We start from the raw sequence: 144,179 nt of genomic DNA on the forward strand, positions 1-144,179 counted from the left end.
TATTACTAGTAAGAATTCAATTGTAGAGCTCTCTAATTCAATTACAGAGCTCTGCAATTGAATTAGAGAGCTCTCTAAATCAGTTCTTACTAGTACAAATTACAATTAGAGAGCTCTTTAATGCAATTCTTACTAGTAAGAACTGAATTAGAGAGCTCTCTAATTCAATTCTTACTAGTAAGAATTCCAGTTATAGAGCTCTACAATTGTATTATTACTAGTAAGAACTTGTATTCATTAGATGCAAAACAGATTTGCGATTACACCCATTTCCCTCAGCAAATCCCGCCTGCGGTGCTACACTTCAAAATAAAAGTCCCATTAGACAACTTAGATTTTGCAATTGAAACTTAAACTACATTAATTCATAGCTTTATACTCTAAAAATTATTAAAGCTCAAAAAAAACACATGTGTCTCTTTGCTGCTGGTCCTGGTAATGATATAGTTTACCAGACAAAATATAATCTAATTTTTGTGTTTATTATGCACTGTATTGAGCTACATATAGGCTAAGTATTAGGCTAGCCGTCACTCCGACATGAGATTTAAAATATATTTCTCTCTTTTTATAGTCATCATGTTTGTTTTAATTACCCAATAACTACTATATATGGAATATAAGTATGAGAGAAAAATTATGATTACAATTTTTTTAATATTATATATAATAAGACATTTTTTTTTTAAATATTATATACACCCAAAAAGTGTTGACTGTGGAATAGCCTACTGTAGGTTGGAAGGAGATATATTTAAATAGACTAAACCTATTCTGGCTTTAAATCGTTCCAAATTTCTTGTAGCCTAAAATGTTTTTTTTATTTTTTATTTTCATGACCAAACAAACAATTAGAAGGCCAAATTAGGGGTATGCAATATTGACAAAAAAATATAGGCTACATATATTTTTAGGGATTTTTCTTGACAAGGATAAGAAGATATCTTGCTAATTTTGGGGCTTTTTTTGGTTTTAGGCTCGTCTAAAACCACCACTAGGTGGCAGCCCAAGTCTGTCTTAATGACTGATTCATTGAATCATTAATTCAAATGAAAAATTTGCTTTTCATTATTCCCATATTACACTGTATGATTTAAGAAAATAATGTTTTTAATAATGTCTAAATTTGTTCAAAACAATCACTTTAATAAAGTTTGTAAAATTTTTGATAAATAAAATAATTCATTTTTGTTCAATAAATATGTTCATTTTAAAAATACAGAAACTATATGATTACTTATATTATTTTACCCAAAATACCTTACTTTTACACATTCTTCCATTATTGGAAAAACTTGTGCTTTTTCAGTACCTTGAAAAAAAAACTGAAAAACATCAACAAGACCTTTGTATCTAAATTTATTCAATAATTTTATAAATTCTCATTTGCCACATAAACTACAACATTAAAAAAACACCTATTTAATATAACGTTAAATATTACATCAAATTAGCGCCAAATCAACTTTGTGTTGCAGACCTCTGCATTTCTATTCATCATTAAAAATGCCTTGACTGAACAACCTGCAGTGCAGTCGGCCATTTTGTGAATATGCGTGAGGCGAACCCTAATTATCATAATGAGGTAGTACTGAATAGAGAGCTCTACAATTCAATTCTTACTAGTAAGAAATGCCATTGTAGAGCTCTACAATTACATATTTACTAGTAAGAATAGAATTAGAGAGCTCTGTTATTGAATTGTTACTAGTAAGAATTCCAATTAAAGAGCTCTCTAATTCAGTTCTTAACTTCTTACTAGTAACAATTCAATTAGAGAGCTCTGCAATTACATTCTTACTGTAACAGCTTTAACTCTGTTACCTTAGTGGTTATATTTTCCCACACCATTAGGGGGCGCTAATCATCTTAATAGATGAGTATTTAGCCAGGTACTATACCTGAAGAAGTAGACCAGCATGTGGATAGAGGAAGCAATGGCTTTCCTGGGCTATTCCGTCTGATTTTACAAGGTCCTTTGATTGAGGAATGTGTTTCCTTTTTGGTCAATCAGTAAGTTATGTTTTATTTTTCAACAGTTATCTAAACCAGAGCATGTATGTAATGTATAATTATGATTTTGGGTGTGTTGAGAAAGCAGCCATTCAGGCTAATTGTGACTGTCTTCTACTTAGATGGACCTTTTTGTTCCGGTGCTTTCTTTCATGAGGGGAAAGTAGTTGCTTAAGATTGCGTCAGTTAAGTCTACTTTGTGTTTGTTGCTTGGATCACGACGCTTGGACGGTTAACGAGAGCAACAAGGGTTTGAATTGTACGGGTGGAAAGAAGGCCGAAAGACTCCTTTCCTGTCTTCAGCATTGGAAGTATCTCTGATGATCTGGGTTACCTAAAAGAGTGGACTTTTGCAAGGACATTTCCACTACTATCAAGCCTGGTCAGCTCCACCATCAGCTAAGTGTTGACATTTGCTTTAACAGTCAAGATTCACCAAACACTGAACTTTTCCTGTTTGATGCCTGGTTTCACTGATGTTTTCTACCTTTGTTTATTGTTTTGTTTTTGTTGATTTTGTGTAATGTACAGTTTGAGTCTGATCCTTCAGAATTATAATTGAGCAAACCAAAGCAAACTAGTTTCTTTACCTATACCTTAGTTAATATCGAGCCTTGCCATCCCTACTCTGTTATATAACATAAGCCGACAAGGGGTAACAGTTATATAAAATGGCGCCCGAACAGGGACTGGGAAGGCTTTAAGGTATGTGTTTGCTACAGATTGGTTTCAGTTAAGTCATGTCTAGTTCAAAGGCTTGCGACGGGGATGTTCCTGTACCCGACCCAGACTTTTCCACATCGGCGTTTAGAGCACATCGAGAGCCATTAAAGGAGCTGATCACTACTTTTAGCGATTTATATATTTCAGATGAGGAAGATGGAGCTGGTGTGGAGGATCCTGAGGAAGGTTTTCAACTACCACCTCCTCCTCCACCCCCAGAGGTCTATGAAGGTACTGAGACTACAGAACCAGAGTTTAAATCAACCATAACTAATGAGCTTAGCAACCGCCTTGATGCTCTGGAAAAAAATTTCTGTAACCTTCGACAACAGGTGAGAGACCAAATATCCGTACAGGATTGTGAGGCACTGTGTAGAGCCACGGAAGAAAAAGTGTCATATCATGTTGATCGTGAATGTGAACGGGTAAAAAAATACCTAGAGATGATGGTGCTAGATCTGGGTAAATCTATGGTGGATTGTCTAAAAAGGCGAGACAAGCAGATAGATTATAAACTACGGATGAACCACCCAACAAGTTCAACCCCTCATCAAACCACGAGTAGACCTGTGGTACACAAACCTGCTAAAGACTTTCATTCTAATACCTACTGTACTGCTGACAGTATGTCAGGAAGCCAGTTTAATCCGCCTGTCAAGCTTGAATTCCCTAAATTCAGCAATCACCCAGAGGAAGACCCACTTGCCTTCATTGAACGCTGTGAGGAGTATTTCGCTGTCCGCCCGTTAACAGACGAAGAAACAATAGCTTCCCTTACTGCTGTTTTGAGTCACACGGCCAAAGATTGGTGGACTGCGGAGAAGAAGAGGGTCCGTAATTGGCAGCAGTTTAAAGAATCTTTCCTTCAAGCCTTCTTAAATGAAGACTATGAAGTAGTGGCCATGAGAAAGCTAATGGAAAGGAGGCAAGGGATAAATGAAAGTTTTAGGGACTACGCTTTCCATTACCGTGCCTTGTGTTTAAGGTGGAAAAAGGGAATGGCTGAAAAGGAGATGATTCAGGCCATATTGAGGAACTGCAACCCTCGGCTTGCCAGTCTTTTAAGAGGGAACATGCAGTCAGTCCACGAACTGGTTCGGGTTGGAATGCAGGTTGAAAGAGACATTAGTGAGTCAAAGAAGTACTGGAACATGATGAACGCTGATGAGCAGCGGAAGAAGAATGTCATGAGTCAGGAGTCACAAAGAAGAAACACTCCATCCTATACGAGAGTTGTGCAAAACATTAAAGAGGATTTGCAGCCTAGTCCCAGAAACCTCACCATTCCGCTTAACATTCAAGGTAAACAGATAGCTGCACTCGTTGATACTGGTAGTACTTTATCTTTAATGCAAAAGTCCCTTTGGAAACAGTTGTGTAAGGAGGAAGTCTTGTTGTCAAGCGGAGGACAAACATTTCTTCTGGCCAATGGTCATCATCAAGCTGCAGTAGGGAAAGTAGTCTGGATAACAAAAGTGCACGATGTTCCAGTGGTGGTTGAATTCTACATAATGAATGATTCTGACCTGGCGGTACCTGTTATATTGGGAATGGATTTTTTGTTGAAGTCAGGAATGGTGATAGACTTTCAGCTTTTTCAGTATACCTTCCCCACAAAAGGGGAAGAGGTAGTTACTCGTCCCTTTATCTGGCAGGATACCATTCCGATGACACATACTGTCCATTTCTACCTTGCCCTGGCTTTACCACCACGCAATGAAGAGGACCTTCAGGCTATCCATAGTCTGACTGCCAAAGCAGACACTAGCATACAGGGGCAGATTCAGTTGGAAGGGCTGATGTTGGGTTGGCCTACAGTTTGTACTCATGACATCGGTCATACAACATTGGTTAAACATCGAATCCTTACCACTGATGAGGTGCCTGTAAGAAAAAGAGCTTACCGAGTGTCAAAGGTGAAGCAAGATTTCATTGATGAACAGGTAAAAGAGATGTTAGATAAACATATCATACGTCCATCTACCTCATCTTGGGCTTCACCGGTAGTTGTGGTACCAAAGAAAGATGGTGGGACGCGTTTTTGTGTGGACTATCGGGGTCTTAATGCCAAGACACCTTTGGATGCGTACCCAATGCCACAAATTCAAGACATTTTGGAGTCTATGCATGGTGCATCAGTATTCAGTACCCTTGATCTGAAAAGCGGGTATTGGCAACTAGACATGGATCATGACAGCATTCATAAAACAGCCTTTGTGACTTCTTCAGGGTTATTTGAATTCCAACGTTTACCTTTCGGCCTGAAAAATGCCGCAGCGTCTTTCCAAAGATTAATGGAGCATGTATTAAGAGGTCTGAAGGGGAAGTGTTGTATGGTATACATTGACGATGTGGTGATCTACTCCAAAGACGAACAAGAGCACTTCAAGCACCTCCAACAGGTATTCAATTGCCTATCCAAAGCTGGGCTCACCCTCAACATGAAAAAATGCAATTTCATTCAGAAATCCCTTAAGTTTCTCGGTCATCTAGTGTCTGGAGACGGAATAAGAACTGATCCGGACAAAGTTTCAGCCATTCGATTGTTTCCCACTCCTCAATCCTTGAAAGAAGTACAAAGATTCTTGGGATTAGCTGGATGGTATCATAGATTTATCCCCAACTTCTCAGAAAAGGCAGCACCCCTTCATGCACTAAAACAAAAAAATACCACCTGGATTTGGTCAGACCAGTGTCAGCAATCGTTGGATCTACTCAAGATGGATTTAACCAATGCACCCATTTTGGCAGCACCTGATCTCGAGAAACCTTTTAGAGTCCAGACGGATGCGAGTGAAGTGGGCTTAGGAGCTGTACTTACCCAGGAAACAGAAGGAATTGAGCGTGTCATTGCCTATGCATCCCGGTTATTGAGGGGGGCAGAAAGAGCCTATTCAGTGTCCGAAAAAGAGTGCTTGGCAGTTGTTTGGGCGGTGGAAAAGTGGCGCCCCTATTTAGAGGGCAGCCTATTTGAAATTATTACCGATCATGCAGCTTTGACGTGGGCCTTTCACCATCCCAAGCCGTCATCACGACTGGTCCGGTGGACCATTCGCCTCCAAGGGTTCCACTTTGTGGTCAAGTACCGAAAGGGCCAATGTAACATAGTTCCGGATGTGCTTTCCAGAATTCCAAACTGTGACGGCTCACCTAATTTCATTGCCCTTAATCAAGTACCTCCGTCTGCCAGCATGCCAGTCGATCTAACGCAGATTGCTGTTGCCCAAAATAAGGATCAAGACATACAAGACATAGTTTCTGCCATCCGTGATCGGTCCCAGCCTCCTGATACTTCTAGAGTGCATCATATTATTGAAAATGGATTTCTTTTCAGAAGTATTCCTGATGGACAAAACAGGCAGAAGCTTCAACTCATTATCCCACCAATACATCGTCAAGCTTTCATCCAGTATGCTCATGATAACCCGCTTAGTGGGCATCTTGGTAAACTTAAAACTCTTCTCCGGCTTTTGGAAACAGTTTACTGGCCGACCATAAGGAAAGATGTATGGAATTATTGCAAAGAATGCCAGGTATGTCAGCGATACAAACCCACACTTTCTAAACTCTCTGGTCAGCTACAATCTACACCTGTAGTCGAACCGGGTTTCATGCTAGGGGTTGACCTAATGGGTCCTTTCCCTAAAAGCAGCAAACAAAATGAGTATCTTATGGTAATTGTAGATTACTGTTCTAAGTGGGTGGAGATGTTCCCACTTAGATCAGCGAAAACTCCGCAGATTGCAAGGATTTTGGTGGAAGAGATTTTTACTCGATGGGGGACACCAGCATATCTAGTGTCTGATCGGGGAACACAGTTTACTTCTCAACTCCTCAGTTTTGTGTGCAAACAGTGGGGTGTTGTTCAAAAATTAACAACCGCTTACCATCCCCAGACTAATCTTACTGAGCGTGTTAACAGAAATCTGAAGACAATGATTGCCTCCTATGTAGGGGACCATCACAGATTGTGGGACAGATGGATTCCTGAATTCAGGTTTGCCCTCAATACCGCCTTTCATGAAAGCACTGGATTCACTCCTGCGGAAGTAGCACTAGGAAGGAAACTTAAAGGCCCAATGGAGCGCATGTTTCAGAGACCGCCCGATCCTAGTCACCCTGCCTATACCACACTGGACAAACAAAGGGAGCTTCTTAACATTGTCAAGTGTAATGTGGAACGAGCTCAGGCAAAACAGAAGAAGTATTATGACCAGCGTCGAAAACCAGCTCATTTCCAGGAAGGGGATGTGGTTTGGGTACGGGCTCATCCCCTATCTAGAGCTGAGGAAGGTGTAATGGCTAAATTATCTGCCAAGTGGAAAGGTCCGGCCAGAGTTAAGAAAAAGTTGGGACCTGTAAACTATGCAGTTATTTTTATCTCAGACCCTGATAAGTGTGTCACCTATCATATCCAAAATCTTAAAATTTGCCATGGTTATGACCAATTTTCCTCTGAGCGAGGGGGTATGTAACAGCTTTAACTCTGTTACCTTAGTGGTTATATTTTCCCACACCATTAGGGGGCGCTAATCATCTTAATAGATGAGTATTTAGCCAGGTACTATACCTGAAGAAGTAGACCAGCATGTGGATAGAGGAAGCAATGGCTTTCCTGGGCTATTCCGTCTGATTTTACAAGGTCCTTTGATTGAGGAATGTGTTTCCTTTTTGGTCAATCAGTAAGTTATGTTTTATTTTTCAACAGTTATCTAAACCAGAGCATGTATGTAATGTATAATTATGATTTTGGGTGTGTTGAGAAAGCAGCCATTCAGGCTAATTGTGACTGTCTTCTACTTAGATGGACCTTTTTGTTCCGGTGCTTTCTTTCATGAGGGGAAAGTAGTTGCTTAAGATTGCGTCAGTTAAGTCTACTTTGTGTTTGTTGCTTGGATCACGACGCTTGGACGGTTAACGAGAGCAACAAGGGTTTGAATTGTACGGGTGGAAAGAAGGCCGAAAGACTCCTTTCCTGTCTTCAGCATTGGAAGTATCTCTGATGATCTGGGTTACCTAAAAGAGTGGACTTTTGCAAGGACATTTCCACTACTATCAAGCCTGGTCAGCTCCACCATCAGCTAAGTGTTGACATTTGCTTTAACAGTCAAGATTCACCAAACACTGAACTTTTCCTGTTTGATGCCTGGTTTCACTGATGTTTTCTACCTTTGTTTATTGTTTTGTTTTTGTTGATTTTGTGTAATGTACAGTTTGAGTCTGATCCTTCAGAATTATAATTGAGCAAACCAAAGCAAACTAGTTTCTTTACCTATACCTTAGTTAATATCGAGCCTTGCCATCCCTACTCTGTTATATAACATAAGCCGACAAGGGGTAACAGTTATATAACTAGTAACAATTAAATTACAGAGCTCTCTAATTCTATTCTTACTAGTAAGAATTACAATTAGAGAGCTCTGCAATTGAATTCTTACTAGTAAGAATTTAATTAGAGAGCTATCTAAATCAATTACAGAGCTCTCTAATTTAATTGTTACTAGTAAGAATTACAATTAGAGAGCTCTCTAATCAAATTATTACTAGTAACAATTACAATTAGAGAGCTCTCTAATTGAATTGTTACTAGTAAGAATTCAATTGCAGAGCTCTCTAATTCAATTACAGAGCTCTGCAATTATACATATCTTGAATTAGTTTTTTTACTAGTAAAAATTCAATTAGAGAGCTCTGCAATTGCATTTTTACTAGTAAGAATTGATTTAGAGAGCTCTACAATTGTAATTGTTACTAGTAATAATTTGATTAGAGAGCTCTCTAATTGGAATTCTTACTAGTAACAATTGAATTAGAGAGCTCTCTAATTCAATTGTTACTAGTAAAAATGCAATTGCAGAGCTCTCTAATTGTAATTGTTACTAGTAAGAATTGAATTGTAGAGCTCTCTAATTGGAATTCTTACTAGTAACAATTCAATTGTAGAGCTCTCTAATTAAAAATGAATGGAAGTCAATGGAGACATACTACTAGTAACAATTCATTTGTAGAGCTCTCTAATTAGAATTGTTACTAGTAAGAATTTAATTAGAGAGCTCTGTAATTGGAATTGTTACTAGTAAGAATTGAATTAGAGAGCTCTGTATTGGAATTGTTACTAGTAAGAACCGAATTAGAGAGCTCTCTAATCATAATTGTTACTAGTAATAATTGAATTATAGAGCTCTCTAATTGTAATTGTTACTAGTAATAATTGAATTGTAGAGCTCTTTAATTGAATTGTTACTAGTAAAAATATAATTACGACGAGTAACGCTGGAACGTTTTTATGCTGAAACGGCCTTCCATATGCTGAAACGGCCTTCCATACTATAACTGGAATTCTTACTAGTAAGAATTGAATTAGAGAGCTCTCTAATTCAGTTATTACTAGTAAGAATTGCATTAAAGAGCTCTCTAATTGTAATTTGTACTAGTAAGAACTGATTTAGAGAGCTCTCTAATTCAATTGCAGAGCTCTGTAATTGAATTAGAGAGCTCTGCAATTGAATTCTTACTAGTAATAATTGAATTGTAGAGCTCTCTAATTGGAATTGTTACTAGTAAAAACTGAATTATAGAGCTCTACAATTCAGTTGTTACTAGTAAGAATACAATTGCAGAGCTCTATAATTCAATTAGAGAGCTCTACAATCATAATTGTTACTAGTAATAATTGAATTATAGAGCTCTCTAATTGTAATTGTTACTAGTAATAATTGAATTGTAGAGCTCTTTAATTGAATTGTTACTAGTAAAAATATAATTACGACGAGTAACGCTGGAACGTTTTTATGCTGAAACGGCCTTCCATAGAAACGGCCTTCCATACACTAGTATGGAAGGCCGTTTCAGCATAAAAACGTATAAGTTTAAGTTTTTCCAATAATGGAAGAATGTGTAAAAGTAAGGTATTTTGGGTAAAATAATATAAGTAATCATATAGTTTCTGTATTTTTAAAATGAACATATTTATTGAACAAAAATAAATTATTTTATATATCAAAAATTTTACAAACTTTATTAAAGTGATTGTTTTGAACAAATTTAGACATTATTAAAAACATTATTTTCTTAAATCATACAGTGTAATATGGGAATAATAAAAAAACAAATTTTTCATTTGAATTAATGATTCAATGAATCAGTCATTAAGACAGACTTGGGCTGCCACCTAGTGGTGGTTTTAGACGAGCCTAAAACCAAAAAAAAGCCCCAAAATTAGCAAGATATCTTCTTATCCTTGTCAAGAAAAATCCCTAAAAATATATGTAGCCTATATTTTTTTGTCAATATTGCATACCCCTAATTTGGCCTTCTATTTGTTTGTTTGGTCATGAAAAAAAAAAAAAAAAAAACATTTTAGGCTAGAAATTTGGAACGATTTAAAGCCAGAATAGGTTTAGTCTATTTAAATATATCTCCTTCCAACCTACAGTAGGCTATTCCACAGTCAACACTTTTTGGGTGTTTATAATATTTTTAAAAAAAATGTCTTATTATATATAATATTAAAAAAATTGTAATCATAATTTTTCTCTCATACTTATATTCCATATATAGTAGTTATTGGGTAATTAAAACAAACATGATGACTAAAAAAAGAGAGAAATACATTTTAAATCTCATGTCGGAGTGACGGCTAGCCTAATACTTAGCCTATATGTAGCTCAATACAGTGCATAATAAACACAAAAATTAGATTATATTTTGTCTGGTAAACTATATCGTTACCAGGACCAGCAGCAAAGAGACACATGTGTTTTCTTTGAGCTTTTAATAATTTTTAGAGTATAAAGCTATGAATTAATGTAGTTTAAGTTTCAATTGCAAAATCTAAGTTGTCTAATGGGACTTTTATTTTGAAGTGTAGCACCGCAGGCGGGATTTGCTGAGGGAAATGGGTGTAATCGCAAATATGTTTTGCATCTAATGAATACAAGTTCTTACTAGTAATAATACAATTGTAGAGCTCTATAACTGGAATTCTTACTAGTAAGAATTGAATTAGAGAGCTCTCTAATTCAGTTATTACTAGTAAGAATTGCATTAAAGAGCTCTCTAATTGTAATTTGTACTAGTAAGAACTGATTTAGAGAGCTCTCTAATTCAATTGCAGAGCTCTGTAATTGAATTAGAGAGCTCTGCAATTGAATTCTTACTAGTAATAAATGAATTGTAGAGCTCTCTAATTGGAATTGTTACTAGTAAAAACTGAATTATAGAGCTCTACAATTCAGTTGTTACTAGTAAGAATACAATTGCAGAGCTCTATAATTCAATTAGAGAGCTCTACAATCATAATTGTTACTAGTAATAATTGAATTATAGAGCTCTCTAATTGTAATTGTTACTAGTAATAATTGAATTGTAGAGCTCTTTAATTTAATTGTTACTAGTAAAAATATAATTACGACGAGTAACGCTGGAACGTTTTTATGCTGAAACGGCCTTCCATACCACTCAAGCTGAGGCTGAGCGTTGGCATACATCATGGGTTCTCAGATGCAGCTCGCCGATCGTCGCGACGATCTGGCGGCTAACGAGACTAAACAGCAAGTGCTCTTAGGGATGGCTGGTGAGAGTGGTATGAATCCTCTCAGCCACCTTGACCGTGTATGCTGAGCTGATGAATGTTATGGAACGTGCTGCGGGCAGGCTGCTGCTGCCATGTTGGCGCGTTAGAGGAGAGATCGCTCGTGATAAATTGCATGATCGATTTCTCCTTGGCCATAAACCATCAGCTCAGATGAGCCTTCCATTCCTTCTCTATCTTCTTACAGAGATTGAGAGGGCATGGAAGAATCCATATTCTACCCAATGTTCATCGACATCAGCGTTTTAACTTCGCTGATGTCGAGGGGATAGGGGAATATGGATATGTGTTGAGGCTACCGACTGGCGAGGAAAGTTTGCGAACTTTTCTCGCATTTCGTGGGCATCAACATTGAAGAGCTCAAACTCTGCCTTTCTAAATCACGTTGTGCTTTAATGGCAGGGGCATACACGGCAGCGGGTCAGGCTGGTGCTGCTTTTCACACCATGGCGGTGTTTCAGGCGTACCAGGCGGACCTGCTGGAGGATCTCGACCAGGGGGCCGGGCTGTCCCCTGAGGCGGTTGCTGAGCTGCGCCGCACCACAGATCTGTCTCTCCGGGCCACCAAGCAGACTGCTGCTGCTTTCGGCCGCTCTATGGCGGCTATGGTGGTTACGGAGAGGCATCTGTGGTTGGGCCTGGCTGATATCAGGGAAAGAGAAAAGGGTTTTCTCTTCGATTCGCCGGTTTCGCCTACTGAACTTTTCGGCACCTCCGTGGAGGCGGTGGTTGGAAAGTTCAGGGAGGCGAAGGCGCGCTCAGCGGCATTTAAGAATAAAACATGCATACCGCTGAGATCCGCGCCCCCACCCAGGCAGGCGGGACCTGGTCCTTCACGGTCTGAGGACCGTAGGCAGGACCAGAGTGCTAGCGTCTCCTCTCGTAGACCCCCCCCCCCCTCCTTGGAGGAGCAGGGTACAGAGGAGATGGGATTCCCGCGGGAAAAAGGATCTAAGGGAGGTGATCCAGGACAAACGTTCTCAACGAAGGCGTTGGTGATGGATCACTTCCCTTGAGGGCGATTACATCATAGCCCTCTCCTTTTTCCTTTTTTAATGTCTTTTTATGACTTTTACCCAGGCGCTTCTTACATCAGGCCTGAGGCGGGCCTATGGTGAGTAGAACCATGTTCTGATGGCCCGCCCGGACTTGCTCAGTGAGAACGCCCCTTTCAGGCATTTAAGGGCGGTAGAACATGGTGGTGAGAACCGCACAATGAGTCTTCGCTCAGCATGCCGCAGGTGAGAGTGGTCATTTTTGTGTGTTATACTAAAAATATGTATTTCTTACAGACCCCAGGTTCCTGTATAGAGTTGGGTATTCATCAGAGAGAACTGTCTATTCCCCTGCTTAGTTAGGCTTTAACACAGCACCATTATCTGGGCTATGTTTGTGAGCGTGTGTTGGCTTTCCCTGGTTGGTCAAGATGGCGCCAGATAGGCCACCGCTTATGGTTATCAGAAGATGGGCCTCCTCTCATTTTGAGAGTAGTGTTTAGGCCGCCGCTCTTTTCTTTGAAATGTTTGCGGATTACTAGGCGGTAGCACACTTTTCTGATAGAATGTATTGTTTGTCTACCGCCTAGGGTTACTATGTGTCTTCGGTTCCCTAAGCCACTGCAGGTTGGATTAGTTTGTCTCTGTTACGACTGAGCGCTGCGGCGTCAGTTGGTATGTGGATGAAGGAGGCGCGTTGCTGAGGCACCGTCACCTTTTTTGTTGTACTTAGATCGGAGGCCTCCTCTCATTGAGAGTCGTTGGTTTTAATAGCAGTCAGTTTGTTTGTCTGGCAGTTATTTCTCGTTTTTTGCGAAACTCGTACAGCTTGTAGGCTTCTACAAGCCTCCCTGGAACGGGTCCCCATAGTAATGGGTAGCTATCATGTGTTAGGCCTCAGCAGGCCTCCATGAAAACGAGCCGTAGGGTCTAATATTACTACAACCCACATTTTTCAAATATGGCTGTCCCAGTTAGCAGGAAGGATTGCACCGTTCTCAAGAGTAAACGGTGACAGTGGTAGGCCTTATCACGCCTCTAGTAAGGCAGGTGACAATGCTTAAGCATCAAGGTACTACTAGCCTAGCTGGCTATCAGGTTAAATAGGGGTAAATACGCTCTCCTGAAGGTCGGCTGTCAATTGTAGGCCTCAGTAGGCATCTTGAACAAGGCGCATTATCAGTTGGAAGGCCTCAAACAGGCCTCACTGGAGGTATGTACCGATGTGCGCATCAGGACAGCTAGCCTGGAGGCTATCAGGTTGTAGGCCTCATCAGGCCTCCCCGAAAGCCTGCTGTTAATTCTAGGCCTTAATAGGCCTCCCTGACTCGGACAAGGTAGTAGGCCTCATCAGGCCTCCCTAAGGTGTTCCTGGGGTCCAGTCATCTGAAACAGTTAGCACGCATTGCAAACAGGTAGCAGGCCTCTCCAGGCCTCCCTAAAGGCTGCTTATCAGGTAGTAGGCCTTAATAGGCCTCCCTTGAGGGCGAGTTCCTTAATCAGGATGCTCGAAAAGCCTGCGTAGCTTGACTGTCGAGTCCCAGATGGTGGTCACTCGAACGAGGTAGTAGGCCCCATCAGGCCTCCCTAAGGTGTTCCTGGGACCCAGTCATTTAGCACGTGTTGCAATCAGGTAGTAGGCCTCTCCAGGCCTCCCTAAAGGCTGGTTATCAGGTAGTAGGCCTTAATAGGCCTCCCTTGAGGACGGGTTCCTTAAACAGGATGCCCGACTAGCCTGCGTAGCTTGACTGTCAAGTAGTAGGCCTCCATTAGGCCTCCTTGAGAAAACAAGGGTAACCTCAGCAGGCGGTATTGCTGTCAGGTAGTAGGCCTCACTAAGGCCTCCCTGAGGACGGAGTCCCGAGCCTGGATGCTTGGGTTTCCAGCATGGCTTGCGGTTAGGTAGTAGGCCTCTATAGGCCTCCCTGGAATACCCGCTATCAAGTAGTAGGCCCGCAGGGCCTCCTTGAAGTTGAAGTTCCTGAGCTAGGCACTTTGATTACCAGTTCTCTGTGAGAACTTGTGGTAGTTGGGCCTATAGCTGGAGGTTACTCGCCAGGCAGGCTCAACGTCTATGAGTGCTCAGCCGCCTGAGCCTGGTCAGACGGTCGTAGGCCTCTCATGAGGCCTCCCTGTTAGATCAGTCCTTAGGCCCTTTCGGCCTCCCTACTGCTTTGAAACACAAGCACCTGGTAGATCCTTGATTTGAGCAGGCAGACTCCCCTCGATAGCAAGGGTTGAAAAGCACTACGCTGAGTGTTGCTCTCTTGGATAACCCGTCTCTGAGTTCCGGGCTAAGTAAGACTGCCTGTGTTTCAGTCCCTTAGCTTGGACGCCCGTTGGGCACCATCCAGAGGCTCTGTTTTGAACAGACAGGGTTGGCTAAACCGAAGTGTCCATAACACTTAGGGCACCAGGTCAGGCCTCCCTGGTGGCACTCGGGAGAACTTTTTCCCGAGTAGTGACTGGCTGGGGTTCCTTCGGGTCCCCTAGCCACATTCCCTTGAAGGGACCCCTTCATTGGAAGTAGTGGTCCCGGGCCTTCGAGCGGTCTAGATGGAACTCCACGCAGTGCGTTAGGGTTCCGTTTAGTTGTATAGCTTGGGCTATGACCGTAGGGAGTGCTGTCACTGTCAGCCCAGGACCTGAGGGGGAATCACTCAGGTTTTTCTATGAATTACTTGAGTTGACAGTTGTCACTGCCAATGGGCAGACACTCCCCTCAGCATGGCGGCGTTGGTATATCGTTCCCCATAGCGTCAGCTAGACGCAGCGAGAGTTCCCTTTCGAAAGGGAACGTCTAAGGTTACGTATGTAACCTCTGTTCCCTGAGAACAGGGAACGAGCGCTGCGTCGCGTTGCCATGCTTCAGGGCCTATCTGCCATACAGTCCCTTCAGACGAGAAGATGTGTATGTGTTGGCACGGCGCCCTTTTATACTTCCGGGTCGCACGTTGATGACGTCATGGGCTGACGTCGGTCAAAGACTTTGCCGTGATTCGATAGTAGCTTCAGACACCAGTCACGCCGAGGGCGTTCCCCATAGCGTCAGCTAGACGCAGCGCTCGTTCCCTGTTCTCAGGGAACAGAGGTTACATACGTAACCTTAGACGTTTTGTTCAAGGTAATGAAAAAGCAAAAGTTTTTTCAACAATGGAAGAATGTGTAAAAGTAAGGTATTTTGGGTAAAATAATATAAGTAATCATATAGTTTCTGTATTTTTAAAATTAACATATTTATTGAACAAAAATGAATTATTTTATGTATAAATTTTTTTACAAACTTTATTAAAGTGATTGTTTTGAACAAATTTAGACATTATTAAAAACATTATTTTCTGAAATACTAGTAAGAATTGAATTAGAGAGCTCTGTATTGGAATTGTTACTAGTAAGAATAGAATTAGAGAGCTCTGTTATTGAATTGTTACTAGTAAGAATTCCAATTAAAGAGCTCTCTAATTCAGTTCTTACTAGTAACAATTAAATTAGAGAGCTCTACAATTACATTCTTACTAGTAACAATTAAATTACAGAGCTCTCTAATTCTATTGAACTGGAGAACTGAGAATCTTTTTAAGATCCCGCGGGTACCCTGTGAAAAGAGAAGTTCAATAATTAGCGAGGAAGCATTAAAATATGTCCAATTAAAATGATACAAATAAAATAAATAAATATCACTTTAACAAAAAGGTTCCCCTTACGGAAGGAAATTATATTTACCAATATATTACTTGAAATATATTATAATATATTGTTAATATATTGATGGTACATATATACAATATATGTAATATATTGCAGTATATTGCAAAATATACAAATGATTGCCGCTTTCAATATATTGCAATATATTGGAAAATATAAATATTAAATCCCATATATGGGAATATATCGCCTAATGTATTACATGATATTTTCCAATATACTGCAATATATTTTTGTTTCGTAAGGGTCAAAACACTACCTTGATTGACCAGTGTATATCTGCCATCTTTTTTTACACAGCACAGCGTTGGCTCAATGGGCTTGTAAATTCCCTCAATACAGGACTCTCTGTTATGGAGGGCGAGCTTTTTGTGTATTTGTACGTCACAATCCATACACAGCCACTCTTCTGGCATGCAGTCTCTGCAGCGAATGATGGCAGGAGATGTGCAGTGGATGCAGTTCTTTTCTGGAACCACATTGCAGGACAGCAAACAGTTGATGTGGTAGGACCTTGCTTTCCGCCACTCATCTTGGGCTACAGATTGCCGCAAGGACCATGATGTGGACGTTGAAGGATGCTTGTTTGTGCCTTCGACGTCTGCTGAGAACAGAATGTCCTGCAGTTTCTGCATCTCACTGTCTGAAAGACAGAAATTAGGAAATAATAATTCCTTTCACGCTTATTGTTAACTTGGTTAATTACAATAAGGTGTCATCTTACCAAACAAGTGTTTTTCAAGATTCAAGATTCAAGAGTTTTATTTGTCACATACACAGTTATATACACAATATACAACTGGCAGTGAAATGTAAACAGGTCCGCTCCATGGACAGTGCAAATAACAGTTACAAGAACACAAGGGAAATTAAAATAGAAATAGAATAAAATTAGAATAAAAAGTATTAACATAAGTAGAGTTATAAATAAATCAAGTAAGATAAAAATAGGAAATAAGATAAAAATAAAAAAATAAAATAAAAATATAAAATATAAAGTAAGTGGATATGATAAGTGAGATAAACTGTAGACTTAAAAATAAGTGGTTAACATAAAATATATATATATATATTTATATATAGAGAAGTATGATGTGCATGCAATAGGTATAATTGCAAATCGGAGTATAATGTGCAAACAGGAGTATGATGTGCAAACAGGTTTATTACAGGTTGTTACACAGTAACAATAGGAACGTAAAGTGCAGTGCAATGGCAGTATGTGAATGTTAATGTATAAACTGGATGTTTATGCGTGTGCGGGGTGAAGTGAAGGCAGTTGAGTAAAAGTGAAGGTGTTGAGAGCAGTTTGATTGGGTAACTGTGGGAACCTCCTCAACTGACTCAAAAGGAGTAGCATCCTCACTGCCAACCACAGAAACAACTGAAAAGATAAATAGAAAGGACAGAAAGGAAAAGAGATAACAATTTTAATGTCTTACAAGCATATAATACAGTGTTCGTATAGTGACTTTAGCCTATAATAGGCATGGCTAATTACGATGTCTGACAATTCCATTGTGGTTATGATACATGGGGCAACTTTTTGAGGAACCAGGTGAGAATTGTTAGCAGCATTTAATTTAATCCATATCTTTGGATTTGCTTAGCATTACAGTAGTTGCTTTGAAGTTAACATTTCGGGGTGTTTTTCCAGTCCTATTTTGATAGCAAATATACACTTAAAAATAGATGAAGTCAATAACACAAGTAACAGATTCTGCATGTGGGGTTTCTGATGGCACAGTTTAACATACAGTATTTAAAGGGCAAAATTATTAAAAACCATAATTAAAATGATAAAGTTCACCATAAACAAAAAGCCTGTGCACTGGAAACCCCACATGGTCTATGTTTCAAAAGTGACACAAAACCAAATATATTTACATATATTAATTACATCAAAATTGGGTGGTGGGAAATCACAAATAATCTGGACATGGACTACCTGTATCTGAAGCACGTTTTCGTGTCTCTCCACTTCTGCATCTTTTTAGCAGTGGACGTCCTTCAGCATCTCTCTCCACCCATCGGTTACTAAATGTACTGCCTTTAGCAGGTGTTGCTTTGCCCATGGCTTCCTTTGCCTTGCTTGACAGAAAGTGAGCCTTGTATGATAACACTGAAATAAAGCCAACTCTTGAACAGTTCATACAAATTTAGCTAATTCACCAATACTGCAAGATCACTGTCTCATACTCACTTTGATTTCAGCAATAAGCATGTCTGCCAAAAAAATGGCATCCTCTGCTCTCCCTGTCTTGCTGAGCAGCCATGTCAACAATACTCAAACAAAAGTCAGAGAGAGTGAGTGTGTGTGTGTGAGTGAGTGAGAGTGAATGAGTGAGTGATAGAGTGAGAGAGAGTGTGTGAGTGAATGAGTGAGTGATAGAGAGAGTGTGTGTGAGTGAGTGAGAGTGTGTGATTGAATGAGTGAGTGATAGAGAGAGAGTGTGTGAGTGAGTGAGTGTGTGACAGTAAGATGAGTGGCTCTAAAAAGAGCCGTTGGTTTTCTTATAAAGGTGAAGGTAACAGGGAAGGATGGTGAGTAAAGACAGGAACTGTTAGACAAAGAACAATAAAAACATAGTTAGTTCTCTTGCAGTAAGGCTTCCTGGGTTTATCATATTACACATGCAGAACTCACTGTAACAAAATAAAGAGGATAACTGTGATGCTGTCATTGCACAATGCATATTCAGCATGAAAACTGCCTGAATGAACAGTTGATCTGAGTTCATAGAAACTATGGAAATCTATATCGTACTTTCATACATGGCTTATTTGTCGCTTGACTTACATGTGAATGCCTCATTAATATGTTACATCTGAATATATGTCCTTGAGCAAGGCACTTTACTCCATGTTGCTCCAGGGGTATTGTCCCTGTAATAAGTGCACTTTGGATAAAAGCGTCTGCCAAATGCATAAATGTAAATGTAATATATTTTCATGACCACTAAAAGATTTTGTGATTTGTTCTCTGTGCGCCTATGGTTATGAGTATGGTTACCGAAGTGAAACCAGTGTTATTTTTTTTGAAAGGGCTGCCAGTGTTGTGCCCCAAAAGTGGTTCGCACATTTCCTACTGAAAGATTTATTAACAACAATTACAGAACATAACACAATCCATTTGAACTCTTTAGACTTATAGTAAATGTGTTAATAATGCATATTCACGCTTTGATAATTCAAAAGTATAATTGGATATGATGACATTGAATTGGAATTGAAATTGGATAATTATTCCAATGAAAGCAAAAGGAAACTTATGTGGGGGTTACCGTTTCCACATGAAAAAATACTAAGTGCTCGACACCCCTGGCTTTAAAAACAATACAGTTAAATAAAGAATGAATACATTTTTTATTTAAATTATTTCATCCAGTCACATATGTATCTATATAACAATTAATTTACATTTTAAAAAATCAGTTCTCAACTTTCATTACAAATGTAACAGTTAAAACATTCTACATAAGTGTTTACATAAGAGTTTACAGGATTGATCCTTTAATTTTAGTATCTAAAACTAGCCTTATTTTGAAAAGTAAATGCATTTGAGGCATTTCTACCATGTTACCAATAAGTGAAGATGTATGCATAAAGTAACATTTCCTTGCTTTACAAGAAACAGCTTGTGATTTTATAGCTGTGCTTTAGGCTCACAAAGTATCCTCATGATATTTAAGTGAAAATAATATTTAATAATATTTAAATGTATGCTTATTCTACAGTAAAGTTTTTTTTCAAGAGCGTTAATAAAAAAATTACAATTACATTGTCTTGACTTGCACAAAAAATGTTAGAGTAAAAAGGGCCAAGATTTACATTCAGATACACAAATCCGATTAAACACTCAAGTGCATTCAAACATTTCCTTTAACAACAGGTGTAATTGGACATGAAATGAGTGAAAACGGACGAAAAACTGAGCTGTCTGGCACTATTACTGTATTAAGTCACTATGTACATTTACCAGAATTAACAACATATTTATGAGTTCTTACACATTCTTAAAAGTTTAAGACATGGCAATATGTTACAATGTGGATTTGAAAGAAATAATGTCTATATAAAGCAAGACCACTATCGTTGCAAAGCATTTAATATATATTTCCAAAGATTGTTTCCAATACACAACATGTAAATATGTGCAGATAATCAGTTGACTTCAACATACAAATTAAAATTGTGACAAGGAACGATTTCAGTGACAAACCAGTATGTACTGTAGAAACTGGACAGGGACAAATGCAGAAAGCACCCTCTAGAGAAGCAGCGTATGACACATCCTCTGTTCAAACACGCTATGCTGAAATTTTAATAAAGTTACAAGATAATTAAAAAAGGTGCTCATTTAAAGCAGGCTTTCTAATGAGCAAATCCACTTGGAAGACTAGGATGTTAATGCTATTTCACAAATGAACAAAATTGTCAAATTCACAAACTGACAGAGTGGGTAAATGTGAAGTAATGTTCAATATAATTTAATTGGGTTAATTTTTTTATAACAAAAATCACTATCAGCAAATGTAATGGAAGAAATGAAAAGGCTTTGTGACTTGCAGTCAGCAAGGCAAGTCAAATAAAATGTGAAACAGCACCTTTTTTCCATAAAGTGAAAGTCACTGTAATCAAATGTTGTTTCAACATTGATATTTTTTGTAAAATATCTTGTTTTCCACAGAAGAAAGAAAGGCATACAGGTTTGGAACATCATGAGGTTGAGCGAATGATGACAGAATTTTCGTTTCAAGGTTATCAGCACACACGTTACAAGGTCTGGGTTTGCTATTGATTTCAGTCCTGGTTCTGTCCCTGCATTGAGGTTGGGAAAGAATAAATTCTTTAGGAGAAAAAAAAAAAAAAAGCAGTCAAAGCTAGCACAATATGCGTCAACACAGAGCCACAGGAAGAACAACAAATAATAAATAAACACATTGCATAGTATATAAGCTCCTTTTAGTGTTTTGTACACAATGTAGCATGCATAATGTTTAGTGTCTTTAGGGTGTGTAGTCCACATAACATCCACTACATTGAAAATCCAATCTTGGTAAGTCACATTCATACCCCATGTAGTGCTAAATCACTTTTACAGCACATCTGCTAACATAAAAAAAAGTGGAAAAAGCAAATGAAATGTGGTGTGCAATAATTGAATATCTATCAATGTAACTTGTGTGCCCTCTCGTTCATATTGCGTGCTAACTGTAGGAGGACAGCTGAAGTAACATGAATGACCCCTCTACTTTTAGGCCCATAAAACAAAAAACACAATTTTCAGAGAGCACTGCTGAGGGAACGTTTTCCTTCTTAGGGTGTCTGAGATCCAGATCTTTTGAAGCTACCCAGCAGACTCTGAACACCCTTCTTCACACTCGAGCCGACCCGGCGGGCGACAGAATCGGCAGGTGGGCCAGGCAGACAAGAGCTGCTACTGTTGGGAGGCCGAGCGTCCAAACACTTTTGATACCTCAGCTGTAAATGATGAAAGATATAATTTAAACTCATTTAAAAACATTTTAGAAGAACAGAAACATATTTAAACTTAAACTTAGCTATTTGATTATACAAACTCTGCACAGCCATGGCCAAAAGTATTGGCAGTGACATAAAATAAGTATTTGCTGCTTCAGTATTTGTATGCAGTATCAGATGCATTTTAATTAATTTCAAAAAGCTTCATTGGCCCCAAAAAAAAAAAAAACCCTCACAAAACTGAATTTCACAGTTTTGTGGCCCAGGCACAAAATGACCAACTAATAGGGATGTGCCTGAAACTGAATACTGAATTCAGAAAGGAAATAACACATTCTACAGAGCCCCTAAAAGGACATGGTGATGAAAACATATATATTTTAATGCTTTTGTGTTCTCTTGCAATTATATAGTTATTTGCGTATATAGTATGAAGTTATTTATATTGTATATAATTTGCGGGCATCAGGGAGCTGCTATGAATATGCGGGGTATTGAAATAGCTTTTGAATGTGCACTCACTTTTCACTTTCATGTTCGAATTTGCGATCACACATACACTGTGTATAGGTAGTGGTTGTACAGACCGCACATTTTACAAGATATTTGTCAAAAGACGTCAGTAGCCAAGTTTCCATCCACTTTTGTTTCGACAAAGTGAATATGCGTAAAACATTTTTTGCACATAGCACTGTAAAAAACACAACTTGAAAAAAGTTTAAATGACTGACTTTGTTGTGTTGGTTCAGCAAAAATCCACACACTGTAAAAAACACAACTTGAAAAAAGTTGAAAAGATTGATTTTGTTTTGAAAATCCACACTGTAAAAATCTCGTATAACAAAAAAAAAAATCTTAGTAATAATTTCCCCTAGTTTTTTCTTGTTGAATCAACTTTTGTGTCTATTGGAAACAGAAGTTCTTATTAAGAATAAACATGTTCAGATGTAGATTTTTTTGTGTGAAAATGTTTGGTCACCATTATGGTGATGAGTGTTTCCTTGAGTTGGGCAGTTTGACTCTTGGCATTTTATGTGAGTTTGTGGTCTTTGTGTTTACCGAAACACATACTTTGTAGCAAAGAAAACCAAATATGTTCAGGTGATCTAGATAAAAGCATTATAAAGGGGAATAGTTTACTACTTTTATTCCTGATCAAAAGTGATTATTTGTGAATAACATATATTTACCAACAAAACTTTTATGCAACAGATCAGTCATTCTGAATTTTAATTTTTTAATTTTTTATAGACACACGCACAGACATCAAGAATCACCATTTGAATCTCAACAATGGTGACATGTTTCATGCCACAATGCATGCTGGGAGCCATGATGTTGGCTCCCAGCATGCATTGCAGCATAACGCACCTCACCATTGTTGAGATTCATATGCTGATTCTTGATATCTGTGTGTGTCAAAATACTTTTATCTCCGTAATGTATTTTAAATTCAGAATGTCTGATCTGCTACAACAAAGTTTTTCTGGTAAAATATTATTAAAAAAATAAAAAAAATCACTTTTGGTCAGAAATAAGATTATTGATTTATTTGAGTTTATGAGGCTGAAAACTTGATAATCTTGGTTTCTTTCTTAACAACAAATTGTGTGTTTTGCTAAACACGGTTACAAAGACCACAAACTCACACAAAGAGTCAAACTGCTCAACCAACGGAAACACTCATCGGCAAAATGGTGATGACCAAATGATTTTCAACATCTAAACCTGTTAATTCTTAAGAACTTCTGTTTCCAATGGACATTTTTTGAATTGGCTAAACTACAGAAGATTTGTTACAGAATAGTTGCATTTCTCCAGAAAACAAATAATGTCAAGTTGACTCAACTAAAAAAATGTTGTGTCACAGACAACTTATTTTCAGTTCGTATAACTGTTATTTACAAAAGTTGAGCCAACAAGAAAAAGCTAGGGGAAATTAGTACTAAGATTTTTTGTTGTTGTACAACCTTAATTTTTTTTTACAGTGTACAGAGGTTGATTGTTTTGTAGTACATGTCAGCACAATTGTAGCACAAGTATTAAATGTATGTTACACCTCATAAAACAAACACAAGCAGGGTATCTGCAGGTTTCACCAAGTCAAATTTAAGACTTTTTAAGACCTTTTCAAGACCATTATTAATTAAATTTAAGACCTATATCATGCAATAAAAAAATAAAAAAAAACATACAAAAGGAAATTCAGAATCATAAAATAACTTGCAAAGCAAATTAATTTATTCAAATTGAACTAAGTATTAGTAAACTTGCACTTCCTCATAGCTCAATCCCACCAGGATTAATATACAAACACACTACCGGTCAAAAGTTTGAGAACGGTAAGAATTTTAAATGTTTTTACAGAAGTCTCTTCTCACCAAGGCTGCATTTATGTTATAAAAAATAGAAAAAAGCTGTAATATTGTGACAGTTCTGTTGTGAACTGATTTCTATGTGAATATATAGTAAAGTGTCATTTATTCCTGTGATCAAAGCTGAATTTATCATCATTACTAGCACAGTTCGTCGCTTAAACAGGCAGGTGACTGGCAAAAGGACTGATGATGTCTCATACAGGGCACCCAAAATTCAACCCTTAACAAGAACACTTTTCAGACAAACACCTAGTATAGATGACATTGTATCATACAATGCTCATAAATTTCTTCATATTGCGTTAGTAGCTGATAACACCAAATCAGTAAAATAATAAAAACTGCACTACGAACAATCTCCATGAATAGCCTGTTTTTGCACTTCCTGATTTTCCCTGCTTGAGAATTTCTGTCCAATGAATGGATGACCTTAGCACACGTGGTTTTGTTTAGAAATTTTGGTTAACTTGCAAAAAGGGCAGTATGGAAGCAAACCAAAAAACAAAAAAAAAATTAAACATTGTATTTGGTCCGGACCAAAACAAGTGAATGAGTGGATCTTTCCTGGCGTGAATTCACCCTAAGAATTTCAAGGAGAGAGGTTCAACTGCAGTGAAGAACCCCTCAGGATGTCCCAGAGTGTGCAGCAAGCATGAGCAAGTATCTCCTCATGAGCTGCCGCTACAGAATCATGTCACCACCAGTGTCACCATCTGTGCATTTTCCAGCATGATGGGACACATGTCCCAAGGCAAGAGTGATAATAAAGTTGCTCGGATATTGATCATTACATGAAATAGAGAACTTGTGATCAGTCCACAAAAGGTGAGTGAACAAGCTGAAGAACTCAGAGCACTAATAATGCAAGAATGGATCATGAGGGGTCAACACTGTAAATATTGACTCTTTGCATATACTGAATATTTTTGCCAATAAAAGCCTTTAAAACTTATGAAATTCTTATCATTGTTTTCCAGTATAGGCCTACTGCTACAAATAATCTACAAAACTGAAGCAGAAAACTTTGCAAAACAAAACATACAGTATGTCAATAAATTAGGCCTAATCTTTTAGCCACGAATGTATACAGTATATCATCTAATTTATACTATTAAAACGGAAGTGTGTAATTTCAGTGATGCCAAACACCACTGGTTCATTGAATAAGCACATGTGAATTCAGTTATTTTGGGTTCATTCCCCAGATCAAGGATATGACATCAGAAGACGTAGAATACAGAGCAAAAATCATATGGACTAATTTATAATACTGTTACGGTGCTTATGTTGTGGAGCTGCCTGCTTTCATTGTATGGAAAGTGTGAACAATGCAAAACTTCTCCTGTGTTCCACCTTCACAGAACCTTGATTTTTGGGTGAACAATCCCTTTAACATAATCAAAAAAAAAACATCCATTTGCTTAAACTAAAAAAACTAAACTAAAACTACGCATTAACTAAAAATGTGATGTACTATGTGCAACACCATGAACTACCTGATCTTTTACATGTGAGGTGAAGAATTAATTTCATTTATAGTAAATGAGATGATTTTGATCAAATGATGTGTTAAAATTGTACTGTATTTGATTAAATAAGTCATGTTCTAGACATATCCTTACCATGCAGGCAGCCTGTACGGCCTCACTTAGACTGGCTGCATTAGGATCACACCAGAACATGTGACAGATAAAGTCTCCAGGTCCCTCTGCCATGATGAAAGCAAATGTGTGCACATCCTTCCCGACTCCCATAAACGACAAGAAACGCACGCGACACTCTGAAAGAACTTCCTCTGTCTGTGTTTTTTGACATTGAGAGGTGTAATATCAGTACAGTGATTCATCCAAGCAGATTTTTATATTACAGCATTACGTATTACATATGATACTGAGTACTGGAAGATTGTCAAACACAAACTTGACCTCAGAAGTTAGAATGGTGAGTGTAGCGGACGCCACGTTCACAGTCACAGCTGTCCAATCCTCATTGTCTTTGTTGATGAGGGCCGTTTCCAATGCTACATTAATAACATCCATGCCTTCAGGAGACACATACCAAAACAACAACTCTGATTTCAGGCAGCTAAATTTGATTTGAACATGACAATAAATATGTTATTTGGAGTGCTTAGAGGTGATGACATAGCCACATAAAAACATGCGTCAAACAAATCGGATAGTTTTGGTGCGAAAAAACAAAACAAGCATGCATTTTGTATATAATAGCATGAGTAAGGCGTTAAGGAACATAGGGCATCCTACCAACTGGCTTTGTCACTGACACACGACCCAAATACCGAACCTGGAAGCGCTGGACCAGCTCGTTCTTGGGAGCTGGGAACTCTGGAAGAGAAAAGATCAGAGTCAGTCATAGCAGTATTACAATATTCAGTAAAAAAGGTGAGAGAAAAATATCTGATGTAAATATATATATATATAAAAAAAAGTGTAGTCAAACCCAACACTTTAACAGTGTTAAATACTGTATAACATTTAGATCCGCACTAGAGATCATCCACAAAACAAAAGCTAAATTCAGCATATCTAACATTTTACCCTGGAAAGGGATGTCCCTAAGTCTGAAGGGGTCAGTGTTTAGTCTGCTGGAAGACTTCCTCTGGGCCATGATCTGGATAAATACACAAATAAAAGCAAACTATTAACAAAAAAAGCACATGGATATTACTGCATTACCAGTCATGAGTGGGATGATTGCACGTTGTGGTCTCGATCTACAAATTGATCTCATAGCGTAAGCCACACAAATGCAAATAGAAGTAGTGACACTTGTGTATAGAGGGTATTAAAGTTTGAAATAGCTATATCGCTTACATCGCGTGTATGATGTCAAAAAGAGTTAAGTGCAATGTGTCATGCAAAAAAAGATCTCAATGTACACTTGCGCTGACTGACACACCCAAAGACAGCACTTTCTCAGACAGCATGCAATCCTGAATTAATTTCTCTTTTGTGGCTTATAGCGCTTAAATGGTCAAGTACACACACAATTATGAAAATTCACACATCGTCACATCACACACCTGCAGCGCTTCTGTGTGAACAGAGAACAACAGAATAAAATCATATATAAAAATATAGCTGCAAGCAGCAATACCGGGGCCAAGCGCAAAGAAGAAGACAAGACATGCCAAAAATGCTGGCAATGTCAGATCAACGGCAGCAATGAGCAATTAAAGACCTATTAAGGTGATTTTAGGCAAAATAGCTTTAAAATGATAAATACAGTCAATAATAATGATTTAATGATTTATCACTTTCAACCAATAGGTGGCACAGTTACGAAATTGATTTGGTGTGGTCAGAATAAGGGAACAATGACACATGCAAAGATTGGTGTCAATATATCAAAGCAGAGTGTCAATATAGTGGCAATATGTCATTGCAGAGATATAGCCTCTAGAGGCCTTTTCATTATAAGTATGGACCACATGGCGGTGCTGTTTTGAAACCGTTTAAGCAGCTTAAAGGCATGGTGCTGATGGCCAATTTCAAGTTTCGTAATGATACACCAATTCATTTGTGAAGCATAGCATTTTATATCATAAAACTGCATTGTAGTCAATGGGAATTTCATGTTTTGTTCTATTATAGCGCCACCAAGTGGCACAATCCTATCATTTTTTTATGTGTCCTTGGAGTGAGCCCATACATGTCTGTGTCAATTTTGGTGAAAATATCTTGTTTAGTTTTGGAGTTATATACATTTATATGAAAAAACACATGAAAAATGACTGACACCTGACTTTGATTGGATTTTACACCCCCTTACTATCAATATTTTGACATTTGGGCATTATTGTATAGCTATCGACCTATGTTTCCGAACTTCTGATGCTGGTTTCGTCTCGATCGGACTAGCGGTTTCGAAGATATCAGCTAATGTTTTTAAAGTGCTAAATTACAACGCTGCACAAATAATACGCCGAAACCTGGCAAGTCTGGTATCGTTGGACTCGGCGAGGATTCAGGAGACAAAAAAAGTTACTCTCATGAAAATAAGTCAATCTCACCTAAAGTTATAAGCATTTGAAAAAAAAAATTCTCCACTAGGTGGCGCTGTTTCGAAACTTCTTGGGCTCATTCAGGGCACCGTGTTGATGACCCAAACCGAGTTTCGTAACAATCCGTTCATGTGTTCATAAAATACAGCATTTTAGCACATAATTCAAAATGGGCGACAGCCAAAATGGCCGATATGGTAAAATTGAATATCAGACGACTCGGCATGCCGTCCTGAATGTAACGAGACCACTTTTATGATTTTTGGACAAACAGTTCAGAAGTTATAAGCAAAAATAGCCATTTTTCGTATCTCTGGACCAGTAGGTGGCGTTGCGCCGAAACGCTGCATGTTGCCTCAAGTCATGCTTGTGATGACATGTACCAAGTTTGGTTTGAATACGATAAAGCGTTGCGGAGATATTGCCTTAAGTGTGTTTTTGCAACCGCTACGTAAAATTTGTTTGCGCGTTTATCGCAAATGATTTGACGAATCAACTTGATTTGCAAGATTTTTTGTCAGCATGGTCTTTTTTGTTTCTAGCCCTTATGGTTCAAAAGTTATTAGCATAAACATGAGTCAAATTTTGGACTGATGGTGGCGCTAGAGGGATTGAGTTAGAGACTCCAAACTTGCTATGGAGACACTTGAGACCGTCCTCTATAAGTGTGCCGAATTTCATAACTTTTTACCATACGGTTCTATGGGCTGCCATAGACTTCGTGGCGGAAGAAGAAGAAGATGAATAATAAATATAGCTGCAAGCAGCAATACCGGGGCCAAGCGCAAAGAAGAAGACATGACATGCCAAAATGGCTGGCAGTGTCAGATCAACTGGAGCAATGAGCAATTAATCACGTTTTAAGATGATTTTAAGCAAAAGGCTGAAAATGCATTGTAGTCTGAGAGTGTCAGACCAACTGCAACAATTAACAATTATACAGTTTAAGAAGATTAGGCAAAATGGCTGAAATATCATATATTGAGTCACTGATAATGTAAGTTAATGGTTTATCACTTTTGACCAATAGGTGGCACAGATACGAAATTGATGTGGTGTGGTCAGAATAAGGGAACAATGACACATGCAAAGTTTGATGCCAATATGTCAAAGCATTGCAGAGATACAGCCTCAAGAGTAATTTTGGCATAATGGCTCAACTTCGTCGCTGCGGTTTACAAAAACGGTTTCATCTATTGATGCAAAATCCCTAACTTTTTGTTGACACAGTCTGAAGATGATACGATTCGATTTTGGTAGAAATTGGACAAACGGTCTAGGATGAGTTTGAAAAAGTAGGTTTTGATCAAATAAGAACATTGAGGACAGGATGTTTGACCAAATATGGAAAAATTAGTATCTCTGTTCTCGGCATGAGCCAATGACTGTATTATGACCAGTTTCATTAAACTAGGCTAATTTAATCAAAAGTTATTAGCATGTTTGTAAATTTTGTTATAACCTCTGACCACAAGGTGGCACTGCCCCAAAACGTTTTGAGTACCTTCAAAGCATGGTGTGGAAGACATGATTTTTGGACAAACAGTTCAAAAGTTATAAGCAAAAATAGCCATTTTTTGTATCTCCGGACCAGTAGGTGGCGCTGCGCCGAAACGCTGCATGTTGCTTCAGGTCATGCTTGTGATGACATATACCAAGATTGGTTTGAATACGATAAAGCGTTGTGGAGATATAGGCTTATGAGTGTTTTTGCAACCGCTACGCAAAATTTGTGTGCGCGTTTATCGAAAACGATTTGACAAATCAACTTGATTTGCAAGATTTTTTGTCAGCATGGTCTGAAGATGATCTGGTTCAATTTTCGTGCAAATCGGACAAACCGTCTAGGACGAGTTCGTAAAAGTAGGTTTTTTGGAAAATTAAAAATGGCGGGGAAATTATCATGACCGAAAATGACATCATAGGTTGCAATTGAATCGGCATGAGCCAATGACTCTATTATGACCAGTTTCAATATACTAGGCTAATTTAATCAAAAGTTATTAGCATTTTTGTCAAGTTTGTTATATCTTTTGACCACAAGGTGGCACTGCCCGAAAACGTTTTGAGTACCTTCAGGGCATAGCAAGGAAGTCACATACCGAGTTTAGTAACAATATACTAATGCATTTGTAAAATATAGCATTTTTTGACAAAATTCAAAATGGCCGACAGCCAAAATGGCCGATATGGTAAAATTGAATATCAGACGACTCGGCATGCCGTCCTGAATGTAACGAGACCACTTTTATGATTTTTGGACAAACAGTTCAGAAGTTATAAGCAAAAATAGAAATTTTTCGTATCTCCGGACCAGTAGGTGGCGCTGCGCCGGCTGCGCCGAAACGCTGGATGTTGCCTCAAGTCATGCTTGTGATGACATGTACCAAGTTTGGTTTGAATACGATAAAGCGTTGCGGAGATATTGCCTTAAGAGTGTTTTTGCAACCGCTACGTAAAATTTGTTTGCGCGTTTATCGCAAATGATTTGACGAATCAACTTGATTTGCAAGATTTTTTGTCAACAAGGTCTGAAGATGATCTGGTTCAATTTTCGTGCAAATCGGATGAACCGTCTAGGACGAGTTCGTAAAAGTAGGTTTTTCGGAAAATTCAAAATGGCGGGAAAATTTTTATGACGGAAAATGACGTCATAGGGTGCAATCGAATCGTCTTGAGCCAAGGAATCAGAGGAAAAAAGAAAAAAATTTTGTTTCTAGCCCTTATGGTTCAAAAGTTATTAGCATAAACATGAGTCAAATTTTGGACTGATGGTGGCGCTAGAGGGATTGAGTTTGAGACTCCAAATTTGCTACGGTGACATTTCAGACTGTCCTCTATTAGTGTGCCAAATTTCACAACTTTTTACCATACGGTTATATGGGCTGCCATAGACTTCGTGGCGGAAGAAGAAGAAGAAGAAGAAGAAGAAGAAGAAGAAGAAGAAGAAGAAGAAGAAGAAGAAGAAGAAGAAGAAGAAGAAGAAGAAGAAGAAGAAGAAGAAGAAGAAGAAGAAGAAGAAGAAGAAGAAGAAGAAGAAGAAGAAGAAGAAGAAGAAGAAGAAGAAGAAGAAGAAGAAGAAGAAGAAGAAGAAGAAGAAGAAGAAGAAGAAGAAGAAGAAGAAGAAGAAGAAGAAGAAGAAGAAGAAGAAGAAGAAGAAGAAGAAGAAGAAGAAGAAGAAGAAGAAGAAGAAGAAGAAGAAGAAGAAGAAGAAGAAGAAGAAGAAGAAGAAGAAGAAGAAGAAGAAGAAGAAGAAGAAGAAGAAGAAGAAGAAGAAGAAGAAGAAGAAGAAGAAGAAGAAGAAGAAGAATAATAATAAGAACGGGAACGGTTTCAATAGGTGCCTTCGCACCTTCGGTGCTTGGCCCCTAATAATAATAATAATAGGAACGGGAACGGTTTCAATAGGTGCCTTCGCACCTTCGGTGCTTGGCCCCTAAAAAGGAATAAATACACAAAATATATTTCTCTTAAATAATTAACAGATTGACAAAAACTATGCAACAAGTATTAGGCTATATGCTGGGTTTTGGTTCATTTTTGTCACACACTCCAAAAAAGGAAACAGAGATGGCAGAAAGCATCATCCTGTTTTTCTTTATTTTTACAAAAGCACAATGTCTGTTTTTATTGTGAGTGTACACAAATAAAAGTAAACCCTTTACGGTTTCAGATGATGGCTTAAGTATGGCTTACTGACATAAATGACAAGTTATGTCAGGAATAAATAATCTACTCATTTTACCATTTGCCATAATGTTTTTTTTTAAAACAGCACATTAACTTCATAAAAATTGATGACACACACAAGTAAATGTCAAGTTGATAAGTAAATGTCCCACTTTTGCTTAAAGGAACACTCCACCGTTTTTAGAAATAGGGCTTATTCAACATCTTTCCTACATTTAGATATGTGGGCAAATGCATTTTTGTCTCCGTGCATGCATTATTTTAGTTTGGCAGGGTCGTTAAGCTTAGCTTAGCATAATGAATGGAATCCTATGTTGCCAGCTAGCATGTCCCGAGTAAAAGTGATCCAAAAAACCCCCCCACCTAATTACTTCCTGTGGCCTGCGTATTCACAACGAATACAAATAGCGATGCCGATTAAGACTAGGCGATTTCCTAGGCAGATATTAATTTGGGACTATATTAGGGTGAAGCACAGGCGAAGCACTGCTACTTGGGCTCAGAGATATCACGCAACACATGAAATCCCCAAACTTGTGTCAACATACACTTCTTTAAAGTGAATTTCGTTTTCTATAAATTGTATTTTAATTTTGATCAAGGTTTCATCTAATTGCCTGTATATTTAATAAATAAGAAGCAAACCAAGAACGCTAGGAATGGATTGACGTGCGTAATGATCCCACTGGCCATGTTTCCGCTGCCTTTGAGTAAGGCTGAAACTATAGTGTCTTTCTGTTTTTAATCAATTTCTTGAATATATGTCTTAATTACAGTAGGCCTATAGATAGTTATGATATTTGCTAATCATTAGTGATCCATGGCACCTGCCATGGCTGTTAAGAACGGTAGGCTACATCAATAAATTAAAACAATTTCGTGCTATGGGCAGAGCCACTGATACAGGCAGCGGATGTGCCTATTTTACGCTGAGCTTGCTTCTGCTTTTCAAATAAGTGTGACAAAGGCATTGGGCTAAATTAATTCTCTAATGTGGATACAGACATATTTTATACACATCACTTTACAACACATGTCCTTATTAGGAGAAAATATATGTTGTTTTAACAAGAAAAATGTAGTTTTAACAACATAACATCTCGTTATTACGACATAATTGAGTGGAAAAAATAATATGTATGTGGCAGTAATGTGTCACCATACAGTATAACCGCTGGGACAGGAAAGGACAGAAAAGCGGTTTTCTGAGGTGAGAGATTTTGTATTTTGTAACAAGCTACGACTTCCGGTTATGGAGCGGTACTGAGAAGACGTGAGTTAACGACCCTCCTACACTGTTCGAGTAATAATCCTTCAAATCACTTAAAACTTTATCACATCTTTTGGTAACTAATGATATATGATATATGGACCAAGTTTTCAGACCCCACTTAAGGGGGCGCTGTCGAGCCCCCCTGCCACGCCCGGGTACCAGCTTCAGCCCGGCTCTGATGGCCGCGCATTCCGGCGCGTGTGCAAAGTTTCAAGAGTTTTTCGAGCATGTTAAGTGCCCCTAAAGTACCAGGGAAGTCGATCTCAATAAATCTAGGATATTTTGCATGCAACAGCAGAGTGCACAGCATCTTCAATGTTTACACAAGAACAAGAATATGAATATTTTCAGCAATCAGCTAAGATGTTCTTACCTTAGAGCAGATGTCATGCATGCTTGTGGCGATGTTTTTTGCAGGGGTGTCACACCGAAATACATGACACTTGAGCACATGAGTCAACTTGTCTCGGGCCACATATGCAAAGTCCCTGCAATAAGAGACAAGAGACACACCTAAACAGCTGCATGTATTCATATCACAATTCATCCATGCACCCATAAATGTAATAAATGTCTCGGCTACGTATGTAACCGAGTAGGGAATGAGACGCTGCATCAGTAGCTGTCTCATTCCCTGGCTGTCTGAAGCCTGCATAGAATCACGCCAATGGTACTAGGCCTCTCTACTAAGGTGTTGCTTTACTGATGCCTTTTAAGAATATGGTCATGCTAATATAGATGGATTTCCTACTAAGGAAACCAATCAGAGGCTGTAATTTATTCACAGCTGCATAGTGCCGTACTGTCATTCACGGTCATGTCCACTGGTGCATATTCAGTTCATTCCATTAGAAGCTCAACTTCCATAGCAATTCATTGAAAACACTTGCTTTGCTTCGCTCCTTTATGAATGCCCAGGCGGCCGTGCACATTTTACTTTCGTTTTAGAATAAGCGATTTAAAAGCCCCCGTTGGTGAGAGAGAGAATATCCACAAAATAAAAATCAGAAGTTTTTATAGAGGAACTCTGTAAGGTTAACTGAACCGAGGTGATGCAGTGTGAAGATGGTTTGGGATAGGTTTAAGATACTTTTTTTTAACAATACTGAATAACGTGGCACAATACTGAATAACGTGGCAGAGATCAGAATCAACCTGAACCTTGGATGACAGATCTTTACATTTATATTAAAGGTAATTAAGGAACGTAATTATTGTTTTAAAGGTATTTAAAAGGGATAGAAATGATTAAAATTGAGGAATTTAAATCTAAAAGAAACTAGGTAAGAGATAAATGAGGCTAAGGAAACCTTTTTTAAGGACAAGATTTGTGAACTGAACAGAATACTCAAACTATGGAGGGTTATGAATGATTTAGGGTATAGGAAGAAAGACCAAGGCTAAAGGCTCTTTTTACTACTGCTGCTGAAAAAATGGTTAATAAGCTTCCAGTACGAACTGGGATTTTTAATAATTAATTAGTTAAGGAGAATTATGCAAAATGTGGGGTTATTCAGGGGGGTTTTTCATTTACTAAAGTAAATGAGAGTAATGTTTTCAAAAAGTTAATTGAACTCAAAAGTGGTAAAGTGACAGGACTAGATAATATTCCAGCGAAGCATATTAAGGATTCAGCTAAAGTTATTACCCCTATGGTAACTCGTATTATAAATCTCTCAATTACACAAGGATAGGTTCCCGGGGAGTTAAAAAAGCAAGAGTTATTCCCATTTTTAAGAAAGGTTGTATGTTAGAGTTTAATAATTATAGGCCGGTTTCAATCCTGAGTGTTTTATCAAAAGTGATGGAAAAATGATGATCAGGTTGAAGACTATACAGTGAGGAAAATAAGTATTTGAACACCCTGCTATTTTGCAAGTTCTCCCACTTAGAAATCATGGAGGGGTCTGAAATTGTCATCGTAGGTGCATGCCCACTGTGAGAGACATAATCTAAAAAAAAAAATCCAGAAATCACAATGTATGATTTTTTAACTATTTATTTGTATGATACAGCTGCAAATAAGTATTTGAACACCTGTCTATCAGCTAGAATTCTGACCCTCAAAGACCTGTTAGTCTGCCTTTAAAATGTCCACCTCCACTCCATTTATTATCCTAAATTAGATGCACCTGTTTGAGGTCGTTAGCTGCATAAAGACACCTGTCCACCCCATACAATCAGTAAGAATGCAACTACTAACCAAAGAGCTGTCCAAAGACACTAGAGACAAAATTGTACACCTCCACAAGGCTGGAAAGGGCAACGGGGAAATTGCCAAGCAGCTTGGTGAAAAAAGGTCCACTGTTGGAGCAATCATTAGAAAATGGAAGAAGCTAAACATGACTGTCAATCTCCCTCGGACTGGGGCTCCATGCAAGATCTCACCTCGTGGGGTCTCAATGATCCTAAGAAAGGTGAGAAATCAGCCCAGAACTACACGGGAGGAGCTGGTCAATGACCTGAAAAGAGCTGGGACCACCGTTTCCAAGGTTACTGTTGGTAATACACTAAGACGTCATGGTTTGAAATCATGCATGGCACAGAAGGTTCCCCTGCTTAAACCAGCACATGTCCAGGCCCGTCTTAAGTTTGCCAATGACCATTTGGATGATCCAGAGGAGTCATGGGAGAAAGTCATGTGGTCAGATGAGACCAAAATAGAACTTTTTGGTCATTTTCCACTAAACGTGTTTGGAGGAAGAAGAATGATGAGTACCATCCCAAGAACACCATCCCTACTGTGAAGCATGGGGGTGGTAGCATCATGCTTTGGGGGTGTTTTTCTGCACATGGGACAGGGCGACTGTACTGTATTAAGGAGAGGATGACCGGGGCCATGTATTGCGAGATTTTGGGGAACAACCTCCTTCCCTCAGTTAGAGCATTGAAGGCTGGGTCTTCCAACATGACAATGACCTGAAGCACACAGCCAGGATAACCAAGGAGTGGCTCTGTAAGAAGCATATCAAGGTTCTGGCGTGGCCTAGCCAGTCTCCAGACCTAAACCCAAAAGAGGATCTTTGGAGGGAGCTCAAACTCCGTGTTTCTCAGCGACAGGCCAGAAACCTGACTGATCTAGAGAAGATCTGTGAGGAGGAGTGGGCCAAAATCCCTCCTGCAGTGTGTGCAAACCTGGTGAAAAACTACAGGAAAAGTTTGACCTTTGTAATTGCAAACAAAGGCTACTGTACCAAATATTTACATTGATTTTCTCAGGTGTTCAAATACTTATTTGCAGCTGTATCATACTAATAAATTGTTAAAAAATCATACATTGTGATTTCTGGATTCTTTCTTTGTCTCTCACAGTGGACATACACCTACGATGACAATTTCAGACCCCTCCATAATTTCTAAGTGGGAGAACTTGCAAAATAGCAGGGTGTTCAAATACTTATTTTCCTCACTGTATATCTAATTTTAATATTGTATGTTTCAGTCTGGTTTTAGGAGGATGCACTCCACAGAGACAACAATATTGTTTCTAACAGATCATATAAGAAAAGAAATGGATAAAGGCAAATTAAGAGGGTTGGTGTTACTGGATTTGCAAAAAAGGTTTTGATACAATTGATCACAGTATTCTGCTTCTAAAAGTAAAAGCAATGGGGCTTAGTGATAAGTTACCTTTTACCTTGTAAATAGGTGTCAAATAGTGGATTTAAACGGGGTGCTTTCTGATTGTTTGCCAATTTCTTGTGGTGTTTCGCAGGGGAGTGTTTTAGGCCCATTATTTTTTTATAGTATATAATGACTTAAAAATTGTCTATTCTAATTAACTTTTTTTATATGCAGATGATGCAGCAATAATTGTTTTCCATGAAAGGAAAGGAAATGTGGAAATTGAGTTAAGTAGAGCGATTGAAAGGGTCTCTAAATGGTTTATTAATAATAAGCTTTTTTTTACACATGGGGAAAACTGAATCTATATTATTTGGTTCAGCTGCTAAATTGAAAAAATGAGATTAGAAATTAGAGGTAGAGGTATTGTTTATCTACAGGCATGCTAAACATGGTTCTGTGTGTGATTTGGCTACTAGTAAAGCCAATGTTTAGTGTTCGTTTTGGGTTAATAGTTCTTGCGACAGATATTTGGCTATAATCGTTCTAAAAATACAAAAGTAACAGTGCCATTCAGTAGCGATCACTATAGATCCACAGTCTTTACTCTTGAGGACTGAACAGGTTCTGCTCGATCATCTTCACTAAAATTGTCTGGGTCTGATTCGGGCTCAGATTGGTATGGTTTTATTGACGCCATTGTTTCAAATACTACCCAAAGCACAGCCTCCGGTAAAGGTAAGGGGCGTGACGTTTCCGACAAACGTGCACTAGACGGTTAGCAAATCATAACACACTGGGCCAGCTAACCAATTCCGAGCCCATAGCGTATTTTTGAGGGACTGGCTTCATACAACCCGGAAACCATCAGACCATTTTTACAAGGAGGGACAGAGCAGTGTAGAATAAAGGTCAAATATATGAAAAATAATGCAATTTTTTTTTAACGAAGCATGAACACATGTTACAGTGCACCCCACAAACACAATCAAGCCTTCGAAAGAATGTGTTTTACCACCCCTTTAAAAGGCGCTCCATTTTTAAAGCTTATTACAAGGACATACAAATTTCCCTACCCCAAGATCAGAGCAAAGGTTTGGATTTGCAGTTTCAGGAACTCAAAACCGACCTGGCTGATTTGTGTAGGGATAATTTGAAGCTAAGAGCTGAAATAGATTGTCTTCAGAGACAAAAAGCTTGCATTCTATCACCGAAAGCCAGGGAGCAGAGCTTAGAGGTGTGAAAACTGACACTCTGCAAACAGAACTGGCCCATACCCAAAGTGAATTGTTAGTACAGACAGAGAAGTTCAATTCTGAGTTGCTGAGTTAAGGTCAGCTCTGCTCAAAATTTCTGAGCCAGAATGAGTGAATCTGATCGAGTCAGGCAGCCCACTCACAGTCAACCTGAACCACAAAGTGTGCACCCTGCTCATTTGATTCAGCAGTAAGGGACCCCCTGTTGTCTAGCTTTGAACAGAGAAAGCATTATCAGGGCAGTAGTGATGTTACAGCCTCTAGTGGCCTAACTGTGAGCGCTAACCCTAGTCATCACCAAGGAGTAGTCTCTGACTCTCCTAAAACTATTCACTCCTTTCTAAAGCTTCCCAGCATGCTACCATCTAGCAACAGACTATCTGTGCTTAGGGACCCTATTCAACAGATAGATTTGGATGGAGAAAGTGATATCAGGACAGTAATGTCACAGCCTTTAGCGGTCTAACTGTGAGTGTTGACCGCAGTCATCACTCTAGAATAACTCCTGGTTTTCCTGAAATGATCCATTCCCTACCTAAGATTCCTAGCATGCTACCATCTAGCAACAGACTATCTGTACTTAGAGAACTAGCACAGGACATAGAGGTTTTTGATCCTGAGACGAAGACAAAGATGTTGATTTTGCCTTAACATGCCTCCCTGAGGCCACTATGGCAGATCAACACTTACTTCTGAGTAAGACAACAGCATAAGCATTCCATAATTTTATGGAGAGGAAGAGCCCTGCCATCTCTACCAATTACAATGAAATGTGTAAAACCCTTGTAGCAGAGTACACGCTGTACGAACACCCATCAGCCTCTCGTCTTTCAGCTTTTCAAATCAAGCAAGGCTGCCATGAGTCTCCTAGAGAGTACTATGAGCATTTAAGGAAGATTTATTTTGCTGGTAGGGATGACCCTAGGCCTAGGGCAGAGGAGGATGTCATGTTTAAGAGTTTGTTTGTTGGTAACCTTTATCCCAGGGTTAGGAAATCACCAGTCTTGTAAACACGACTGCATGTCTACAGGAGAATTGATGCAACTCGCCATGCAGGCTTGGGACAGCGGGAATGTAGGTACAGACAGAAATGGCAGACAGCCATGTGCTTCTGTGCTTGAATCTAGGCATGAATGTAAGATTCCCCTTTAGTTAGTAGAAGTGTCAGAACTTCACCAGAACAGTTTTGCCTCCCAATCAATCAATGTTCTCTGACATAAAAAAACATTACAAAAAACCTGCCAAATGACGTAGCGGGGGGCGCAGGAGATTAAAAAACAAGAACAACAACTGCCAAGTTAACTGACGTTGCATGGAAGATGGATCGGATTATAAAAGGCAAGTGAAAAGCAGTAGATGAGGTCTCTGACATATCCCAGTCAGATGCTGGTCATTCAAAAGCTAAATGCAGAAAATATGATGAGGGATATCTTGCTCTCGGCTTCACTGTTAATGTGGTTGGCGAGGAGGAGAGTCCCATGTGTGTCCAATGTCTTAAAATGCTGGTAGCAGACAGCATGAAACCTTCAAAATTAAGAAGACGCATTGAGACGGTACATCTGAATTATGTTCAAAAGCCACTTTTTTAAGCTCAGTTTTTTAAAAGAAAACTTGATCAATGTTGTGGGCAGCAAAGTCATTTGTAAAAGCCACTTCAGCAACAGCGAAAGTGCAACTGGCTTTGTACAACATTTCTTATTTCTTTGCACAATGCAAGAAATCACACACGATTGCAGAAGAATTGATTCTTCCCGCTGCCATAGATATGGTGTCAGTTATGCTTGATGAGGCGAGTGTCACGCAATTAAAGACTATCCCAGAGTATAATGATACAATATCAAGACAAATTTCTGATATTGCAAATGACGTGGAGGAACAGGTCCCGGCAACAGGTATGTTGTGTTAATTAATTTTTCGATTTAATATTGAAAGTTGAAAAATGAGAAAGCGAGAATTCGGCTTGATTTTATATTTTTAGATTCAGGGGTAGAAAATGGATAAATGCCTTGAATATTTGATTCCCACATGTGTGCGGGCATTAAACACCCCTTTCTTTGGTTGACATTGGTCAACCAAAGATCAACCCGTGCCACTTTCAGTTCTTCCACAGTTCCGTGCAGAATAACAGTCCTCTACTGCTGGATGGATTCTTTGACACAAATCGTGCTAGGCAGGGACTAGAAAGGGTTTTCTTCTCTATAGGTCAAGTCATCTTTATTTATATATAGCGCTTTTTACAATGCAAATTGTTTCAAAGCAGCTTCACAGTGTTAAACAGGAAAATAATGCAACAGAATTTGATTCGGCTGTACAGCCGCTCTGGAGAAAGCGGTGATGTCATCAACAATTTCAATTATCATTCAGTGACAATGTGGGCAGATCACTAATTTAGTTGATGTATTTAATTTAATTTAATTTAGTTTAGTAATTCAATTTATATGGATATTTAGTTGAACATTTTATGACAGTGGCAAGGAACCAAAACTCCATCAACTTTACAGGTCAGAGGTCACATTAGATCGAAATATTCGAAAGATCGGAGTCATCACGTCGGAGACTGCAGTTAACCTTGGGATAAACAGAGAGACTAACATTAGCGTAGATGCCATTCATTTTATGATGTAATGAGTACATAAGGTGTTATGGGAAGTGTTCCCAGTTCCGGCTGACCTAGTAAATGCAGCCTAACAATCATTTAATTGAATTTTTTTTTTTTTTTTTATGTGTATGCTATAGTAAAGAGATCTGTTTTTAGTCTAGATTTAAACTGACAGAGTGTGTCTGCTTCCCTTACAATGCTAAGAAGACTGTTCCAGAGTGTAGGTGCTAAAGGAAAAGGATCGACCGCCTGCAGTTGATTTTGATATTCTAGGTATTATCAACTGGCCAGAATTTTGTGACTGCAATAGACATGATGGAGTATAATGTGAGAATGTCTCTAAATGGCAATCCCAATGCGTCTTTTTCATTGTCTACATGGATATTAAAATCCAACAATTAGGACTTTATCTGCAGCCAGTACTAACTCGGATAGAAAATCAGCAAATTCTTTGGTAAAGTCTGTATTGTGCCCTGGTGGCCTGTATACAGTCGCCAACACAAATGTCAAACGGGATTTATCAATTACTCTACATAACGTTACATAAAGCGCCAAAACTTCAAAGGAATTATATTTGAAACTAGACTTCTGAGTAATACTGAAGATATTATTATAAATTACAGAAACACCTCCCCCTTTAACTTCCAGGCGCGGTTGTTGTTTAAAAGTAGTCCACTCCACAAGATTATTGTTATAAAGTAATATAGTCGTCAGGTTTTAGCCAGGTTTCTGTCAAACACAGCAAATCTGGATTATGATCTGTAATCATATCATTAATAGGGATGCACCGAAATGAAAATTCTTGTCCGAAGCCGAATAATAATAAAACACTTGGCCAAAGGCAACAGTAGATTTAGTCTCCTAAAATTTTTTTTTAAAAAAAAATTAGCTAAACTTTTTTTAGCGAGTTTAGCTAAATTGTAATACATTAAGCATTTAACCATTACATAACCGACTGTCACTTGAACTGACATTTTGACATCATTTTGTTTTTGACATTAAAAATACACGAAAGAGAGCTCAATTCACTTTTTTGTTTGTTTTTAAAAACATCTATATAGTTTTTATAACTTTGTATTTCTGTTTTAGTTAGTATATCATGTTAAGCTAAAGCTTCAAATAAGTTTTTTTTTTTTTTTTTTTTATTTCACTTAACATTTATTTAATTAAGTAACAAAGGCCTTATGCGAGTAACAAATATTTTTTTAATGGTTTTAGTTAACTATTATAACCCTGATACTTTATTTAATATGTGTCAAATACTGGTCTTTCCTCCTGACTATGAATTAAATGGGAATGAAATTAAATACAGTTTATTGTGTAAGCAAAAACGAATATATAATGCGTGACTTTTAATTATAAACCAGCTGGAAATACACCAGGACTCTTATTTTGAAATCTCACCATAATATTGCAGTTGCAGGAGCTCATTCAAGTTCAGATGAGGATATAAAATATGCATTGTTACAACCGTCTAAAACACATTACTATATAAACATCGTAAAGTAAACATTGTCATTATTCATCAGCATTAGTTCATAAACAATTGCCTGGCATAAATGTGTGTTATTCATTGATTGAGCCGCTCTGGAGCACTGTATTGGGGATGCGTGAGCCAGTAGAAGCGCAACAGCGCCATGTTTTCCAGCGGTAAGATCAGCACGTTCAAATCAAATGTGCGCATCTGTTACACAGGATATCAGTTCTGACTGGATCTCTTCCCTAATCATCCCTCCCTAACATTTTCGTCTCGTTTTTATTTGTTGACGAAAATGACAGTTGAATTTCGTTATAGTTTTTGTCATCCAACACTGGTTTTTATTTAGTTATTGTCTCGTTTTCGTCAGTGAAAAAAGGTTGTTGACGAAAATTATGACGAAAATTATTCGTCAACGAAATGAACACTGCTATGGGATAATATCTAGGTGAAAGAGTCTCTATGTGTTAAGATTTATCTGACTTCTGTGACGTGAGACAGCTAGCAGACGGTCGGTTTAGCCAGTTTGTCTGCTTCCTGACCTGGGCCCCAGTTAGTCAAGGTTTAGCTCTAAGACTACAGCCGCGTTTCCACCGCAGGAACTTTCCCCAGGAACTAGAAACTTTGGGATGGTACTCGGTGTGTTTCGACCGCAGGAACCAGGGTCTAAATGAAATTCTGGGTAAAAGTTTCCCCCTCCAAATGGCCCTGCTCGCGAGGTAGTACTTTTTCAAAGTTCGGGAACTTTCGGGGGTGGGACTTGTGCGCTGAACATGCTGATTGGTTGAGCTAATGCAGCATTTTATTTCATTTTATTAATTTTTTTAAATGTCTTTTGCGAGGTTCGTTCTGCGTTCATTAAATATCAGTCTTGCTCTTTCAGTAAATATCAGTCTTGATGGCGCGCGTTCGTCTCAGCGATCTCACGGTCAATGTCCACGGTCAATGTAATAGCTGATAATAACATACGTTGTCTTATTTTAAATATATCTAAATAGATTTACGAGTATCGTTTTGTTAATTACCTCTTTAGTAAACCAATACATAACCAGCAAAAGCAGCACAGCTTGAATCTCCTCCATACTTGTTATTGTTGCAGACAGTGCCGCGCAAAAATGATTACTGTCCGTCGGTGACTGGGAGGACCAGTCGCGCACAGTCCCACTTCTCTGGACTAATTTGCCTAATCTTCATGGTACTTTAGACCGCAGTGGAAACGCAGACAGTAGCAGGTCTGTGGGGGAAAAAAGTTCCTGTAAAAAAAGTTCCTGGTACAAATTGTTCCGGGTAATTTCGGTGGAAACGGGGCTTATGTGTCAAATTACTAGAGAGAAGAGTGGCACCACCCCAAGAAGGATGGATGCCATCCTTTTTCAACAGGTCAGGTCTGCCCCAAAAGCTTTTTCAATTGTCTATGAACCCCATGTTATTTTGCGGACACCACTTAGACAACCAGCCATTGAGTGATGACTCCTTCTAACGGGGAGGGGACCAGAGCAAAAAACTTCACCTGACATTGTACTTGCGAGTTCACACACCTCTTTAAATGTTAATTATGTGAATCTCCGACTGACGAAGTCGAACATCATTTGTGCCGACATGAATAATAATCTTAGAGAATTTACGATTAGCATTAGCCAGCACTTTTAAATTTGCTTTGATGTCAGGCGCTCTGGCTCCCGGTAAACATGTGACTATGGTGGCTGGTGTCTCTATTTTCACGTTCCGTGTAATAGAATCGCCAATAACTAGGGCACTTTCAACAGGATTCTCAGTGGGTGCATCACTAAGTGGGGAGAACCTGTTTGATGTTCTAATCGGAACGGAAGAGCGTTTTTTTGATCTGCGACTATGCTGTCTCACAATCACCCAGTTGCCCTGCTTCACAGGCTCTACAGCCGGAATTGAACAATGTACAGAGGTCACCAAGCTAGTCGCATCCAAATCGTGTCTAAAGCTGTTACATTCTCACTACTCTCAGATAAAGTCTGGATGCTTGTCTCTAAATCTGAAATCTTCTCCATCAGCCTGACTATCTCCTTACATTTATCACATGTGAAGCCCTGTTCGCTGACAGAGAAGGATATGCTAATAAACAACAAAGAAAATATATCAAATAGAGATTAAAAACAAAGCTGTACAGAGCTACAAACACTGCAGCAAGGCAGACAGGAACAATCGAGCAGGAGCAATCGATCCCCTACATCGATTTTTGCATAGGCAACAACCTACGTGCTAGAGAAATATTATCAGATTTTTTCGGAAATATTAATGTAGGCTACCTCGCATCTGCCCCCATATTACCCAACAGCCTACTTCTTTGACACACGACTGGTTTTATTCAGTTGTCCAACTATCAAAATCTACATGGCAAAGCTGCGAGACCCACTGGACAGCATGCAAATGCAGTTAAATTGTAGCAAAGCACATCATTATCGATTTAACCCTCTCGAGTAGGCGGTCGTGCCGGCATGATCGGCTCTCTTTTTTTCTTATCAGTGCCAAAGAGACTCAAATAACTATCGTTTTTTTATCGTTCAGGCAAGTGTTATACAATATTATAATCTGTTAAGCTTCTATTTTTTTTGTGTACAGTCACAATGAAAACAAATTGTTGTGCTTTTTGCAAATTAAAGAAAACACACATGATGCGCGATCTGCAGCCTCTTTGTAAATTATGTCTAATCTGATTCTCTTCAGAAAATGACCTGTAGCTTAGTGAAAACTTATCACACAAATATGAGACATATGTCTAAAGAAACGTTGAAATGTCAGGTTTTAAATAAATTAAATCAAAACGAAAACAAATATTCTGTGTTTATGTAATCTGTGTGAAAAGTGGGAGATGCCAGTCGACTCATAATCTGACTCATTATCCGCTAATTCGGCCACGCCCACGGAGCGTGCGCTCTGAGATTAAAATACAGGTGATCCGCGTTGACACCCACACACACATCAACTCATACAAACAGATCAAGTGAAGCTATGGTTCAGATACATCGCTTTGAGATGCGTTGAGAAATAATCCTGGAATAATTCTCCTTATGGAAAGCTGATTCAGAGCTGATTGTAAGGTAGGCTAAGTTTATTCTGTTAGCATCTGTGAATATCAAACGCAAAAAGACCTTTTAAAAATAAACCCTGATGCAACATGACGCAAGACTGTTTAGACAAGATTTATTTGGCCTGTTTTCGTTTTGTATAAATTGTATCTTAATTTGAATCAATGTTTTTAATATAGTTGCTTCTTATTTTATAAGTCAATATAACAGACAATAGCCTTAACGCTGCATTGCACACGTGTCTCAAATGAACTGAAGATGAAAATTATATTTGAGTATTAATTGCCTTTTTTACAGTGAATTTCTTTTGTATAAATTGTATCTTAATTTTAATCAATGTTTTTTTAAACAAATTTTGCTTCATATTGATGTTTAAATATTATACCCCATGTAATTTTTTTATTTAATATCAAAGTTTGTCAGAAATGATTCTGGAGTTTTATTTTGTAGAAAGTGTTTTTTTTTTTGTTTTAGAAAGTGAATTGCTTTCTTTAAACTGAATTTCGTTGTTTTATAAATTGTATCTTAATTTTAATCAATGTTTTTAATATATTTGATATAATATAACAGACTGGTATAATAAATATATTGGTATATTTGATACCAATATAGCAGACAATAGCCTTAGCGCTGGCTCGTGCATTTTACGTGTTTCTGACTGAAGCTCAATTATATTTGAGTATTGTGTGTATGATAGTTTACAAAATCAAATGATTCAGAAAATGTTTGCCATTGAAATGACTGGGAAAAAGTGTCCCAATCAACCTAAAGTCACACTATACTATTTGAAATCATAATTGCATTGCATTATGTTGTTTTAAATCCCAAATATTTTACTTATTACATTCATCATTACCAATTATTCAGTTATTTGTATTTATTGAATATTGAATTGGGTTCAGTGCCACAATATTACTGCTTTTTAGCTCTTCTTTCAAAAACATTTCTGATTGAAATCTTGTTTCTTTTTTTGTTAGATAATTTAGCTTGCTTTAAGTAAAAACTTTAAAAGGTCCTGTTCTTCGTGATCCCATTTTTCAAACTTTAGTTAGTGTGTAATGTTGCTGTTAGAGCATAAATAATACCTGTAAAATTATAAAGCTCAAAGTTCAATGCCAAGCGAGATATTTTATTTAACAGAAGTTCCCTTTCAAAGCCTACAGCGAACGGCCGGTTTGGACTACATCCCTGTACATCCTGCTTTAATGACGTCAGTAGAACAGTTTGTTGACTAACCTCCGCCCACAAGAATACACAAAAAAGGGGGCGTGGTCTTGTTGCTCTCCCACATGGAGAAGAGGAAGTGTTGCGTTCATGGTTGCGTTCGGTTTCGTTTGTAGAGTGTTTGTTGCTATGTCGTCGAGACGCTGTTATTTTCATCCCGGAATCAAATCACCTTTGTTTGGCCTTCAGGGACGCTGTACTTTGAGCACATACATCTCCCCGTTATGGTAAGAGGCGTGACCTTTCCGGGCAACGTGCGCTAAACTGCTGTCGAATCGCAACCGGGGGAACCGCTGGCACAATCAGAACTCGTTACGTATTTCTGAAGGAGGGACTTCATAGAACAGGGAAATCCTCAAGCCGTTTTTAGGACAGTGAAAACAGCAGTATACAGATAAGTAAATTGTGTGAAAAATACTGTGGTTTTTTTACACATGCGAAACATGAAAACATGTTATATTGCACACTGTAAACACAATCAAAGCTTCAAAAAAACAGGAAAAAACGGGACCTTTAAGTAAAAAACATTTTACAGAATACTATGTTTTTTTTTTTACTGTTACTGTACTTATCTAGTAAATCTAAAATATGAGTGATTACATTATTATTCATGGCTCGTTCACGCCTACTCGCATAAGGCCTGAGTAAAGAAAAAGTGTTTTACAAAATGTAAATTAATATATTGTTTTATGTGAATGAGTAGGCTCAATGATTCTCACATCATTTTGAAGCAAAAACTCTAGGCAAATACACAATATTCAAAGGTCTTGTGAACACATATCTATTGTGTGTTTTGAAGCCTTAATTTTAAAACAATTATTATTATTTTTTTAAATCATGCATAAACATTATTCTCTCAAAAATACAAGCATGTACATACATGTTGCTCAGATATTATGGTAGCCCAGTTTGTGCTGAATACAGTGTAATTACACTTTTGCCATTAATATGTTTATAAGCAACTGAAAATAGCACAAATGTCAGAGCATGTCAAAACTTCTAAAGAGCCCCAAAACAGCTCAGACTTCAGAGGGTTAAGTGTAAATATGCAGCAGTCATAACTTTTATTTTAGACAGCACGCTGAGTTTTGGACAAGGGGTGAAGCTGAAATCAAATTAATTAATGCTATTGCAAAATAAAGCCGCAGAACCGTTGCACGGCTGACTCACTGGACAGTGCTGTTCATGAATGAATCTGATTCTTTGAAAGAATCGGCTGAGTGAATGATTCAATGTCCCATAGACAGCCACTTGCTTCATTCTCGAATGAATCAGTGTTTTGAATGAATGACTCACTATTAATAAGACAAAGCGGTTACGTGCTGCCACCAACTGGGGGTCTTAATTCATAATCTAAGTATCCTTTCATTGTCATTAATTTCAAACATTTCAAAAGGCTATTCAAATATGTTAATTTAAAACTTTAACACTATGTAATTGTAATTACTTAGTAAATCCTCCGAGCCGCATTAAACAGATTTTTAATAGGTCTACTGATTTAATTTGATTGGTAACAGCCTATTGTCTTAAATTTGTCGATTAAATTGAAGATTTTTTCATAAAAGATGACAAATATATTTTAAAAAGATTAGAATAATTGCCCTTATAAAAGGTAAAAATTATGAGTCTTTTTCTAATTTTTCCACTTTCAATATTAAATAAAAAAATGAATGAACGCAACGTACACAGGCTGGAACAGCTCATTGAGAAAATAAAAGGGAAACGCTTTGCGCTCCAAGTTGATGAGGCCACTGACATTTCCTAGGACAGTTTGTTAATAGCGTATGTGCGCTCCGTTGATGAAAACTTGCTGACTGAAGAGTATATTGTTTTGCAAGTACATCCCAAACAGAGTAATGGCTGATGAACTTTTCAAGATTATAGATTCACACTTGACAGAGGCAGGGATTCAATGGAAGGACAACTTGGGAATTTGCACAGACAGCGCACAGACCATGGCTGGGAAACGAGCAGGATTGCAGGCACTCATCAAGAGACTTGCACCGAAAGCACTGCTTTATACATCGAGAAGCGCTTGCATCATGGCAGTTAAATCCTGCGTTAAATTATGTTTTGTCTGACGTTGTTACATCATTGACAATTACATCAAAACAAGACCGCTGAAATCCCGACTGTTTTCCGTGCTCTGTCAGGAGATGAGCACCGATCACAGTGCTGTGCTGTTTTACAGTGAAGCGAGATGGCTCTCCCGTGGCAAAGTGCTATCCAGAGTGTTTGAGCTCAGGGAGCAAATTCAAATTGTTCTGCAGGAAGAAGGATTGAATGAGTTTTCCAGCAAAGTTCAGCAATGAACAATTTCTAATAAAATTGGCATATCTCAGTGACATGTTCGCCAAGCTGAATCAATTAAACCTTCAGCTGCAGGGCAAAGACAAACACCTACCACATCTGGCAGACCAAGTCAACACATTTGTCCGAGGTAGGAAACTTGAGCAAGGCAATACAGGTTCATTTGAAAATCGTACAAATTTTTCCAAAATTAACAAACTCACAGAAATCACACCGATCCCATGTTTTTTGGAACACATTTCTGCTCTGAGAGGTCTATTTTCAGAAGTACTTCCCTGACAATAGTGTGCAATTTGACTGATTGAGAGATCCGTTCACTGCTCCTGCACCTGCTGATCTGAGCTCCTCAGAGGAAGAGCAGTCCTCTGAGGAAGAGAGATGACGTCTGACTCAAACATGAGACTAAAGTTCCCATCACAAAGACTCAGTGAATCCTTGGTGTGGAGAAGGAGTACCCACTCATTGGTCAGAAGCTGTTCAAATTCTGCTCTACTTTGCTATGTCCTATCTGTGTGAAACAGGGTTCTCTGCTGTTTCCTCATTGAAGACAAAGTACAGATCTAAGCTAAACATTGAAAATGACTTAAGAGTGGCAATATCAAAGCTGCAGCCGTTTTGAAAAAATGTGCAGTGAAAAGCAGGCTCACTGCAGCCACTGAATGTTCACTTCATATGTAGCATCACTGAAATATGTAAATCTGTTGATTATTTAAATGAAAAGTTATGCTATAATCTGTTATTCTCTAACAAGGACAGTTTGCGCTGTGTGCCCGATCAGTTTTAACAGCAACACAATTGTAATTTTAAAATGTTTAAAACGTTTAATTTCATATTCATGATTTTTTCGGCGCCACATTTTTTCATAGGTTGAAAGGGGAGCATGACCAAAGAAATTTGAAAAGCACTTAACACTCTTTACAGAACCTAAACCAACTTTTAGGCTATCTTTAGGACAATTTAATTTCCTTCCCTACATAGGTTCCTTCTCTAGATATTTTCTAATCTGCTTAGACATTATTCTAATAGCCAGACCTACATAAAATATGTTCAGTCATCTTTTACTTTCAGTTCTACAATCAATGGTCTAGGATATAAGCCTGCAAAGCAAATTGCCAGGTACCATTTGTGGAAGGGAAGTATGATGACATTTAGCATGTCATTGATCACAGACTGATCCTATCATCATTTGCCCATTGTTTACCCCAGTAGCTCAAGTCCTGAGTCCAAGGTGTGAATGACCACAGACTCAAAGACTGTTTTTTCCATCTGGCTTGAAGCCACAAAGAATGGATTTTCTATGAAAAATTTACCCACAATGGACAAAATGGAGAAAATCTCCATATCTATATAAAGAACTGTATATACTTAATGAGTGTTGTTTGCGTACATACAAAATATAGAAACTTACCTATTAAGGTATACATGAATGCATACAAGCAATTACATGCATTATTACATGCAAAAGTTTAATATTACTCAATGATGTTTGGTCTATGTTTTCAGTACAATGTCTAGGTTAATCTGAAATTGGTTTGGAACGTGAATTATGCATGGGAAAAACCTTAAAGACATTGTTCTAAACATTAACTTTAATCTAAGCAAATTAACCTCATGCCAGAGAGGGGCCATCCTGTGGCCACCTCTGACAGCATCAGCCAATCAAAAATCTGAAAGCCGCCAATGTGCAAATTTAAAAAGTTTAAAAAGGTTCTCTCTGAGACAGAGTTGTTCCAGTTTTTGGGTTGCATCAGTTCCAGTTCTGGGTTCCTGGTTCCAGTCCCAGTCCCAAGAGTTTCCAGTACCAAGATGCACTAAGCTGAAAGAACAAGCGATTTCTCTCTCCCTCTTGAACGAGAAAAACAAAGAAGTTCTGCAAGAAGTGAATTTGGGGAGTTTTGAAATTCACTTCTTGCACTTTTGCGTGTGTGAATCTTTGCGTGTGTGTGTGTTAGAAACACAGCTAGCGTTCTCAGCAAAGCAGCAGCGAGTTGTGCGGTATGTCAAATACAGGACGCTGCACATCCCTTGAGCTAAACTGAAATAGACAGATCACTTGACGGAGAGCGAAACTGTTCAGCGAGTGAAAATATATCCATGTTAAACTTATTCTTAGCCTCTAAAGCACACTGGCGAGTAAAATCTAAGTCACTCTGTAACCCTGAAAACACTTATTACAAGTTGCTTGTGCGCGCTTCACTTTGAAATGCAGCGAATATACTTATATAAAATACAGCCTTTGCGATTCAAAAATCATACGAAGCAATATTGCGATTTAATGTTGGTATATCGTGCAGCCCTAGACTAAACTGTTTGTGTGTGTGTGTGTGTGTGTGTGTGTGTGTGTGTGTGTGTGTGTGTGTGTGTGTGTCATTCAATTAAACATTTAGTGATTTTATAAGACCCATATTTTGCGACCCACAGTTTGAAAACCCCTGACATGGGGCATAATACTTTTACGTTGTTTTTTTTAGAAGCGGTGACATCTATATACAGTATGAACAGTAGTTGAATGTAAAAGAGCGGCATTAAAATTGTTTGTGAATTGTCCTTTTGTGTTCCACAGAAGATGAATCGACATGTGGGTGAGGAAAATTACAGAAATTTCATTTTTGGACGCATTATGCTTGGTATTGTAATAGCAAGCACACAAAGCAAACAAAAAAACAATACAGTACAGTAAAATACAAAAAACGGCAACACACTACCTCTCCCTGGGATCCAGGATGCAGCAGGACAGACAAAATGAAAACACAGTTACATAGTAATTCAGCATCATCTTAATTATATAAAAAATAAGCTTTAGTAAGAGCATTGCTGTTACTACAGAAGTTTACAATTAGCCCCCCAAAAACATAGTAAAGATCACTAATCTCTTATACTGCCAACTCACTGAGTTGCTTACAGACTCACCTGCCATCATCGCGTCCTACTCCCCACACACGAATGCTGACGATTGGCTGAGAGTGGAGCAGCGTGCGCCCATGAGGCTCAATCAGATTCAGCGTCTCATTCTCCAGCACCAGCAGCATTTCCTTCCCCTACACATAAACAATATTCAAAATACTGGAATCCTGGATGCCCTGCTCCATTTGCTAAAATATACAGTATACAAACAAAGCACACTGCATGATATACTATAACACTGAATGCAATGTAGTCAACTTGACTTCCCATTTCGCTTACATTTTTTGTCTTTAATTGCATTGTAAAAATATTTGCAAATAATTGTCAGGGATGTGGCACTTAATAATCTGCTAATGCAGGCTATGCAAGTTTCAAGTCACCATGAAAACAAAATTAAAAAATGAAAAATTTCTTAACCCCTTAAGCTGTATGAGGACGTGCCCGGGTTGAAGCGCTATTTTTAGCACGAGTGTAATGTTTGTTAATGTTGCTTTCACATCCATGTGGTATTCAGAGGTTCTTAGTTTTTCTCTTTGGGTTCTGCCTTCACCATCCTAGTGTTTCCAGTGTTTGTTGCTATATTTACAGACTAGTTTCTTCACTTGTGTCTTGTTTAGTTCATCGTTACCCTGTTTATTTAAATCCTCCTCAGTTTGCATTTATTTGTCGATTATTTTCTTGATGTTATGTTGAGCTGTTGCATTTAAAAATTCGGTTTCACTTTGTTTTGATGGTCCCTTCAACACATTCTGTTGACTATAAGTATCATTGCACATACATGTCTACTAACTCTCAAAAGGGACCATCAAAATAAAGTGTTACCAAAAATGCTTTCATCCGTCATCTTTGTTGCTGTGTATATTCCACCTACAGCTAATGATGATATAGTGTGTGACATCATACAAACAGATTATCATTTTGTAATCACTCATTGTTTATATCCTGTTTAATAACCATTTAATAGTTCATAGGGAGCGTGGAGTGTTTAATATCAGCGTGAATGATTTGTAATTTCTTGAATTATGGTATGAATCAAATCTGTGAGAAATGTATTGTGCTCTTATTATACATCATATCTAAATTGTACCCTGCTAGAGCAGGAAAGTTAAGAGACCATGTGATTAATCAGATAACGTAATTTATGTGAGGGGAGAAGAAATAGTCACCCCGAAGTAAATACAATAGGTCTCATTCACTAGGCATGCGTACACACTAATCTGTGTGTGAAATGTGCTTACGAACGATTTTAAGAACAAATCATGATTCAATAGCAAAGAAAGTAAAATGAGGAGCATATTTCTAATGTTAACTGACTGTAAAGAGAGTTTGAGAGAGAGAGAGAGAGAGAGAGAGAGAGAGAGAGAAAGCCCTTCTGTTGCATGCTCTTCATTTCTGATTGTTTACTCATTGAATTAAAAAATAAATCGTGTGCAAGTAAAAACATAACGGTTACATGATTTATGTATAACGAGTGGTTACCTATATTATAAGGCTGTACAGTGGTCACATGACATTTTCAAGAAGTTTTCTGTGTGCAAACATTCGAAGTGCCTCAGACAATGTGCAAATAGCCTATTTAATCAAGATCTCTTTCATATCTTCTCGCACGTGAATGGAAAAATTCACACAAAAGTATGTCAAAATGCCTGTATAGGCAAGTATCCCCGTGAAACATAATCGTCTGCTTATGTCTTAAGTGAATGTAAACAGTTGAAAAGAAAACGCTTGTAAAAGTATGTTGGATACGTGCAGATTAATAAACCTACTGCTGTCTTTGTTCTCAATGTTAATCTAACAACAAAGACAGAGAATCACAAACTGCTCTTGACTGGTTGAGCCCTGCTGGAGCAGCTCTAATTATTTACTGTGCTATTAAATTAAAGATAAAATATGATAGAGCAATAATATGCACAGGGAAAGTAACAGTAGCTCCTACAATACTGTAACAGGCATAATTATGAAAATAAATGAAGGCAATATCTATTTGCTAAGCCAACTAATTTAATTCATATTATTTTGGTTTCTCTGCCCAATATTTGTAAAAAATAAAAAATGCAATGAAAATACAGGTATCTGTACTCAGTATCGGCAAGCACTAAAAATAAAAGTATCGGTATCAAACTCATTCTGGAAATAGTGGTATCGGTGCATCCCTAACATTTAGTATTTATTAATATTTATTTAGAAACAGGTGCAGTTACTGCAACCGTTTTTTTCTGATTAACTTTTATTAGACTGCACACCAAAATAAAATAGGCCTATACTTGATAACATTATTTAAAATAGGAGATATCACTGAATCACTGATCACTGAATTTATAGGATACATTTAATTTTCTCATTTGCAGAACAAAGTGTTTGATAGGGAACGAATCTCCAAAGCAGTCGCATACACAGACGCACGTTGACATTGTAGAGCAGTCAGCGCCAAACAACAGGCAAATAAACTACAGATTAGACTAATTAAAGTTACAAAAGTTATTCTGTCAAGTTCAGTAATTCAAATCAAAGTCTAGACTCATTTAAACATTAATGTTGGCAGCGGGTATAGCTATTAACCTGCTGTCAATGCATGAATTCCTATACTGTTTTTCTTTCTCAATGTTTATGTTCACCATACAGGATTATTTTGACATAATTAGGTGTGTATTTGTCCATGCACTATAAGCGGCATTGACTAACCTCACATATATGCTACGAGAAAAATCGGTCTGTGCAATGAATAAATTTGCTGCAGTGCGATGAATAAATTTCCATGTGTTTTACACACATGAAAAAAACTCTAAATCGCATACATGCTACTGCAGCAAAGTTATTCATCACACAGACATATAACGTAGCATATGTGTCGCACTGTACAGCCCTGTAATCGGATAAAAAAAAAAATCTAGAATTTATTATACATTCAAAAGTCTGTCCTCCAAACAATGTGTAATATAAAGCCTATGAAAATAAATACAGTGAATGGTATGCTGTACATAAGCAAAAAAAGGTTAAAATACAAACATTACAACTTTCTAAAACTTACAACTATTCTACAGTTCTCCGTCTGTTTGACGCGCATGTGCCCACTGGCGCTTGTTAATTAATGTCATTTTACTCACCCCCATCTCATCAAAGATGTTCTTGTCTTTCTTTCTTCTGTAAATACGTTTTTCGAGGAAAACATTCCAGGATTTTTCTCCACACCATTGACTTCCACGGCAACCAAAATGTTGAAGGTCCAAATCAATGCAGTTTCAAAGGGCTTTGAAGGGCTTCAGAGGCTCTGCGCGATCCCAGACGAGGAATAGGGTCTTATCTAGCGAAACGATCGGTCATTTAAATAAAAAAAATAAAAATAATTTGATATGCTTTTTAAACTACATTGTTCATCTTGCGCTGCTCTGCGGCTCGCCAGTGATTGCGCAATCACGGTGAAAACGCCACACTAGACGTAGTCGTAAGAACCGCCCCAAGCGAACGTGCGAGGACGAATACAAACGCCCTTTACCAAAAAAACACTCCATCTTCAACTTCAAAATCATCAGACATCGTTGTTTTACTTTTTTTTGCTATGTTGTCAATGGTGTGGACAAAAATCCTTGAATGTTTTCCTCAAAAAACGTAATTTCTTTTCGACTGAAGAAAGAAAGACATGAACATCTTGGATGAGATGGGGGCGGGTAAAATATCAGGAAATTTTCATTTTGAAGTGAACTAATCCTTTAACAAGGCTTTCTTGTTGTCAGAATATGCAAAATGGAAATGCTTGTAGGACTTTCTAGCATTTACAGATAAGGACATAAATAAAAAAAAATTAAGTAAATGCGCTGAGGAAAACATGTGTCAAAGGCATTAAACAGCACACACCTCTGTCAAAGCACAGGTCTAGACGCGGTAACGCTTATGCTTTTGTTTGACGTGCTTCTAAATATAAAGCACTCTCATATTTCGGACAACTTGGATCATGTAGCTTTCCTGCAACAGCTCACTTTGTGACCTCCGCTATTTTCCATATGCATTTTGTCCATTAGAAATGGGTTATTCACTACTGTAATGCGACATGACTGACTAGGCATGTGAAGGTATCAAATTTCGATGTTGCGATTAATTGTTGAAGCTTTCATCACAGTATACGGTATTATCACAATAATTAAATAAGTTGCAAAAAAAGTGCTGACAAACTATAACAGGTTAAATAACTTTTTTCTTATAACTAAAAGAACTGGGCTGGATTTCCTGAAACCACACTACATCATTCTTAAGTTATACCTTAAGATGTATCTTAACGTTAATACGTGTTTACCGAAACAATCTTAGTTAAGAATACCTTCTGTAAGTAAAAACCATACTTTCGTAAGGTTGGTCTGGACCACTCTTAGCTATACCTTATCATTCCAACACAGTACTTAGACATAGTGGCCGCCACCACTGTTTCTTTACATCTCAGTCTATACGAATATAATTCTGCTAATTTAATTGTTTTCATGCAAAGAATACAATTGTCATTACTAGGGCTGCAACTAACGATTATTTTGATAATCGATTAGTGCAGGGGTGGGCAACTCCAGTCCTCGAGGGGCACTGTCCTGCAGAGTTTAGCTCCAACCCTGATAAAACTCACCTGCCTGTAGCCTTCTAGTAATCCAGGACAGTGGTTCCCAACCACGTTCCTGGAGAACCCCCAACAGTGCACATTTTGTATGTGTCCTTTGTCTGACACACCCACATCAGGTCTTGGAGTAGCTACTAATGAGCTGATGACCTGAATCAGGTGTGTTTGATTGAGGAGACATGCAAAATGTGCACTGTTGGGGGTCCTCCAGGAACGTGGCTGGGAACCACTGATCCAGGAGACACTGATTAGCTGGTTCAGGTGTGTTTGATTAGGGTTGGAGCTAAACTCTGCAGGACAGTGGCCCTCGAGGACTGGAGTTGCCCATGCCTGGATTAGTTGGTCAATTATTTTTTCGCTTAATCGATTTTTTCCTGTCCAATGCTGTCCTTCAAACAAATGTGTCAGCTGAGTGCTATGAAAACATACATAGTGAATATACCTTACAAAAATTAATCATGGTTTTACAACGAATACATTATTATTATTATTATTAAAAATTGTAGTTATTCAATGGTAACCACAAATTAGCCATAGTTTTGCTTCAATCCATAGTTTAACTATATGGTATTTGTGTGGTTATACAAATGGTAATCAATACACCAAAAAACATGGTTTTACTATCTAATAGAACCATGGGTAATTTTCCTAAGGGTATATCTGTGCTATACATTATGTGCAAAATAAGTTAAAAGGACAGCAAAAAGACAGTTTAAATTGTTACATTAAAATTATATTGAAAAAAAAAAAAACTAAAACACAAAAAAACAAACTCAGTGATACCAGATAAGAGGAATGTTCTGCAGGAATACACACACAAAGTAACCTGTTACTGTCATTTCTTTTTTCTGTAAATAGGGTATAACATAAGAAACGTCTTACATTCAATTACACGCTGTTATTCCTTTACAGTTCCTTCCTACTCTCATAAAATACTTGAATTACATGTTAATTTTAAACCTAAATTTAGCGTCAAACAGCAGATATTTCAGATAAATGAATGTTTTCGCGCTGAATATTAATGGTCTCCCTCTCGACTGCGTTCTGTCTGCTTGACGTGCATGCGCACTCCCGGCGCTCGTTCAGTGAAATTTGAAGCTTCATGCAGAATGTAAGGACGCGCTATCATGCAAAATGGAAATACTCTTATTATGAATTAATAGCATTTACAGATGAGTATCTGTCTCTACATAGATCAGTGGATATAACCTGTAAAATGAACGTTTTGCGCTGAGGACGCAGATGCATTTGTCAAAGCGCATGACGGGGTATATTAAACGCCAATGCATTCGCTTGAAGCTTAAAATAATGAATTTGGATGTTTTGGGAACTTGGATCATGTCACTTCCTCGCAGCAGCTCACTCCACTCCACTATTTCTAGATGCCCATTTTGTCCATAGAAATGCGTTATTCAGGGCTGTCATTTGGCGCGACTGGTGAAAGCTTTGCATGCATTATTATCGATTTTATTGACTAGTTGTTGCAGCCCTAGTCATTACACTGATGGTTGTTAGCTTTTTAATTATATTATCCAAAAGGTACATCAGCTGGCAAACCATTATGGAGTCTATTTAATGGGAATGATTGTGGAGGGGAATTTGGTCAAACTACGGGAGCGATACAGCAAATAGTTGTGCTAAATCAAAGACGGCGCCGTCCACAGACCCATTTAGTGTATGTGCACTATATGGCTACCATGTCAGAAGCTGAAATTTAAAATAAATTTTGCCTGCCACGGCAGCAAATTCAGCAGCTTTTAGAACTTGTTGGTCCGGCTTTGTCAAGACAAACTCGACGGAGCTACCCCCTCAGCCCTCTTCTCTTTCTTTCTTTTTTCTCCGCTATAGTAGCTGTTGATTATGTGCCTTTATTGAGTAGGTCATCCAATAACAGAAATTTGTGATTTACACCAATGATGCGGGCAATTAACCCTGCTTGTGGAGTAATTGAAGACTAATATATATTATGTAAAATATATTATGATAATATAAAGGGCATACTGCCAGTTAGTGTAGTGGGTTGATTCATAATATGTTTGGTTATGAGAGGTTGCTCAGCAGTTCGTACAATCATTTCAAAATTATAGGCCTATAAAATATCCACGGTTGGATTTAGTTTGCAATTTGGATTATATTTATAAAATCTAATGAGTCCAGATAAATGCAATTTCAACTATTTCTGAAGTGCTTCTATTCTAAAGAACCCTGCTTTCTCACATAATGCAGTTAAACAGCCCCTGCATAGAGTGAATAATAGATAGAAGTATTTTTACGTGCTGATCGATTGTTCCTGTCTGCCTCCTGTCTCCGTTTCTGCAGCTGCAGTCAGTGTTTGTAACTCTGTACAGCTTTGCTTGAATCTCTATTTGATATATTTTCTTTGTTTTACTGCTAAATATAACTTACTCATCACGATATATTGTTTAATATTGCCTATCACGTTAAATTTGACATCGCTAGCTGTTTATCGAAATTACTATCACACGTTAGTATTTCGCAAGCCTGTTAGCTTGCCATCTCTACACCCGGGTCTCCTGTTGAGTTCATTAAACAATTGTGGTGAGTTGGATTAGTAAATAGAGTCCATCAAATAACTGTGGTGAGTTGGAATAGTAAATATTGTCCATCAAACAACTGTGGTGAGTTGGATTAATCAACAAACACGGTAAGCCATGTCACCTTCTCCTGTCATTGACACTTGCACTGCATGTTACATGTTTAGTATATCGTTCTCCGTTGGCGAACAGGGCTTCACATGTGATAAATGTAAGGAGATAGTCAGGCTGACGGAGAAGATTTCAGATTTAGAGACACGCATCCAGACTTTATCTGAGAGTAGTGAGAATGTAACAGCTTTAGACACTGATTTGGATGCGACTAGCTTAGTGGCCTCTGTACATTGTTCGGTTCCGGCTGTAGAGCCCGTGCAGCAGGGCAACTGGGTGACTGTGAGATAGCATAGTCGCGGATCAAAAAAACGTTCTTCCGTTCCGATTAGAACATCAAACAGGTTCTCCCCACTCAGTGACGCACCTAGTTGCCCTAGTTATTGGCGATTCCATTACACGGAATGTGAAAATAGAGACACCAGCCACCATAGTCACATGTTTACCGGGAGCCAGATCGCCTGACATCAAAGCAAATTTAAAAGTGCTGGCTAATGCTAATCATAAATTCTCTAAGATTATTATTCACATCGGCACAAATGATGTTCGACTTCGCCAGTCGGAAATCACCAAAATTAACATTAAAGAGGTGTGTGAACTCGCAAGTACAATGTCAGGTGAAGTTTTTTTTCTAACTCCTCCCCGTTAGAAGGACTGATGAGAAACTTAGCAGACTATCATCACTTAATGGCTGGTTGTCTAAGTGGTGTCCGCAAAATAACATAGGGTTCATAGACAATTCGAAAAGCTTTTGGGGCAGACCTGACCTGTTGAAGAAGGATGGCATCCATCCTTCTTGGGGTGGTGCCGTTCTTCTCTCTAGTAATTTGGCACATAGTCTTAGAGCTAAACCTTTACTAACTGGGGCCCAGGTCAGGAAGCAGACAAACTGGCTAAACCGCTGTCTCACATCACAGAAGTCAGATAAATCATAACACAGAGACTCTTTCACCTAGATATTATCACATAGAGACTGTGTCTGTTCCCCGAATTAGCAAATACAAAAAAACATCAAAACGGGCCCAGACGCACATTAGCCAAGCTCCGCACATGTAGCCCTTATTTTTTGCTATTTGACTCTCCTTCTCACGTTTGGGGTAGTTTTTTCGTTTGCCGTTGGTTTGTAAATGTCGCACAGTCGGAAACTCGCCTGTCTTTCACCAACATCCTCTCCTATAAAGAAGATAACTAAAGCAACAGCCGCGGCAGGCCGAGCGGACATGGACAACAACATGGCGATCACTATACAGCGATTTGAGGACATTTTGAAAACTGAATTAACAGCAATGCGCACCGAATTCACCTCTCACATGACCATAATCCAGAATATGTGCTCTAAAGTTGACTTTTTAACTGGTGAACAAAGAGAGCAGAAAAGACTGGTCAACGATCACACTAGGCGTCTGGATTCCCTCAAGCAACAAGTGACTGATCTACAAGATCGTAGCAGACGCAGTAATCTCCGGCTACTAGGGCTACCTGAAGGGGCCGAGAAAGATGACCCAATTGGTTTTCTGAAGAGGTCACTACCGATCTGGATTCCATCACTAGCAGGCAAAGATATCGAAATCGAACATGCGCACCGAGTTTACTCCAGAGCTTCAACTGATCGCGCCAAACCGCAAGTATTTATTTTCAAACTGTTACACTACAACGATAGGAATCTGATTCTAAACGAAGTAAGACGCCACGCACCGCTAAAAACAAATGGTGGTGCATTGCTGAACTTCTTCCCCGACTTCTCTCCCGCGACGGCAAAGAAGCGGAGCTTCTTCACTATAATACGGAAGGAATTAAAAGAGGCAGGCAGTATCCAGCTACGCTGAATCGTCATGAAACACGGCGAGACTAAACTACTATACTCTTCGGAAGAAGTGCGTCAGTTCCTAAGCTCGATTCCCGGACCTCACTCTTCAAGGATGGACGTGGCAGAAGGGATTGTTAATACTGAGTGACTCGACTCCTGATCCTGATCTAATAATATAGATCTAACGTTACATGTGATGGCCGTCTACTGACAGTATCTTTTTCTTTTCTTTTTTCTTCTTCATGTAAGCTAGGAGTCAAGGTATCACTAATTTACTATTATTTACGTTTGCTTCCTCTTTTAGAGCATCATTTTTGTTTTTGTTTACCCCACTTCATTACTGATGTGAATTTAAGGTGATTCTATTCTCTTATAATAGGGCTATTGGCGGTGTACTAATGTTGTACAGGCTGTCATGTTGCTGTCAATGATAATGACAGGGGAGGGTGACAGCCCCAGTTTGTAATAGTTCTAGAGGGTGGGTTTTCTTTATGTTACAGGGTTTTTCAGTGGGTAAGGGATGGGTTAAAGGTAGACTTAAGATATTTCACTTGCAGTGGTTTTACTTTGTCTCATTTTTTCAATTCACATATTTGTTTGATACTTGTGACTGAATTGAATATACTAAGTTGTAGCGTAAATGGTTTAAATGGCCCCCATTAACGTACAAGTTTTTTAGAATTATTGCGACGAAGAAAAATGGACATTGCTTTAATCCAGGAATCTCATTTACGGAAGGATGATGTTCCTAGATGCAATAATAAATATTATGATGTGGTCTCTTTCGCAGCGACAGACAATAAAACTAAAGGTGTATTAATAATTGTTAGAAGAAATTTAAATATCTCCATACTAGACAGAAATGGTGATAATGCTGGCAGAATAACTTGTATAAAAACTGTGGTTGAGAATAGAAAAATAGCTTTTCTCTCGGTTTATGCACCATGTAGTCCAGATCCAACTTTTTTTCCCGAATTATCTACTTATCTCAGTGATCTAACAGACTTTGAGATAGTAATGGGAACAGATATGAACACTGTAATGTCCCACGACCTCGATAGGTCTGGTGAAAAATTGTCTTATTCCCAGACTGTTTCTACTGAGCAACTTAAACAATGTATTTCCTCTTTTTCATTAATAGATGCATGGCATTTATTTAACCCTTCCCAAAAATCATATACATTTTTCTCAGCTAAACACAAATCATATTCACGGATCGACTACTTTTTTGCTTCCCCTTCCTTGAATTCAGTGATACTTTAAGTCAACATTTCTCCCCTATCTCTCTCAGACCATAGTAGCTATTTTTTTAAGCTTTCAATTACCCAGCAACCTCCACGAGCCCCCAGGTGGCGTTTTAATACTAATTTATTAAAAGATGAGGTTTTCTGTGATCAATTCAGAACTAAGCTTTGTGAATTTATTGACATCAATAAAGGCTCGGTAGATGACCCATGAATACTTAGGGAGGCGACAAAGGGCTTTATAAGGAATTTCTCAGTTTCATTTGCTTCTTTTCGCCAGAAAATTAATCGTAAGAAAATATCTGACCTAGAATTCAAACTTCGATCACTAGAACAGGCAAACCAACACTCTTTTTCTGATAATACTGCAGCTAAAATTGAAACCGTTAGGAAAGATCTTAATTTATTATATAGACACAGAGCTGAATTTCTTATTCAAAGATCCAGACAAAACTATTATTTTCAAGGTAGCAGACCTAGCCACTTACTGGCTTTAAGAATACGTAATAGCGAAAAATTTGCAAATATTACAGCATTGAAATCTCAAACTGGTGATGTTCTGACTGACCAGAAGAGTATAAACGACATTTAGTTCCTTCTATTGTGAACTATACAGCTCCAGCTCTAAATGCGAATCTACCTCCTATACTTCTTTTTTATCTACTCTTAATCTTCCACCCCTGTCAGATTCAGACTCTGAGTTTTTAGCCAGACCTATATCACTTGTCGAATTAGAATCATCGGTCAAAGACATGAGCAAGGGGTAATCCCCAGGCCTAGATGGCATACCAGTGGAGTTTATTTGACCTTCTGGTCCGATTTGGGTCCACTTATGCTGGATATGATGCAATATCCAATTGATCAAGGATCCTTTCCACAAAATATGAACATGGCCATTATATCTCTTCTATTAAAAAAAGATAAGGACTCTATATTATGTTCTAGTTACCGCCCACTCTCTCTAATTGGTACAGATGTTAAAATGTAAAAAGTTTTAGCCTACCGTCTAGAAGGCTATATGACCAAACTTGTTCATCATGATCAAACAGGGTTTATCAAATCTCGCTCTGCCTCAGATAACTTGCGAAGACTACTTCACATAATTCACTCATCAGAACAATTGACCTCTCCCTCGGCAATAATTTCCTTATATGCAATGAAAGCATTCGACCATCTGGAGTGGAACTATTTGTGGGCAGTGCTAGATCACCTAGGTATTAGCTCTATCTTTATAAACATGATTAAAATCCTGTATGTTAATCCCTCAGCTTCCATTCTTACTGGCCAGGTATGTACACAATCTTTTCCAATTGGAAGAGGCACCCGTCAGGGTTGTCCTCTTTCATCTTTACTGTTTGCTTTATCTTTAGAACCTCTTGCTCAAGCTGTACGTCAGTCAGAACTTATACTTCCTATATCGGTTAGGAACACCTCACATCACATATCTTTATTTGCAGACGACATACTGCTTTTTTTAGACAATCCAGTTAATTCAGTCCCTCACATTTTAAATGTATTTAATCAGTTTAGTAACCTATCTGGGTATACAATTAATTGGACAAAGTCATATCTGCTCCCTCTTCATTTCTGTGTTGGATCTGTGACGTTTTCTGATTTTATCCCGGTGGTACATTTCTTCAAATATTTAGGTGTAGATATCTATCTGTCTATGCAGGATATAGTTTCAAAAATTTTTAATAACAACTTGGCTAGAGTCAGATCTTGCAAATTGGATGCACCTTCCTACTTCTTTATATGCAAGAATATCTGTTGTTAAAATGAACATCCTTCCTCTCGTTAATTTCTATTCCTCTATGATTCCTTTACCCCCACCTGCTGGCTATTGGAAAAAACTTAATTCAGTAATTTCGCATTATATCTGGAATGGTAAACGTCCCTGTTACATTCCATGTGTTTTCATTAACATGTTTTGGAGGGTGTTTGTTTCTCTTCCACTTTTTGTCTGTTTTGTTAATTTCTTTAGGGAATCCTCACTACGGACGAACATTACTGACGTCACTACGTCATACGTAATGATTGACGTTCGGCCAATCGGCGGACGTGCCTGCAGGATAAGAGGCCTCGTTTCCCATGGATGGCCAGTGAGCAGATCAACGCGAGCTCTCACTCATTGCTGTCTCTGTCTTAGTCATATTTGTGACTGTCAAAGTATTCTAACTGTTATGAGAAGTCTCTGTCTTAGTCATATTTGTGACTGTCAAAGTATCCTAACTGTTATGAGAAGCCTTTGCTTAATCTGTCCTTGTTAACTCTATCTTGGAGTTTGTTCGTTGCTATGTTAGAGTTAGACTCGTCACGTTTGAGAGTGCTTGCGATAATTGTATTGCCGGCAGGTGTTTGAGATCAGAGCGTTACACGCGTATGAGACACATGGTGAAATAACTCGTCAGTGGAGGTCGGATTTCTTTGTTTCGTGTTAATTGTTTGTCTATTTACTTCCATTTAGATAGGTAGTTTTTTCTAATGTTATTTAGTTAGAAAGAGAGATCGCCCTCCGTTGTAATTTTGTTTGATAGTTAGTGTAGTTTATTTATAGCGTCGCATACGCTGAAGATTTCGGTTTGATTTCTACATTTTTCTTTGTTAGTTAGTATTAGAGGTTGGGTTAGTAATCATTGGGTTTTATTTTGATTATTTCATTGATTTGGGCAACTCTCTTGTTATTCTTGATTCTTTCGTGTTCTGTTACTTTTCATTATGGTGATTTTTGTGGTATTGTTTTCCTGGGAATAAATTACTTTAATGTCATTTATTCAGGTTGTTGGATGTTTTTCTACCTGCACCCCTCAACAGTCACATCTCACATAAATGTTGCGTCATCCCTTTTAAACATCTTTTAAACACGTAACAGTCCCCAAATAAAGCTATCTACTTTACAGCGCAGCAGAACAGATGGTGGCTGGTCCTTTCCAAACTTTAAGTTATACGCTGACTCCTTTACTCTCCGTGCACTGTCAACCTGGTTTAATCCAAATGTGTCAACTTCATGGTGGGCTATTGAAGAATCCCTTGTTTCTCCTCACAATATAAAGTATTTGGTTTTTGCTGGTGTCTCACTAAGACAATGTAAACTTAGTTTTGGCCCCATCATAACACATTTTATTTCTACTTGGAGAACGGTTACCAGAAAGATGGAGCCAAATCTGAAGTGGCATCGTCATTGTGGGATTACAAATTTATACATTGTTATATATAGGTTCCAATGTAATATAATATAACTGAAAACATTATCTATATTTGTGTTTTACATTTTGAAGTAAACTTGAGGAAATTCTAAGGAGACTACGTAAAACCGTGTAAGTGTTTGAGACATTAAGTCTTTTGTCTTTATGCACTTCCTGACCATTTAGCATAACAAGCTCAGAGTTTGGTGATACTCTGTCTGGACAGGTTTCCCAAAACCTGTATTTTCCAGGCCTGTTCCTGTTCTCTTCATTGTTTCTAAAATGAGCACCATTTTTCTTTAATGACTTTTGGAGCCCCTGAGTGATAGGCTGATTGAATCTATGCATTTGAGTGACACTGTTATGCTGAGTGATTGGATTAGCATCTATGCATTTGATTGACACTGTTATGCTGATTAAATCAAGCATTGTATTGCTTAGAGTGTCTCCTCCCCTGCTGTATAATCCCTCCCCTTGAAATGTATATAAAATACAATGTTCAACTGGCTTTGTTCAACTGGCTGACAATGTTCAGACTTGGAACCTCAGCGGAAAGACAGCACGTTTTTCTCAATAAAGAATCCTGCTGAAAAACCTATCCAAGTTCTCCTGGTCTCTACTTCAAGAAACAACAGAAGTTCACAACATCATTCACCTCTGTTCCATAATAAAAAAAAATTATCAGGAAAGAACCCATTTCACTGTCCACAATGGGCCAGATGCAAAGTAAACTCCTTTGGTGACATCTATGATGACAAAGGCCGGAAATCATTTCAAGATATTAAGGATATTTTTAATATACAAGGAACTTCCTTTTTCATGTATCTTCGCATCAGCACGTCGCCCTTATGGTGTTCCCTGGGATGCACAATTGCCTGTACATCCCTTGCGAAAAGTAATCCTTCCAACTGATAATTATTTTATTTCTGCCTCAGGTATTTACTCTTTTCTCCTTAAAAAAAAACGTACAAACCATTATCAATAACAACTATCTGGTCTAAGGATATCAGCGGTGACACGCAAACCTTATTTTATGACCAAACTTGGGAGACAATTACATCTTCCTCAAAAAATCCAAATCATCAGATGATCCATTGAAAACTTTTACATAGACTTTATCTGTCCACTTTAAAATGTTTCTATATGCATCTGTCACCTTCCCCAAATTGTAATTTATGTCCGCAGAGGGTTCTTGGTTCATATTAAAAAAAAAATTGGGAATGCCTTGCACTTTTTCCCTTCTGGTCTCAGCTTGATGTATAATTCCTGTTAAGGAAGATAAGGATATGGTCTTGACTCCAGAACTCTTCTTCTTAAATAACTTCTCTGATCTGGCATTGTCTTCACAACAGAGAAACTTGCTTTTAGCTGCTCTCACTGCTGCAAAGAAAATGTTAGTCAGTCGCTGGATTCCTCCACATACGATGTCCAGGCGTGTATGGGGCCTATCTTTGCTGGATATTATTTCTTTGGAACTAAAATCTAGACTAAAAACACATCTCTTTACTATGGCATAAACATAATTTTTTTTTTTTTTTTTCAATTAAATTATTGTTAGGCTGCATTAGCAAGGTCAGCCAGAACCGGGAACACTTCCCATAACACCTGATTTTACATCATAAAAAGAATGGCATATACGCTAATGTTAGTCTTAGGGCTGGACCAGAATATGAATTTGTGATTCGAATATTCGTTTTTTTTTTCCGCGAACACATGGCATCCCGCTCGAAACGGCTCTCATTCGTGCTTGCATATGTTTACACTATAAAATCACTATAAAATCTTATATCTTATAGCCAAGCCATTTTTAATAGCCTCGTTATACTTAATAAATATATTTGCTTCTTCTTAATGTTCCCTGCACCAGAGCGCACAACTGCATGAGCTTATATGGCAGAAGCCATGTCTGAGCTTGCATTTTGGGTTAAACTGCGTTTGTTTGACATTGTGGAAAATAGAATAATAGAATCAAAATGTATTATCCTTTTTACACGTTAGGGATGTGACAGTGAAAACATTTTCCCTCACCGTTTCCCTCATTGCTGTGCTTTTTGCAGCCGTGCGCAGTTTACTTTCGGTTTGCCAATTCAGGGGCGGGTTGCTTGAATTGTGGGTTCATTAGCTATTATTCTTAATGAAAAACATAGCAATAAAACAGTACAATGACAAACTCCCTTAAATAGGCGCTTTTACATTGCTTTAAAACCAAATATTCCGCGACTATCTTGTAATTTAGCTCCTCGCTCTCATGAAGAATATGATCTGACTGCTGCTGATGTGCTGAGACGCCCGTTAGTTTGGCTCAAGTGGCACTTTCAGTTTTTTAATTGTAGTTAGTCTTAGAGCCCTGCACGGGCCTCAAAAATAGGCCCTAGCCTGGCCGTGTCCGACAGCTTACCAAAACTATCGGCCCGAGTCCCGTGATTTTTTATTTTATTTTTTTATCCTCCCTATTAGGCCTAGACATCGTTGCAGCCATTAAAATAGTTCAGTTTTGTTTTTAATTTCAAAGTAGTTATATTTCGTTTAGTTTCTTTATTAAGTTAATTTAGAAAAATGTTTAAAGCATTTTTTTGTTTGTTAAATTAAGTGTTTTAGTTTTTTTTAAAGTAATGACCAATCGGCCAGCGGCTGACAGGGAGTTAACCACATGTTTGATCAATTTAGCCTCTCAAATCAACACTGGACTTGTCTTAAGTCAAGTCAAGTCAAGTCAACTTTATTTATATAGCGCTTTTAACAATGCAGATTGTTTCAAAGCAGCTTTACAGTGTTAAACAGGAAAATAATGCAGCATAATTTTATTCAGCCGTCTAGCCATTCTGGAGAAAACTGTTATGTATATACGACCAAGATGGCGGCGCGAGTAGATCGCGAGGCTCAGCGTCTCTCCAGATTCTGCAATTTTGCGGTATTTTTCTTGTTCATCTCGGGTCTGTTCGTACAGAACAGTTGTGCTTTTACATCGTACACCCGCTGTGAGCTTTTGGATATTGGTTTGCGAATTTCCGACAGTTTTATGGACAATCTTCAACTCCTTCCTGAGATCGCTAGGACGCCCGAGGCGATGCGCTCTGCCCGGCCGGGCGGAAGTGCTAGAAGGCGGCGCTGTGATCGTAAACAAAGGCGGGGTAAGCGTGGAGGTCTAAGAGCTAAGCTAAGGCTAACTCCTTACCGGCTCTCTTTACCCAGCATTTTCCTTGCCAATGTACGATCGCTAGTGAACAAAATGGAGGAGATTCGACTCAGCATTACACACAATAAGAAACTTTTGAACTGTAACGTCCTAATCTTCACTGAAACCTGGTTAAACAGCGGAATACCGGACACCGCTATTGAGCTAGCGGGACGCCACACACTCCGGGCGGATAGAACACTAGATGGCTCCGGGAAGAGCAGAGGGGGTGGATTGTGCATTTATATTAACAAAGCTTGGTGCACAAACTCTGCTATTGTTGGGAGTCATTGTTCAGCTAACCTGGAGTCTCTCATGGTTAAATGTAGACCGTTTTATCTACCGCGGGAGTTCACCTCCACTATTATCACTGCAGCCTATATTCCCCCGGATGCTGATGCCAAGCTTGCTATGAAAGAACTTCACGCAGCCATCAGTAAACAACAGACTGATCACCCGGAAGCTGCGTTTATTGTTGCAGGTGACTTTAATCATTCAAACCTAAAGTCAGTGCTACCCAAGTTTCACCAGCATGTTTCCTGCCACACCAGAGGAAACAAAACCTTAGACCATGTATATACAAACATGGCTGGAGCTTACGTTGCGACACCCCTCCCCCACCTGGGACAGTCAGACCACCTCTCTTTGTTTCTATCACCCAAATATTCACCCCTCATCAACCGTGTGAAGCCATCAGTAAAGACCATCAAGGTGTGGCCTGCGGGGGCAGACTCCACACTCCAGGAAAGGTTTCTAAACACAGACTGGAGTATGTTTGCTTCTCAAGCCACCAGTGGCGCTCACACGGACATTGACTCATTCACTTCCTCTGTATTGGATCATATCAATACCACCATCGACAGTGTTACAACCCAGAAACAGATCACCACATACCCTAATCAGAAGCCTTGGATGAACAGGGAAGTTCGACTCCTGCTGAAGTCACGCAATACTGCCTTCAGATCAGGTGATGCACAAGCCTACAGTACGTCCAGGGCAAACCTGAAGAGGGGCATCAAAAAGGCCAAGCACTGCTACAAGCTAAAGATAGAGGGTCACTTTTCCAACTCTGACCCTCGACGCATGTGGCAGGGCATCCAGGCCATCAGTGACTACAAACCCCCCCACTCCACCCCCGCAGCCACTGATGTCAACTTCCTGAACGAGCTAAATTACTTTTATGCTCGTTTTGAAAGAGACAACAGAGAAACTGCCACCAAGCTCAAACCCTCAGCTGACCACCCACCAATCACACTCTCCTCCACAGATGTCTGCAAGGCACTGAGCCGGATCAGCGCACACAGGGCTGCTGGACCAGACAACATCCCTGGACGTGTGCTCAGGGCATGTGCGGAGCAGCTCGCTGGGGTTTTTACAGACATTTTCAACCTGTCTCTTGCCCAAGCAGCTGTACCGACATGCTTTAAACGCACTTCCATTGTGCCAGTGCCAAAACACTCTAACCTGAGGTGCCCTAATGACTACCGCCCTGTAGCACTCACACCCATCGTTATGAAGTGCTTTGAGCGGCTGGTCCTGGAACACCTAAAAGACTCTCTACCATCCACATTGGACTCACACCAGTTTGCCTACCGCAGCAATAGGAGCACAGAGGATGCCGTTTCCATGGCACTGCACTCTGTGCTCACCCATCTGGACCATAAGAACACGTATGCACGCATGCTGTTTGTTGACTTCAGCTCCGCATTCAACACTGTAATCCCATCCAAGTTAATAGCTAAACTTGGAGACCTGGGCATCAACACTTCAATGTGTAACTGGATTTTGGACTTCCTAACTGACAGACCCCGGAATGTTCGTTCAGGATTCACCTGCTCCACATCCATCACACTCAACACTGGTGTACCACAGGGCTGTGTGCTAAGCCCGTTTCTCTACTCCCTCTTCACCGCCGACTGCAAGCCTGTGTATGGATCTAATTCTATCGTCAAGTTTGCGGACGACACTACGGTGATCGGGCTCATCAGCAACAACGATGAGACCGCCTACAGGGAGGAGATCCAGCACCTGGCCACATGGTGCGCTGATAATAACCTGCTCCTCAACACCACCAAAACGAAGGAGCTCATCGTGGACTTCAGGAAAGAGTCAAGAGGCACACACGACACCATCCACATCAATGGAATGGCTGTTGAACGTGTCTCCAGTTTCAAGTTCCTGGGGATCCACATCTCGGCGGACATGTCGTGGACGACCAACACCTCCAGCCTGGTCAAGAAGGCTCACCAGCGCCTCTTCTTCCTGAGGACACTGAGGAAGAATCAGCTCTCCTCGGCTATCCTGGTGAACTTCTACCGCTGCGCAATAGAAAGCATCCTGACCAACTGTGTGGCAGTGTGGTATGGGAGCTGCTCTGTTGCGGAGCGCAAGGCACTGCAGCGGGTGGTGAAAACTGCCCAGCGCATCACAGGGACTCCACTGCCTGCCATCGAACACATCCAGAGGAAACGCTGTCTGCATCGAGCTCGCAGCATCCTCAAGGACTCCTCTCACCTAGCCCACAGACTGTTTTCTCTCCTGCCCTCCGGCAGGCGTTTCAGGATCCACCGGACCAGGACCAGCAGACTAAAGAACAGTTTTTTCCCCAGAGCTGTCTCTTTATTGAACTCAAACCCCCGTTGATCCACTTCCCTCATAAACTGATAACTCTCCTACCTCACATCTTCCTTCACTTTGTTATTTGCACTACCGACTGTTTATCACAGTAACAACTGTTTACTTATGCATTTTGCACTACCATACCGTAACTGGATTATGCTCATTTGCACTGCCGACTGTATTTATAGTACCAATGTTTACATTTGCATTTTTGCACTGTACTTCTAAATGTAATATGCAACCACTTTCCACTGCACTTTACACTTTTTTTTCCGGATAGCTCTGTCCATAATTTATTGCACTACCCTAATCCACTGCTATTCCTCATATTAGCCTAACATATTATTGTATACCTCTATCTGTAAAATTCTGTTTATAGTAATAGCCATCTGTATATTGTATTCATAGTACATATTCACCTGTAAATTCTGTTTATAGTAATAGCCATCTGTATATTTATTCACTGTACATATTCACCTGTAAATTCAGTTCTGTTTATAGTAATAACGTCTCTCTATTTATACATATTTATACATATTCAGTACATATCCATGTCCTGCACTTACGCATCCATTGTATATCCTGCACTTGCTGCTATTGCACTTCTGGTTAGACCTAAACTGCATTTCGTTGCCTTGTACTTGTACTTGTGTAATGACAATAAAGTTGAATCTAATCTAATCTAATCTAATCTAATCTAATCTAATCTAATCTAATCTAATGTCATCAGTTCATTTCAATTATCATACAGTGACAGTGTGGGCTTTAGATCAGTAATTTAGATTAAATGGTTAATTTAGTTTAATAATTAGATTTATTTGGATATTTAGTTGAAAAATGTAGTGTCCCCAACTGAGCATGCCAAGCCAGAGGCAACATTACTTATAATTAGGGCTGTCAAAAGATTAATCGCGATTAATCACATTCAAAATAAAAGTTTGTGTTTACATAATATATTTGTGTGTACTCTATATAATTATTATGTATATATAAATACAAACACATTCATGTATATATTTAAGAAATATTTGCATGTATATACTATATATACATTTCTATCATTTATATTATATATAAATATAAATATTTTATATATAAATATAACACATTTTTCTTAAATATATACATGCTTGTGTGTGTTTTTATATATAAATAATAATTATACACAGTACACACACATAATATTATGTAAACACAAACTTTTATTTTGGATGAGATTAATCGCGATTAATCTTTTGACAGCCCTACTTATAATACAATCCATAGATATAAAACACTTCAAGCATCACAATGTTGGTTTAAACATTTAGCCTACCATCACCACCACCACAGTAAAAAGGCATTTTTGACAAGCTGAGGCAGGCAGATGCTGCTTGCAACGGCGCAAATGAAACAAATAAAGTGAAGTGACGTGTTTTTTTATTTATTTGTTTTTTGTTTAATTAATTTTTTTATTTTAGTGCCATTTAGAACCTTTTTTTTTTTTTAAACATTCCTCCCTATTACACATCATTGCAGCCATTAAAATAGTTACCAGTGACGAGGACTCCAGCTGCATGTCACTGTCACAGGGAAGCACTGCAAGCAGCACCCCTGATGAAGAACCAGGTACGTCACACAGAATAGCAGATGATAACCCTAGTGGTACCCACAGAGGTAGTTCGAAACGCATGATATTTGTAGTGTATACGCTAATCTGTTCTGATGCATCTCATTAGCACTGGGGTTAAAATATTTGCCAGTAATGAGTGGCTTCAAAAGGAAATTTCAGAAAGCTTCAAACTACTGTTCACACTTGTGCATTACACACATTCAAACCTACCGTTAATACCACTGGTTGTGCAATGGGATAATGCAAAACAAAAACACATTTTTTTATTTTGTTTTGTATTTTAACTAAAAATGGAAATAAAACGGAAAAAATAAACTGTAGGCAGATTAAACTGTTGTTTACTAAACCTCAAACAACACACTAGGGTTGTTCCGATTCCGATACTAGTATCGGAAGTATCACCGATACCACTAGGGTTGTTCCGATTCGCCTTCAGCCATTAAAATAGTAAAATAGTAAAATAGTTTTTTAAAGTAACGACCAAGCGGTCGTTTTTTTTTGAGTAAACGTGTTCAAAAATAAATAAATAAAAAACAGGCAGGTTGTCTTAACTTACACCTTTCTGCAAAATGTATATAAATCCGATCTTCAATTATTGCGCTAGCCTATGCACATTTAACGGAGTTCACGTCAACGAAAGCAACAGATATGAGCTGCATTATAGGCTATTCATCAGCTCATTTCAAGATCAAAGGCCGCAATATCAGAACAAGTGACTGTTGTTTACTAAACTGTTGTTTACTAAACCTCAAACAACACACTAGGGTTGTTCCGATTCGCCTTCAGCCATTAAAATAGTAAAACAGTTTTTTAAAGTAACGACCAAGCGGTCGTTTTTTTTTTAGTAAACGTGTTCAAAAATAAATAAATAAAAAACAGGCAGGTTGTCTTAACTTACACCTCTCTGCAAAATTTATATAAATCCGATCTTCAATTATTGCGCTAGCCTATGCACATTTAACGGAGTTCACGTCAACGAAAGCAACAGATATGAGCTGCATTATAGGCTTTTCATCACCTCATTTCAAGATCAAAGGCCGCAATATCAGAACAAGTGACCTAAGCACTGTAAGAGCATTTAGTCTCATTCGTTTTAATGAAGATGATTGTGTTTTTGAGCATCTAAGACGTTCAGCAGTTTGCGTGTTGGCTTGCTTTACTCATTTGCGGCGATACTCTAAACACTGTGCCAGCCGTCGTGGTGTCATGGTCTCATGTTGTTTCCCCCAGCTGCAAATCTCATTGTTTCTTTTAATTAATGAATGTCTAAAATATAAAATGAAGGAAAAAGCCCGCGTTTGAGGTATGATGTGAAAATTGGCCCAAAGCCCGGCCCCAGGGGCAGAAATAGGGGCTCTATTTAGTCTGTTCTATAACTGAACAAAATTATTTTTACTAGCTACTATAATATATCAAAACTGGGACGTAACAGACCAGTATGTTTTGTATCACTAGTTCATTGCCCGTTCGCGGAGCATAAAAGCCCTGCCCGCGTGAGGCCTTTATTAGAGAGAAGGATATGTTCAGCTCCGTCTCCGGCGTGATGACTCAAACCTTTGAATATTCCTATTTTATAATTGTTTAATCGACACGTCATCCTCAATAAACTAGGGCTGTAATCAACCAAAGAAAATCTTGGTCGACTGAAGTCCTGAAATTTTCGACTAAAAATCGACTAAAATTACGTTAGGAAAAAAAAACGTTAAATGAATAAGCTGTGCACTGTGCGCAGTACTTGGTAGCCTTGTTGTCTACCTAAATTAATTATAAATAAACATAAAAAACTAGTAGGCTATTTGCAGTATATTAAATAGTTTTTGAGCTGATTATTTTGCTCTGAAATGAGTCTGACACACGAGTCTGTCAGCTCTGACAGCGTTGCATCAAGTGCACCTGCACAATATCATAGACTATGACTTCCGAAAATATAGTACTATGTGTTGTCAACTAGATATCATCACAAGAACTTTTGAGGAATATGCAACATAATTTAGACAATTGTTTCTGTCATATGTATTATAATAACTGACAGACACTATCATTTCAGCCACTCTGTGCAGCTCGAACAGGAGCTGAGCTCAGCTTCGCGGCTGAGACACGAATAGACTATTAACTTAAAGCTTTTACTCTTAAACACAAAAGGCACGTCCACTTTAATAAAAAAGGAATATTTATTAAACAAGCCAGATCAAGAGCAGAAAAAACGCTCTCACAATTAAATAAATAATATACAAGAAAATAGCCTTCTTCAATCTGTCTCTCTTCTCCAGTGGGTTGGGCTAATCCAAAAGAAGTGAAAACAATGGGGGTGTTCTGAAGACAGACTGTTACCTTTGGAACAGGGCTGCTCTGAAAACACCCCCATTAGCAATTAGTGCTTTCCACCTGATGAAATGAACGCGGCTCGGCAAAACTGATGAAATGAATGCGGCAAAACTGACAGTACAGATCCACTTATAGCGCGGTGTTGTGATGCTTTCCCTCATGTATATTTTGATGGGCGTTCCTCAAGTTTACCGCTATGGGTGTGCGTTTGAGCCAGCGGGGAATGAAAAACAAAAGACCCGCGAGAGACTTCTCTTCGCCAGTTGGCTGGGCTAATCCAAAAGACGTGAAAACAATGGGGGTGTTCTGAAGACAGACTGTTACCTGTGAAACAGGGGTGCTCTCAAAACACCCCCATTAGCAATTAGTGCTTTCCACCTGATCAAATGAACGCGGCGCGGCAAAACTGATTAAATTAACGCAGCAAAACTAATTAAATGAACGCGGCAAAAAATCGACCAATCTGAATTTTGGTCGAGCCAGAACGTATCGACTAATAATCGACTAATCGACTGGGAGATTACAGCCCTACAATAAACCCATCTCCGGCGTGATGATTTCGATCTTTCGAATATTCCTATTTAATAATTGTTTAATCGACATGTCATCCTCAATAAACCCGTCTCCGGCATGATGACTCCAACCCTTCGAATATTCCGATCTAATATGACCTCTGACCTGTAAAGTTGCCAGAATAATAAATCATACACCGTTTGTTAATTGGCCAGAGGAGAACTGGCACCCAGAATGAGCCTGGTTTCTCCCAAGGTTTATTTCTCTCCATTAGATCACCTGATGGAGTTTTGGTTTCCTTGTCACTGTCGCCTTTGGCTTGGCTTGCTCAGTTGGGGACACTACATTTTTCAACTAAATATCCAAATAAAACTAATTAGTAAACTAAATTAACCATATAAACTAAATTACTGATCTAATTACTAATCTAATGCCCACATTGTCACTGTATAATAATTGAAATGAGCTAGATGACATCTCGATTTTCACCGGAGCGGCTGTACGGCCGAATAAAATTCTGTTGCGTTATTTTCCTGTTTAAAGGTCCCGTTTTTCGTGTTTTTTTTTAAGCTTTGATTGTGTTTACAGTGTGCAATATAACGTGTTCATGTTTCGCGTGTAAAAAAACACAGTATTTTTCACACAATTTACTTATCTGTATACTGCTGTTTTCACTGTCCTCAAAACGGCTTGAAAGATTTCCCTGTTCTATGAAGTCCCTCCTTCAGAAACACGTAACGAGTTCTGATTGTGCCAGCGGTTCCCGTGTTGTGATTCGACAGCAGCTTAGCGCACGTTACCGGAAAGGTCACACCTCTCACCATAACGGGGATGCATGCGCTCAATGATCTCTAAGTACAGCGTCCCTGGGAAAGCCAAACAAAGGTGACTTGACTCCGGGCTGAAAATAACAGCGTCTCGACGACATGGCGACAAACAAACTATACAAACGCAACCGAACGCAACACTTCCTCTTCTCCACGCAGGAGCAACAAGACCACGGCCCCTTTTTCGCGTACTCTTGTGGGCGGAGGTTAGTCGACAAACTGTTCTACTGACGTAATTAAAGCAGGATGTACAGAGATGTAGTCCCAACCGGCCGTTCGCTGTAGGCTTTGAAAGGGAACTTCTGTTAAATAAAATATCTCGCTTGGCATTGAACTTTGAGCTTTATAATTTTACAGGTATTATATATGCTCTAACAGCAACATTACATACTAACTAAAGTTTGAAAAATGGGATCAGGAAGAACAGGACCTATAACACTGTGAAGCTGCTTTGAAACCATCTGCATTGTAAAAAGCGCTATATAAATAAAATTGACTTGACTTGACTATAAAGATTCCCACACATATGTACACACCTCGCCCCAGATGCCTGCCGTGTCATCTAGATTGTGTTTCTGGTAGGACAGCTGTCGGATACAGTTATTAACGGCAACACTACTTCTGCCAGGAGCCATTTCCTCCTCTGATATCTCCACCCATCCCAAAGAACGCACTGCAAAACACTGCAAAACACACACAAACAAGCATGAAGAAAAACATCTTGATGTTGTGTATGTGGTCATTCATCAGTGCATTTACCTTTGCCCCCTCATTACGGCTGACATAAGTCTGTTCCTCTTCCTCCTCAGAATGAGAAAAACTGCACACAACAAGATGACACATAGAGAAGGGTCAATGCTCCTGTAGCTCAAACAGTAGAGCAGGGGTGCCAATCCTGTTCTCTTCCTGCACAGTTCAGTACCAACCCTGCTCCTACAAACTTCTCTGTGATACTAATCTGCTGGTTCAGGTGCATTCTCCAGGAACAGGATTGGGCACCCCTTCAGTAGTCTTAACGTGAGTGGCTTTCGATAAGTGTCTACGAAATGCAAAAATGCAACGCAATGCAATGTAAATGTTATAGTGACGTAATACTGTGTCATGCTCAGCATCACAAGTCTGTGATGTTTGATTGATCTTGTACCTGAGATTGATGGAGGCGTAGCGTAGAGTCGCTCCCTCAAACTCCTTCAGACTTTCATCAGAAGCTATATCCTCCTTCTGAGCAATAAAAACAGCATTATATGGACTTAAAAAACAGAATGTGTTTATGTCTATGACTCTGTTATGAACCTACCTGCCACAGTTCTTCAACACTGAATGTGTTTGGTTGTGAAACACCACTCCATGTAATCTAATTACAAATATGGTCATGTTTAAAGACAGGTAAAAAGACATTCGCATTAACATGGGTTACAATAATACTTATATTGATGGAATATTAATAACTGCAAGACGTGTGCACCTGCGGCTCGTCAGCGGGTGTGAGTGCAGGTGATGCACTGGCTGGTCTCTCTTCCAGGGGCCCAGGTGGCTCCCACTGTGTGGTACCTGTGGGAATGTGCCAGTAGTAGGTGCCTGATGTGTCCTGCACTCGCATCCAACCAGCGGGCAGGTCCGTGTCTGTTTCAAATGCACTGCCTTCCCAATAGGACTCTACAACCAACAATGAAACATGTTCTCTTTGAGCCTGTTTACACTTGGTATCAAAATTTTGAGTAATCCGATCACCGTTTACCGTTTACACCTGGCAGTAATATGCGTCGCAAATATGGATTTCAATTGTTCTCAATAGCTTATTTGCAAAAAACATTTTTTAATGTATGGTCGTTATGGACTAAACAGTTAATTAGACTTAGAAGTCCTTTTTTTCTATACAGAGGCACAGCTATGTTAGACAAAATGAGCCTATATATGATGTTTCAAGCAGAATGCTCATTCTTATTTTAATTAATTTCCAAGATTCAACTAATATAATTTGTCTCACTGACATCTCAGGCATACAGAAGATGCTCTGTGAAATCTTGTGTATGTATATGTTTGCCACAAAATTATTTGTTATACTCTTTACTCGGGTAAAAGGGATTGGAACTGAATTGATAACAGCTCCAATAACAAACAGTTGAAAGCTAGATATTTTTTATTGACCATTAAAATCACTATACATCACAGGCCAGTAGTTACCAGATGTAGTAAAACGGAGCAAAAGTCAGCAGGATATGATTGATCTGGATCAAGGTATCAATCTAGCTCATTTAGGATCCAAGACCATTATCAGACTAACCAAATGCCTGAGTCCCAAAAAACTGTTTGGTGTGTTGTAGAGATGTTCCGATACCCTTTTCCCTTCTCGATACCGATTCCGATACCTGGGCTCAGGGAATCGGCCGATACGGAGTACTGATCCGATACCTGAGTGTGTAACTGTATATACAGCTGTATATACAACTAGCCCCGTATGAACTGCTAGAATTATTTTATGGTGTGCTTCAGACGTATCCCTTAATAAAACATGAACAAAAACATACAGTGAACTACTGTATTTATTACAGTATTTTTATTATCTGTCATGCATTTGACAGTAATATTATATTTTTCTTAAGCGAAAAAGAACTTCAAATGCAGCCACAAATCTAACACTGCAAACTGAAAAAGGTATTTTAGTTTTACAATATAACTGTATAAAAAAAAAGTGCAACAAATAAATGTAGGAATATATAAAATTATATATTAATCAGAAAATATAATCTCTTTACAACCATCTAGGCATAATTATTATTATTATTAGTAGAGACGTATTATTATTACATAGAGACGTAGCTAAATCTACTGTACAACAGTAGCCTAATATATTCTGTCAATTTCTTCACGTTAAACCGAACTTTTATTTTGACGGGTTGCCGTGAATACCTTTTGAGTGTCTGTGTTCAAGATATGACAGTTTTCTCAAATGAAACAGTAAATTCTCATGAAGTGACGGTTTATGCGTTCGTGTCCTCATATAGTGACCATAGACTGTAAAAAAAAAAAAAATTGGACGTAGAGAAACTGGGGGAGGTTGCCGCTTGATAGTGACACACGGCAGAGACTACAAAGACAGTTAGCGAGTGTCACGCGCGTGTGGGCGCCCGCCATCCACACAGAGACGAAATACTGTTAAACAGCGGACATACTGCTAACGCGTTTTCATTTCTTCTTCGCAGCAAAGAAGAACCGTGCAGCAGTTAGGCAAAGCTAGCGGTCAGAAAATGGTATCGGATCGGTACATGGGTTCAAGTACTCGTCGATACCAATGCCAGAGTTTGTTGTGGTATCGGTGATATTTCCGATACTAGTATCGGAATCGGAACAACCCTAGTGTGTTGTTTGAGGTTTAGTAAACAACAGTTTAATCTGCCTACAGTTTATTTTTTCCGTTTTATTTCCATTTTTAGTTAAAATACAAAACAAAATAAAAAAAATTTGTTTTTGTTTTGCATTATCCCATTGCTCAACCAGTGGTATTAACGGTAGGTTTGAATGTGTGTAATGCACAAGTGTGAACAGTAGTTTGAAGCTTTCTGAAATTTCCTTTTGAAGCCACTCATTACTGGCAAATATTTTAACCCCAGTGCTAATGGGATGCATCAGAACAGATTAGCGTATACACTACAAATGTCATGCGTTTCGAACTACCTCTGTGGGTACCACTAGGGTTATCATCTGCTATTCTGTGTTACGTACCTGGTTCTTCATCAGGGGTGCTGCTTGCAGTGCTTCCCTGTGACAGTGACATGCAGCTGGAGTCCTCGTCACTGGTAACGGCATTCTTGCCGAACAACAAACAAGCATTTCTGCTGCCGCCTTCGCCTCCTTTCTTCTGAACTTCAGATAGGTCTGTGTTTGTGCATCCACTGGGATTAAAATTTTCCTCTTCCTCTCTTTCTACTTCCTTGTCACTCATCTGCTCTTGGTTTTCCAGATTCTTCTCCATCATGGTGGTAGAAGAGTAAATCAGAAGAGGTTCATCAGGCACCCAATCATGCAGGTCAGAGCAGAGCGCTTTCAGGGTCTTGTTCTTCTCTTCATTTCGCCGCTGTGAGTTCTGGTTTGGGTTTCGATCTGTGGACTCGTTCTTGTTTTCAACCAGGTTGAGATTCTGGTCTTGCTGCTGCTGCTCTGCTAACTTGCATATTTGGTTCTGATCTTCCTTCATCCACTTGGTGTTGCTCTCAGAGACAGGAAGACTATGTTCATTTTCCTGATTTCTGCTCCAGTCATCTTCCTGGTGCTGGAGGGATGCATCATCATCTAGTCCTCCCATAATGCCTTTGAGGAGCTGGATGGAAGTGCTAGTGTAATTATGTTGACTCTTTGGAGAAAAAGAGGTTGACCCAGGAGTATCTTTCAGGCTCAACTTTCTTTCATATGATAAGCAGAGGTCAAGCGTCAGTGAAGGTGGGATGTATGCGTTTTCATTGAGCAGGTCTGAGGGGCTCTTCACAGACATGACACAGAGCTGTAACAACACCACACATTACATTATATATGCATATTTAAAGGGCACACCTTAACTGTAATGCCATCAAAAACATGAACATTTCACACACAAACACATACACATACAAAACTAAAACTGGAGTTAATCATTTTACATTTCAATATTACTATTCACAGCTAGGGATAACTGATCCTATAATTTATTTAGCCTAATAATATGCACCAAATAATCAGGGTTCATACACATTTCTACCAATACATTTTTACATGACTTTTAAGAAAATATTCAGGACCTAACCTTCCATAAAAGTCTGTGTATTTTTGCAATTTACACCTATACAAACTGCAAATGCCAGACATTCCCCCATTGCCAGGGTCAGAAATGAACTTTTCCATTAAGGGGCTCCTTGCAATTGATTTCCAAGAGCATTTTATTTATTTATAAGTGCAATTTTTAATGATTACCTTTGTTGTCGTTTGTCAAATACTTAAATTTAACCAATTACTTAAATCAATCAGAATACTAGACTGTTACCAATAAAATGTTATCATTAACAAAAGCCATCTTTACACTGCAAAGGTGGAACAGAAGCTGCATCTGAAATAGTTTAAATGTTTATGTACAAAGACTGTTTTTTATGTTACTCATATTAGAAAATGAAAAACTCTTTACAGAGTCATTGTCAGTTATTGACATGCTCTTGATATTGTAGGCTAATAATGATTTGTCAATTAATAGAAACATTTAAAAAAAAAAATGTGTTTGGGGAAACTACACGTCATATTCTGACTACACAAATAAAACTACAAACATTTACAAATTATTTTAATGCTTTTTATGCATTAGAAAATGAAGACTTTGGGTTACCTTACCAGCATGATGAATAAATTATATTAACTGGAATAAACTATACAGAAAGGGAGCAGAGAATGTGACCGAGCGTGAAGCTGTCCATAACTTGGCTCTCACAAACACTCCCGTTAAAATCACGGAAGCTGAAGATACTGCGAAATAAATCTCTTACATCTGCACTTTGTTGTTTATGATGACAGGACAATTCACGAGTTTCAGTAAGAATTCAGTCAGAGAGTGCGCGCACTGAACAAAACTCTGGCTGTGTTCGAAACCGCCCCCTATACCCTTAAATAGGGCACCATTTCCCACAATGCACCGCAATAACGAGTGTACAGTAGATGTACGCGCTGGAGAATATGCTTGTTCGATGCACCAGCACTGCGCAGACCGATTGGCGTATGACAGCAAAGTCCCGCGAGAGCAAACGAGAAACGACTCCTTATGCTTTTGAATCGCTCTCACTCTCAACCAGACTGTGTACTTTACTTGTGTGGCACTGACTTACTTGGAAAGGGTAATGAATAATAAAGTAACTCATAAGCATTTAATTTAAAAATAGAGACTTAATATTTTTATGTACAAATTTTAAAGTATAAAATATATATAGTATAGTATATATTTTATACTATATAGTAGGCTACTATTTATACTATATTGCATGGGCGTCAGAAGTAGGGCTGTGTTGAAAAAAATCGATTCACCAATTCTGAATCGATTTTCATATTAATTTCTAAAGATCGATCCGTAACTCAGAGGATCGATTTAATAATAGGCCTACATTTTCTCCGTGAATTTTTATTTGCCGCGTCATTGAATTCACGCATTCGCGCGAGGTGGAAGGACATTAAAACAACGAACATGTGATCTTTGAAAACTCCAGAAATGCTAAAAGCTGCGATCTGGCAGATTGTGGTTTCTCTTGATTTCAGGCGTTTATCCTCCGAAGCCGTACAGGGTGCGTCCCTGCCGCTTCAGCGCGTACACAACATCCATGGCGGTGACGGTCTTTCTCTTGGCGTGCTCTGTGTAGGTCACGGCATCGCGGATCACGTTCTCCAGGAACACCTTCAACACTCCGCGGGTCTCCTCTTAGATTAAACCGGAGATACGCTTGACACCGCCGCGGCGAGCCAGACGACGGATGGCGGGTCTGGTGATTCCCTGGATGTTATTGCGCAAAACTTTACGGTGACGCTTAGCGCCTCCTTTACCTTTGCGATCTTAATGTCAATTCTTAATGTCATTTTTAATAATACATCAGGTTCGCGTCTAAATAATTGGTCTACTGCTGCTGATATACCTCTGCGTCCTCTGTCGTCTACACCAGTGCAAGTTTGTGAAAGCAGTTGTATCAACACTCTGGAAGGGGGATTGTTCTTTGCATCCATCAATACTCCATTAATTTGCAGTTGAATGTCTATAATAATAGTATCAATATGTTGCATAACTACAGTCCAGTAATTCAGGTAACAGCTGGAAAAAAATGCTTTCTTAAAAAACACTTATCTAAATCTCGATGATCAGATCGGATCGAATTATGATAATCGATTCAAGATCTTGAGAATCGGAATCGAATCGATTCTTGAAATTTGAATCGAAACCCAGCCCTAGTCAGAAGCAAACAAATGTGGGTGGGTCCTTTCACAGAATTTTTTTTACTGGAGTAGATGCAATTTAAATTAAAGCTGCGAGCAGCATTTATCGGTGTTCAAGCATTTAAGGTCTTTAAGGCACACATGCATAAAAAAGTTACGTTTTCTTTAGCAAGCTTATAAACATCTTGATCTTATATGGAAAATACCATTTACAGTCAATACAGGCATTTTACCATAGGAAATGCATGGTTTTTAAACCTTTTTAACAGTTATAGCGCCACCTATGGTCCGATCTCTATAAAATTTTACATGCTTCTTTTCGCAAAGTTTTGAGTTTTTCTTCAGGATTAATAGGCTTTTGAGTAGGGCTGGGTTTCGATTCAAATTTCAAGAATCGATTCGATTCCGATTCTCAAGATCTTGAATCGATTATCATAATTCGATTCGATCCGATTCGATCCGATCTGATCATCGAGATTTAGATAAGTGTTTTTAAGAAAGCAATTTTTTCCAGCTGTTACCTGAATTACTGGACTGTAGTTATGCAACATATTGATACTATTATTATAGACATTCAACTGCAAATTAATGGAGTATTGATGGATGCAAAGAACAATCCCCCTTCCAGAGTGTTGATACAACTGCTTTCACAAACTTGCACTGGTGTAGACGACAGAGGACGCAGAGGTATATCAGCAGCAGTAGACCAATTATTTAGACACGAACCTGATGTATTATTAAAAATGACATTAAGAATTGACATTAAGATCGCAAAGGTAAAGGAGGCGCTAAGCGTCACCGTAAAGTTTTGCGCAATAACATCCAGGGAATCACCAGACCCGCCATCCGTCGTCTGGCTCGCCGCGGCAGTGTCAAGCGTATCTCCGGTCTGATCTACGAGGAGACCCGCGGAGTGTTGAAGGTGTTCCTGGAGAACGTGATCCGCGATGCCGTGACCTACACAGAGCACGCCAAGAGAAAGACCGTCACCGCCATGGATGTTGTGTACGCGCTGAAGCGGCAGGGACGCACCCTGTACGGCTTCGGAGGATAAACGCCTGAAATCAAGAGAAACCACAATCTGCCAGATCGCAGCTTTTAGCGTTTCTGGAGTTTTCAAAGATCACATGTTCGTTGTTTTAATGTCCTTCCACCTCGCGCGAATGCGTGAATTCAATGACGCGGCAAATAAAAATTCACTGGGAAAATGTAGGCCTATTATTAAATCGATCCTCTGAGTTACGGATCGATCTTTAGAAATTAAAATGAAAATCGATTCAGAATTGGTGAATCGATTTTTTCAACACAGCCCTACTTTTGAGCACATTTTGCCAGACCCATTCTCTAAACGACCCTTTTATAGCTACATTTTTAAAGTTCATTTTTTTTTATATTTACTTATCAGGAGAGTCCAGAGAATCATACTGCAGTGGTTTGGTTCTGATCGGGCAAAAAACCTAGGACTAGTTTGCAAAAGTAGCTTTTTAACATAACCGTAAATATATAATGAATGATTAACAGTGGTTCTTGAGGCAAATTTGTTCAGTATGAGGAGATCTATCAAATTATATCAATATTGTGGGGATATGTGAAACATCACGTGATTGCAGAGCCATAAAACTCATTAGCACCGACTAGTGGCTGATTTCTTTCAAAATTCTTACAGACCTCTAATTACAGACTTATGCTGCGTTCATACCGAACACGAATAGAGCGTCTGGCGCGAGTGATTTCCATGTTAAGTCAATGTAAAGGCGCGTTAGACGCGTTTTGGCGCGGCACGAATGAGGCAGAATGAGGCTGGACCACATTTGTGTGGCTATTAATTAGGGCTGTACGATTAATCGAAAAATAATCGAAACCGAAATTCAGAACCTCTAACCGACGTATTTTTCCCATGTCGGTTATTTCGGTTTTAGTCACGTGACTCCGCACCGTCAGTCACATCAAGTGCAGTTTGCAGGCACACAGAGAGATGCAGGAGCAGTTATCTGTGTTCACAGATGCCCAGAATAACTATAGTAACTGCATGTTTTACACAGTTATACAGTTAAGTTAATTGCCGTTCTTATAGCCTACGCGATGCCACACACACACACACACACATGCACGCACACGTGCGCGCAAGCCCCGAAGCCAGATCGCTTTCACTTTCGTCCTCAGAAAGTTTGTCAAGTAAATGCGTTTAAAGCTTGCCAGTTTGAACATTTAAAGCGATTGTGAACTATTCAAAAATAACAATACGGAAAACTTCTCCGTTCAGTCCTCAGCTTTTTTCTGTGACACAGAGAGCCGAGCCGTGTCGCGTCTCTGACAACGCGCGCGCGCCCTGAAGGCAGACCTCTTTCACCTGCGTCCTCACAAAGCTGTCATTTGTATGTGTTTTAAGGCTGCCATTTTGAACATTAAAATGATTTTAGATGACACATCTGTATTAGACATAATACAGATGTGTATTATGTTGAACTAATGCCTGATATATTGTGACAAAGGAACACTCAGACAGAAGCTCGCACATCACGTGAAGATCGCGCACAGAGAGCAGCGCAGAAACGCAGTATCAACGCGGTCCTGTGACTAAAGTTAAGTCACCAAAGTAGCTTAGAAACTCAACCGTTATAGCCTAGGCATATATTTTAATATATTTTAATAACTTTAAAGTAAGTACAAACCACAGCTTCATAATGAATAGAGACGGTATGAGTAATTCAACCACACAATCTCTCTCTCATTAATGCATTAAAATAAATGTAATGTAGGTCTACTGTGCTAATTCATCTGTATCTGATGTACAAGAAGAAATCTGCCCCATAGACAATAACTGCTGAAAGTGAACCGTTTCCTTCAAGTATTTTAAAATCACAAAGAAATGCATTTTTTCATTAGAAAAAAAAATTCCACCTTTTAATAGTATCAGGAACTTAATCAAAAACCATAAGAGGGCAAAAAATGGAAAGGCAAAAAAAATAAAAAGAAATAATAATAATAATAATAATAATAATAAAATGTTCAATTAATCGAGGTTTTTATTTTTGGTCAAATCGTTACAGCCCTATCCGTCAGTGAGTTTCTCCTTGAGAGAGACAAACAGTTCACCAAGTTCTGAGTCTCCCCAGCAAGGATGAGACTGTAACAGTTCAACAAGTTCTGAGTCTGTCCGGCGAGGATAAGACTGTGACAGAGCAACCAAGTTCTGAGCCTCTGGTTCATCCAGAGACAACAAAAGATCCAAGGATCTGAATCTACAGCTTGTGAGGCAGCAACAGATACGACCACATTCTGAGCCTGTGAGGAAAGAAACATTAACAACCACTACGTTCAGAGTTTTAGTCCAGCGAGACGACTACAGCACGTCCCGAGTCTCCATGCCAGAGAGACCAAAGCGGATTGACCAAGTCCTGAGTGTCTGACCCACAGAGTCAGAAGACACACAGAGACATTTGCAACAAGGTTAAGCTCAGGAGAGCAAACCTTCACTTCGAGGTTCTTTCGTCTGCGTGTTCCAGATTAAGGACCTTCTGCACCTACTTCAGGGCCTCATCTGCGTGTTCCAGATTTTAGGACCCTTTGGTGCTTCAGGAGATGAGCATCCCACAGATCTTCGTGTTCAAGACTGTTGAAACGGATTCCAGCTCCTTTCCCACTGCATTGTCACCCAGCACAACCAGTGGAAGAAGTCACCTCCATCTGAATTGCTTACTCAACCAAGTGGAACGTAAATATCACTTAACCAAACCTCTTTCTAGAGACCTTGACATTGTTGTATATTATCAGTATATGATTTTCTAATTTACATTAGAGGTAATTTAACTGATGCTAGTTAATAACAAATAATCTTTCGTTATTTGTTTGATGCATAAATATGGTTCTTCACCTTAGTTTCAGAGAAACAACAGTTTATCTTTCCATAAGATAACGCAACTCTTCCATAGCCACACTCAACTTAATCACATGTATTTTATGTATCTTATGCACTTTATTTCTTTATCATTCATCGTATTCATTTAGGAGTTGTATTAGTTATTCTTGTTTATCTTTTGTTAATAAAATCTATTTTATTACAACTGTGTCTTACTTGTGCTGATAATACAGAAAAGGCTCTACAAGTTAGAAATCTCACCAATCTTTCAGATAAATCAGCTGACCAACTCTCCCCACTTTACATTCAATCTAAAATTATTGAACAGCCTCTTGTTTGGAGTGTTCTCATAGAGCCAAGGTAAAAGACCTTGACTAGTGTCCCAAACTAAGAGAGGGGGAAGGTGGTCATCTGATGTACTCATAACCACACCTTAAGTGACGTGTGATTAGGGATGAAACAATTACCGGTTTCACGATAAACCACGATAAAATTTAGTGACGGTTAGTAATATCGTATAAAATTTTATTATCATTAAAACCGCGTGTGATTATCACGGTTGTGAAAACTCGCGGTAAATCTTGTCCAGTCAGCGTCAATCTGGCGCACCGCTGTTTTCTGAATGAGGAGAAATGGCAGAAAGCAGTGACAGCACTCGGGGGATTGTTCTGCCTTCTAAAAGGACCAAATCTGAGGCGTGGTCATATTTTGGCTTTTACAAAAGTCCTGAGGGAAACTTAATCTAAGATGGTCACCCTGTCTGCAAACATGCCAGAAGAAAGTCACTGTAATAGGGAAAACACTTCAAAACTACGAACACAAGGCAAGTGGACTTTGACCTCAGTACCAAACCTACGTCTGGGAAATAATAACGTGAAGCGAACGAACAAGTTCAGTCAAGACTAGGGTGACGTTTAAGGGATAATAATCAGGGTTTGACATTAACAACCGCCATTTGCGAGTGTAACGTTATTTCGGCTGCACACTAGCCACTTTGGCTGTTGAACTTATAATAGTCTTCTCAAAAGACATCTGTTATAATCGCGTTGCGCATTATAAGCACTTACACGTGCTTCTATTGAGTTTATGAATGCAATATCTCATAATCAGAGGCGTTCAGATTAGCGGAGTTTTGTTCAGAGCGCGCGCCGCTCTCACTGAGATCTGCACTCAAAGCAGAGATAAACGTGTGCTGTACGCAGGAGATTCATTCATCATACAGTGGATGACTGCTTTTGTTCTATTTCAGCAGCAGCGAAAATGGTTTAAAAAAAACACAGCAGAACCACAGCGCATCTGATATGACTGGCATAACGCAGGCGAATTTAGGGACCGTCTCTAAAGTTACACACAACATTGGTAACGTTATACACGTTTCAAACTTCAATAGCATTTGAAGAGAATGACAGTCATAAAAAGACTGTAAAGTGTTCATCTAGGTGCCAGGTATGATGCACACATTTTGATATTTAATAAAATAAACTGTCAAATCATATGGAAATATGGATATGCATTATTTCACTAGGATACTGTTTGGGCTCTAACACAAAATATGCTAGATTTAAATGTGTCTGATAGAACACTGATGAGAATATTGCTTGGGAATATATTTACAGTGATAATATTAGAGATTATATTTACGACAAATTATTATTATTTATGTGTTATGCGTTGCTATTGATGACGGCCATTAAGGAAGGAAATCCCACAGAATCTAGCTTAAAAAAGTGCTTAGAGCTGCTTTAGTTATTTGTTGTTTGTTGAATTTCAAATATAAAACTTGTTGAAATGTTTTAAGTGTGTGCATCTGTTCTTTTTGAACACTTTCATTTCGTTTGAACAAAACCGTGATAATATTGATAACCGTGATAATTTGGGTCACTATAATCGTGATGTTAAATTTCCATACCGTTTCATCCCTACGTGTGATCCAAAAATCACAACGTCAGCGGTGACGTGAGTACCAATCACTACATTACTTAACGTCCTTGGATGGACGAAGGTAAAATCACTACATAATTGGCGTCCCTTGTTTGGGCCCAAAAGTGAAATTAATAGATTCCATGTCCAGTAGAATAAAATGGCGTAAGCCTATTGTTAGATTCGTGGAAAATCGTGTGACCAGATAGCAAAACGCAAGCAAACTTAAATTTTGCTCACCACACAAAGCTTCCTCTCTCGTTCGGCATGAATCCATGTTTCCATGGCTGTGATGTAACATTTAATTGCGAACCTATTATTTATTTCGTAAATAAAGCTTTGTGCTTCACTCGTGTCATAATATTCATGTAAAACAGCATTCACATACAAAAAAAAAGTGTTTTGCCCGACCACCGCTGGTGCTACCTGCTTAGTTGACATGCAACTTTACATTCTCCTATGTGCTGATTTACTAGCCCAAGAGCCGTTGGCCCCGTTTGACGTTAGCTAAATATTTTATAATATATGTTTAGTAAGTTGGATTTGATGGCCGCATTCCTACACTTATAAAATGCAATTCAAGGTGGAAGTAATCCAAGTATTCAGAATACATTACTCAGATTGGCGCATGTAATAAACTGTTTTCCCTTATTAATTGTGTCAGGCTGTCTGTTGCGATGTGTTCATCGCGCGAGTTCTTATCGCGATGACGATGAAAATTCGATGTATCGATCAGCCCTATTCTTTAACCCTTAAAGGGTAACTTCAGTGATTTAGCATTAAGCTTTGTATTTAAACTGGGTCATTTATGCAGTAGAAATGTGAAATAATTTTTGAATTTGGTGCCTTCTAGACTGAGAAAAACAGAAAATGTATTTTTGTCTCATGTGGATGAAATACAACAACTCCCAGAATGCACTTGCTTCGCTGCCCTACGAGGCCACGTGTAACATGGCATATGTAGCCCGCGGCTAAAAATAACTAATCGCTCTAAAATGTTTAATAACTTAAAGCAGCACTAGGTAACTTTTCAACCTTTATAATATATTTTCAAACCTCTTGTGATGATACATCGACTTACAATAGGTTGAATGACACGTCTGCCATAGCCTGACGGGGGTCTGTATCGTTTTTAATCGTACTTTTAAACTTCGGGTTTCGGGTAGTAACCCGAGAAAAAAAAGAACTACAAAATTTGACTGCTTTACGGCATATACGTCACTTCCACCACCACCCCCACTTCCTTAAATTCGGACGTGCGAGAAAAACTATCATTTGTTTGCCGAATGTTATAGTCATGGCCGAAGCAGCACAGAAAAATAAGAAAGCAAAGGTTTTGTCGGAGGAAAGCTAAAAGAGGAAACGAGAAAGTGATCGGATTAAAGGCAGGACGAGGATCAACATTGGGCCAGCATTTGCTCGTTGCCGTGAGCTGAAGGAGGAGGGGCTACATTCTTGCAAGTAAATACATAAGATGTACAAAATAATATTTTAGGATACCTAACATGTCTGTGATATTTGATTATTTGTCTTGCCTCAAGCTATAATGCAAATCGATTTTTCAAATTTGCAGATTCATCTATGGTAGCTTGATATTAGCCCAGGGTTTTTCCTGCATTAAATTTTTTGGCGGCCGCCAAAACGAATTTTAGTCCCGCCAAAGCCTAATTTGATAAGTTATTGTGATTTATGAATGAAGTAGAATAGATGCTGCTATTGTGACTGAGTGACAGAGAGAACGATCAGAGATCACCTCCCCGTGCGCACTCTCTGGGTCTTCAAAATAATCACTGTGTTATAGGGGTGTAACGATTCATCTACTACATCGATGTATCGATTTATATTCCTATGATCTAACTACATCGATCTGTGCTCGGCAAGTTGACCTTCCGGACGACATATATCGATCTAACATCGTTTTAAAAGGTAATCAATCGATTGTATCGATCATAGGAAATAACGCATTGGATTTAAGCACGTCAGAGTTTATATGGATGTTTTTTCTTAGCACTTTTAATGATAAAGGCGTTAAACGTTACTCGATTCAGTCTGCCTATCTGTGACATCATCGCAACGCACGCACCAGCAGCAGCGCTAAGAAAACTAAACATAGCATAGCGGATGGCAGAGGAGAAGCCAACGAGCGAGAAATTATCAAGCCACCAGGAGAAAGAGCGACCTGTACTTTCAACCCTTGCTAAATGTTACCTGTGCATTCCTGACACCAGTGTGCCAGCAGAGCGAGTTTTTAGTACTGCTGGCGACATAGTGAACGCACAGAGAAGTGTTCTGCGGTCAGATCATGTTGATATTTTTGAAAAAGAAATCTGTAGAGTCATTGAAGAGTAGTTGGTTTTTTAAACTGCGAGTAGTAGCAGGTTCTGCCTGTTTATTCTACTTGATGAAATGTTGGTTGCACTTTATTTTTGATATTAATATTGTATTTGTATTATTTTAAAGTTGAAAAACAACAGCAAAAGTAGCAGGTAAAACTACTATTAATTAAACCTGAAGAGAAGTTAGTTGCACTTTATTTTTGATATTAATATTGTAATATTTTTATGTTGGAAAACAAAAGCAGAAGTAGCAGATTAACCTACTGTTGAAATGTTGGTTGCACTTACTGTGCTTTTATTGAAAATGTATTGAATATTGAAAATGAGAGCAGAAAAGGTTAACTTCCTGTTAATTCAACCTAAACCGTTGGTTACACTTTATTCAAATAAAATTTGAAAGCATTTTCCATTAATTTTTGTTTACTTGTTTGTTTGTTTGTTTATATCCATAATTAATTGATATACCGGATTCCCTTACAAGAAACAACAGGAATCTAGGAAACTTCACCTGCACTGACCAGTATCCAGATATTTATTTCAGTCACACAATTTTTGGCTAAAAAGTTACTGAATCGATTTCAAGTCACTGAATCGTTTCGATCGTATCGTTCTAAATGAACCAACATCGTCCTTGAATCGTATCGACAACCTCAAATCGTGATACGAATCAAATCGTTGTTAAAACGAATCGTTACACCCCTACTGTGTTAGATTTCTCATATTTCACATATTAATCCAAATCAAAAGGTCGGAAGACCGAAACCATGTTACACGTGGCACATTCGGACAATTTTTTCCTTGAATTACCGCTGGGTGTGAATTGCGCTCAAAAAATGTTGACTCTTCTCTGACCAGTTGACATAAACCATACTTTCAATAAACGGGAAACAAATTATATTCAGTTATTAAGTGTTTTCTGTGTGTTGACATCTTCCGCGATGTTCTAACAGACGGGATTCGCACACAACGCTGTCCGATTCGTGACCTAATGATTCCTTTGAACCGAAACATTTTAACGTCTGGTTAAAACAGTGTTTCCCAACCGGGGTGCTGTCTGACAAGAGCAGGGGTGCCGTGTAAAAGTCCTTCAAATAATTCTCTCTTTGTAAACTTTGTTCAATGCCTGCGAGTGCTGCCGTATGTTCGAATATGACCAGTAATTTTCTCCGTCATCACCCGGGTGTAGCGCCAGAAGACGCGAATGAGAAGTCGCGCGAGCTGTGAGAAAATGTGTCTCTGTGCGCTTATCCGAGAGCGCGCACACGTCTCTCAGCGCGCAAATATTGAGTTCTCTTTCAAGTCTTGCTCTTGAACGGACAAACTCACACAAAAAGTATGTCAACATGTCCATCTTGATAAGTATTCTAGCAGACATAGTCTGTATATGCCTTAAGTAAACTTTATACAGTCAGAAAGGCGACGCATATCCATGCATTAGGTCTAAAACAGGTGTCTGTTGCTCTGTTGCTCAAATCTGTAGCTCTGTAGAGCCTTGCTTACGTTTGAATCTTTATTTTGATATTTCCTCTTTCTTCTACTGCTAAATATAACTTACTCATCACCATACATTGTTTAAAAATTGCCTATCACTTTAAAGGGTTAGTTCACCCAAAAATGAAAATTCTGTCATTAATTACTCACCCTCATGTCGTTGGACACCCGTAAGACCTCCGTTCATATTCGGAACACAAATTAAGATATTTTAGTTGAAAGCTGATGGCTGAGAAAGGCTTCACACAGGCCTCCATTGGCATTCAGTACATTGACACTTCCAAGATCCATGAAAGGCACTTAAAACGTCGTTACAAAGTCTATCTCACCACAGTGGCTCTACAATAATCATACAATGCGACGACAATAGTTTTTGTGCGCAAAAAAAAATCAAAATAACACCTTTATCCAACTTGTTCTTGACTTCCGTGTGTGCCTCCACGACGCATGCGCGAGAATATGACGCAGATCCGGCGTTCGGACATATGACCCAGAAGCGATTTGTTTACGAGCAGAGGAAGACGCGCGTGTCTAAGCTGTTGGATTCTACATTGATCGTGCTTTAGGTCTCGGCGTAGTGCTCAAAATGGGGCTTAAGTGTGTATTTCATCGATTCCCGAACACCGGCGCTACGTCATATTCTCGCGCATGCGTCGTGGAGGCACACACGGAAGTCGAGAACAAGTTGGATAAAGGTGTTATTTTGATTTTTTTTAAATGTAATGTGTTTTAAATGTGATAAATGTAAGGAGATAGTTAGGCTGACGGAGAAGATTTCAGAATTAGAAACACGCATCCATACTTTATCTGAGAGTAGTGAGGATGTAACAGCTTTAGACACTGATTTGGATGCGAATAGCTTAGTGAACTCTGTACATTCTTCGGTTCCGGCTGCAGGGCCCTCGCAGCAGGGAAACTGGGTAACAGTGAGGCAGCATAGTCGCAGACCAAAGAACCGCTTTTCCGTTCCGGTTAGAACATCAAACAGGTTCTCCCCTCTCAGTGAAGCACCCACTGAGTATCCTGTTGAAAGTGCCCTAGTCATTGGCGATTCTATTACACGGAACGTGAAGATAGAGACACCAGCCACCATAGTCACTTGTTTACCGGGAGCCAGAGCACCTGACATCAAAGCAAATTTAAAAGTGCTGGCTAAAGCTAATCGTAAATTCTCTAAGATTATTATTCACGTCGGCACTAATGATGTTCGACTTCGCCAGTCGGAGATCACCAAAATTAACATTAAAGAGGTGTGTGAACTCGCTAGTACGATGTCTGAGGCTGTTTTTTGTTCTGGACCGCTCCCGGCAAAAAGGAGTGATGAGATAGTTAGCAGACTATCATCACTCAATGGCTGGTTGTCTAAGTGGTGTCTGCAAAATAACATAGGGTTCATAGACAATTGGAAAAGTTTTTGGGGCAGACCTGACCTGTTGAAGAAGGATGGCATCCATCCCTCTTGGGGTGGTGCCGCTCTTCTCTCTAGTAATCTGGCACATAGTCTTAGAGCTAAACCTTGACTCACTAGGGCCCAGGTCAGGAAGCAGACAAACTGGCTAAACCGACCGTCTGCTAGCTGTCTCACGTTACCGGAGTCAGATAAATCCCAGCACATAGAGACTCTTTCACCTAGATATTATCATATAGAGACTGTGTCTGTTCCCCGAATTAGTAAATACAAAAAAACATCAAAACCATTCAACAGTAAAAATTTAATTGACGTCCAACAAATAAACAAAATATATAATACAGATGAACAATTGATAAAGCTTGGGTTGCTGAATATTAGATCCCTTTCCCCAAAAGCGCTTATTGTTAATGATATTATTACAGATAATAATCTAGATGTGCTCTGTTTGACAGAAACCTGGCTAAAACCTGACGACTACATTACCTTAAATGAGTCCACCCCCCAAGATTATTGTTATAAACATGAGCCGCGTCTGAAAGGTAAAGGGGGAGGGGTTGCTGTAATTTATAATAATATCTTCAGTATTACTCAGAAGTCTAGTTTCAAATATAATTCCTTCGAAGTTTTGGTGCTTTATGTAACGCTATGTAGTTTACATGATAAAACCCGTTCAACATTTGTGTTAGCTACTGTTTACAGGCCACCAGGGCATAATACAGACTTTATCAAAGAATTTGCTGATTTTCTATCAGAGTTAGTACTGGCCGTAGATAAAGTACTAATTGTTGGTGATTTTAATATCCATGTAGACAACGGAAAAGACGTATTGGGATTAGCATTTAAAGACACACTAAACTCTATTGGAGTTAGGCAACACGTGTCAGGAGCCACTCATCGCCATAATCATACTTTAGACCTAATATTGTCACATGGAATAAATGTTGATACCGTTGAAATTCTGCAGCAGAGCGATGACATTTCAGATCATTACTTAGTATCATGTATACTTAATTTAGCTAAGGTTGCAAAGCCGCCCCCTCGCTTTAAAAATGGCAGGACAATCACTGCTGCTACTAAAGATTGCTTTTTAAATAATCTTCCTCATCAGTATCATCTGCTCAGCATCCCAGATAGTATAGAAGAACTCGATGTTGCAACAGAAACTATTGACTCTCTCTTTTGCAGTACTTTAGACACAGTTGCTCCTCTGCGCTTAAAGAAGATTAAAGAAAATAGTCCAACGCCGTGGTACAACGAGCACACCCGGGCCCTTAAAACAGCAGCCAGAAAAATGGAGCGCAGCTGGAAGAAAACAAAATTAGAGGTATTTCGTAATTCGTGGAAAGAGCACATGATCACATACAGAAAGGCTGTAAAAACTGCTAGATCTGCTTATTTCTCAACTCTCTTGGAAGAAAACAAACACAACCCAAGGTATTTATTCGATACAGTGGCTAAATTAACCAAAAATAAAGCTTCAACTTCTGATGATTGTAAACAGCACAGCAGTAATGACTTTATGAACTTCTTCACATGTAAGATTGATAATATTAGGAAAAATGTTTTAACCATGCAGCCGTCTAATACAGCATCACATCAGACAGAGCATTGTAGTGTCACTGAGGAAAAATTACACTCATTCACTGCTATAGGAGAAGAAGAATTGGCTAAACTCGTTAAATCATCAAAATCAACAACATGTATGCTCGACCCTATACCAACTAGGCTATTAAAAGAGATGCTACCAGAGGTCATAGATCCTCTTCTGAATATCATTAATTCATCTTTGTCATTAGGATATGTACCGAAAACTTTTAAGTTGGCTATTATTAAACCACTTATTAAAAAAACGCAACTTGATCCTACAGATTTAGTCAATTATAGACCAATCTCAAATCTACCCTTTCTGTCAAAAATACTTGAAAAGGCAGTGTCTTCACAATTATGTTCCTTTTTAGAAAGAAATGGTATCTGTGAGGATTTCCAGTCAGGATTTAGACCGTATCATAGCACTGAGACTGCTCTCGTCAGAGTTACAAATGATTTGCTCTTATCATCCGATCGTGGTTGTATCTCTCTATTAGTGTTACTCGATCTTAGCGCTGCATTTGATACTATCGACCACAACATTCTTTTGAATAGACTCGAAAATTATGTAGGTATTAATGGAATTGCATTATCATGGTTTAAATCATACCTATGCGACCGTTATCAGTTTGTAGTAGTAAATGAAGATATGTCACACCGATCGCAAGTTCAGTATGGAGTACCACAAGGCTCAGTGCTAGGACCGCTACTCTTCACCCTGTACATGCTACCACTGGGAGATATCATTAGGAAGCATGGCGTTAGTTTTCATTGTTATGCTGACGATACTCAGCTCTATATTTCTTCACGCCCTAAAGAAACTTACCAATTCACAAGATTAACGGAATGCATAGCTGATATAAAACATTGGATGACTGGTAATTTCCTGCAACTCAATTCAGAAAAAACTGAATTTTTAATTATTGGACAAAAAAGCTCCACAAGTAGTAACCTAGAATACTGTCTAACACTTGATGGCTGTTCTGTCAAGTCCTCGTCGTCAGTGAGGAACCTGGGTGTGCTCTTTGATACCAATCTTTCGTTTGAAAGCCACGTTTCTAGCATCTGTAAAACTGCTTTCTACCATCTTAAAAATATATCTAAATTACGGCACATGCTCTCAATGCAAAATGCTGAACAGTTAGTTCATGCATTCATGACCTCAAGGCTAGATTATTGTAATGCTCTACTGGGTGGTTGCCCTGCTCGCTTAATAAATAAACTCCAGCTGGTCCAAAACGCAGCAGCTCGAGTTCTTACTAGAACCAGGAAGTATGACCATATTAGCCCAGTTCTGTCAACACTGCACTGGCTGCCTATTAAACATCGCATACATTTTAAAATCTTACTTATTACTTACAAAGCACTAAATGGTTTAGCTCCCCAATACTTGAGCGAGCTCTTAACATATTATACTCCATCACGTCTACTGCGGTCTCAAAATTCTGGCCAGTTGATCATACCGAGAATATCCAAATCAACTGCAGGCGGTCGATCGTTTTCCTATTTAGCACCTAAACTCTGGAACAGTCTTCCTAACATTGTTCGGGAAGCAGACACACTCTGTCAGTTTAAATCTAGACTAAAAACACATCTCTTTACTGTGGCATACACATAAAACACTTTTTCAATGAAATGATTGTTAGGCTGCATTAACTAGGTCAGCCGGAACCGGGAACACTTCCCATAACACCTGATGTTCTCGTTACATCATCAGAAGAATGGCATCTACGCTAATGTTAGTCTCTCTGTTTTATCCCGAGGTTTACTGCAGTCAGCTGGATCCGGGCCGTATCCAGTTCAGATGGTGGACCTGCGCCCAGAGAAGACCAACACAGGACCCCGAAGTGTCTGGGAGACCGTGATTTAGGGCTGCTCGATTATGGAAAAAATCATAATCACGATTATTTTGGTCAATATTGAAATCACGATTATGTAACACGATTATTTCACATGACTTTGGGAATGTGTTGTATTTATTAAAAATACACCTTTCAACAATTCAATTGAAATTGTAACATTTGTTGTACTTTTTGAACTATTAAAATAAATAATATAACATATTCAAATCAAAGTATAAAAGTATTCACGTAAAAATGATAATCACAAATAAATAAGATCAACAATATGGTTCGGCTAGATATGCTTTTCAGGTACGTCTAACATTAGTTTTCAGGTACAGAAATGTCTCAAATGTAAAATAACATTGCATATTTGAGTGCATAAATTAAAGATGAATCCTATTAAACTTACAAAAGCTATTCAATCCGGATCGGATATGCGTCGTCTTTATCGACTGTATAAAGTTCACTTAAGGCATATACAGACTATGTCTGCTAGGATACTCATCAAGATGGACATGTTGACATACGTTTTGTGTGAGTTTGTCCGTTCAAGAGCAAGACTTGAAAGAGAACTCAATATTTGCGCGCTGAGAGACGTGTGCGCGCTCTCGGATGAGTGCACAGAGATACATTTCCTCACAGCGCGCGCGGCTTCTCATTCACGTCTTCAGGCACTAAACCCGGGTGATGACGGTGAAACGACTGGTCATATTCAAACATAAGGCAGCACTCGCATGCATTGAACAAAGTTTACAAAGAGAGAATTATTTGAAAAATATAAGGGGAAAAAAGGACGTTTACACGGCACCCCTGCTCTCGTCAGTTTTTGTTTCTTTATTAGATTGTCATAGGTCACTCTGTTTAATTTTCAAGTGGTTAAACAAATTCGTGATGTTCCCTTGCGTTGCAGCCACTACCATGTAGAAAATCTTGCACGTAGCATGTTTCTGCTCGTCGTCTGATTCCTCGAAGCCAAACTGTTCCCAGACAACGGAGTTGGTTTTGCCTTTTTTGCTCACCAAACGCTGCTGTAACTGCCCTCCTTCTGCCATCTTTACTCGCGCCGAGTTTTTAAATTCCAGCGGATGATATGCACACGAGACTCCCGATCTGAGAAAGTTTGTGGCTTCGGGAGGGGCGGATGAGCGCGTGCGCGTTTCATTCAGAACGCAAGGCAAAATAATCGTTTTTTCTCGATTGTACTATTTTGGTGATCGTTGGGAGGCAAAATCGAAATCGAAATTCGATTAATTGCACAGCCCTACCGTGATTAGACTCCCCCTGAAACTGCCTCATCGACACGGCATCTCAATAAACCCGTCTCCAGCGTGTTGCCTCCGATCATTCTAATATTGCACTTTAATAATTATTTAATCAACATCATCCTCAATAAACCCGTCTCCAGCATGTTGCCCCCGGTCCCTCGAATATTCTGATCTATTATGACCTCCGAGCTGTAAAACTGCCAGAATAATAATAATAATACGCTGTTTGTTAATTGGCCAGAGGAGAACTGGCACCCCGACTGAGCCTGGTTTCTCCCAAGGTTTATTTTTCTCCATTAGGTCACCTAATGGGGTTTTGGTTTCCTTGCCACTGTTGCCTCTGGCTTGGCGTGCTCAAATAATAAACTAAATTAACCATTTAAACTAAATTACTGATAAAATTATTGATCTAAAGCCCACACTGTCACTGTATGATACTTGAAATTTTTCCAGAATGGCTCTACAGCTGAATAAAATTATGCTGCATTATTTTCCTGTTTAACACTGTAAAGCTGCTTTGAAACAATCTACATTGTTAAAAGCGCTATATAAATAAAGTTGACTTGACTTGACTTGACTTGACTTAAAGGGGCAGTATCATTAGGTCTTAAAGGGGCAGTAGCCTTTACTGCTGTCTGTTTAATGTCAAACAACAAAAGACAAGGACATCACTCACTGCTCTTGATTGAAATGCTTTTGTAAGTTTAATAGGATTAATCTTTAATTTATACACTCAAATATGCAATGTTATTTTACATTTGATCAATTTCTGTACCTGAAAACTAAAGTTAGACATACTTGAAAAGCATAGTTTATTTTATTAGTATCTTTGCTCAATAGTATTTATTTGTGCTGCTGCTTGTATTTAAATTATTTGTTCTTATTATTTTCTTTATTTTTATTTTTATTTCTATACTTTTTTCCCTGAACATAGCAAAAACTGAACCGTACCGAAACCATGATACAAACCGAACCATGAGCAATCTGTACTGTTACACCCCTAGCATAAAGTATGCAAACATTTTCAAAGGGTGCCATGACTGAAAAAAGGAAAACACTGGGTTAGAACAACTGATCTGTCCAACACTGAACTCACGAATCAGTTTATTCATTTACTCAGAACGCATCTGAAATGAGAACACAAGTGTGCTTACCCAATTTAGCAAGAGTGGATAGTAAGAATTATTTTTAATTATCAACAGCATTTCAGCTTATTTCTGTTGACAATGTGTAGTGAAATAAATAGCCTACAATCATTTAGACTGGAGTGAGGTGAAACCAGAACAAAGTTATTATAGCTAGCTGATGATATGATTATATACCAAAACAATTATATGTAAATAGTGCAAAAAATGAGGAACAAAAGAAACAAACATCGATGTAAGAGATCATACATAATATGAGATATCAAAATAAGATGATCAAAAGTACTAGCATTTTTTAAATGTATTGTCAGTATTGTGCTCGCAGATCACGAGGGTAGTGTGTGTGTGTGTGTGTGTGTGTGTGTGTGAACCACCACCGAAGACCATTTTTGACCCAGGAAAAACCCTGCCTACCACTCAAAACATTGAATTGAAGTATCATATAGATTCCGTAAAACGGGAACCAATAGACTAGGCTACTATAATGATGCTGGCTTGTAAACGTGAGCATCGCGATCATTTGGCGTTTGAAAAAAATAAAACCCATGAAATGATATTCATATGACATGCTGAAACATATGTCACTGTACCTGGGATGAAGACATTTCACACGCGACGCAAGCAGAACACCTGCATGTGAACTCCTGCAGTGTTCAGGGCTATCATAGTTGTCAACAACTTGTCATGTCAACAAATGCACGTGCGATGCATCCCCTGATGTAGAATGACAGTTTATGACAGTAGTAGAGGACAATACTGTTTCCCAACTGTAGGGGGACCCCGAGAGCAAAAACTACCTAGTGCTGCTTTAAACCGCTAATCCAATCTGTATGCTGTAAAATGCACCGTAAAGAGGAGAATCTCAGCTTTTCAGAAGTATCACATTTCTCGTGATTGATTATTCAGAGGTTCCGTAGGGAGCGTGCAAGCGTCATCAAAATCTGCAGCGTTAGGCTTGTTTGAGATGTGCCGCGCCTCGCCTGCAGTTCAGCCGAGACTAGGCGGCTGCAGTGAGGGGAGGAGTGAAAAAAGTGCAGGCAAGCCGGACAGTTCTCTCTTCTCGTAGTGGATCAGACACCTGCGAGATCAAAGGCGCTTTGTTGCTGATAAACTGGATGTAATTTAAGTTCTGTTACTTTTATATGAAAATAAATATTATGAACAAGACACCCAAAGTTTTTGTTATTTATTTACATTCGAAAGACGTGTTTATCAATCATTTTGACTTTAATTAGGCCTACATACATGTTTGTATATATATATATCAGTGGCGGCTACTGGTCTGTCAGAGAGGGGAAGCTCATTTTCGGCCTACATCATAAAATTGTCTATTTATTTAAAAGTAAATTCTGCCCTACGTTCCTTTTCAAGAAAATGGTCTGTGACCCTGTCGTACCAACTAGGAGTCTTTTCAAGTGACTTGACCAGTGTCCTCTCAATGGCCAGCAGAGCTAGGCTGCTTAAACGGCCTTGGCCCATTGTGTTTCGGGTGTAGGACTTGAGTCGCTTTAAACAGGAGAAGCTCCTTTCTACACTTGCAGATGTAGCTCCAATTGTTGCCACTAATGAGAACAGTTTGTAAAGCTGAGGCATTGCACTGTCCAACTCCATGTCTTTAAGGAACACCAAGTAATCACACAGCTTTCCCCTAGCCTACTAACGTTATATGAATGAATGAAGGAATGAATGAATGAACGATCTAAAAAAAAATATTAAACTCTGTAAAACTGAAACAAGGAATGTGGTGTATAATTGTGTGAAATGTATGATGAAAATCAAGCAATTTCGCCAAGCAAATATCAAAGAAATAGGTTGCAGCAGTTTTTATTTCGACTGAACTTGAGAAATCCGCGATAGGACTGAGCGCGAATAGCTTCAGTGATTCCTTATAGTACAGAATCGCTGTCAGTCAAAAGGAGATGCAGTCTTTCGACAGACCCTCCAATCATCACGCAGAAGCTCGGAGTCCGGGCCAGCCCACTCCCCATTCACCCCCAGAGACGCTGAGCGTCCGTGGGCGGGACATAATCGCAGCGTTTATCCAATGACCATCTAGTTTCGAAGCGCTGAAAAAAACCGTTCAAAGCAGCCCCATTGAAGTCAATGGACGCTGGGCTTCAATAGGGAAATGCACTGTGACGCTGCGGGAATGTATGAGAAGGAAATCGAGTCAGCCGACCTGCTATATGTAACTGATTCTGAACGAACTCGTCTTTGAGATGAACGTTTTCTAACGCATTTTTAGTCAATAAAAAGTTAATACAATAGTACATATTTGACCATTAATTTTGTGACATTATAAGGGAAGCCGAGCTTCCCTTGCAGTCTTAAAGAAATCGCCACTGATATATATATATATATATTTTATAAATAAAACAACAATCACATAACCCACAGAGAGATCGCCTTTGTTAGAGAGTTTGGGAATATTCACACATAAAAACATGATATCAGAGTTTTAAAATCAAACATTTTTAAAAAGAACCATACATCACGGTTGTTTAAACCAATAAGCATTAAGCTGTGTCGTCAGCAAGTCGTTTCCCATCATGCTTTTGCTCAGCGCAGTCGGTGGAGAGCAACTGCGCTCAACTGCAGAATCCGACACATCCGCCTTTCGCTCGCGAGAGTTTTTTGACATACGTCGGCATGGCATCAGAGCAAGGCGGACCGCCCTCGGACACATTTCTAACCGGAATGCATCTCGCGCTGATCACCGGTGATCGGTTCTGCGCAGATTTTGCTCATCTCAAACAAGCCTACTGATTCATCAAGGAAACGCATGTGGGTTGTTCCCCTGAGCCAAACAGAAACGATTGTTGATCATTAGTCCCATCCCTCCCGTGCCCAGATTCGTTGAAACTGTCATCAACTCAACCAACAAACATAGTTTTTGGTCTTTTGAACCATGTTTTGAACCACCAATCACGTTTCTCACAACGTGAAATTGGGTGTGTATTTGCGTGCATTAAAATGCATGCAGAGCACTTTCTCACATAGCACAGCACACAAAAGTCAGTATATTTCTCTATTTGTATGTAGTTTGTGTTTTACACTGTTGAAGTGCTCTGTTATTATATAACAATCTTTCTATTTATTTTACTCCCTGAACTTTTTTGGACACATCTACATTGTCAGTAAATAAAATACACCTGTTTTCACTCAAAAACGCCTAGAATAATATTATAATAAATGGCTATAACTTGCTGAGGGATTGTTACATTTAGACAAAATTTCATCTGGAAGTCTAAAACAACCAAGTCTTTATAAAGGAAAAAATCCAAACTTTATGAAGTTCTGTTTTGGTTCACAGTAAAAACACAAATTTTCTTGTTGCCGTTTTTATTAAAATTCTATTAATTTAATCGATTCTCAGACTAAATAAATGTAAAATTGGGACATCAAATGAGCTAGATGGAAACTTCATGTTCTCCTGTTTAAAATGATATATGCACTTGACTCTAGCTGCTAGAATGGGTGAGAAAAACAAAGAAAAGTAGAGGCAAGTCAGGCAACCCAAAAATGTTCTAGGTCAAAGGGTTTGAATATAAATATTACTATTATTATTGTTATATTTATTCTTACATTCTCTATTTTTAATTTGTAATAATTCAAATGTTATTGTAATAGTAAGAATCGCATTTTAAATCGCAATAGCAGAATAATCGCAATTAGATATCTCCTCCAAATCGTGCAGCCCTAGTATTAATTCTACTTAGCAGCAACTGATGACGTTCACAATTGACGATTGATGGCGATTCCTCCCGTCCTCTGGAGTTCGTTCTCCCGAGTCGAACTTGCAAGTCTGAACTACCAAGGACGCAAGTCAGAAGTTTGCGTACTTGGTACTGAGAAACGGGTGTTCAACGCAGCGCCGTTTCAGTTTCAAAAAACGTTTTGCAACGTTTTGTCGGGGCTGAATGCAGCCCTGTTTCATATTGCGCAGTCGGGCGCAGCTGCTCTCCACCGACTGCTCTGATCAAAAGCATGATGGGAAACGACTTGCTGACGACACAGCTTAATGCTTATTGGTTTAAACAACCGTGATGTATGGTTCTTTTTTAAAATGTGTAAATAAATTATGTGTGAATATTCCCAAACTCTGACTGTGCGATCTCTCTGTGGGTTGTGATTGTTGTCAAAATTATAAAAAATATATAAAAACATGTAGCCTATGTAATTAAAGTAAAAACGATTGATAAAAATAAATAAACTTTGGGTGTCTTGTTCATCATATTCATTTTCATATAAAAGCAACAGAACTTAAATTACATCTAGTTCCCTTTCGAATGGTCAGTTCGTACTGCGTCTTAAAGACGCTAAGGGATATAGGTTCTCCTATTCTCGAATACTGAAGTGTTTATAAAATCACGCAGTGCTACTGCCCAGTCAAAACGGGGTCGAGACTTCTCGCGCGCTATTGGCTGGCCAGTGGTAACTGCATGAACCAATGGCAGATCAGCGTATCTGAGCGAACCTATGGGCGCTAAGCCCTTGGCGCTGGACACAGAAGCCCGCGAACTGACCGGAAAAGCCCGCGAAGGGCGCCCTTAAAATACGCTGTAATGCCCCAAAACGTCAGATTTTTCTCCTTCAGCGAAGATTTTTATATCCTCGCTGATACCCTCCGATACGAAGAAGCTTACCGTGAAAGACGAGCAGTCAGCGGAATCGAGCCAGCCAGCCCGGACCCCTGCGAGAGTCGGTCTGTCTCAGCGCTCTCATCTATCCGCGAGCTGTCGCTCCTTCTCCCCTGCGCTCGCCGGTGAAAACACTTCTCAAGTGTATCCTTACAGTACAAAAAAAGAATACATGTCACAATTCTGTGTTAGATGCAGCACAACCCTGCATCAGGAGGATGCCCATGATCAGTGTATCACCTGTCTGGGCAAGGCCCACGCCGACACTGCTCTCTCTGGGTCCGGCTGCTCTCAGTGCGAGAGCATGCCCATCTCCTCCCTCCGTTCGCGGATCGCGTTCTTCTCAGAGCGCGACCCCGCCCCTCGCGCTCTCCCGCTCACTTTCCCGTCCGAACCCCGGCGGAAAAAGCGGCGGAGCCAGAGGGCTGACTACGCTGAAGGGGAGCGAGCCTCGTCCTCGCCTCAGAGAGACGTTTCCCCAGTAACGTTCTCTCGTTCAGACCAGCTTCCTCCGCTCGACGCCGAGGACCTGGTCTCATTCGGCGGCAATGATGAGGACGATCCATGACTCCGTGTCCCTCGTCGCCTCCGATGCTGAGGAATGGTCGGGCTCTGTTGGCGACCCCACCCCCTCGACATCTCAGCAGCGCAAAGACGCGGCTAAGGCTGGTGCGGACACCGAGCTAATCCGTGTCCTCAATAAGGCCGTTTGTGAGCTGGGCCTGGACTGGGCAGTCCCTGAAGAGCACACACCCAGCCGTCTTGATGAATGGTACCTCCCGGGGCGCCAGCAGGCCCCTCGGCAGAGAGCGGGCTACCTTTTTTCCTGAGGTACACCAGGAACTGGCGAGGTCGTGGCGCGCTCCCTACTCCGCTCGCCTACGCCCATCCACCTCGCACGCGCTCTCCACCATTGACGGCGCTGTCGAGAAGGGCTATGAGAAGCTCCCGCCGCTCGAAGAATCGGTGGCTGCCCACCTCTGCCCGCCCTCAGCGATAGGCTGGAAGCCCAAAATCGCACACCCTTCGAGGCCCTGCCGTACCACAGCGGCCTTGGCAAACAGGGCCTACGCTTCCGCCGGCCAAGCAGGCTCCGCTCTCCACTCGATGGCGGTCCTGCAGGTGTTCCAGGCGAAGCTCCTTCGGGCTATGGACGAGTCCGGTCCAGACCAGGAGGTTTTTCGTGACCTCCGAAGCGCCACAGACCTGGCCCTTCGAGCTACGAAGGCCACTGCCCAGGCCATAGGCAGATCGATGTCCAGTCTCGTGGTGTTAGAGCGCCATTTATGGCTAAACCTCACGGAGATCAAGGAGGCCGATAAAACCGCCTTCCTCGACGCTCCCATCTCTCCGAACGGTCTGTTCGGTCCCGCGGTGGTCGGTTTCGCAGAACACTTCACCACGACGCAGAAAGCGTCCCAGGCGATGAGCCACTTTCTGCCCAAAAGAGCCAGCGCCGCCTCTTCAACTCGGCCAAGAGCTCCGTACCAGCAGCAGCAACAGCAGAGCAGATCTGCGACTGCGACCGCTCCCGCGCTAGCTCCCGTGCAGCCCCGCCCACCTTATGACCAATGTCAGCGTCATCACCAGGTTAAGCGCTTCCCACCCAAACGTCAGGGTCCCCGGCCTAAGATCACGCTGGACCCTGATCACAGGAAGCAGTCCTGACCGGCTGATCAGGAAGAGAGGACGGGTGAGCTCCGCCCAAGCCAGTCCGCCCCCCAAAAGACTCCGAATTCTCTCCCCGCGGCCCGTTTTTTTTCCGGCCCGGGAGAAACATGTTGTATATGTAAAAAATGTGAGCAGCGAGCCCGCGCTCGCGCGCGCTCCACTGCACTTTACCGCTGTTATTGCGGGATCAATAAAAAATTTGAATGTTCAACAAATGAGTCTTCTTTCTCTTCCACACCACACGAATGTCAGCGCGCGGCAAAATGCGCCGCCGTACGACACTATAAAACCCCTATGCAACTGGGCAGAGGCTTGGAAAGCAATCCAGGGTTTTTCCTACATTGAAATTTTTTTGGCGGCCGCCAAAACAAATTTTTGTCCCGCCAAAGCTTTATTTGATGAGTTATTGTGATTTATGACTGATGTAGAATAGATGCTGCGCTTGTAACTGAGTGACAGAGAGACGATCAGAGCTCCTCCCTCGCTCGCACTCTCTCTGTCTTCAAAATAAGCATTCTTAGCTTTCTAATATTTCACATATTACGTTAATCAAAATCAAAAGGTCGGAAGACCGAATCCATGTTGCACGTGGCGCTATCGGACGATGTTTTCCTTTCATTACCACTGGGTGTGAAATGCGCTCAAAAAACATTGACTGATTCTCTTACCAGCTGACATAAACCATACTTTCAATAAACGGGAAACAAATCGTGTCCAGTTATGAAGTGTTTTCTGTGTGTTGACAAATCTTTTGCGATGTTCTAACAGACGGGATTCACACACAACGCGTCTGCTAATGTCCGATTCGCAACCTAATGACTCCTTTGAACCGAATCATTTTAACGACTGGTTAGAAAAACTCATCTGTCCAACACTGAACTCACGAATCAGTTTAAATTTACTCAGAACACCTGAAATGAGAACACAAGTGTGCTTACACAATTTAGCAAGAGTGGGTGTAAGAGTTAGTTTTAATTATCCACAGTCTTTCAGCTTATTTATGTTCATAATGTGTAGTAAAATAAATAGCCTATAAATCACTTAGTTTAGACTGGAGTGAGGTGAACCCAGAACAAAGTTGTTGTTAGCTAGCTGATCATTTTATGAAATTGTATATGGCAGAAAATTAGGCTATTTGTTCATTTTTTAAATACTACTTTTTAATATTGATATGATTATATACCAAAACAATTATCAGTAAATAGTGTAAAAATGAGGAACAAAAACAAACATCAAGGTATCCCACATGAAAAAATACAATAGTATATTATAGTATATTATAGTAAAATTACTATAGTGTTTTTGAACCATACTATAGTAAAGATACAACAGTAAATTGTAGTATATTGTAGTATATTATAGTATTTACTACACTTTGTTTATTTACTGTAGTATATTTACTATAGTACAGTTCAAAAACACTATAGTATTTACTAGAGTAATTTTACTATAATATACTATAGTATTTTTTCATGTGGGATCAAAATAAGATAAGCAAAATTTACAAACTTTCTTTGAATTTATTTAAAATGTATTGTCAGTATTGCGCTTGCAGATCACGTGGGTAGGGTAATTTTTTACTGTGCGTGCGTGTGTGTGTATGGGTGACCATGTCTGTCAGCCACCACCGAAGACCATTTTTGACCCAGGAAAAACCCTGCAATCCCTGGTGTGTCACAGTGGGTTATAAAAACCATTCAACTAGGCTATTCGCTCCAATTCGCTCACAAACCACCGCGATTCGCGGGCATAACTTACACTTCAGTGAAGAGCAACGTAACTCACGTCCTCAAAACCGAAGTGGAAAGTCTATTGATGAAAGGAGCTATAGAGGCGGTGCCTGCAGCTCAGAGCGAGTCAGGGTTTTACAGCCGCTACTTCCTGGTTCCCAAGAAAGATGGCGGCCTCAGGCCCATCTTAGACCTCAGACATCTGAACAAGGCTCTTATCAAACGGCCGTTCAGAATGCTGACATTAAAACAAATCATTGCACAAATCCGCCCGATGGATTAGTTTTTCTCAGTAGATCTGAAAGATGCCTACTTTCATATCCAAATTATCCCACGTCACAGACTTTTTAGAGTTTCTGAGATTCGCGTTCGACGGGAAGGCATACCAGTACACAGTCCTGCCTGTCTCTGGCGCCCCGCACTTTCACGAAGTGTATGGATTAGGGGTGGCACGGTACATGGAAAAAAACCGAACCGTTCGGTTCGCTTGTGTCGGTTCGGTGTGTGTGTGTCGCACGGTTCGCGCCTGCGCAATGTATCCTCGTGCCCGCATGTTACCTCAGACAGCTGGTGTCCTTTTCGCGCGAAATAAGAGGTTTGTGTGGACATACAGTAAAGTAAAAGTGGAGTGCTGCAGGTCACGTCACATGTAGAAATGAAAGTGGGAGAGATAAGGAAGGCTGCCGGAGTTGGAGGATGCGCTAGCATCGTATAGCAGGGGAGATGCAGTGCGAGAGCGGGTGCTGCGCGACTCGCGAGACAAACCCTGCCAGTGTGTGTATGCGCAGCGGGCACGCGCGGCGCGGCACCCGCTCTCGCACTGAACCGCGGCTGGTGTGAGAGAGAGTGTGTCTGGTGTGTGTGTGTGTGTGTGTGTGTGAGTCTGTGGGAGATTGAGTGTGTGTGTGAGTCTGTGGGAGAGTGTGTGTGTGTGTGTGTGTGTGTGTGGGAGAGTGTGTGTGTGTGTGTGTGTGTGTGTGTGTGTGTGTGTGTGTGTGTGTGTGTGTGTGAGAGTGTGAATCTGTGGGACAGGCAAATATAGTCTGTCACATTTTCCGGTGTTCTCCTCCGACCCCTGTCTGTCTCGTACTTTGATTTATGAAGGGCAACATATCTGCTGCAAATGCGACCATGTTCCCCTCTGTCTCATACACACATTCATATAACATGCTGTATATAAGTAGTTCACATGATAAATGTAACATTTAAAAGTTAAGATATGCTTCTAGTTCTAATAATTTAAACATGCCTTTGAAGTTTGGGCAAAAACTTCTGGCAGTGTTGTGTTTTCGTGTATTTTATGTTATTTTTTCCCAGCGCTGGACGTCATATGGTGATTGTGAAACACACGGGACACTTGGTGAAATGTGTTAATCAGGTCAGCTGAATTAAAGCCACAGTGCATTGTTCTGATCAAAATTGATATGATTAACATGAAAAATGTACGGCAATGTGTCGGACTCGGTTGACAGCCAGTTAGGAAACAACTTGATATAACAATTTTTAATACTGTATCCTAATTGTGGATGATTAAGCCATATATATCATATGCTGAAGTAAATTTCTGGAGTGTTAACGATAAAAAACAACAACAAAAAGAACCGTACAGAACCGAAAACCGTGACCCTAAAACCGTGATACGAACCGAACCGTGGGTTTTGTGAACCGTGCCACCCCTAGTATGGATGCAGCTCTCTCACCTTTAAGACAAATGGGAATGCGCATTCTGAACTACCTCGACGACTGGAATACTGGCCCAGTCAGAGGAAGAACTACAATCTCACAAATCTGTGCTACTCAGCCATCTAGAATGCCTGGGTCTCAGAATAAACACAGCCAAGAGCTCGTTGCTTCCCAGACAGAGGATCTCTTTCCTGGGAACGATTTTAGACTCAGCCCAAATGAGGGTGTGGCTATCAAACGAACGTGCTCTGACTACACAGCAGCTCGCACACTCGTTCACAACAGGAACCAACAGATCCCTGAGAATTTTTCAGAGAATGCTAGGCCTTATGGCATCAGCTTCTCCAGTACTTCCGCTGGGTATGATGCACATGCTCCCCCTGCAGTACTGGCTGAAATCACGGGTTCCTTCCCAAGCGTGGCATTCAGGCCAGCTTTGGATCAAAGTGGGCTGCGGCTGTGTCAAAGCCCTGGCCCCGTGGTCGAATCCCCGCCTCTACGAGTCAGGGGTGAGCTTGGGAACAGTTTCCAGACGGATGGTGGTCACCACAGATGCCTCCAACACGGGTTAGGGTGCTCTGTGCGAGGGCAAACCGGCCTTCGGCTCATGGTCGAGCACGGAGTCACGGTTGCACATAAACTGCCTAGAAATGCTGGCAGTAGTGCTAGCCCTCAAGACTTTTTCACCACGTCTCTTGGGTCATCACGTCCTAGTCCGTACGGACAACACGACTGTGGTATCCTACATAAATCGCCAAGGCGGGCTCAGGTCGAGATGGCTCAACCAACAGGTCAGACATCTCCTCCTATGGGCGAAAGACAGAATGCATTCGCTAAGAGCAGTGCACGTGCCGGGCAGACTGAACCAGGGAGCAGACATGCTCTCCAGGGGCCTCGTGTCCCCGGGGGAATGGTCCCTCCATCCCCAAACGGTTCAAATTATATGGAATGTTTTCGAGAAGGCAGAGGTCGACCTCTTTGCCTCAGAAGACAACTGTCATTGCCCAATTTATTTTTCAAAGAGCAAGGATGCGCTGCCCACGAATGGCCCAGCTGCCTGCTTTATGCTTTTCCACCAGTACCGCTCATTCCCCAGGTCTTAAAAAGAATCAGGGAATGCGGCCACACAGTCCTGCTAGTGGCTCCACTCTGGTGAACCCAAATCTGGTTTCCCGAGTTGATTCAGCTGCTATCAGAGTCCCCTTGGCCAGTCCCGCTGAGAAAAGATCTCCTATCTCAGGCGAACGGGAAAATATGGCACCCCCGTACCAAACTGTGGGCGTTACATGTTTGGCCTCTCAAGGGGAACTCGAGAACCTCCCAGTGAGTGTCCTGAACACTATCTGTGAAGCTAGAGCCCCGTCTACTAGACGTCTCTATGCCCCTAAATGGTCAGTGTTCTCTGACTGGTGTTCAGCCAGGAACCATAACCCAGTGTCATGCGAGATATCACAGATACTTGTTTTTCTACAAGAGATGTTGGATGCAGGACGCACTCCATCCACGCTCAAAGTCTACACAGCAGCTATTGCCTCATCTCATACGCCTATAGCTGGCCAATCAGTAGGCAGACACGACATGGTCATAAAATTCTTAAAGGGAGCCAGGAGGCTTAACCCTCCTCGCCCTCCTACAGTGCCATCCTGGGATCTTTCATTGGTCCTACGAGCACTAATACCCCTTTTCCACCAAAGCAGAGCCAGAGCTAGATCGGAGCCAGAGCCTAGTTTCAAATCGGTTCTTTGTGTTTCCACACCCAAAGCTCCAGCTCCGAGCCAGGAAAAGTGGTTCTTAAGTAGCACCAAAACATTGCTGGGCTAGAACAGGGCTAGAAGTAAGAACCAATTACATCAGGCGCTGGGGGCGGGGTCAACAAGACGAACACAAACTTGAGATCCACCATTTTTGAAATAGCAGCTAATGGAGCTAACAGCTGCTGTTCGTTTGTAATCTCCGTCTATACAAATTACGGCGAACTACATGAATGCGTTGGATTCGCTGTGTTTGCGTTGTGTTTTGATGCCGATGTAGGATCGTAAAGCCATGTGAATGAATAGTAACGCAACGGTTGCATTGTTGATGGAAGGCTTGTTCACAGCGGTGCTTACAGAGACCGATCGCCGTATGATAACGAGTCCAACGAGAGCATACGACTCCTTATGTTTTTGATTCACTCATGCGTTTTTTTATATCATACGTGGATCGGTCTGCGCAGTGACGATGCATCTCGAACAAGCCTGGTGTGTTTGTGTTTCCCGCTGCCCAGGGTTGCCAGGTTTTCACAACAAACCCGCCCAATTGCTACTCAAAACAAGCCCAATCGCGTTCCAGGGGGGGATTCCCCAGTAAAAATCACATTTGGGGGTAAAATATGTGTTTTTTGGCATGGTTGCCTACTAAAATTCGCATTCCCGGGGCTAAATATCACATAATTGGGGTCGCTTCAACCCGCGGACATGAAAAAACAGCCCGCGGCAAAACCACATACTTGGCAACATTGACGCTGCCTCGCTAGCGTTGCTGAGAGAGATGAGACGTATACAGTGACGTAAGACATGGCTCTGTTGTGGCTCTCAGCTTGTGGAAAAGCAAACGGTTCTTAGAAGGCTCCTCAGTTGAACCAACTATGAACTGGGACTAGCTCTGGCTCTGAATTAGCTCTAGCACTGCCTTGGTGGAAAAGGGGTATAAAAGGACCTCCCTTCGAACCAATGCAGACGGCTGAACTAAAACCGCTTTTACTGAAAACCGCCCTGCTATTAGCATTGGCATCAGTTAAGCGTGTTGGTGACATTCAAGCGCTCTCTGTGAACGCATCATGTCTAGAATTTGGCCAAGGTGATTCCAAAGTCATCCTCAAACCAAGACATGGCTATGTGCCTAAAGTGCTTTCAACACCATTCAAAGCACAGGTAATCACTCTTTCTGCTCTTCCACCCTCTGAGGATGACAGACAGTTACACCTGCTCTGCCCTGTTAGGGCACTCAGAGCATATTTTGAGCGGTCCTCCCACTTTAGACAATCGGAGCAGCTCTTTGTAAGCTTTGGTGGCCGCACTAAGGGACTTCCGGTCACCAAGCAAAGTCTAGCCAGATGGCTAGTTGACGCAATAGCACTAGCATACGATACTATGGGCCTTCAATGTCCCATAGGTGTCAAAGCTCACTCCACCAGAGGCATGGCCTCCTCCTGGGCGTGGGCTAGTGGAGTGTCTATTGGTGACATCTGTAGATCGGCAGGCTGGTCCTCACCATCTACTTTTACCAGATTCTACAGTCTGGAAGTCCCTGCACTGCAGGCACAGATCCTTGCTGTATAATGATAAGCATTAACGGGTAACCCGTCCTTATTAGTTCGGCATCTGGGTCTTCATATGCTCAATGCAAGACTGAATATTTTTCCCCTTAAATTGCTGGCCTCTATGAGCCCAGTATGAATAGGGATATATATATATACATAAAAATATATATCATGATGTGTCAATAACTCTAGTCTTGGGCCCCCTTATAGTGCTCAAACTGAGGGAGTACATACCATTGCGCTTCATAGCACGGCGGGATTAAATAGGCTCCCATTGCGTCTTAAGACGCAGTACGAACTGACCGTTCGAAAGGGAACGTACTCGGTTACTTATGTAACCTCGGTTCCCTGAGATAAGGGAAGGAGTACTGCGTAGACGGCCGTGCAATGGCGCTAAAACAACGGGTGACCTTCGCTTCAGTCGAATTAAGCTGACGTTTTGGGGCATTACAGCGTATTTTAAGGGCGCCCTTCGCAGGCTTTTCCGGTCAGTTCGCGGGCTTCTGTGTCCAGCGCCAAGGGCTTAGCGCCCATAGGTTCGCTCAGATACGCTGATCTGCCATTGGTTCATGCAGTTACCACTGGCCAGCCAATAGCGCGCGAGAAGTCTCGACCCCGTTTTGACTGGGCAGTAGCACTGCGTGATTTTATAAACACTTCAGTATTCGAGAATAGGAGAACCTATATCCCATAGCGTCTTAAGACGCAGTACTCCTTCCCTTATCTCAGGGAACCGAGGTTACATAAGTAACCGAGTACGTTGATCAGAAACAAAGTGCACGAGTGTGAATCCCGCGATATCCGTCTTTGATCTCGAAGGTGTCTGATCCACTACGAGAAGAGAGAACTGTCCGTCTTGACTGCACTTTTTTCACTCCTCCCCTCACCGCAGCCGCCTAGTCTCGCCTGAATTTCAGGCGAGGCGCATCTCTAACAAGCCTCTTCACATCTGAGCTGCCACTGCAGTCTGTCACCGCTCGTCAATATATTTGAGATGACCAATCAAATCGAAGCGTGCATTCCAGCATTGCATAGCATTCAAGCATTCCTAGCTTTCCTGGTAGCCTTCAGTAAATTAACTTGTCTAAGAAAATAATGAATAAAACATAAATATCAGTTGACTTTTTACTTTCTTCACTGATACAGGCGAAAATGAAAAGACTATCGGTAAAAGTTCAGCTTTAGGAGGCATTTAGTTGAAAAGACTGTTTGTGAAGCTGTTTCGTACCAATAACACGAATATACACGAAAGCTGCTTTCTGTGGATTAGCGGCAGCGCACAAAGACTTAAATGTTCCGGTGTGGTTTTGTCAAACGTTTAATATACAGAAGAAGCGCTGTCATTTAGGAACAGGGCCGTCGCTAGTGGGGTGAAAGCTGGTGACGATTATAGGGGCCCCCACTGCCCAAGGGGCCCCACAAAATCCAGAAGTTATACTATATAGGCCCCTGTTCTGTGAATAATTCTAATATTTTTACCAGATGTATGCCTGAGATTTTAATGAAAACCACAAAACCATGCAAATAGGTTAAAGAAGTTTTTCAAATATCTGCTCCTCTCCTCTCCATACAAATGGTTCAGTCCGGTTTAGTATTTATTAATTAAATCAGTCAGTGACGAACATTAGATAATTTGACCCAATAAAATTGTAAGTCCCACCCCAGCTCGTGAACAGAACCAATCGGAGTTGAGGCGGCAGCTGAAGTTAACGATGAACTTGTTGAAAGAACAGGAGACTGACTGACAGGCTGAAAATGTCAGGGAAAAGAAAATATAAATCAGGGTACCAGAAACGTCTTGAAAAGAACGAGAGGGAGGCCAGTAGAGTTGCTGTATCCCAGCCGATCAAGACGTTCTTTAAGACAGGTTAGTAACTTAGTGAATTGTTATTTCGCTGTCAGATTTACTTTCGTAGGAAAACTAACCTACGACCTACGGCCTGCCGCCTACTGCCATTACCGGCACCGCGGCACGCACCGCTGTCAAATTGATTAAATGATTACGTGGTCAAAATCCCCGTCTTTTTACGCTATTGTAAATAGAGTTTGTTTGTATAACACACAGAAAAAATGTCACAAGCATTATGCACCTACTGGCTGTTGATTTATTTTATTAGGCTACAGTCAAGAAAACACGAATACAACACACTGCTCTTGGATGGATACATTCATTAGCTTTATTTAATAATATATTACACAGTTACATAGTGTCTTTATATAAATAAGACAAGTAATTCTTATAAAAAAGACAAAAGTCTTTACATTTGACTGCATTCTTGACAATTTATTTGTTTACTTTTTGAATTTATTAATATTTAAAAATGTCTTGGTTTTTGTTAAGTTTTTATTAGTTGTAAAAATGTATATAAACATTTACCTTTTAAAAAAAAGAGTTTACAACACCACCACCATCTTTTGTTACATATAGACTGTCGTAGTGACTTATTTATACTTATTATAATGTTCTGCAGCAACAGATGTGGCATCATCTGACTCACAACCCCATTCCAAAGATGACATGGAGGGTCAGTGTGGAACATCCTCATTGGGTATATAACTTGTCAGGAATCACTTTATTTTTTTGTATTTAGTATTTAGTAGTCACATATGTTTTAACTGAACTGAATTGGAAAGTATTGGTTTATTCTTGATACAACTATTTGAGTCATGGTATTTGTTGTCTACGGAGCCAGGCTCCTCAACCCAGCAAATGCATGAAAGTAGGCCAACATCAGTTAGTGAAGGTCAAAGTGAAGAAGCTGAAAGTAGCACCAGTCAGAACACAGTAACAGACAGCCCAAACTCAGCAAGTACAGGGAGAAATGAGTAAGGTCATCAAAGGTTATAGATTAACCAAACTGATATACATATAATAATGATTCATTTAATTTTCATAGTTATTGCAATGTTTATTGCTGATTGAGATTTGTTTTAGTGTTTGCTATCTCTTTGTTTTATAATGTGTATTTTTCTTTTGCTGGTGTTAAGTAAAAATCTTTATTTACATTTATCTGTTTTGTTATTTTGTAATAAACCCCTATTAGGTTACATGTGGGCCTCCATTCTCATATATTGTACAGTATATGATTTGGATGGGGGGCCCACATCATTATTTTTTCAGGGGGCCCCAAATCCTCTAGCTACGGCCCTGTTTAGGAATAATATTGCGCCTGTGTTTGAAACGAGATCGCTATCTTTTAACGATGCATCGTGCAGCTCTAATTTTAAAGCTCATACATGTAATCCATATTTGATCAAACGGTGATGACAACAAATCAAAGCCTGATTCATGACATAGCCTAATAATAATCTGAACACATAAACACACAATATATATATATATAGTTAGTTAGTTAGATTATAGCAGGCAGGGCTAAAGAGGATGGTAACGTTAGATATGATCTGTCTGTCTTCCTGCTGATGTGTTTATCTGTCCTTCCCTCAATCGCACTCACACATTCATCATCATTCACGTCATATGCGATCAACACAATGCACTCATTGTGCATAAGAAAACATTCACTCACCTCAATATTAATAAACTCCTCTCATAAATGTCGATCTCCGTTTGCGTTTCAGAAATACTCACTCTCTACCATCACCGTTATACAGCTAACGCTGCTAACGCTAGCCCAAGCAACACCCAAGACGTCATGATGACGTAGGTAGAGCGATCCAGCTAACGTTAATGCTGCAGGCAACTGGGAATTTGGATGTTTCCCATATCCTACCTGGGAATAAAGTCTGAAACACCGCTAGAAATCGGACGTCCTACCTGTGAACTCGGGACAGATCGATAAACATCTTCTTCTTCTACTTCTTTCGTTTATTGGCGGACTGGTGAACTGAGCACATACCGCCACCTACTGTTCCATATAACCCATTTCCTCATTTCATACAAATGAAAAAAAAAAAAAAAAAAAAAAACAGAATTCCGGCATAAGCTTACGCTGCGTCTCCAGCTCCTCCAGCCCATACACAGAACCCTGCCTAATCAAACTACCCTTAAATACATTTTAAATCCTATAAACTATTCATGTACTATATATATATTCCATTAAAACCCTATACCCTAAACCAGAGCCATAGAGAGAGAGAGTTGCGACAACTCCATAGACTCCAATGGAACGGTTTTTTTTACAGCAATGGCGGCTCACGGAGACTCTCAATAGTTCCCGGAAGTAGCAGCCACGCCATAGAGAACAGCAGAACTGACCGTTTGTGATGCACTTTTAAAAGGTAAGACGTTTAGTCAGTAAGATTTTAAATGATCAGCACATTTTAATCAAAATAACTTGTACATTAAAGCCTGCTTGTGTAGATTATTCATCATTAAAAAATATATATATTTTAAAAACAACATCGCTGTAACTACATACTCATGCTACATACACAAGTCGATGTGTAATAAAATTATTGAAAATCAATGCATTTATTGACTATTAATTACCAAAAAGCGCAGTTCTGTCACTGTGAATTGCCCGTCAAAGCACTTCCTGAAACTATTCGAGGTCTACATGAATCACGTGACTATCAAGCGTTTTGAACTTCCGTTGTCGCAACTCTCTCTCTCTATGGCTCTGCCCTAAACTATCTCTATTAACCTCTACTCCTAAAATATACCCCAAATCTAAATCCTTTTGTCCATTATTACTAAGATACTCCATTAATTCTGTTCTCTCCTGAATATATTTCCTACAATGACATATTACATGTTCTACTGTTTCTTTTTCCTTACAAAATTCACATAAACCACTCTCGTGCACTACTACTAAAGCTAATGTTTCATTTAATCCTATGACCAAGCCTTAATCTTGTTAACATAACCTCTTCTTCCTATTTCTTCCCCTTATTCTCTTATTAGACTCTACATATTTCCTAATATACAAATGTTTATACAAATGTCTGCCCTTCATGTCCTTATCCCAGATTTCCTGCCATTTTCCTTTAATATTTTTTTTGATAATCGATTTAACTTCTCCTTTACCTAGAGGTACCCTCACATCAATTGAATCTCTTTCCAACGCCTTTTTGCTAGCTCATCAGCAACTTAATTTCCGTTAACTCCTTTATGTGCTGGAACCCAACAAAATCCAACTATCCCTCCTTTCCTTCTCACTTGGTATAAAAGTATATAAATCTCATTAATTAAATCTACTCTAACTGACTCCTGTGAATCTAATGAATTTAACGTGGATGCTGAATCAGAACATATCACTACTCTATCAGGCCTTATTTCGTCCACCCATGATAAACCGATGATAGCACTCATCTCTGCAGAGTATACTGATAGATTATCAGTTAGCCTTTTTGATATTTTTACATTAAACACCGGTATGTAGATGCTTTCTAACATTAACTGCTACCATCCCTGCTTCCTCCCAATCTCTTACTTCTTCTAATATTTCCAAATCTATTACAACATCTGGAAAAATCCAAGACGGTATCTTACCCATTACAGGTGACATATTACTTTCAATCTCTACAATCTGGAATTTATCTGCAACATAATTTATTTCCCAACCAAATCCTTTTCCTTTATTATTAACATATTCCCAACAATTACTTAATACATCCTTAACAATATGATTTCCCACAAAACTCTTAATGTACTTCCAATAAATTAAAGATAATTTAATTCTTCTCAATTCTAATGGTATTTCATTTGCTTCAACCAACAGGGCATTAATAGGAGTTGACTTCACAGCTCCTAAACATATTCTGAGCGCTCTATACTGTATCTTGTCCAGCCGATTTAAAAGCGTCCTTGATGCCGCACCATAAATCATACAACCATAATCCAGCACTGATCTAAAGCTTGATATAATGACAACAATGCTACTCGTTCTGCTCCCCACTCTTTGCTAGCTATAGCCCTCATTGCATTTAATGTCTTTCTACATTTATTCTCAATTTCATCTATATGCTTTTTCCAGTTATATCTACTATCAAACCACACTCCTAGATATTTAAATGTATTAACCTGCACTAACACTTTATCATATAACTTCAATTCATATTTTCCTTGGATTTTCCTTTTCCTAGTATAAAACATACAACATGATTTACTTACTGACATTTTAAATCTCCATTTTATTGACCATTCCTCAACCTTTTTAATAGATTTCTGCATACTGGATACCACTTGCGAGATATTTCTTCCCCTCTTCCATATTGCACCATCATCTGCATATAACGCACATCCTATATCCATCCCTACATTATCAAAAATATCATTAATCATAACATTAAATAGCAAAGGGCTAATTACACTGCCTTGAGGTATACCATTTTCTGCATGAAATACATCTGATCGACTTGCTCCCACTTGAACTCTAAATGTTCTCTCAAATAAAAATTGCAATAACCAATTATATACTTTCCCAGTTACTCCCATTTTAGCCGCTTTGATTAACAAACCTTCTGTCCATACTGTATCATAAGCTTTTTCTATATCAAAATATACTACCGCCATAACTTCTTTCATACTCATGGTTTTCTCATTACTTATTTAATTAAGGCATCCATTGTAGATCTTCCCCTCCTGAAACCACATTGATATACACTATATTTCCCTTTCTGTTCTAAATCATATGACATACGTTTAATCATCTTTTCCATCAACTTACATAAATTTGACGTCAATGAAATTGGACGGTAACTTCCAGGTGAACTTGGGTCTTTCCCTGGTTTCAAGATTGGCATTACTATTGCCTGCTTCCATGACCTTGGAATTATCCCTTCATTCCATATCTTATTATACAACTTAATAATTACATTTAAATCTTCCTCTGATATATGTTTAAACATCGCATAACTTAGATTGTCCTGACCAGGTGCAGTATTAGCATAACTTTGTAAAGATAGTTTTAACTCTTTGATTGTAAACTCCATGGGCCCTATCTTGCACCCAGCGCAATTGACTTTGTACACCGACGCATGTGTCATTCCTATTTTGCACCCGCGCAAAGCGCGCTTTTCCCTCCACAGAAGCACGTCGCTAAACTAGGCTGCGTTCGAAACCGCATACTTCCCTACTATATAGTATGTAAAAAGCAGTAGGCGAGCGAATAGTATGTCCGAATCCTCAGTTTTCATAAAAGAGTAGGCGAGAATTTCCGGGCGGATGAACTAATTCTCGCGAGATTCGGACGCGCGTGTGCTTAAATTGCGTCCGAATATGCCTACATACCTAATATATAGTAGGAGAAAACAGTACGTGAATGGAGTAGTATGTCCGAAACCTCAGTATTTATAAAACAGTATAGGCGAGAAATCCCCGGATGGCCTACTGCGTCCGCCCAGATTCTGAAGTGTGCATCCGATGGACACTTTAATATCCCATGAGGCCATGGGGAATCATCATTTTCGAACATGTCGGAGGACGTAGACGCAGCTGTTTTCAAGTGTAAGTACAACAAACTGAACCGCTGTTAATTGTATTTAAATTTCACATATTTAACAACTGACGAGGAAACTGTTGGTTTTAAGACATTAATATATATTAAATATTGATATATTAAAGGTAGTAAATAGCTGTAAAACATTTCATTTTCATATAGTTAACGCACCAGTCGTGCTTCATTAAGCACACATACTTCTGAAGATTTGTTAATCATCGTTTTCTTGAAAGCATTACTTTAACTGTGTACAAGAACCCGATAAACGTTTGTTTAAAGAAAAGGTGTGAATGCACTCTTAACCATATGCAATATAGACGTTTCCTAAATGTGCGTTTAAAGGGTTAGTTCACCCAAAAATGAAAATTCTGTCATTAATTACTCACCCTTATGTCGTTCGAGACCCGTAAGACCTCCGTTCATATTCGGAACACAAATGAAGATATTTTTGTTGAAAGCTGATGGCTGAGAAAGGCTTCAGTTAGGCCTCCATTGGCATTCAGTACACTTATACTCCCAAGACCGATAAAAGGCACTTAAAATGTCATTACAAAGTCCATCTCACCACAGTGACTCTACAATAATCTTACGATGCGACGACAATAGTTTTTGTGCGCAAAAAAAAATCAAAAGAACACCTTTATCCAGCTTGTTATTGCCTTCCGCGTGTGCCTCCACGACGCATGCGCGAGAATATAACGTAGCGCCGGGGCTCGGGATTCCATGAAATGCACACTCTAACCCCATTTTGAGCACTACGCCGAGACCTAAAGCACGATCAATGTAGAATCCAACAGCTGAGATACGCGCGTCTTCCTCTGATTGTAAACAAATCACTTCTGGGTCATCTGTCTGAACGCCGGATCTGCGTCATATTCTCGCGCATGCGTCGTGGAGGCACACACGGAAGGCAGTAACAAGTTGGAAAAAGGTGTTATTTTGATTTTTTTTGCGCACAAAAACTATTGTCGTCGCATAGTAAGATTATTGTAGAGTCACTGTGGTGAGATGGACTTTGTAACGATGTTTTGAGTGCCTTTTATCCGTCTTGGGAGTATAAGTGTACTGAATGCCAATGGAGGCCTTTCTCAGCCATCAGCTTTCAACAAAAATATCTTCATTTGTGTTCCGAATATGAACGGAGGTCTTACGGGTCTCGAACGACGTGAGGGTGAGTAATTAATGACAGAATTTTCATTTTTGGGTGAACTAACCCTTTAACATTTGACGGGACATTTTCGATAAGTATTGCAGATGACATCACAGCATGAAATAGACATCTGATCAGAGTGATTGATGTGTGTGTGCTATAATGTAGAGTTCCCTGTTGTCATCACTGCTTACTTTACATGAACGTCAGTAATGTTAATAAATCTACATAAAGTAACTAAACATAAGTTATCTTTTTTATTTGTCCATTAGTACTGTTGATGAATTGAGGAACATTAACACATCAGCAACTACCTCAACATTTAAATGTAGTATTGAGCACAAACTTTTATGCTTTTATCAAGGTGTTGTTTAAGATACAGGTAACGTGAATGTTGTCTGATGTTACAGGGGCAGAAGAGCTCATGTGTGTTTATCTGGTGGAGACTGGAGAGAGGGTGATGAAAGGCTGTCATCAAAGGCTTTGAGTATACTACAGAAACGAATAAAACATCAATTTAAATCTTAAGTTGTATTTTATTTTAATTTCAAACAGAGTTATTTCAGCACTTTTCTGATTCTTGATGTCTGTGCATTTGCTGCAGAGCTCCTGTGGATGAGCCTTGCTCAAGGAAACCTTCTGCTTATCAGTTCAGTGTTTAGCCCACTACACCACAAAAGTCATAAAGCTACAATACAAATAGCATGTAATTGTAAAAATATTACATTAAATATGGCAAGAAATGGGATGCTGACAACATGAATTGTAAAGCGTTTTAAGTAGTCATGCTGATGGAGAGCAGACACACGGATGTTTGGAGCAGACATCAGCAGTCAGATTGTCCCACACATGTTCTCACTCTTGCTTCAGGGTTGTGGGGTTCAGGAGGACATGAGGGACGGCTGGGACAGGAGAAGGTGTTCACGGTGGTCAACTGCTTCATCAATATAAAGCCACAGAAGCACAGCTGTGTTGAGATGGCAGCAGATGTGGGCTTCACCGCCTGTAAATGTGATAGTTTGTTAGAACAATACGTTTGAATAAAGCTTTGTTTCATGTGTTGGTGACTTATTCATTTGTGATGTTTACTTTTATTCATTCTTTTACTCATTAATTCATGTTTCCTATTGTTGTCCGTAAATAAAATATTTTATTAACTCATGCATTTATTCATTGCTTGACTGAAAATTGGTATTCATTTGTCTAGTGTATATTCATGCATCGCTATGTCATATAAAAAGTTGCATTTTGCTTGTTTTACTAAAACAATATAATTTTCAGTAAAAAAAAATAAGAAAAAGTAATATAATTAAGTATTGGTCAGCATTTGTCATTATTATTGTAAGTGTTTTAGTGGGCTAGCAATGCAATTCATTCTGGGGTAATCTTAATTTTGAATAGTGAACTTACATTTTAAGAGTATAAAATCAACAGTGTTCTCCCAAGGTGAGATCTTCGAGCAGCTGAAAGAGGTCTCTGTGCAAACACTGAGGGAAACCGCACAGGTCGGGCTGTGGAGTTACTGATGCTTTGAGCTGTTACTGCACCTGTCAGTCATATCTTTTATTTTATAATTACATGGTTGTATCTTTAACAATCATAATGATAAAACAAAACAAATGTCATGGGTTTGCATACATTATATACAAAGTAAAAAAACAATAATAAGGTTAGATATCTTTGAATAATTCATCATAATGCAATAAAAAAAGGAAAATATAAACGAGATTTAGGCCAATTTTGCTTGTGGATGAAATTTTTTGCATATAAAATAAAGAAATGAACAACATATTCAAGAGATCACGGTTTTGGTAAGGATAAAACTGGGTCAGATGGGTTAATATCACAAAATAAATGGGCAGCTGTTTCTTCAACAAGACCACAAAATTAGCACGTTTAATCAATATTAAGATATTTATAGATCGATTAATTAAACCTGTCACTCGTCTTTCAAGTCGTTGCGCTAGTAACGTTGTAGGTCACATGATAACGTCAACATGGCGCATAAAGTGAGGCTCGCATTCATACTTAACGAGATCAGGCAATATAGTACCTACTCTTTTAGAGCTCGTTAAGTAAGTACTTATTGAAAATGAGTACCTACTCAATGAGTATGCGGTTTCGAACGCAGCCCTAGTGAATGAACTTGCGCTACCTGGGCGGTTCAGCGCAAAAAAGGAGGCGTGTTCCGGCGCAAACAATCCCTGGTGCTATTTTGCAGTTCCATTAAACAATTGCGCCACTGACCAGAAAAAAACCTAGTCTAAAGTCAGTGGCGCGTTGCGCGTTGTTCATTATGCTATTTTAAGGGCGCATGCTTGACCATAATGTAGGCTATAGCGTGCACAACGCGCATACACTTTGCTCATGTAATCTACACAGATGCAACTGTTATTTTTGCAAATCATAAATTGTTACACTAAAAAAATATTAACACATGAGATGACGGAAATCATTGTGGTGTGCCACGAAGATGTGAAAAAATAGGCATAAATCTAGCTTACAAATGATTCAGGCTAATTGTAATAATTAAGGATAAGACCTGTTTGCCCAATAGTGGCAAGACATATATGTATATAAGGACATCTGACAAATTGGTTTGTCCGTCAAGAACCAGGAAAAAAAATCGACTGAAAAACTGAAAAAACTGAAAGACTGAAAAAAAAAAAGACTGTGAAATCACCTTTACCATAATGTACAACATTAAACTTCACTTCTCTGTCTTTCACTGCTCTTACAAGAACATAGTTTCCTCGGCTGTGAACCGCTCCTGGCGTGCGCCTGGTAAATACGCCATAATAATAGCAATCCATAATGGAACTTGCGCACCTGCTTTTAAAGGGAATGTTGGATGACGCTCGGATTGGTTTATTCACGTTACGCCCAAACCACACCTATGAATAATGAAGCTACTTCAGACCAACCCATTTTAGATTTGCGCCAGGCGCAAGAGCCATTTATCCCGCCGGGAAAATAGCAACAGCGCCGAGACCCGCCCACAAAGTTACTTGCGCTTCGCGCTTTGACACTCGCGTTTCAGATCGTTAAAATAGGGCCCCATATCTAGAAAGCTGTCACTATCATTTTTCTTCTCCATAATACCATGATTTCTTTCCATCATAATTCTTCTACTTTCTTCATATTTCTCATCTAGCTCCAAGTTATGAAATTTTTCAAATTTTTTCCCCAATAAATTTGCTTTGTCTAGATCCAATATTGCAGTTTCATTATTTTCTATTAGAACTGGAATTTGAAAACTCTTTTTACCCTTTCCGCTCATATTTCTTATCATATTCCATATTTTATCCAATGATGTATCCTTTCCTATAGTTGAACAAAAATTCCTCCATCCTTCTTTCTTAGCTGCCTTTCTAACTTCTCCTTGCATTTGCTCTAGCTCTCTTATATTCCAAAAGATTATTCATTGTCATATTTTTCCTTAATTGTTTGAGTAAGATATTCCTCTTCTTTATTACTTCACTGCACTCTTCTGTCCACCATGGTATATTCCTTATTGTCTTCCCCCCTCTCCTTCTAGGTAGCCTATATTTAACGTTGCTGCTTCTAGAATCAATCCTGATAAAGAATTACAAAATGATTCTACTGACTCTTCATTCACAACCTTTATATTCATTTCACAATAATTATTAAATGCTTCCCAATCTGCCTTTTCATACAACCATTTCCCTTGCAAATTATATTCTATTCTCAATCTATTAATATTAATATTACACAATATAGGAAAATGATCGCTTCCAATAGTAGTATCCTTTATCACACCCCAGTCACATCTTTCTGCCATCACACTTGAGATCATAGTTAGATCTATACTTGATAACTTATTCTTATTTATATTATACCTAGTTCCTTCTCCATTATTTAAACAGACCAACGACCTGTCCTCCATAAACTGCTCCACTGTTTCCCCATTAGAATCGATTTCTTCACTACCCCATAACCAATTATAAGCATTAAAATCTCCACACCACATCTCCATTTTCCTAATATTTCCACCAACTTTATTAAGTGCCTCTAATGAAATTTTGTTGCATGGATTATAGAAATTAAAGATCTCAATTGATCCCCCTTGATAATATACTTCTATACCTATACATTCTAACTCATTAACATCATTAATAACTCTATATGGCAACCCTTCTTGAATAAATGTTGCTACCCCTCCACCTTGTGCCTCCTTCCTATCCTTCCAAACGGAATTATACCCATATAACTTAAACTGCAAATGTGTTTTAAGCCATGTTTCTAGCACACATATCACACTTGGTCTATAATTTAACTCAATAATAAACTTCTTAAATTCTTGCCCATTTGCTGTAATACTTCTTGCATTCCATTGTAAAACACTTATTACCATCAGGCTAATTAGACAACTGAGAGGCCTCATGACCTGCTGACCGAGAAAGGATTCCATGAATCCTTTGAACTGTTATTCCTGATATTCCCAAGAATTCTGATGCTGCCTCCAAAACTACTTTCATCTTATCTGATCTGCTCGACAACATGGCGGTAACATTGATAACCTTGATAATAAAAGCCAGAAAATTCACATTTGACATTATTAATGAGTCTTCCCTTATCGGGCATTGATGACTGCCATTACTTCTCTCTTCTTTTCCACCATTCTTATCCACATGATCTGAATTCTGTATACTTGACAATTCACTGTCTTCTTGATTGTTTCTGACCCTCATTTCTTTCTGCTTGGTATTTCTGTGTCTGCATGTTTTTAAAGGTCCTGTTCTTCGTGATCCCATTTTTCAAACTTTAGTTAGTGTGTAATGTTGCTGTTAGAGCATAAATAATACCTGTAAAATTATAAAGCTCAAAGTTCAATGCCAAGCGAGATATTTTATTTAACAGAATGGTCTTGTTGCTCCCTCGTGGAGAAGAGGAAGTGTTGCGTTCGGTTCGGTTCGGTTGCGTTTGTCGCCATGTCGTCCAGACGCTGTTATTTTCATCCCGGAGTCAAATCACCTTTGTTTGGCCTTCAGGGGCTGTAGTTTGAGCGTGTTCATCTCCCCGTTATGGTAAGAGGCGTGACCTTCCCGGGCAACGTGCCCTAAGCTGCTGTCGATTCACAACACGGGAACCGCTGGCACAATCAGAACTCGTTACGTATTTCTGAAGGAGGGACTTCATAGAACGAGGAAATTCTCAGGCCGTTTTGAGGACAGTAAATTGTAAGTAAATATAAGTAAAGATAAGTAAGTAAGAATAAGTAAATTGTGTGAAAAATACTGTGTTTTTTTACACATGAAACATGAACACATGTTATATTGCACACTGTAAACACAATCAAAGCTTAAAAAAAAACACGAAAAACGGGACCTTTAAAGCTTCTGCATAGCTTACTTTGTTTCCTGTTTTATACTTTTGAACTTCTCTTGCTTCCATCTGCACTTTACATCCCCCATATGCTGCACTATGAGGACCTCCACAATTACAACATTTAATCACTGCATTTTCTGGGCATTTATCATACTCATGCTCATCTCCACACCTTGCACATCTCATTTTACCTCGACATACTGCAGCTACATGACCTATACGTTGACATTTGAAACATCTTAGCGGTTTTGGAATAAATTCCCTTACTGAACTTAGATATTCCAACTGGACTTTTTCTGGCATTCTTCCTTCAAATGTCAGTAAAATAGACAAACTTTCTTGTCTTGTCTGCATGTCCCTCTTTATTTTGGAATAGTCTTCTTGCATTTATCACATTTACCCCTCTCACGTTTTCTTTAATTTCTTCCATAGTAATGTCCAACGGAATTCCTACAATGACACCTTTTACATTACTATTACTATCTATCTCTCGGGCTGATATCTTCTCCCCGTTTAGATCTTTAAGTTTTAACAACCTATTTCGTTGGCCAACATCTTTGACAATGATCAGAACTCTGCCCTAAACATTGAGCCATATCTACAACACCAACTTCTTTGTTTATTGCCTTAGATAACCCAATAGGATGCATGGCTTTCCTGATGATTTCTCAAAGGTCATCATTACTTTATACACATCTCTATTTGTTTCTTCATTTGACAAATTACCGTCTCCACTACTAATCTGTGACACCTTTTTCTTTTTCTTCTTCTTTTTACTCACGGCTTGCACTGCTAACGCCATATCTTCGCTATCTTCCATTTCTTTTGCAGATCCTGAGTTTTTCCGCTTTGGAATGTTTTCCCTTTGAAATGTATCCCATGACAACATACTTCCATCCATATCTAACCCGTCTGAGTCTTCTTCCATTTTACTTCCTTCTTACTATCTTTCAAATTTTCTGCCAAAACAAACAACACATTTGCTCGTCACCTGAATCATCGTTCAGTCGATTTTTGATTTAATATTGAAAGTTGAAAAATTAGAAAACAGCTTGTTTTTCATTTTTTCGTTTTTTTCAGAAAAACTAGAGATTTCGACTTGATTTTTCGTTTTTCGTTCAGAGGTAGAAAAATTAATAAACAGTTTGAATATTCGATTTCTACACATGGGCGGGAATTATACGCCCCTTTCTGCTGATTGGTCAGCCGAAGATCAAACTATTCCGTCATCGGTTCTTCCTCAGTTCCGCACAGCAGAATAAAAGTCATGCGCTTTTGCAGCTGTACGGATTCTTAACGCGTTTATTGCAACTACATTTCATATTTTTCTCATCAAACAACCAGACTAACGAATGGCTCGACACAACCCATAAAGGGATGGGGCAGAGCCTAGACAGGGCTTTCTTCTGTGTAGCCCAGCGGTTTTAGTCCAGGAAAGTGTAAGGGGTCTGCAAAATAATTTGCTATATCCTACCATATTTTCCGGATTGTAAAGTCACGTTTTTTTTTATCCCTATAGAAGAAACATGCTGTGATTTATTCCAAAGTGACTTATATAATGCATTTAACGTCAAATTTCGAAATGTTGACTTTTTAAAGTAGGCGCGTCCAGTATTCGCTGTAGCCTATTTTAGTTCATGTTGTGCGTTTTACATTTTACACGTTACTACATTTTGTAGTAATTTTAAATGTACACAAATAAAATAAATATTTTACTGTTTCGAATGAGGAATAAATTGTGATAGCACCGGCGACTCGCTAGATCACATAACATATAAAAAGTTTGGTTTATTTTAATTTGTCTGTTGTACAGGCTGTGCAAGTCAGTAGCTTACTTGCTGTTATTCCAAACTCATATCTCTGCATGTGAAGATGCCGATTTAGCCTATGGGACTGGACTGGACTGGACTGAAATACGAAGCCTTCTTTACATAAATAGTATAATAGCATCCAAATGTTACATTGCAAATGATAATATGGAAACCGAATGAAAGATGCACGAGTGACGAGCCCACCGTCGATATGTTTCAATTCAAATAAATTAATTTAGGCTTGCTGTTTAAACTAAATGTTGTTTGTAATAAATGGCATAATATATAGACTATTTTATATAGGCTAGGCTTCTATGTATATTTTTATTATATGGCTACTTATATTTTTCATTCTTGTTGTTTTCTGAATACCATTAATTTAAAGATTTGTCATACAGTGATGGGAAGTAAAATAGCCTACACACACACAGCGTAGCCTACGTGTTAATAGTGTTTATAATGTTAATTTGTATTTTATTTACCTGTATTTTTCTGAATGTAGCCTATGCTATCCTATGTTTCTCTCTCAACATGACCCGGCGTGTGAATTACACTCGGTGCGACTTTTCTGGCAAATACGGTCAATTATAAAATATGCTTTATTATTACAAAATGCATACGATACGTTAGGCTATACACTGTGTTAATTATCCCCACCCACATTAACTTTGGGCTTAATCACTGTAATGTCCTGTTCGCATTTGCTCTTTTTATTTAGGCCTATTTATTTTTTAAAGCGGATGCAAATATAGCCTATCGTAAGAAGAACATAATCCATATCCTATGCAACTCGTGCTATATATTCCAAGCGCACTGAAGGTATAGTACTGGTTTGAGAAACAAACCGAAATGGCAAGTTATTACTAGCCTGGCTCCGCCCTCCTACGTACTTCCGCTCAATTTTCATTTTCCTTCAGTACTACGTCTGGGACTGCTGTATATTCTTAGGTTTTCGCCCGAACAATTTTTTACCGGTCCAATCAGCGAACAGAGGGAGTGGCTGAGAACGATGACGTTGATGTCGTACGCTAGTTTGAGTTGTAGTTCAGTAATGGCGGCGGTGAAAGATGCGAGTGTGTGGCAGCGCTGACGAATGTCCAGAAGTTAAAACCGGAGTGTGGCGAGGTGGATGAGCGAGCGAGACCGGTGTGCGTGATTGAGACACACCGGTCTCGAGTCCTCTCATGAGGGAGCATGGAGGCATATAAGGACGAGCGACACGAGTGAAGGACGAGAGAGGACCAGGCCTGGATTTTAAGTTGTGTTTTGTTATGTTTGTGCGCGGCAGTCCGTGAGGGGCTGCCGCTTTTACTTTCATTTTGTGTTTATCATTTGATTAAAAGTTGTTAAACGTTCGCCGGTTCCCGCCTCCTTCTTCCCTGAACAAACAAACTCCCGTTACACGGAGCAAGAACAATCACTGCTGTTGTCAGAAAGCCCTCCTAGGAACTAATGTTATTGTTTCCGCACGTTCCGTTAGTAGTGACACACCGGTAGAAGATGACGGTCAATCATTGTTTATGCTGCGGGGTATGCACTGTTTAATGCGTGAATGCAATACATGTAAGTACATATATCCAGTTATATCTTTACTGTAAGTGTCATGCATGTAATGGGTAATCTACGATGTTTATATTGGTCGAGTTTTCCGTTCATTTCGGCCATAATCTGCCATACTAATCTGCTGAGTTATCACGAGTCATCAAAGTGCTAGTGTTCTGTTCCGATACAGCGCGAGTGTTTGTTTACAATCGCTTACAGCTGTGTACTACTGTATTTTCGTCAACTTTGTGGTTATTAATACTGACATTTCGGTTAAATATATATTTCTAGTATTGTTTAGTTGATTTCCTTAAGTGTAATTGTGCAATGAGACATACATGTTAGACGAATATCATTTGTAAATTATTTCTCTTTATTTCTTTCTGTAGACCATACATATCACTGCTGCATACCGCAGATGTATATACAAGACTGTGAATAAATACCTCATCAACAAGAATCTCTTCTCCATTCCTGATTCTCTAATCGGAATCTGATCCATATTTGGCCGCCTCAACCAGTTGAAATATAGATGATAGTGAGGCTTCACTACATTATTATGGTCCTTCGAGCCGGATTGAGAGCAAGTTTAAACCAATATGGATCCAGCTGAAAGTGACACATTAGAGACAATCACTGCATGAAAAGTGGGATTTTCGTCAGTATGTGACACTGTAGATTGCCGTGAAACTTCAGGTTTACGACTGTGCACGGCAATTTGCAGGCAACACCGAAAACTGCTGTAAATTGTCGGAAATTGACGTGGGCCTTGCTTGGCAGTTGTCCCCCCATGACCCCCCTCCCCTTAATTCTAGGGGAGGCTTTATCATGTAAATGAACATGCTGTGAGCTACACAAATGCAAATCAGAGTAGCAGCAGGGGGAGTTTTATCTAGGTTCTGAATTTTTTTGACTAAAACAAGTTTAAAGTTTAAGTTAAAATGTTAACTTAAATTTAAGTTAAATGTACTCGTTTTAGTACACATTACTAAATTTTTAGGGCAACCAGTTTGCTCCAATTTTTTAAGTAGATTCAACTTGTCCGGGCTCACAGTGTAGATTAATTACTCTGTATGTCATTAGCAATAACCAATGTTATGTAAAAAAAAAATAAAAAAATACAGGACAGCAGTTAATGTCTTCAACCTTTAGAGAGGTTATGTGATGCAACAAGACAATGAACCAAAGCACACAAATAAATCAAGTAAAGCATACAGTTTACCAATGATGGGAATAACGGCGTTATAAATAACGCCGTTACTAACGGCATTACTTTTTCCAGTAATGAGTAATCTAATTGATTACTCTTCTCATCTTAATAACGCCGTTACCATTACTGCCAAAAAATGCGGCGCGTTACTATAACTGATGAAGCTGTTTTCTCTGAGCGAGTTCTACTGTTCTTCCTTGGTTAGTGGGCAGAACACGAGACAAGCGCATACATTCTGACGATTGGCTGAGGTAGAGTACAATTTAAATTGTAAGCCAATCAGAGGTAGAGTTGGGCAGGTGTTCGAAAGCATGCATAGTAGTGATGGGCATTCGGCTCTTTTGACTCAGCTCACTGAAAAGAGCCGGCTCTTTTGGCTCACAAACGGCTCTTTAAATGACTTTGACTATAATATTTCAATTTTTATTACATAATTATTTAATTTCTATAGGCTAAATTTGTAAAAAAATAGAGTCGACTCTTCAGATATGCGAGCAATTCACCTTATGCGACGTTCACCTAAAAGAGCCGGCTCTTAGAGTCGGCTCATTCGCCAATCGCGAACGACCCATCAAAAGCTCATTCGCGAACGAGTCGATCCATCATCACTAACGGTCATTCGCGAACGACCCATCATTAGTAATGCTCATGAATTGCGAACGACTCATCATAATAACGCATAGTCAGACAGGACAGGACACACAAGAAGGAACAACACAAGCCAGTCAGTCAACGAGAGACAGGTATGGCGACGAGCCCAAATAATCCAAAAGTAGCCTTCTCTAAATGGAAGTATAGACATTACTTTTTCCTTCAAGAAATTAAAGGAACGAATGTAATCGTGAAATGCACATTATGCCCTGGGCAAAAGTGCCTGTCCACGTCAGTGTCAAGTAATTCAAACTTACTCAAACATCTTTCAACGTTGCATGCTTCCACGAAATTAGTGGCCATGACTACCGAAGGAGAAGTAAGATTGTCAATGGCCAGAGTACGAGATTTATTTTTATGGAGATGTATATTTTTTTTTTATGTATTACCTACCTGTTTATATCCTTCGGTATGCTATACATTGCACTTTCCAGTTACATTGAAAGCACCTAAAATTGTTACACTGTTCTACTTGAAGTACAGTATTTTTGCAGTAATTTTTGTTTTATTTGCACTACAAAGAGTGTATATATTTGTTAATTCTTTTTGGTATATTGCTTAACAAGCTTAATTTAATTTTGCCCAGTTGTGGCCTGTTGAGGGGCAATAAATATCAAAAGTTCCAAAACATCTATTGTGTTATTTGCATTGATCCACTATACTTAACATAACATAATATCTACATACATGGCATTTGATTGGAGGCTAGTCTCACTTTGTCCCACAGCAAAAAATTTTTTTGATGTGTACATATGTTTCATGTTTCTGTTAATAATGTATTGTATTAAGTGTCCATTTCATTATAATATTCAGATTTATCATAAATAATTGAACATGCACATGTATTTTAAGGTCCGTTAAAGAGGGGTAGAGGTGGGGTCACATTTGAGCATTTAAAATTAAATTTTACTTGAAAGTAACGCAACAGTTACTTTCTTAAGTAACTAGTTACTTTTAAAATTTGTAACTGAGTAACTAATTTAGTTACTTTTTGGAAGAAGTAACTAGTAACTGTAACTAATTACTTTTTAAAAGTAACTTGCCCAACACTGCAGTTTACATACCAACATTAATTTTTCCACCCTGCACTGTGAATGATTTTTTAAATGGCTATTAATCATAAATGTGAAAAGTACAAGTTTGTTTGTTTATAGTTAAGTCAGATTGTGTTTTTCTGTAATTGTCATTTAAATTGAGCTCACACCACATTTAATGAATTATCAATGCAGATTTTCAAGAGGTGGTTTCCTGGACAGGGTTTAAATTATGCCAAGAGTAGGCCTTAATCTATTTAATCGTGAGTTAAAAAATTGTTGCCTGGAACAAAGATTAAGCACAGATTACTAACACCTGGACTATGAGTCCTGAACTAAAATAAACTGGATTCATTTACAGTTTTATCTAATTGCTTACACACAATTTCTGAAAATATGGCTCCATTTCTTGTAACTCTACACACAAAACATCAGACATCTCTTGCAAAAGCAACACTTTGTGCAAAACTATTTTAAATATTTCCAAAAATGTTGTTTTTGCATATATCTAACTACACACAATGCACAACTGAGGAATTTACAGTTGAACTGAAATCAACTGAACTGAATCAACACTGAAGTCACTTGAGCTGAATATTGACACTATATTGGCTTGTTAGAGCCGGTTTACAGCAGAATTTGTTTTGAACTTGTTACTGAAGCTGCTATGAAACAATATATTTTGTTGTATTCATATTCTTTCTTTCTCAAACCTTAGTTTTGATTTCTAAGTGATCAATTTATGTATGTGTTTTCACACATGATCATTGGCTGTATGGGTCCTCAGTAAATGAATGTGGCATTTAAATGGCAAAAGTTATTCTTGTCTCTATAACTTATGGCTTCCTAAAGACACGTTTATGGGTAAATAAAATATTAATAATATAAATAAAATGAATATCAAAACATATTTTAAATATAATGAAGTCATTTTATTATAGCACTCATCAGATGTTCCTGGAAGCAAAACAGAGACAGAACAGTATAAACAAACTATACAACAAACTAAACACCAAATTACAAAAACATTATTATGTGAAAGCAGGGCCGGCCCTGACCAATTTGCTGCCCTAGGCAAGATTTTACTTGGTGCCCCTTGTAAGGTTTAGCACTACATGTTATCAGTCTAAGTTGTGGAATTACTACTGTTTTATTTTTGTAATGCATTGATGTTTTTATTTTTATTTTCATTGTTGTTGTTCTATATGATGTCCAGTCCATTCTACCCCGTCATTATGTTCATGATATTATTATTATTATTTTATTTTTTAAAAGGCTGATGATAGTTAAACTATACAAAAATAGCACCTATGCCACATTACAGCTTAAACACAAATAGCAAGAGTAATAGCATCCAGCATTCATGCACAAACTATTCATTGAGAACTAGCAAAAGTGTTTGTTTTCCAGTAGATGGCAGCAATCTTCCACTAAACTATGCACATTCATGTTTTCACCATGAATTAAACTGAGAAATGTAGATATTTAATGTGAATTTTAAATAAAATGTTGCTATTTTAAATAAACCTGTATATGAATATCATTACTAATTTTGGCAAATACATTTTAAAATTGCCATATGTCCCCTTAAAACTGCACAACTGTAGAGTAAAAACATTAGGCTATTAAAAAAGTGATATTGCATGCGTTTTTATTTACAAAATTACACTGGCTGTGGCCTCTCGAGAACCCAGAACAGCTGCTTGCATAAAGTTTAAGGTAAAACTGGAATGAATTAGCGAACATAAGTATTTTACTACTATGCAATTAAATAAACTGTATTCATTCATCAATAAGCCTACATCACGTTACCTCTGTCTTTACACTGCAAAAAATGCTCTTCTTATTTAGTATTTTTTTCTTGTTTCCAGTCCAAATATCTAAAAAATCTTAAATCAAGATGTATTTACTAGTAAAATGACATTAGATATTTTTTCTTGTTTTCTGGGGGGAAAAAACACTCAAATGAAGTGAGTTTTTGCTTAAAACAAGCAAAATTATCTGCCAAATGGGGTGAGAAAAATTCTTATTTCTGTTTGGGACGGAAACAAGAAACAAGATTTAATCAGAAACTAGATTATTTTTCTCACCCCAGATAATTTAGCTTGTTTTAAGCATAAACTCACTTAATTTTGTTAATTTTATTTTCAAGAAAACAAGAAAATAGATCTTATGTCATTTTACTTATCTAGTAGGCTAAATGCATCTTAATTTAAGAAGTTTTAGATATTTAGACTAGAAACAAGACAAAAATACTAAGTAAGAAGAGCATTTTTGCAGTGTATCCCTTATCTTCCCTGCATCAGAGGGCTTCTGTCTTTTTTGACACTACCATTCGGCCATCCATCATATCAGGCAACTTTCACCGTGTCTACACTTGGCGCGAGCGGCCAAGCACCGTAAAAAAATGAAAGCAATCCTGTCTACATTAGATGCGGCGAGAGGCGACGTGACACAACACATTCCCAACGTTAAACTGATCGCGCGTTATATATTTCTGACGCACTTCAAGTAGCTCGGCGGGGGGAGATTGATGAGGCGGACCGGGAAGAAGCGGGGCACTTAGTTAAGTTAATATTTCGAATTAATATTAATAAAATAGTATCAGTAATACATTTTGGCGCCCCTATGGATGAGTGGCGCCCCTAGCATTTGCCTATTCCGCCTATGCCACGGGCCGGCCCTGTGTGAAAGTGAATAAAGTTGTGTGTGTTTTCAGTTATAAATATGTGCTGTGTAAATTAGCCTATACTTTTAGAAATTATATATAGCCTAACTTTAAAAAACAAACAATAACCCATATAGATAAATTATAATAATTGTATAATATTAAGCATTTACTTAATATACATTGTAACATTAGGCTACTTTACTCTAGCACAGTAGTCAGTTAAGCAATTAATTAATATCTTATATTAATATGTATGTAGCCTAGGCTACATCTAAAGGTAAGTCTGCTTTAAAAAAAAAAATTACACTTTGACATGTACAGAATGTGCGCGTTAAGATACACGTTCAAATGTGTCTTCTTAACATGTTAAAACTGTGCGTCGACTGTGTGTGTATGCCTGTTACACGACCAGAATGTGCGTGTCTACACATACAAAAGAAACACGTAAAAAATTGCTGCGTTGAAGCGGAAAACAGGGCGTGTTGAAGGTTGAAACGATCATAAGTCACGCGTTTCGTATAAAGAGATTTGGCCCCGGGCGCGTTCCATATCAGAGCCCTAGTCCAATGAGGTGCGAGGTCGAGGTCATGGCCATGACGCGTAGAAGACGAGCTTTAAACTATTTTTTTAATGTTTTTTGCTGCTTTCCTTTTTCGTGTTCAACTCAATCTCTGCATGGACGCGACAAACTTTTTGGACTCATTTTCAGGAGGCTGTCTTCGTCTTCATAACTCTGAGGCAAACTGCAGGCGCTATGAACCACAGCATGGGTAATGTAACGTTACGATTTAAAGAATATGCTTTTATTCAGCTGTATAAGGAAATGGATGCGTTAATAGATCCGAGCTTAAAACTGCACATTTTGTTTACACAGACTATCCTCGCCTCATAACGAAGCCGTGAGCTCTTATCTGCTTGGAGCGATTTCCGCGAGTCCAGATTTAACCGCTGATCATGACGAAATTGTGTGTAAGTAACTTCTAATGTGTTTCTCATTCCTTGTTTAATTTTACCGTGACTGTTTTTATTAATACCAGTCTCATGTAATTGTTTTCCAGCTGCCTGTAAGACGTATTATGAATCGACACGCCGGAGCTTCAGATACAAACAACCTGAAACTGCGAAGTTTAGCTCGGAGTCGATCAAGAAGAAAAAGGGTAAGATTTATTATATTAGAGCCGTTTTTTGTCAATGTGAGTATTTTTCAGGTTGCTTATTGTCTTTATGGATTGTATTACAGTTGCTGGAAGCAAGAGTGTGCTGGATGAGGTGGACATTTGGAAGTCCGCGACCATTGAACTCATGTTTGACGAGGAAGACGGCTTTGTTGACGGGGTGTCTGGATGGATTGTGCGGCCACCGCCCTCTCGCAGCCTGGAGCTCGACGAACTTTACATTACATTACGAGACATTACTGCTGCACTGTACATAGTTGTGTGTTTAACAATAAAGCTCTTTCTTTGAGTAAACCGCTGTGTTTTATAAATGAAGCCCTTTCTTTGAATGAACAGCTGTATGCTTATAAATGAAGCCCCTTGTTTGAATAAACGGCACGGTCCGTATAATTTTCCCATATATTCCTTGATGGTATGAATACGTCATAGCACAATAACATTAATATTACATTTACATTTATGCATTTGGCAGACGCTTTTATCCAAAGCGACTTACATTGCATTCAAGGTACACATTTTACATTTTTTTTTTGTCAGTTCTTCCTTTCCCTGGGAATCGAACCCATGACCTTGGCGTTGCTAGCGCCATGCTCTACTGTTTGAGCTACAGGAAAGCTGATTATGAAACAAATTATTACAACATAAATTATATATTTATTATTATTATTGGGGTTTACATTTATAATGAGCCAGGGGGACCAATAATGATTGGTTTGCAGTGATCTGCCAACCAATCACGAGGGATTTTTCTTTTTTAAATGTAGTGGCTTCAGCCAATACTAGTGAGTGAGTAAATTCAAGTCTGGCCGTTGACTCTCTGGTTTCGCTGCTATTCATATGCAAATTAGAGGCGTCGCACCTCCGCGCGGTCTCTCAGCGGGGGGCTCTCCACCTACGTCATGGTTCGTTTACGACAATTTGTGGCACAGACGAACGCGACGTTCGCTGCCTCTAAATTGTCGAAAACTGCCGAAAATTAGGGAGATTTCCAGGAGTATACAGGCGTTTACGGGGTCGAAAATCCCACTTTTCATGCAGTGAATGGACAGACCACGCCGCAGGACTAATCTGCCGTCTCACTTGGACGATTATGAGGTTGACTACCGACCCGCTGAGGTCCCAGTCAATCAAGAAGCAACTCAAGGAAAACGTCTCATAGTGGTGCAAGCTCTCATTCCAGGACAAGTAGGTGTTCTATAACCTCCACTGGCGTTCATCTTCCACCTGAACTCTCTAGTGTCCAGACTGCTATTTTGGAGGAGAAGATTAAACAGAGGCAGTTAGACAGTCTCCGCCAGCAGGTTGAGGAGGACTCACTGGCTGATGTGGAATACCAACGGCTACAGACACAAGCGAAAGAAGCCCAGCGCATTCAAGAGGAAGCTCTCACAGCAAAGGAGGCCTTATCCAAGCATCTAGAAAGACAGCGTAAGCTGCAACAAGCAGAGACTGAGCTTGAGGTAGCAAAGCTAGTATCCTCCATGCTAATTACAGACTCTGGTTCAACAACTCCTGTGCCTCCAGGCTCACCGGACAGCCTTTTGCCTCCACCTCAGCTTGTACACATTAGTCCAGCCATAAGTCCATCTCATCCATCATCCTCCCTCCAGCAGCCCGCTACTCAATCACCAGCTGTGACCTCAACCATACAAATTTGTCCAGCTGAACAGATTATTCCTGATAACTCTTGGGTGTCTCAGCCATCACTTAGACCTCTGCAGTTGACAGCCGAATCTAAGAGTGCGCCACCTGCAGCGCACCACCTGTTACCACAAGCAGTCTCATCACCCGTCTCCAATGTATTTCAGACTACCCCTATAGCTGCTCCAGCTCGTACAGTGCTATCACGATCGAATGTGGTACCTCAACCTCACTCAGGAGCCATAGTCATGTCTAATGTTGCACAGCCCTTGAGTACAAGCATGCTGTCTGTGCCACAGCGGCCTACAACAGCAACACTGCCACCACTTAGAATGCCATATGCGACACCGCAGACAGTAACCCCTCCAGTGGCAACACGCACACGTCTGCTGCAGCCTCCAGTTACCAGCTATCAGGCTTCCGCCATGCCACCTACTGGCTCCAGCTATGCTCAACCACCTTCATTCTTGCCCGTTCGGCATGATGGTCATCCAGCATACCCTGGTACAGAGCTACTATTTGCATCAGCCTATGGCATACCACAGCCCAAGTTGCCTGTGTTTAAAAGTGGTAATGAGAGTGACTTTGCCTTGTTAAAGTTGGCCCTGGACAATTTGTTGAGCAGTCACAGCCACCTCAGTGAACAGTACAAATATCACGTCTTACTCAGCCATTTAAGACTTCCCAGTGCTCAGCAACTGGCTAAAGCCTATATGTACCATTCACATCCTTATTCAGCTGCCCTGCAGGCTCTTCAAGATAAGTATGGCCAGCCAAGACAGCTTGTGCAGTCAGAGTTGGGTGCCATCATGAGCACTCCACCACTCAAAATGGGTGATGCTAACGCTTTTGACTCCTTCGCATTATCCGTTCAATCATTGGTGGGCATGCTGAGGACTCTTGAGGGCCAGAACGGTTATGAGCTCATGTGTGGCTCTCACGTGGATCGTCTGCTAAGTAAATTACCATCGGCTTATCATGATGGCTTTGTTGAATACTGCCTGAGCAGGGGCATTCTACAGACGGGTACCGACAAGACCTATACGCTTCCTGATCTGGCCGCCTGGTTAGAGATCAAGTCTCAAGCGAAACGCATCTCCAGCCGAGCTGCCACATTGTTCCAGAGTGACTAATTTAAGTCCTATGGTAAGGCGATGACATTCACTCGTCCAAAGGAACGACCAACACCAGTTCTTCTGGCCAATGAAAGCGTCACAAGGCCCCCTAAATCTGCAGACCTGAAACCCAGCTCAAAGCTAAAGCCATATTGTCCCCATTGTGATAACAGGGACCATTACCTCAACTCATGTGACCAATTCAAGAAGTTCACCACTTCTCAAATCGTCGCTTGGATTAAAGAGGGAAACCGCTGCTGGAGATGTGGTCGGGCACATGCAGTAGAGGCCTGCAACCTCAAGCGTCCATGCAAGGTCTGTAAAGAGATCCATCTCACCGTTCTACATGACTCCATTAATGACACTTCTAGGGCTGTACTCATGGTAAGCACGCCACCTACCAGGATCTATCTTGACAGACCTAACCGTTCCCCGAAGGTCAAAGTGGTTAAACTCTCGAACTAAAAATTATGGATTTGATCAGCTGGTCTCTCAACGCAATTGACACCATCTTCTCGACGAGAAGCTTGGGTTCGGGGGAACCTGACTGCCCTGCCGGAACGTTTGCTGCTGGCTACACGATGGACACGTGGGAGAGGTGGCATGTTGTGTGTCTAGCGGCTTTTTCCGTAGAGGACATTGAAGACATCTACCTATTCGGATTCATGGTAACAGGGTTTCTGCTGATTGGATCAGGCATTGCCCTGGGATATCGAAAAATTCAGAAAGCGGTGACAGCTGTTCAAAGCTCCACAAGGCTGCCCGTCATGATTGAAGCAGTGGGCAGAGCGGTCATCTCCCAAACTGGGACCACTAACCGCAACATGGATAACATCATGGAGTTGCAACGCAAGATGGATATCATCACGGAAAAGCTCACTGCTTTGCAAAATGGTTTCAGAGACCAGAACGAACTAAGAGAGTAGTCATAAATTGTGGCTACTCGCTCCCAGACCAAACAAATTCCAATCTTATCTGCTTTCGGCTCCCTCAACCAGCACGGCCTTGGCCAAGGCCGCTGCTGAGACAACAACTCCTCCAGAAGAGCACTGCAGGAAGACGCTCTTGCATTCATCCCCCACCACCTGCTGACTCGGACTGGGATCTGATCAAGGTTGTCTCCATAACAACGGGGAGCACCGAGATTATGGTGCCAGGCGTGACTCTTCAGGCCTACACAAACATGCACATGAACTTTACAGACACACACACACTTATGCACACACCCATCTCTCACCTTCGCCGCTTTGTACCCCGAGTCTGCCAAGCGGGTCTGTGACCAGCACCTAAGAAGGCTGCAGGACCGGGACGCCTGGCTGTGCTGGGACACCTCAACCCCCACAATTCCTCTCCCCTGTTGCAAGTCGTGTTTCGTGTCGTAATGTGTGCTTATGTTGCTGAGATGTTTTTTTACTGTTCTCAAACTGTGCTCCCGTAGGAGCATAGTCTGGGGGTTGTTTTTTTTTTCATCTCCTCACCCCTACCTACCTATCCTCATGTTATGCTGTATTTTCTGTCCAACTTAAGATGGCGCCGCAAATGGCGACTCGGTGTGACTCGCACAACACCAAATACATTTCACTGCCAGCTGTATACTTGTATGTAACTGTGTATGTGACAAATAAAACTCTTTGACTTTGACTTTGAGTTCTTCTCCACAATGGTCGACACACTATGGAAGCCCATGCAGTCCTCGATGACGGGTCAGAGAGAACAATAGTGCTTCAGCCAGTAGTTCAGCAGCTCAAGTTAACTGGTACACCCGAATTGCTTCCCCTACAGACAATTCAACAGTGTCACACTGAACTTGATGGGTCTTCAATATCTTTTGAGGTGTCCTCAGTATCCAAGCCCATGACGAAGTTTAGTATCCGCAACGCATTCACTGCAACCGGTCTGTGTCTAGCGGAGCATAACTACCCAGTGACTGCCCTCCAGAGTGCCTATCGACACCTGAAGGATCTGCCGCTGCCTCCTGTGGACAGGGTAAAGCCATTTCTCCTTATCGGGTCAGATAATCCCCACCTTCTGACTCCAATTCAGCCCATACGCAAAGGCCCAATAGGAGGACCCATTGCTGTCTGCACACAACTTGGATGGTCTCTCCAGGGCCCGATGAGTCCAATGCAACCCTCACGAGGGAATCAGCAGTGTCTCCACATCATGACAGTTCCAACCGGTGATGAACTTATCCACCATGTAGAAAGGCTCTGGCAAGTTGACACCCTCCCTTACAATGAGAAAATGGTCACCAGGTCCAAACAGGATCGAGAGGCTTACACCCTGTTGCAGAATGCCACAATCCGGGTGAATGTCGACGGTGTTCAACATTACGCTACACCATTGCTGAGACAAACACCGGTGAGTTTACTCCATGCAAATAAAGAGACTGTGCTTCCCAGTTTACGTAGCACTGAGCGCAGGCTGGCCCGGGATCCCGAGAGGGCTAAAACCTACTGCACTGAGATCCAGAAGTTGGAGGTGGCTGGTTATGTGGCTAAGATAACTTCAGAGGAGGCAAATGATAGTGCAGAGTCTTGGTACATCCCGCACCACCTGGTACACCACAACGGTAAAGACAGGATTGTCTTTAACTGTTCCTTTAACCCTTAATCGTCCCTTGGGGTCCAGCTGACCCCACTGGACTTTTCCTCCATTTTTTAAAAGTGTTCCCTTAATCTCAGGGCCATGAGACTCGGTGACTTTTCCTAAATAATCTATCTAAACATGCACAAAAAATCTGGGCTTGATTTGGTTGTTCTAAAGGTGTGTAAAAAAAAAATTACGTTTAAGTCCCTCGGGGTCAGATTGACCCCACATTGAAAATGAATGGGAAAGTGTAAAAAATAAATTTTTTTCACTTTTTTTGTCAATTTTTTTTTACTAAATCCAGTATAAATCTGAAAATTTCCACATTTATATCAAGGTCTGGTCCTAGAGCATAAACACAAAGTAGAACGAACTTTCTGTCTCATACACACACGCACACGCACACACACACACATACACAAACACACACATGTGTGTGACTGCAACAGAGAGCATTTTTATAGAAACTGGCAAATAAAATCAACAAAACTGGCATAAATCTGAAAGAGTTTCATACATAAATGAAGTGCTAATACTAGAGCACAAATGCAATATGGAACAAGCATGTTCACTCACACGCACACAAACACAGGTGTCTGGAGCATTTTTTTGGATTTTGGCAATGAATGGGAAAATGTAAAAAATGCTTTTTTTTTCACTTTGTTTGTAAAAAAAAATCAACTAAATCCAGTATAAATCTGAAAATGTCTACATTTATATCAAGATCTGGTCCTAGAGCATAAACACAAAGTGGAACGAACTTTCTGTATCATACACACACGCACACACACACACACACACACACACACACACACACACACACACACACACACACACACACACACACACACACACACACACACACACACACACACACACACACAAACACACACATGTGTGTGACTGCAACAGAGAGCATTTTTATAGAAACTGGCAAATAAAATCAACAAAACTGGCATAAATCTGAAAAAATTCCATACATAAATGAAGGACAAATACTAGAGCACAAATGCAACATGGAACAATCATGAGAAAGAGAGGGAAAACGGCAAATAAAAGAAAGATGAAAGGCAGCTTAACTTTTGCATAACTTACCTATGGACCTCTTTTGGATAATGTGGTCATTGCACTCTCTCTCTTTAACTATAATTCCTAAAGTTTTTCCACAAACCTACAGATGGCGGTATTCTATCCCTAACACATAGAGCAATGTCCAAAAACTATTTATATTTATTTAAGATCATCATTCAAGTGATTTTTTCATTAAAAAATAATTTTTAATGAGCCAATTTATGACATAGTTAAGTATTTGTGCAGTAAATAGGTAAAAAAACTACGAAATACCCACAAAAACACAGCATAAATGTATAGTTGAGAAGTAAATAAAAAAAATTATATATAGTTTTCCATGTAAAAAAATTATGTTTCCTTATGCAATCGCTCTGTAAAAGTTTGGGGTCTATCTGACCCCAAGGGACTCAAATGTAAACCCTACTTGAGGGGCGATTAAAGGCCCTGTTATACTCGCGCCTGGCTCCGCAGCGCGAGCTCCGCAAACTGCGCGCGCTCCTCCCCCAAACGGACGAGGCGTTTATAGTCGACGCGCGCGCCGTTGTAGTATTCTGTGAAACGACAGGGGGCGACTTGGAGTAATTGTTCTTAAATCCGTCGAAAGCAGGAGCGAAGAAGTAGTTTACCGGTCCGGAACAGGTGAACAGGGCGTCCCGCAAGCCGTTCGTGGAACATAAACGAACCCACATGAGCCCCGTAACTTTACAAGAGAGACTGGCCGTCACGCTACGTGTTCTTGCGTCTGGCAGTAACCAAAAATGTGTTGCCTCCAGTTACAAGTTGGGCTCGACCACAGTTTCGTTGATCGCAGTACAAGTAGGCCTACAGGACTGTCATCAGAAGGGGATGTATACAGTAATGTTGCCAATCAAAAAAAAAAAATTGTTAAATCTTGTGTGTTTGCTTTGTGCTTTAAAATATATTTTTCACTTTCATGTATAAGTTATCACAGTGTTTGTAATAAAACCATAAAACTGAAAGCGTGGCATTGGTCGACATTAGAACAAAATAGATGGATGTGAAAACATGCATACACTATATTGATATTTTTATACTATATATATATATACACTATATTTTAACTATATTAGTTCACAGTGCATTAACTGA

General features: G+C 39.5%; 1 protein-coding gene across 3 annotated transcripts; it reads right to left on the minus strand.

Moving 5' to 3' along the window:
* Positions 1-19,379: 19,379 nt before the first annotated feature.
* On the minus strand, positions 19,380-116,499 carry apbb1 (amyloid beta (A4) precursor protein-binding, family B, member 1 (Fe65)). 3 transcript variants are annotated; one of them, XM_079805384.1, is made up of 14 exons: positions 116,436-116,499; positions 79,571-80,345; positions 77,313-77,503; positions 77,145-77,201; positions 76,992-77,068; positions 76,607-76,667; positions 76,384-76,530; positions 51,284-51,411; positions 33,255-33,369; positions 26,453-26,525; positions 26,159-26,239; positions 25,820-25,935; positions 25,517-25,693; positions 19,380-21,516 (listed from the first exon to the last, which is right to left on the minus strand). In XM_079805384.1, the coding sequence occupies exons 2-14, from the start codon at positions 80,334-80,336 to the stop codon at positions 21,352-21,354; spliced, it is 2,154 nt and encodes a 717-aa protein (XP_079661510.1). In that variant the 5' UTR covers positions 80,337-80,345; positions 116,436-116,499; the 3' UTR covers positions 19,380-21,351. The 3 variants fall into 3 exon arrangements, with proteins under 3 accessions (XP_079661510.1, XP_079661509.1, XP_079661511.1); XM_079805383.1 differs by having other exon boundaries at positions 116,188-116,496; XM_079805385.1 differs by lacking the exon at positions 116,436-116,499 and adding an exon at positions 104,282-104,424.
* Positions 116,500-144,179: the final 27,680 nt, after the last annotated feature.

Source organism: Gobio gobio, assembly GCF_949357685.1.
Source record: "Gobio gobio genome assembly, chromosome: 22".
In the NCBI taxonomy this organism is placed as follows: Eukaryota; Metazoa; Chordata; class Actinopteri; order Cypriniformes; family Gobionidae; genus Gobio; species Gobio gobio.

Coding starts and splice junctions, on each gene's coding strand:
- apbb1 (XM_079805384.1), bottom strand. CDS start 80,336: ATGTCTGTGAAGAGCCCCTCAGACCTGCTCAATGAAAACGCATACATC. Junction 33,370..51,283: donor GTAGGACGCGATGATGGCAG/GTGAGTCTGTAA, acceptor CTCTTATTGCAG/GGACTTTGCATATGTGGCCC. Junction 25,936..26,158: donor GTCAGTGACAAAGCCAGTTG/GTAGGATGCCCT, acceptor TGTCTCCTGAAG/GCATGGATGTTATTAATGTA.